This window comes from Larus michahellis, chromosome 7, assembly GCF_964199755.1.
Source record: "Larus michahellis chromosome 7, bLarMic1.1, whole genome shotgun sequence".
Taxonomy (NCBI): domain Eukaryota; kingdom Metazoa; phylum Chordata; class Aves; order Charadriiformes; family Laridae; genus Larus; species Larus michahellis.
This window is the reverse complement of record NC_133902.1, coordinates 44,115,819-44,255,222: the sequence shown is the minus strand read 5'-3', so window position 1 is coordinate 44,255,222 and position 139,404 is coordinate 44,115,819. Positions and strand designations below refer to the sequence as shown.

Sequence of the window (139,404 nt, the reverse complement as noted above, 5' to 3'; positions counted from 1 at the left end):
AGAGGGGAATGGGAATTTACGGGTCATAGTTAAAATTAGTGAAAGCAAATTCTTAGAAGGCAAGCAAGGTATCGGTCATCAGAAGCCTGTGATATGTCTTACTGAGAGTCTATGAGATAGCAACCTGATTTTACACCTGCTCTTTGGCAAAGGGCCAGCTTTCAGGCTCCTAGTAAGTGACTGGAAGAGATCTTTCACTTAGTCTAAGCTCACATTTTCAGTTATAAAGTCTGACCTAGTTACGTACTATTTACATTGAGGATGCTCATTCTGAATTGCAATACTAGCCAGTCTTCAGAAGCAACAGAGCAGTAAGTCTTCCATTTCAAAAGCAGATATGCAGGAAAGGCCATGCAAACTTGTTTTCTTGCAAGCAGCAGAACGTCCCTTGTCCTGTACTTCATAGCCAGAGAAATTACCAAAAATTTCTAAATTTGTCTAAAAAAACATGTCTAATGTGTCTAGAAAAAGAAAAGATAATAGCTGTGATTTTTGTTATATGTTACTGGTTTATTTTCTTTTTTCCCGTGGAAGGAATGCCTCTCTGTAAAGCTCTTTGGGTGCTAATAATACAGAACAGTAACCTTGGTTAGCCTTGTTTGCTGAGAGATCAAAGCTTATCATTGTTGTCTCTATCTTTCTGTTAATCTACTGCTCTGATATCTCTTTAACTCATTGGGCAGTATCAGTCAGCTTTGGAGGGGCAGTGATTTCAGCAATATGTTTTAAAAGATTTATAGGAAAGTTGATGCTGGGAAGAGGCCAAAGGGAAAGGAATGAAGAGTTCAGCCTTTTTTCCCCTCTTTGGCTGGCCTGGCAGCCGAGAGTACCAGCCAGCAGGCTAATCATCATGTCACATCAGCAATATCACGTGTCGTCTGTTCTGCAGGTCCTCTTCCTTCTTTTCTTCCTCAGTCAGCAGACAAATGTGGACTAGAAAAGGTAATTTGCAGCGTGGACTTTGGGAGGTGGAAAGTATTCAGGGGTATTATACCAGGAAGTTTAATTTAAATGGGAGGGAGCTGGAGCCATAGCATGAAACTGTGAATACTCCACGGAAATGACAAAATACTGGTTTTGGGAGCCATAGAGAAAGAATGAGGCACTTTCGGTAACGATGTGCCAAGAATCTGTAAGCAACCAGGATATATCAGTTCTGCTAATGAAGTGGGTAGTAGTACTGCTGAGTAGTGGGGTCTGCTGATTCTGTAACACAGTTCCCAAGTCTTGTCTCATTCATTTTTGTGCTCTCGGGCAGTTGTGAAAATGTCACAAAAGTAGTGGAAGATAACTTCCAAAATGTTACATATTGAAGACTTTGGATTTGTGTGATACTAGATTGGCTTGAAGTGAATTATCAGCTCAACAGTATGGTGTCGACTTGTTTGGAGAGTTCTGGAAGTAAGCCTTTATCTTTGTCCTTACAATGTGGCATAAAAGTATGACACATACCATCAAAACACTTCTAGTGCGAGATCTATTCTGCTGCACTGCGGTTTCTTAGTTGCCGGGGTAGATTTTCTTCTTGCTAACTTTCCTGATATTTTTGTTTTGGCAGAATTGCCTGTGTGGGGTTGGGGCAGGGTCTTTGGAATTAGAAAATGAAAAAGGAAATTCACAGTCATCTGTGGAAGACTGGAGAATTTACTTAGGCTGTGAATTCTGCAGACAGGGCCCATCTTTATATTCTGCATTTGCACATTACGTAGCATAGCTGATGCTGCTTTTAGGTTTGGTTGCTGGTCACTAGCACAAGTCAGATGATATAACGCAAGGGAGGAGTTCCCTCATGATCTCAGTTGGGTTGGGGGTAATCTGGAAAGAGGATTGAGTTTTGGCTTGTATTTTGCTAAACTGGCAAATATGCTGGTGGATATTCCTGTTGTGCTTATAAGCAATAGGGTTGTTTTGGTTTTATGTCCACCCCAAGTAAAAGAAGCAGTTAACTTTAGCTGTTGGTCTATGACGGAAAAAACTCATTTCCACCAAACTTTCAGCTTTGCTTCTGTCTTCATTCTTCTTCTCTTGGTACCAGTACAGCATCAGATGCATGATGGAGCGCAGCATGTGGCACATTAAAAAGGGTATCAGATGCGGAAAACCTCTAAGTTTTCTTATCCCTCTTTTGAGATGCAGGTTAAAAAGATTATTTAAAAAAAAAATAAAACATCCCATCACTAACAGGGGACTGGAGGCCCACCCAGGCCTGTGTTTCTAAATTCTTTGAAGAACTATGGCACAGAAAAGAACAGCTTTCTTTGTAAGCCCCACCACTGAACAGGTGCTATAAATGAAGACAGCATTGACTTCTGCAAGAGGTTACCTGTCTTTCTAGCTGGTGGAGTTTATGTATATAGCATTTCTGCTGTAGCAGTGTTTTGAAGGCAGAGTGGTCCCTCGGTGAGCTCCATTAAACATCCTGCCAAGCGGTTTTGGGAGAAGCTCTGCACCAGTCTGGGCTGTTCTTTTTTTGTAATTACTGAACGTGAAAATTTTAGAGGAATAGATTACCACATACTAAGTAAAATAAAGGAAATCAGAATAGGTGAAGTTTTTGTTTGTAATACTGTAATACCAGAAAATTACTTGGAAAATATTTGAAGACATCTTAGCTTAAAGTTTGACCATATTTTTCCATGCAGCAAGTTTTGATAAGTGGAAAGATTACTGTCCTCCTCTATCCCCCCCCGCTTTCCCCCTTTTTTTACTGTTTGGAGTAGTACTTGCATTTATGAAAATAAAAGAACTAAACTGGAACTAGACAACCTGTCTCTTCCTCTAGTTTTTACAGACATTTTAGTGAATCTGTGAGTTGAGTGCCTTAAAGTAAGCCCTTCATTCATCTGACTATCTGCACATACTTACTGTACTTCAGTGATTTAAGTTAGACAGAAATTAATCTGCTGCCTCTTCTCAATAACTTTGTGAAGCCAGTGTGACTAAGATGTGGTGAAATGAATCCTGTTCATTCTGATGCCTCACCGGTACAATTCTCAGCTATTGACCATCAAAAGCACCTCTTTTACCAGCAGCCTAAAGTACTCAGTACTTTTTGCTATTACCAAATCATGAATCATTTCACAGCACTAAAAAGTACTTAAATTTGGTCATATATAATTACTGGTGTACTAATTCTTAGGACCCCTCTATATGCACCAAGTCAGCTGAGTGGACTCCTATGAGAGTTTGGGAAGCCTAGGATGGAATCGGTAGGTTGGCTGTAGGGTTGTATTTAATATTGCTTTAATCTATCAAACCAAAGGATTGTTTTTCTTCCTTATTTTTATGAAGTTCCAACCCTGTCTCATCCTTCCTTCTATTTTGATGCACAATAATGGGCAGTAATAACTGTCATTTCCTTTTCCTCCAGAAGGGAGTGAATCTTGCAGCTTTCAAGATATTAACAGAGAGCAGAAATACCTCCAATGTAGGATATAACTAGAAACATTTTCTATCCGCTGTCTTAGACAACGCATAAAGGGAGTACAAGCCCCCGAGGAGACCAACTGCGGTGCAGGTATTTTTGCCTGAAGCATGTGGATCAGAGATAATTCTAGGCAGAGTACGGTAAAATAGCTGTAGTACTTGATTGTTGAGGTTTTATACGGCTTGGATGTGTGAGAATTCCTTCTCCAGCCTGCTAATGCAAGTAGTCAAATGACAAATACTCTCTCCCCATGGAGTGAGGTACATCCACAACAGGAAGAAATGGTATATAGCCCCCTGCACCATGTTAGCATTTCGCAAGAGTTATAGCAGCTATATCGGAATGCTTAGGGACCCTTTACTTACTAAAAAAAACGGAGGGGAAAAGTATTTTTTTTTCATTTGTTCCCAAGCAGGCCAGCATGGAAAGCCCTGATCTGAACGAGTAAGAGAGTTGGTCAACAGCTTTTCCCTGTGGTCCCTTAACACTGTGCATGAATCCCGTGTGAATTTCATCTTCTAGCCCTCAGCATTCCTGAATGTTCAGGGAGTGTCACTTATCTGTCTAGAAAGGATAAAAAATGGCTCAGCAAAGGTGAGATGAGAAATAACATGACCTCCTTTGTTTAGTGACTTAGGATGTAGGGGTTTTTACCCTGGAGTCTTCTAGAACTCCTTGTGAACTTTCAGCAGTTACCAACCATAGTATCCCAATGTTTCAGTTTGGGCCCAAGGTTTAGAAGGCTGTATGTTCTTAGGAAGAGAATCTCATAAGCAATATTGATACACCTTTCACAAAACTGTGCTGGGTAGTGTACAAATTTGTGTGTTGTCTGAATCCTGCCTTCGACTAACGTTCTGATCATCTTCTAGAAGCTAAACTGGCTGCTTCACTTCATTTTCTTGGGGGGGAGTTTATCAAAGATATTCTTCTCCCTGAGGAAAAGCAGTAAAGGAGACAAGGTTTTGAGGAGGAAAACATTTTTGGTGATACGGAAATTACATATGTTTAATGAACTTCCTACTGGCTTGTGTTCTATCACTTGGGAGAACCAGAGCTTACCAGTGTGTTCTGTAGCTTATTTTGGTTGGGAAACCATTGTTTCTCTGGTGTGGGTTGTGCTTTGCAGACAGTAACATTACTTATAGAGGCACGCACTTCCTGCAGGAGAGTCTTGAAGAGACAGAGGTAGGGAAGGTTTCTGTCTTTATTATTTGCTAGCAAACAAGGGAAACTTGAGGACATCTGCACTTACAAGGGCCATATGTATCACTGAGCTGGTTGGCTTTGTTGCACGTTGTTTGTAAGGGGTCTGTGGCTTTATCAAAAGGGACAACTTTGTGAGATCTGGTGGTCAGGCTTCTTGGGAAATAAGGAAGGTACTCTAGATGAGGTATGTTCTATAACAGGTGGAGTCTCTTGGTGATGTACTAACACTAAATCAACCTCTAAGTTAAAGAATCAAAGAAACAGGCTGTGTCCCCTGTACCTTCATTAAAAATTTTTCATTGTCTTATTTCATAAGAGAGCTAATCTTCTGGTTCACTAGTGGAGGACAGCAACAGTAAGGTTTTATTCCTAGCTCTGCTGAAGACTCATTTGGGGCCACTTATTCAATCTCGCTGCCTCTTGATTATCCTCCCTTTGCAATTGGGGAAAGTTGTTTTCTCATGGTGTCTCATGGAAAAGGCAGTTGAAAGACTTTTGAGGGACTTCGGTTGGATGGGACTTAATATAGAGGGGAATATGCAAGTACAAAAAGTTTTATGGCAAAAGATTTGGGGGGGGGAGTGGGGAGTAAATGAAGACAAAAAGCAAGATATTGTGATGCTCCGTGGGACATGAGGAGAACACAATCATTAGCCTTGAGGAGAAGTGGAGCACTGGGAATTCCATTAAGTGTCTCACAGGCAGCAGGAATATGTGAGAGGCAGACATTAAACAGACAAAGACTGAGGTATTCTGGAGAAATGGACAGTCAGTTATTCCACTTAATGACTTTGAAAAGCAAGGAGAGGAAACAGATGAGGTTTCAAAGCTTATTATTGGAAAGAACAGCCTTTCTATATCTCTTTCACAATCCTGAAAGGAGCTGTTTTACATAATGAACATTTACTTACTGTTCTCCCAGACACATACACACTGACCTATATAAAAATGTAAATGGTCACAAAGTTCCCTTCAGGCAGCAGTGACAAAATCAATGTAGAAGGACTAGGGTTAGTCCAGCAAGACAATATGTAATTGGGTTGTAGCTTGTCCAGCAGAGATTTATCTGCAGTCCTCAGGAGCTGGGAGCAATAGAGGCTTTAGCATTTGAATGACTCACAGCTCAAGGTTTACACATGAGACTGTGTATAATCCCCATTAACCCAAAACCGATGATGACTCAGACAGAAGAACCGCAGCGAGACAGCGGACATGTGAAAAAGAAAAAACACGAAAAGAGAAAAACATGCAGGAATGACCTTTTCCTACAACAGGTCACTGGAACTTGAAGCACAATGAGAGTGATACATATCCTGGGGGGACCACTGGAAATCAAGGGAATCGTGGCATATGTGTTAGAGTGCGTGTGTGCTGGAAGGCAAGACCAGCTTCACCTTCCGGACAGCTGCGTATTCTTCAAGGGAAGATTACTCGGCAGAATCTACTTCTTCACGGAAGAGCTGTGGGCAGTTTCAGACATTTATCGTGGGGCAAGGAGAATTGAAAGGTAAATCGCAGCTACAGGGAGAAGCATGTGTTAGGTACTCAAAACAAATTGTTTCCTTCTCTTAAATTTATCTATTGAAATTTTTGAGCAGGAATTCCCATATGATGGGATCTGGCCTTTAGGTTGCCAATATCTGGTCTTGAGAATTGCTATAGGCCAGGCTGCAAATGGTTTGAGACTGGTACAAAAACCATAGGATGAGTGAACTAAGAAAATAAGCTTCTGTGATTCTCTTGGTAGCTGCAGAACGACCAGAATTGTTGAGGTGCAATTCTGTATTTTGTTTGGCTTTGAAGAAACAATCAACCCCACTTCCCAAATCCTGGAAGAGCAAATGCATCAGAAGCTAATTTACCCATGTCTGTACTCTTCATTGTACAAAGATTTCCTGAAGATTTCCTGTGTGCTCTCAGAGCCGGCATGAAACCAGCCAATGGGGCAGAAGTTGATGTCTTCATTGCACCACAGTTATCTTGGGCAGCGTCAGTTTTCCTCTGGATAGCGATGGCTGCACAGAGGATACTGAGGCAAAATCACCAGGTACACCTAGAATTGGCAGCCCAGTTGCTCAGGTTCAAAATGCTCTGGCGTCAGGGTGCAGGGAAGCTTGAGTGACTGCTGTGAACGTTCTTCCTCTACGCTTATTTGGGGATTTGTTGGTACCCAACAAGCCAGACATGTCTGTGGAGCACGAATTGCTCTCTGCATGAATTAAAGGCATCAAGGCTACTGAGAGAGGAGAAGGGAAAAGTAACTCAAAACACTTATACACAGTTTGGGATCAGAGATTAGCTGAAAAAATAGTGCTTCAAGACAAGGAAGGAGGAAATTGAATAGATGAAGGCATTGTATTTACTATGAGAAATGAGCAAATCATACCAACAAGCACATTCCCTTAGGATTCATTTAAATGGACACACAGGCCCTAAGGAGCACAGTACTGCAGAAAAACATATGTTCTTTCTTGGGCTTTGCATGGCTTTCAGGATTTAGCTGTGTGTCGTCAGCTACTTGGTGACAGAGAGTTCCTGTAGCTGCTATGCATGGAGCTTGTCGATATTTGTTAATGTATAAACTAGTCTGTATTAATGCATGTTAGCTGTTTATAGATAGTACCCATGCGTCCTAGAGCTGCAGTCCCTTAATGAGATGCTTTTAACAACGATTACCCAGGCTTGCATTGCTTACCGAGGGCATTTTGGAAAAAAAAAAAAAGTCACAACATAGAGCTACACAATTTCATAAGCAGTTGTGCTTTCTGGCCCAGACAGCTCCATTCTCTTGCATTTATTCAGCTGGCTAATTCAAGGCAAGTTTGTCCCTTCTGCTAGCAGTGCTGTAGAAGCCTTAAAAGGTGCATCTGGGCTGTCTGTGTGAAGGGTGGAGGTGTGGGGATCCACGGTGTGGTATCCGGGCTGAGAAATCCTGTAGCTTTGTGCCATGATGCTGGTGGCCTCCTGCCACTAGTGTGGTTGTCCTTCTACCTGCCTGCGCAGCCATCCTTGGGAAGCTGGACTTCCAGCAAGACAAGACTAATATATAGAAAAAGGTTTATCAGAATGATGATGTAAACAGCCTTTGCTCCCTGTGCAGTTGTTTTTTTCTGAGTTCAATAGGGTGGGAACATTTTGGTGACCCAGAGTAAGGTTCTCAGTTTCTTCATTTCCCTTGGGAACGGTTGCCTCTATGGTAGTGATGTCTGCAGACACGTGAACGCACGTGCGCACGTGACAGATGTTCCCATACAAGCACACTGCTCCGTAACAGCACAGAACAGAAAGACTGAAATCCCCAAAATTAATTTTTAAAATGTGAAATAGATGGGTTATACTGTTCCCCTGTCTTTGCATGCGTTAATCTGGGGTAAGAAGCAATGAGTGGTTTATGAGGTGCCATAGGCTGAGTGTATGATTTTTATTTTTTTTACTGGTGCCCAAGATCATTAACAGGCTCATTTGCTGACCAGCTGGTTGCTAACCCTCTGGGAGGAAATGCATATTTTATATTTACTAACAGAACTCCGAGATACAGTTTCACTTATCTGAAGCTCAGCAGGCCTTTGGGCACAAAATGTGCTCATGTACTTTGCCTCTTGTGCATGGAACAGACAACAAAGCAACCCCTTCAACTGGGTGATACTCCTTTGTGAGATTTTAAAGGAGAGACAGTGTGTTGAGTGACGGTGGCTTTGCTAGTTGGTGTTTGAACGGCTCCAGGCTTTAATGTGAAGAGACAGGGAAGTGCCATCACTCCAAACTAGCAGAGGTGGGCTGGGAATGAGCGTCCCTGGCTCTGTCTGCTGATTCTTCAATGTCTTCTCTTTCCTCCCTTACCGTGCCTGTGGGTCTGCCGCGTATCTGTTTGGGTCAGCACATTAGGCCCCTTGTACAACTGCTGTCACGCTGCTTTTGCGTATGTGTTTGAGAATGCAGAGATCCACTAACTGTAATTGGGCATAAGGAGCAATGGCTGGTGTATGAACTGCCGTAGGTTGGGTGCGTGGAGGCTCACGCTGTAGCCATCACTGCCTTCCTGGTCAGCAGGAAGCAAAGACGCGATGGTTTCTGGGGAGGTGACTCTGCATGCAAGAACTGTAACATGTTTTTTTTCTCTTTCTGTGCACTGTGCTTTCTCAGAGTGTTCCCCTGCCTCCTTCATGTGCCAGGTGCACTTCTGAACTTGGCTACAGGTTTTTAGATGTCCATCCAGCTTTGCTCTTTTTAAACTACTTTGCCTTTTTGGCTGTTTCCAGCTCCAACTATATGACTGCTCCCTCCAGCCTATTTTGCTGCTGTGCTTCACTCTCAGCTTTTAGCTTGCGCTGAAAGCAGCACTGTGTGCTGCACTTCCAGATTTGGGAGGCAAAACCACTGGTTGCAGGAAATTGCCATCTGATTCTGAGTCCTGGGGCCTGGAATGAGACCCCTCAAACCTTTCTGACTTAATGGCTTTTCAAAATTGATCTCTCCATAAGGGTGGTAACAAGGCTTCAAAACACTGTTCTTTGGGGACATATCTATTTCTCCAGTGCTGTGTGGTAGACCTCTTGCCAATTTGTTTTCTTTAGTGCTAAGATGCTCCATTATAGTTTTTCATCTTGTTCCTGCTGTACAACTAATCTCTGCTTTCTGGGGCCAGTGTCAGCCTGGTGGCTTATAATTATCTCTTCTTGAATTTTCTCGTGAACACTAGTTCTTTGAAAATCATTCTGGCTGATAAGGTGAGAAGAACTTGCTTTATGGTGCTGCTATATGAGCAATTCTGGAGTTAAGCATAGGTATTTAATTCACGTCCAGAAATTTCTATGAATGATGAACCAAGGATTCAGGCTTTCTTGTGCTGCTGGATTTCTAGCATGTACAGGTGGTTTGGTTTTTTTTTCAGTAAGAATTTGCTAAAAAGAGTTCAGGACTTTGTGTGTTTGTTAATAACTTAGTGGCACAGAGGGTGCTGTAATAGCTTACTTTCATCCTGAGGTTTTCAAAAGAACATTAAGTGTTGCTCCAATTTTTCAGATGAGTGACTTATAATGTAGAGAGGCAATAGCCACACAGATGCGTCAGTATTGCTAGAAATATAGATGTTGGCAAGGCAAGATCATTTCTGTGGAGAATTTTGAAGACGTCCCTTTTGGACTGGGACACAGTGGCAAAGGCTGTGCTCTGCCTGCATATTCTGTGTGCTCGCTTGAATGTCCCGAGGCTGCATTGCTTTCCTTGCAGAATTAACAAAGAAAGTGTTCTTCACCCGCAGGCCTGAGGGTAGGTGTCCTCAGATGATGTCTGTGAAAATAGGTTAGATCTGAAAAAAGTCTAGTGGAGACAAGGTGGTTGTGTTGTTGCCTTACCCCCTTATTGTCTGTGCTAGTCAAGAGGCTAAGGCATTTTCTAGCAATATTGGAGTCTCAAATTCAAATCCTTCCTCTACCTGTTTCCTCTTGGCTGTTAATCTTGAATCTTAGTCTTTACTGCTGAAAATGTGCTCTTTTGTGTAAGTGTAATATTCACCAGGTGAGCAGCTGGAAGCTGTATCTGTCAGGAGATTATTAGGTACCAACCTAGAGCTGCATTTGCTGGGACTTTCTCTGCCTCCTTTGCAGACAACATCCCCTCTAGGCCACCAGCTACTTAGGAAAGAGCCGTTTTGTTCCCAGGACAGCCTCTGTCTGACCTTACTATAAATAAACAAACAAACCCTGCGTTTTGCATTTCAGGAGGCAAATGTAGTAGGAAGGTGGAGGGAGTGGACTGAAAAAAAAAAAGGACAGCATTTTACAGTACAGAGAGCCAGACTCTGTTCTGGTTTCTGCCACAGGTACTCTCCACCTTATATTCAATATACTCCTCGCTTCCCCTCCCCATACCTGATTGCAGAGTGCCCGTTTATCTATGCAGCGGATGAGTCCTGATGAGCAGAGATAGGTGTCCTTCCTCAGCTCAGGTGGCTGAATGCTGCTGCTGCTGCTTTGTTACAGGGCTGCTTCTTTGCTGGAGGCTTGTCCTTCCCACCAGCAGCCCTGTGGTAGAAAGGATGCAGTAGGTGCAACTTCACTCATTGCTTTGCAAAGCCAGCCGGGACGGTTCAGTCACCTCTGCTGGCTGGCTTTGAGGGATGCTTACGTTCCTGTCCCACCCATTCAAGCATAAGGCAGGCAGCAGTGCCTTAAACAAAAGCTTAAGTGCCAAGATACTGGCTGAGTTGAGGCCTTAAGTAGAAAGCTAACTGGGGCTTGGAGTGTGGTGCCTGTGTCTCCACTTGAATCATGGTGGAAGTGCTTCATTTACTTGGTGATGGCTCCTCTTCCAGCTGCTCGCTGGAGCTGAACTCTGCTCCCTGAGCTAAAGCGAGTCATCTGGCTTTGCACTTTTCACCATACAGTTTGTATGACAGAGGAGCGATTTTTATAGCTCAAATAAGATCAAGCATAGATGATCTTTTAATGAAGTGATCTTTGTGCCTGATTGTATTAACATCACAGGGAGACAAATGTACTTTTGCTGCGAAGAGCCCCCTGCAGCTATAATTAGATGAATAAAGAGGTTCATATTGATCTGGAGATCAGCAGGAGGAAGCAAAGAGCATCACCCATGTAAGCTTTTGAGACCGAAAGCTAGTGTGGGCTGCAGAGAAGTCAACTTAGGCTCTTGGTCCCAAAGCAAAAGCTCCGGCCAGCTCATCTAGTATTGGCTCCACCTACTCCGCAAAAGAGGTGGCATAGAGCTAAGCCCATGCCACTGGGGCTTGTGGGGTCACTGTGTTGCCTGGAAGGAGCTGTGTCTGCATTTGTGTGGTCAACTAGGAGAACACCTGCACTTGGTCGATCAAGCAATGAGCAAGGTGGTGGTCTGGTACCCTAAGAAAACTTTATGTAGGACTCTCCTTATTTGTTGGCACGAAGTTGGCTTGTGCACAACTCAAGTGGTACGAGCAACAACTGAGGATCTGTAAAATCCAGGTCTAGACACAACTCCATCCTGTGCAACTGTTACTCCAGCTGTGCCTATTAGAAGAAGGAAGGTGCCGTCCTCTGGTAGGGCTCTAGGCTGGCAAAGAGAAACCATGTCCCTGCTGCAGACCTTTGTGGACTGGCTCTGCACACTTGAGCTGAGCAAGACCAAGCTGGTAGGGAAGTGGCATTAGTGACATGTCTTCCCGTGCACCATTGCTGCAGAGTCATACCTGTCCCAACATCAAATGTGGTGAAAAAAGCAACAAAAGCCCCAAGGGGCTTTTTAAGGTCCATTTGGATTGTAAAAGACAAGCAACAGGCCCACCTCCGCTACCAGCAAATGTTTTTCAGTGCTGGTTTTTCAGTGGAAAGCTGGAGAAAGGGGCAACTGGAAAACCTTGTGCCCTCAGGGGTACAAATGATACAAAAATCCAAACTTTCACTGCACTGCAGGGTTGGAGAAAAGGTGGAGAAAGTGTGGGAGGATGAAGAGGAGCGTGACAAGACGTGCTACAAGGCAGATTCTGAATGACTCCAAAAATACCCTTGCCGTTGCTGGTAGCAGAATGTGTCCCTGTGGGCTCAAAATGTGCCTGCCTTGAGACTAGCATTGTCCTGTCACCTCTCCAATCTAATCTTATTGAGGCTAATATAAACCAAACTTTTGTACCAACTCATCTTGTTGCTGCTATCTAAGCACCTACAGTGGGATGGCACGGCAAATTCTCATGAAATGCACTTTGAGAGGAAGCATGGCTTGCTGCCTCCCTTGTTAAATATAGGCTGCAACTGTGAGAGACAGTTGACATAGCCAGAGAAATTTGGATTTTAAGCACATGCGTTTGTCTGTAGTAACACCTTTAAGTTTTGATTCACTTTGCAGACAGTGCTTGAATTCTAGACAATCTGCTTTTAATTGGCACCATGTTTCTTGTGGTGATCTCACTGCACTTTGGTGGACTGGTAGTCACCTTGTCGCCCAGGTTTTGAGGTTTTTAATGTGTAGTGAAGTGATTGGCTCCAGGTCGCATAATTAAAAGCAACAATGGCAGCAGACCTGGTTCCCTGCTCTGACAGCTTAGATCAAAATACTGAGGAAACTGATGGATTTTCCCGTGTCCTGACGCCTTCAAATCAGTGCTATGGATAGTTTTCTGGGAAATTCGTGATTAGTGAAAGGAGCTAAGGGGTGTGGGAGAAGTCAGAACAAATGATCCAGTTGTTGCTCCTGAGGTTAGAAATCCACGACTCTGCACAAACGCTTGCACGCTAGAGTGTGGAAGGAGGAGGATGGGAGGTGGTAAGCCGTTTCTTTTGCCTCAGATCTCTTGTGTGAGACAGAGCAATGCTTTCATCCCCTTCACTGGCATGGATTGGCGGAGACTAATGCAAACTCTTGAACCTGGGGCAAGGGCAACCTTTCCCTGACTCTATCAATGGAGAAAGAAAAAGCATCTCACTTTTGTTCAAGGTAGGTTCACTCATCCTTTGTGGAGCATCTTAAGCAGTTTGCTGTGTTAGCAGAAGCCAACCTGTGTGTGGCCCTTTTCTCTCAGGAAAGATGCAGCAGTTAAAAAGCAAGAGGTACAGAAAGCCGGTGTTGCTTTCCGCTCAGGGCATTTCGCTAGGCAGCTGCTCCCTGGTGGCTGCTGTAGCCCCGCGTGTAGGGGTTTGCTGTCTCGTGCAGCTGCCTGCGATCCTCCCTCCAAAGGGAACAAACACACTCCCTTTCAACTGGGCCTGCGCTCCCTTGATTGCTTTTTAAAATGTCTAAAAGAACATTTCCAAAACTATCAAAGGAATCTAATCATCTATTTACGCTTGATTCTGTGGGAGCTTGCAAGAGGGCTCCAGGCACAAGTACTTCAGTGCAAGTGGTTGTTCATGCACTCTTTGCTGGCTGCTGCAGCTTGGCTGACAGAGAAGACAACGCGGGAACGTGTCATCGGAGTTGGTGTTGCTCTCTGCCTGGCGAATCAAAGCATACAAAAGCAGATCAAAGACCTTATGCGCTAGGAGCCATGTTTTATGTGCTGGTAGTTAATTTGGTGATATTTGTGACTGGGGCTTCTGGGTTCTCCTTCCAGTTTTGCTGCAAATTCTCCCTCTACTCCCAGGGGCAAGCAGTTCAGGTCAATTGTCTGAGCAGAGCTTTGAGCAGGATTTCAACTGCAGTTTTCAGTGCTGCTCAGCACGAGCTTCTCTGTCGTTGCTGATACACCTTTTGCTTTGTTCAGTTTTCGTGCAAGAGGGATGTTAACTTTAGTCCTAGATTTTTCCTCCTCCTTTCAGTGCTCCCTTGTTAGAGAGCAACTTATTGGTCATTTCTTGAGCCCTTTGGTAGATTCAACACGTTTTTTTTACACTTTCTTGGACAGCCACCCTTCCCCTTTCTGTGCTTCAGAAGGGCTATTTGGCTCAGAGGCCACCTGTGAAGGAGCTGTGAAAATGCAGTGTAAAGTACCTGAGATGGAGAGGTGTGAGAAAAATATAATAATTTTGTTGGAGAGAAAGATATTAAAAGATGTACCATATATATGGGTGACAGGAAAATCAGTTCAAGTCACACTTGAGGCTCTATCAAAAATATTAGCTCTAATTCCTTCAAACCTAGATGGTGTTTTTGTCTCTTGAACTGAGTTCTTATTAGCTGAACTGGACCAAAGTGAGTGCTCAACTCCAGACATGTATGAATACCTTGAAACATCATCTGTGAATGCAGATCTCAGACCAAGATCAAAATGCTAGGACTCGTGTGTTGCATTTTGATTTTATTTTTGCTGGTTTACATACCAATACAGCTTCATTGACTCAGCAGAGATGCTTATTTTGTATATTCTTGTGGATAAAATCAGTCCATCTGCATATCCAGATGCATACGTTGGTCTGTGACAAAAATAAGGCATCTACACTGCAGTAGCTGGTTACCCAACTCAAGAACTACACAGCATCAGAGCAGTTGTTTTTGTTTTCCCCTCTTCCTCCTCTCACAGCTTCTAAAGGTACAAAGGAGAGACTCTGCTGACATTGCGAACTGAGAATGTAATTAACAAGTGTCTGATGTGCCAGTCTAATTAGTGCTTCTCTTGCCTGTCCATGCCGATAATGCTATGTAAGTGGAAGTATTAGTTGGCTTATGAAATAGAAGTTAGAAAGTGATATGGTTTTTCAGATTACACTTCTGCTACATGCCTGTTTGTGGGGGAGTAAGACAGAAGTGAAGTAGAGAATCGCTAATTCAATATGACACTTGTTTTGCGATGTGTCAGGTTACACCAAGTACGTCTGTAGCACCTGGTCTATACAGTGGATAAAAATAACATTGGGGCTTACCTTGAACTGGTAGTGGTAAGAAGGAAATTTGAAGCTGAAGTTATACCCACGTCCCCGTCTTACCTTGCAACGGCCAAATACTGCAGGGAGCTTGGAATGATGGTTCTTCTTGCAGTATGCTGTAAAGTTTTAATGCTGTTTAAAGAAGTTGTTTCTTCTGTTGGGACTTTTTTTTGGAGGGAGCTATGGCTTTAACATTAAAATGGGCTTAACCCTGATACCGGAACAAAAAAATTGGAGAGTGATTTCTCAGTTCCCTCCCTGAATGTGCAGTCTTTTTGGGTTGGGCAACAGGGAAAGGACTTTTGGAGAGTAACCTGAGTTGTATGTATGGTACTTAGAAGGGATAGAAAGCAAAGCTGTGAAAAAAAGGCACCCACCATGCCCCATCCTCATCCCTCTGGTTTTTTGAGTGGTCTTTAGTTGGGTTGCAGGTGGAGTCAGAAAATCTGACCCAAATCTTAAGTTGAATGATGGATTCACTCCACAGTGGGTGCACATGTCTATACATATCTGTCACATCAACTGATCTGCAGGGACGTGCCGCCTTATCTGCTTCCTGAAGATGGCTTAAAATCCACTGGCAGAACATTAGCCTCCTCTCGCCCTTTGGGCTCAGGGGAGCGCAGTGCTCTGAAGAGATACTTGCATGACTCTGACCTTGCTGTCTTTTTTGAGGTGCCTAGGGCACATCTGCATGTTTCTGTACTGCCTGATATAGATATACCTTGAGGCGGCTGGAGCTCACCTGAGCAATAACAGCTCCTTGTGTGCTTCGGTTACTCTTCAAAAATTTTAATTCTTGAACATCTGGTCTGTCCTAATTTCTCTTCCATTCTTCTCCTGGGAAATCTAGGTATGTATGTGGCATCTGTCTCTCACCCTCCTTTGTTTAGATGGAGACAAAGAGTTATCAGTATTTGCAAATGGTCACCTCATCTGTTGGAAAGTACCTTCCTACCATCCCCCTTTCAGGTCCGTTTCTTCCCTTGACTAGTTTCCTCTCCTTCTGTAACTGGAAAAGGGGGCTGTTGTTTAGTGTACTTGCATGTTAAAAGTTTCTTTCCATAATGAAGCCCTTTTTCAACACTTGGACAACCACCTTCTGTAATTTGAAACAGGAGCCCTGTAAGTAAACCCTTTTTCTTGTCCTCTGCTTGCTTACCCCTGTTTTACGCTTTCAGACCTGGTTCCTTTTCAGTTACTGAACTAAAGATGCAGCAGTGAGCAAGAGCCATGCACGCAGGATATACTTACCCCTCTCTCTAACGTAGTCATAGAACAGCGATCTTTTGAGTTCAACATGCCTAAACTCAGTTTCCTGCCCCATTCCAGCACGGGAAGTCGCAGCCTGCATCGCACTCAGCAGAGGCTGCTGCTGCAAGGAGGATTCTCCTCTTGTCCTCAGAGGCGAGGCAGTGTTTAATCAGAACAGCTGTCATGCTTCAGCGCGCTGATGCCTGCAATTGACTGGCAGGCAGTGGGATTGTTGTATTATGGTCGTATTAGCTAATCACTGCTGATAATTGTTATTAATCATTGTCTTGGATCTGTGGTATGAAGAAGCTTTAGTTCCTCAATTGTAGCTGTTCGAGGTGAAATGCAAGAGCTGCTTAACAGTGCATAAGTAGGATAAAAATGGAAGGAAAGGCTGCTTTTCCCTCCCCATGTCTCTGAAAAAAAGCAACACCTTGTCGTGCAAGGTCTCCAAACTACATGTTTGAGCTACACTGGCTCTAAAGGTGGTCTGGTATCCTCTAGCCCTGTTTGTTGCAAAATAAAGTGGTCTTTCCTAGTGTTTCCTCAAAATACCATTGAGTCCCAGCTGGGCTTAGTTTGCTAGACTGATGCTCAGTGTAGACAGAGGGCGAAAAGTGACAAGCACTAATTCCTCCCCACCTCTGCTGGCTGTGGCCACTTTTCCCTGCAGTAGATTGACAACATTTTTTTTTCTCTTAAATGGTTGTGCGCTGGGGCATCCCCCTTTTGCCTACCTTGGAAAGTAGTACTGGAGTCTAGGATTTCTCACAGTAGAAAAGTCCTTTGATCAGCTTCATTTTCTCTTCTTCATGCCTTGCCTTTTCTCCCGACCCCCACACTCTGTGTCTGGTTTCTCAGAATCCAGCTCAGCGCTAAGTCTTTCCTTGATCTGCCCATAGGAGGATCTGATTTGCCGCTACTTTCTGGGCAAGTGCTGTTGCTTTTTGTCATTATTTGAATGATAAATGGGGAAAGCATTAGAAGAGTTCAGCTCCCCATTGCATTTCCAAAATCCCCCTTTGTCAGGACTGATTACAGCTGGTCTGAGGAGAACAGACATTCAAGAGCAAAAATTTAACTCACTCGTTACAGCTTGGAAAGTCTAGACAAAGGACAAAGAGGGCCAATGTCTTCTTAAAAATCCCCTCAGCAGTTCATGTCCTTTACTGAAACTCTCCCTTCCTCTGATCTTGAGACAAAAGGAAGAAAGGGGAGTGAGAAAAAGATTAAACAAGAACGTAAAATTGCTAGGTCTCGTCTCCCAGTGTTACATCAAAAGATTAATGCATCATGTTGGGGATACTTCAGACTCCATAACCTGCTTTTCTGCCTCTGTTCTGGGGCTGTTCGAAGTGGTCTCTCCTGCCAGTTCAGTCAGAGATGCTGTTAGATTTATTGAGGACTTTGGCAATTAATTGCTTTCAGACCTGAGAAAGGCCTCGTTGTCGTCCATCAGAGTTTTAATTAATCAAAGCAGCAGATGGGTAGTATCAGCCTCAAATGGTGGTGTAATTAACTCATTCATTATCATGTTCTCTTGCTTTGTGATGGTTTATAAAAGACATCTTTAATCTAGCTGCCATCATGCTGTCCCCATAGCAGGAGTTAAAGTATTTTCATCAGTCTTTACCATAATTATCCCATATCCAGGATACCATTAGGGAAAATGCTAATTATTGCTAATAAATATGTAGGCCCTCCTTGGCTTGAGACAGGTGAGTAGAGTTTGACCTGCAAAGATGAGCAGGACTGGTAAAATTAAAGTTCCCTTTGAAAATCTCTGGAATTTCTTTGCAAATCACCCAGTGCCTCCATAAACATCCTGTCCTGAACAGTCTGGTCTCCTGGCTCTTCATGCTGTGTCAAGACAGAAATGTGATTAACTGTCATATGTTTCGCAGACCAAGCCAGCCTTCTTACCTTGGGGAAATAAAAAGAACACACCTTCTTCGGCCCTCAAAACTGGATGTGCAAATTGCTGCAGGAGGGTTTTGCTCGCAGCTGACCAAGTGCTTGCTGGGGAATAGTGCCACTTTGGGGGGAGTTTCTTGGGTCTTTCTGAATGTGCCCTACCAAAGTGGTTTGAGAGGTGTCCTCCATCGTGAATGGATGCCCAGGCAATGCTCTCAGGCACTGGAGTTGTCTTGATAAGTTGTTAGCATAGCTTTTGATATGCCTTTGGTCCAGGCTGTCTCCACAGGAGTACCCAGCGTGGTTCAGAAGTTGACACAGGTCAGGAGCAACAGGCAGTTTGGATGTGGCCACCCTTCGGCCTTTTTTGCCCTGAGGAATAAGAGTTTGGATTTGGGTGAGTCTGTACCGATTGGCATCAGCACCAGAGAAAGGTCCTGAGCACATTGAGCGTACTAGGATAGGTTTTGCCATAGACACTTGTCAGACATGAAATGAGGAGTTTGAAGTAGAACCAGAAGCAAAAGAACAAAGAACTTAAATCCCATGTCTCTGAAATATACCCAAAACTCCTCCTAAATCTTGCAGTGGTGTCTGGGAGGACTTATGACTGCCTCATAACAACTGCTTTAGGAACTTTGAAGTGACCTGTACAACTAACTGTTCATATCCAAATGGCTGCTTGCAACCTCACCTGGGTGCTGGCAAGCTGCTTTTGCTTCCAAGTGATATTTCCAGGATTGCCTGAATGGGATGTGAAAGCAGGAGCTTTGGCCTTCTGAGGAAACCTTTTTTCCTGGATGGTCTTCCTGAGAAGAAGGGGAGAGAGGATCCCAGTCATGTCTCAACTGTAGCCCCTTTACATGAGGATGGGGGCAACCTCTCTGTGGCACTGCCCATCCAAGCTGTGAAGCCAATGCTTCTCCCCAGCACTGAGGCCATGCTAAATAACGAGATCATTCACCTTTAATGTGCTGTCCAGAAGGCAAAGTAATGAGTTTCCATCTCTGACTGCTGCTTGAAGACTCTACCTCTGCCTGCGTAGTTGCTTTCAAAACACTTGGTAGGAACACAAAACCTATTAAAATTTAGACCAAAATCCTCAGCCAAACCAATACTGTGGCTTTGTTAATCAAAAGGTTTGGGAAAAGAACAGCTTGGCTTTTCTTAATTAAGACTGTCTTTCCCTGGCAGATTAATTACCCAGAATTCATTGCAAATCTCTGCCTCCATGGATGGTATTGATCCAATCAGGCTGCTAGTTTGTGCTTGCAGGGATCTGTCTGTGATCCTCCTTCTGTGGGAATTTGAGGAGGGAGGGAGAGAGGGAGCTGGCTGCCTGTTATTAATAGAATTTGGAACAGGTTTTTTTTCCCCCCCTAGCTGATTAAATCTAAATGCTAGACAGTTGCATAATCTTGTACATCTCAGTAACAGCAGCAAATACCACCACCACCACAAGCCCAGAGGAAAGTGTGGAAGAAGTGTGGAGACAGATGCCAAAGGCAACAGCGGATTTTTTTCTGGAGAGGTAAAGTAATGGGATTTTTTTACACATGTTCAGAAACAGTGTGCATAGAAATGTATTGTGAATGTTGCAAAGGCCTCCTGGGCTGTAGTCTTGGTGTAACACGATGAGTTCAAATCAAAGCCAGGACAAGGAACAGGTCTGCTGGTCCTCTTTGATGATGTCCATAAGAAGTATAGGGGTGATACCACTATAGTTGCTGATGCTTGTGAGCTCAGGCCCAGCGGCCCACTTGCTGGTGGAGATGGAGTGCTGATGGCAAGCTGGTGACATCTGCCCCTGCTCTGCAGAAGAACAGCAAGTCTTGGCTTTCCAGAAAGGGAGACTGAGACAGGCTGCAGGTCAAGTGATGAGCACTGCTGTTTGGTAGCTGAGAAAGGCAGACCAAGAAATGTCTCCTAGTTGTGGAGCTCTCCCTGTAAAACATCAATTGCTTGTTGTGTGGCATCATGAGTGATTCTCTTTCATAGATCTGTTACTTTGGAAAATATAATAGGCACCAACAGCTTTGGCTTTTTGAGCCCCTGATCTCCTTCAACCTTGCAAATAGCCTTTTAAAGCCTTAACACACCCCTGTATGCTGCTTCTTGTTTGCTTTGACTGTCAGGCAAATGCCTTAGTTAAACATTTTCCGGGATGATTTCTAATCCAGGGCCTGTCCTTTAGCATGAGGATAGGTTTTCCATTAGGCCAGCTTGTTGACTCTGGTGGCTGTATTTGCTCCATTCTGCCTGGCTACTCAGCCTCTCTCTACCTTCCCTTTTCTGTTTTTTTTCAGGGCTTTTTTCCCCCCCTATTGCAGTCTTCAAACAAGAAAACAAGCAATTTCCCAAAGCTCTGAAAGATGTTTCTGATACAAGATGCGCTATAATGATGAGAGCTCTGCAGTATCACGAGTCACAAATGGTGACAGTTATAGGACTAGCTGCCTTGCTGTTTAGAGAAGAGCTTTTCGCCAGGCTTCATTCACCGCCTTGCAGAGTTTGCTGTTTAAAAAATGCTGGGTTTCCCCTTAGAGTTTAGAAATTCAGGCCTGAATTTTCAGGAGGTAGCAGTAATTGGAGGGCCCTAAATTTTCCTGGGAAGTGTTTTTTAACTTTTAGGAAAAGTTGAACAATATTTTTTTGGGACTTCCTTTTAAAAAAATCCCTGAATTGAACACCCTGAATTACTTCATCCTTTTTGCAAATTCAGAACAAAAGTTTGAGAATAGGAGACAGGTTGCAAGCAACAGATGTCACGAGCTGTAGAGCATAAGCACAATTAACTGGAGGGCTAAGATGTTTGGTGGTTGGAGTCTCATACTGACTGTGGATGGTAGGGGAACCCCACAAATCCCTTAGGTTCCTTCTCCCTTTTTCAGTAAGATGAGTGAAGAAACCAAAGTTTCATGGACCACATCTGATATTCAGCCTGGGCAGCCTAACTTACTTCCTCAAATTAATAAAGTCAGGGGAAAGATGACTGACTCGACTGCTGGCTACCCAATACAGGCAAAAGAGGGGTGGATACTTTTCTCCTAAGTTTAGAGATGGGCGTCAATTTAAAATTGAAACACTGGAGGCCAGTCAAGCATCTCAAATCACGCTAGACAGCTGTGTAGGCAGTTTGGTGCTGAATACAATTGGGATGAATAATTCCTAGGAGGTACCTGTTTTTCTCTGATGATTACTAAGGCAGCTTATAATTTGACAAGTGGCCTTTTGAAGTATAAAGTTGGGTGAGCTGTAGCTGTAGATGCCTACATTAAATACCTACATAGGCAGATTGATATATATGGCCTTAAACATTACTCAACTCATAGAGGTGGTTACTGGAGATGGAGGGCAGACGTAGCTTCCAGGGTCACTCCACATGTTGTGAACAGAAACAGCTCCAGATCTGGCATCTTTCACCACCATGAAACCTTATCGCAAATGGAAAGGACAAACACATGGATTGTATGTGAAAGTGTGAACCTAGTGAAATGATTTAGCCTCCCTTTACTCTGCTTATAGCCTTGAAAACGATCCCTTATGCTCTGACCTGAGACTGCTCCAAACTTTGATAAAGCTTTAGGGACGCAATAAAGTTCACAGCATTCACACACTAGAGAAAGCTGCGGGCATTTAAAAAGTATATAAAATAAGTGAGTTTATGGATGTCTGTTGTTATTTAGTGCATTAAATAACCAGGGCACTTTTTACATTAAGTAATCAGTGCTTGTTTCTCCCAGCTAAATTAAAAATGAGAGGGAGGGGAATACTTTAATTATTCTTTGTAAGATGTGCAGCTCTGTGGCTGTGTCTTGCTCGTATGCATGTGGCTACCGTTGGCTATGTCTGGGGAGGTTAAGCCTTGTTTATAGATATATGAGTAACTGATCTTGGTAATGAATTCACTATGTTTCAGCTAATCTACCATAACTGCCTGTGAACAGGCTGTTTTGCCCTGCAGATGCAAGGTAACTAACTACATTTCCACTTTGGGTGATGCCGGTTTGTCAAGCGGTAAGAACATGCACGTCAGGAGTTATCACAGCGTAGCATGACTAGGCGTAGGTGTGCAGATTCACGCAAACTTTGTTGCAAAGATGATGCTTTGAGATTAATGGCTACTAATTCACCGGGAGATGAGGGTTCTTTTGGTGGTGGATGGTAAAAATAGTGACTTTTGCAAATCCTGCAGTAAGACTGACTCGGTTGGTCTTGCAGAGATGACCCACTCGCTGCTCTCCTGTGCTTTTGCTTCTGGATTGTAAAACCAGAAGATGTGAGCGCTGAGGAGCTGGGAGCATGAAATGCCCCAAGGTTACGGTCCTGATCCTATGTGCCCACTCAAGCCTGAGGAAAAATGCTGCTGATTTAAGTCAGGTTATATCAGGCCTTTAGGTGATCTTGTTCAAAATGAATAAACTAGTTGTCTGTTAGACCTGTGTTACATTGAGAATTTTATCACTGTAATTGCAGATGCTTGTTCGCCATCTTCTTCAGGGATTGTCATCCTCTGGTCATTGAGCAGATGGCTGTTATATCACTTCTGGAAGTGGCCAGTAACTTCTGGATGGGAGACGCTTGTTTGTTGTTTGAAAGTCTCAGACCAGATTATTTTCTCTTTGAGATTCAGGTAAATATATTCCCCCTGCAGATACACCTACATTCATTGTAGGTTAGGTGTTGAAATTTTCATCCATTTCTAAACCAAAATAGTTTCATGTTCCCAGTGGTTAAAATTTCTTCCTGCCACCACCTTGCCTGAAGTGCCTTTTACTCTCAAGCCTGTGATTTTTGCAATTCTGCTGTGAATTTTGCAGCTTGAGCTCAGATCCCAATGTTTTGGCAACACTCCTGTCTGTGTGTGAGGGAATCCAGGCTGCAATACCACTCAAAACCTCCTTGTTTTAAAGACAACCTTCTATCTCTCCAGAGCAACCCAGAGTTTCAGCATCCCTCTCCTGAAATCCACTGAGCTGGCAAAGACCAGAGTGTGTAATAGCTGCTACACTTCAGCAGGTCCCTGGCTGGCTGGTGCAGGAAATTGCTTTTGGTCTGAGCAGGTGCAGGGCACATTGTGGTTTTTAGCAATGTTGCTGTGTGTACAGAATAAAACAAGCCCTGGGAGGCCACCTTGAATTAGGAATAATCCATTTTGGTAAGAATAATTGAGTTACAGGTAAGATTACGTGTGCAGCAATTTGTGTTTGCCTAGCCTGGGTAATGCAGCTTTTTGTTAATCGAGGGATGTAATCTAACAAGAAGGTTGTTTGTCTGTGAGGCTGCAGTCTGTGAAAGACCCAGTTTTGGTCCTGGACTCATAGAAAACCTGTTTGGAGAGGACTCTGGGAAGTCTGTGTGTCTGCCAGTGTTTCATGGCTCCTTCCTCCTTTCCCTGAAGATCCTCTAGGGCTTGTTCTCCCCTCTTTTCTCCAAACCGCTGCAGTAATCAATAGTTGCCACCAGCCTCTTCACACCACATGTCTCCCTTCTCTCTGTGGGTCCTATCCCTGCTCCCTATCTTCTGCCCCCAGCTCCTGCTCCCACTGTCATATCCCCTCCCCTTGTTGTTGTCCTCCATTTCTGATTAGCACAGCTTTCTCTTTCCAGGCAACTCCTTGTCCTGCCACTTTCCTTTTCTCCATTTGTTCCCTTCTCCCTCTCTCTGTGTATTTTGATAGACTTATTGGAATAGACTTATATTTATAAAAAAAAAAAAAGAAAAAAGAAAGGAAGGAAGGAAAAAAAAAGAGAGAAGAAAAGGACTTACTGGTTTCCAGGGGAAGGGATAAGGAACAGACTCTGCTTGTCTCTCCAGGGCAGGATCCTCATATGTGCAAGCATGGGAAAGTTCTGTGACCCTTTGGCAAAAGAAGAGTTTTCAGAGCTTCTTGTGACCATCTTTTGTGAACTCTGTGTTTGGCTGGTGAAACACTGCCCCTGCTTTCCTCCTGAGACAGGAAGGCTGTGTGGCTGGTTGCACTGGGCTTCAAGGCACGTCACTTTGAAAAGTGATGCTCTGGGCATTTAGTGGGCACTACAGAAACAAGGGGCAGCCTCAAAAGATGTCCTGGTGTACAGCTTGCTGTCATGTGCCTAGCATTCAGGAGAGGAGCTGTGGATCTAGCCTAGATCTTTACCAACCCCTTCCTACCATGGCACTGGTGATTGCTTTACATCCTCACCTTCTCTGAGTGTTCCCTGTGCCTTGAAGTTCACATAGCAATTTGTAGAAGATAAAGACCTGGAGTAAGGGCTGACTCCAGTACTGCTGAGACAAGAGATGTTCGTTGTCAAGGGCAATTCTGTACTGTCTGTGGGAAGGACCCAGCACACCAGAGTGGGTACTCTGAAAATAGCATTTTTCAGTGCTTGCCCGTACTTACGAAGGTTGCCTCAAGCTTCTCTCTTGCACATAGGGAAGGCACTACGCAAGAACCTTATAGTGAAGTCTGGTAAACGATTTTTGCTGTTTAATGCCATAAACAAATGGTAAGTCAAAGTTCTAACACACTGTGTTAGGTATGCTTTGCCACAGTGTTCAAATCCCTTATGTGAAGACTTGACCTCTGATGTGCAGGCAGAAGATGAAGACTTACTGTATAAGGCCCTGTGTGGATTGTGACCAGAAAGAAAGAGATTTTATTGACCAGGAATGGCAGTAAACAAACACCAAAGGAGGTAAGTTTCACAGTGTGTGTTACAGGTTGACAGAGGAGAGGAAAAGATTAACAAGAGTCGTTCATTTGCTTTTTTTATTATGTATATTTTCATTAGAAAACAACCTTGAACACCCAGGAATAGTTTTCTAATAAACGTAAGCTCATGAAGAGCACTTGGAAGTCTCCATTCTGGGTTCAGGAGAATGATGGGACAGTAACACAGTCGACATGGTCATTCCTCTTAGTCAACCCCTCCCTTGTGGCTGATTGTTTCTTACATTGCAGCCTTCCCTTCCCCGTGCTTCCTGCCCTGAAAAAACCAACCCCCCCTCCCAACACCACAGACATCTCTGTAGAAGTCTCAAAGAGAGTATTTCTGCATGGACACACCGTTGAATCATCACATCCCTCAACGAAAATCGTGATTTCTTCCAGGCCTGAATCAGGACACTACCAACAGACCTTGGAGATCCATGCAGAGACACTGCTTCCTCCCCGGGGCAGACCCTATAGCAGTGAAGGATCAGACCATAGTCCTTGGGAGTGATTTCAAAGGGAACTTGCATGAGGAGATGCAGAATTAGCCTACTGGGGACTCTGCCCACTGGGGATGAAGATCCAGGGAAATGTTCTTGCCATCCCCACTAGCTACCTCCCTTTTTACTCTCAGCCTCTCTGGGGCAAAAGTCCTGAAGGGGTTGATGCATAGCTATGGGCTGGTTGTGCTTCTGGAATGAGGAAGATTTCCTCCCCACGCCTGGCCTGCATTGCCTACAGAGGGTTTGTTTGTAATGGAGAGATGATGTGTATGAGCTAAAAACATGAGGGACAAGGCCATTTTACTTTGCTACTGTCTAAATCTGACAAAGGTTCTTGCTCCCCTGCCATGAGGGCAGACCTCACCCAGTTTTACCACCATTAAAATACGAGTGCTTTGTTCTCACCATGTTTTTGGCTCAGGTACATCATCCACTCTAGTTACCCTGAGGCTAAGAAACAAAAGATTCCCCATGCCATTATCCCACAGCTTGATAGCAGTGAAGGAGATGCTTGAAAGCATTTGCTCTTCTGGATCAAGAAGCTAAACTCCATGAAAAAGGGTTCTGCTGGCCACACCAGTCTAGAGGGATAGGAGGAAGGTTTGTGTGCCTATTAGCAAGGAGTAGAAGGGCTGTCCACACTCCCATCTCAGAGAGATGCTCTACCATTTAGTAGCAATGAATCACCCCTTTCCAAAGGAAAGCAAAGATTATGGAGTAGTAAGTGAAAGGGGAGGGGGAATATAATCTCGTAAGAACATAGGTACTGAGATCAGCTGCTCAGAGAACATCAGTTTTTGTCTCTCTGTCTGGGAAACAGATCAGGTGGATTAGGTAGAGGTCTGTTCATCCTTCTAGGAAAAAGGACTAAACTGAATCTCTAACGTGCAGTGAAAAAAATCCCAGAGAAGTGTGGCAGGCTGGATTTTAGAGGAAAGCTGTAATGAAGAGAAGAGTAGTTCTGTCACCAACCTGAACTGTGAAAGGATGAGATAGGTCACTTGCAGGGCCACGCTGGTCATGTGCGATTCTTGTGATTATTGATATAAAAACTTGTATAAGCTGATAGATGCTCCCACTGCCCAACAATGACTTGCTAACAACCACTTAACAACAGGTTGTCATCCTGTTGCACCATAGAGGGGCACAGGTGGAGGCAAAACATTTCTGCCTGATCCTAGCTATCTCGTCCAGAGGGAAGCTGTGGTCCCCTGTAGAAGACTATGCTCTAGGAAGGCTTCTTGATTATGAGCAGACTCAATCACTCAGACTTTCTTTGAGCAAGCAGGGAACTGAATGTGATGTCGTAATTCTGTTTGGTAAAGCACATCTTGGTGCATAACATAACGGGTAAAGAAGCATCTTCTCTTCGTATCTATTCTCTACTGTTATTTGATTCTTTAATCAAATAGGTATTAGAATCCTCTTCTCTTCTCTTCTCTTCTCTTCTCTTCTCTTCTCTTCTCTTCTCTTCTCTTCTCTTCTCTTCTCTTCTCTTCTCTTCTCTTCGAAAGAAAGGGGATTAATAATAGGAAGTAAATAAGCTAGGAAAAATACTGTCAGTTTGTCTTGGAAAAGAATTTCTCTCTGAGTCCTTGTCCCTGTTCAGAAATCCATCTCTTCTCAAACAGTTGTGATGGCAGGTGTTTGTGCTTTTCCATCATTGTGCTTGTTTGAATATGGCTCAGATAAGTTTGACGGGTCTTCAGTCGGTTTCCTGCTGCTGGGGCTGAGCGTCTTTTTTCCACATACTTTTACATTAATTAAATGCTATACAATAATGAGCATGAACTAGAGACAGGACAGAGGTCACATAAAAGCATTTCCCTCTTCTGTCTTCTCTTTGCCTGAAGCCAAATCATATGTCATACTTTCCACACAGCAGCTCCCTAGCTCCTGTCAAGACTTATTCAATACAGTTAAGTATTCTTTCGGGTTTATTTGTTAGGGGTTTTTTTCTTTATGTTTTCAGGATAGCATTTATAAATATATATGTGTACATCCATTTTATCTCACAATTTCAGCTCTGGAAGAGAAAACATCATTCTTTCATCAAAAGAGAAATTCACCCACTGACCTGGAGGTAATTTGAATAATGAACTAAGGTAGTTTTTGATGTTTGTGTAAACAGCACAGAAGTGTCAGATTCTGTTCTCCTTGTATCCAATGTGATAGGTGTGAGATCAAAGACTGCCTTCAGTAACTGCAGCATGTCAGACTTGCATTATTGAGGAAATACTCCTACGGCTATCAGCTCATTGCTGTCATATGGAAACCAATTGATGTTTTCACTATATCTTCTTCAACATGGAAGAAAAGGTGAAGGTCAATGCAATAAGCTTCTACACTTGTTTCTCCTCTCAGGATTCAAACATGTCATTGTCTATCAATGAAATTAATTTGTCTGGATACATGTAGGATGTAGAAGACTCTAAAACTTGTCTGTGAGGAATCCTGTGTCTGTCTGCTCAGGAGATCTTCGGGGCTGGAGTCCAGGCATGGCAGAGACAATGAGGCATCTGTTGTCTCAGGAATGAGAAGGAGCAGTCACAGGTGAGGTGAATAGTGGAGGAGAGGTTAGGATACTCAGCCAGTAGTCACTAAGGCAATTGCACTGCTGACTATTTCCCTCCAAGTACGTGACAGACATATGACAGTAAGAGGAAGGAATAGGTCTTCTGGCCATGCATTCTCACAAGGAGATGTGCAGGAGTCCTGGTGGATGAACCACAGGTTGGAAGTGCTAATGGTGCAGCCTTCTCCTGCACTGAAGAGTAGCAGTACTTTGCTTAGTCAAAATAATCTTTTTTCTCTTGAGGAAAGCAAAGAGCAGATGCTTGAATGACTGACCACCACACGTGGGCAGGGGATGGTCTTCAGAACTGAAAAGTCTTCAGAATTGTCATCCCTTGACAGGCATTGGCTCTGACATTGTACTGCTGCCAGATACAAGGCTTTGAGAAGGGTCAGGGACCCGGCAGGCACGAGTAGTATTTTCCTGAATCTCCTCGAGTGAAAATGTAGTGGACAGGCAATGCCTCTCTTGACTCAAATCTGTGCTGCTGACTTATTCTTTCCTTGGGTCACCCATCATGGTAGGTAAGACATGGATCTCTTCAGCACCTTGCTTGGGAAACCACAACAGGGAACACACCTGATCTACTTGAAAAGCAGTCCATCGCTTCTGACATTTGAAATTGGAAACCAAGTGTTAGCTGGGTATATGGGTTTTGCTAGAATTACGGGATTTTTTGTGGCAACCAATTAACAGCAGGCACCGAGACTGGCAAAGTGAATATATATCAGAGGACTGAGTGATGGTTACGGAGTCTGAGTACTGATACAGACTCTTGATGGTCCCTGTGTTCTCTGATGACCCTTGGGTTAGTGCATGTGCTTGAGCCATTGCAGGCACAGAGGAAGAGGCTCTGACCTTGGCAGTGGGTATTTACCAAGAGACTGGATGACAAGAACGGAAGAGCTGTGGAAGCTGGAGGCCAGCACTGATGTTTCAGTAGGCAAGAATAGCGTTGGCAACTGACACAGAGCAAAACACCTCTGAAGAGCATTACCAGAAAGACATGTCAAAACTGACAGAAAATCAGGGTACCAGCAGAAATCACAAGAATGAGCAGGACCACACACACACGATTTCTGGCGATGGCTGAGCACAGTCCTCCACACTGACCACCCCCAAACGGTGTTGGAGGACCACAAAGCCCAAGAACTGAGGGGTCGCCACAGTGATAGGACACGGAATTTTCTCCACTGGGAAAAAGAGCTGCCAAACTGTGCAAGCTTTGTTTGTCAGTGGAAGCTGATCTGACTGCTTTGTAACAAAATGCAAAGAACGTCTCTTCAGGAACCTAGCAGAGAAGACTAGAGGAAAGATGTGGGGAAGAGGAGATGCCTTGTGTAGCACAGCTCTGCCCCATCACTTCTGTCTGCTAGAATCCCTCAATACACAACGTATTTTGCATGTCTCGGGAGCATACTATCTCCATTTGCACCTTTTAAAGTCCTGCATAGTAGCACAAAGGGGATGGCACAAGGAGGTTGTGGGAGATGAGAGAACTGTGCTATGAAAGGAAGAGACCCACATCAGTATTTCTGCCATCAATACTTTGGGCAGGAAAGAAAAAGAGAATCCAAAACCCCCAACCCCACATTAAATTTGCACTTGTTCTCTCAAGCTGGCAGCCTAGAAGTTCATAAACTCAGAAGTACCTTGTTCTGAAGTAAACTGTTATGAAAACAGTTTCCAATGGCTTCCCCGAGTTTGCTTTGCTGGTGGCAGCCCTTCGGCTCCATGCTGGCACGTGAATGAAGCTCTTTGAACAAGTTTTGACCTTCCTTTAGCCCCTCTGCCCATCAAGCCAGCTAATGACATGCTTCGTATTGCACAGAACACATACAATTGACAAGTTCATAGTGTTGTTTAAATATTAAACAGTCTAGACAGGTTTTTGAGTCTTACGCCGCTATGAAAAGGCTCAGACCATACCCATCTCTGAAATTGGGCTGCGGGATCATTTGCACAGTAAGACAGACAATAAGACTTGTATACATTGCCATGCAACAGAAGAGACCCCGAACCGCCAGCCCTAAGTGGAAAGTTTATTTCTAAGCACAATATATGGAAAAACCAAACCAACAAACCCCACAGATATAGAAAACGTTGTAGCAAATCCCTGGTCAAGTAGGACTTCATGTCTGTCACTACCCTGCACCTCACAGCCGCTTAAAATGTCATGCAATGGAGGAGAGGGCACTCGGACGACACCCTCCGCTTCAGATCAAGGAGGATCTCCAAGCAGGAGAGGGCCGATGGGACTCCCGCTGAGTGATTCGGACTGTAACCAGCAAAAGGGCAGCACTGCTCACCCCCACCACGCGCTTCGTGACTACTGGTGGTAGACTTAGCACTTCAACAGGCTTTACCAACGTGGATTCTCACAACACCCCTGTGAGGTAGGTACGTATTGTTATTCCCCCTTTGCGTGGAGGGGGGACTGAGCCAAACAGCCCAAGGCTACAGAGTCGGTGGCAGAGCTGGAGTGAGAGTATGTGCAGAGTCCTGTGTGCTCAGAGTACTAGATCACACCACTCTTTCACGGCAAGTTGTGCTTCTGACCTCATAAACTTTTAGCCGTTAGCCAAATTAAAGAAATTTGACTTGTCCATATTTAATGAGTGGAGGGCAGGGTGGGAAACAACATCATGTCTGACAGCTGTCCCTTCATCTGTGTATGCTTCCCCCTTCCCAAAACCACCATAATTACTCATCTCTTGGAATGAGGACAGCTTCCAGGACAGGCATGGGGGTGAGAGGCTGCTGTGTTTGCTCGCTTTGGACAGGTTTCTCTCTACTGTGGATCAGAAGCGGTTCTTCCAGAGACCGTTCGTTGCAACGCCTTCATTCTGGGGGCAGCTGTTTTTAGAGATGACCAGAATTACCCCTTCCCTCTCCCTCTGCCCACCAACATCCCTCCCCTCCCCTCTGCCAAAAGCACTCTTTGGTAGATAGTAAGATTGGTCAGATAAAGGTACAGTGGCCTCAGAAACCATGCTGTTTCACATGGGTCCTCAGTAAGTCAGGTTTCTTGGCCAGTGTTTCACCTCCCACATTCTCTGCCAGAGAAGTACCTGTTCTGTTGCATTCTGATATTCAAAGGGACACTGTCAAGTAATTGAGGTGAAAAATACGACCTGCCTTAAGATGCTAACCTCCGTCTTCAACGTTGCAGAATGGCTGGTGCGTTCAAACCTGGAGGCTGAAGTTTGACACCACCTCCAGTTCAGAAACACCTGACCCATGTCGGCCTAGCTGCCAAAGGAGCTGGTGGCTCGCGTTTGCCCTGGCTCTAATAGAAGCTGCAAGGGGTGCTGGTATGATGATGGAGGGCAGTTGGACACAGCCACTGTGCAACGTTGCTCACTGCTGCTCCTAAATGGATGCAGTTTGGCTGAAGTCCTTGTCTTAATTTTAGGGAGAGCTGGGTTCAGGCTTGATCATTATAGGCTCATTTTTTGGGGGATTGCTGAGCTGTTGCTCCTCAATTAGCTAATCTCCGTATTTTTAGGGTTCCTGCTCTTGCACTCCCTTTGTGGCAGTTGCACTGGCAAAACAGCTCAACCCCGTAGAGCTGGGACATACCCTCCGTAGAGCGAGGACAATCAGCAGGAAATCAGACACATGGATTTCCTCCTGTCGCAGAAGAAAGGTGGGGAGGAGAAGGACGGGGATGGTGAAAGGAATGGGGGGAGTGGAGAGAACGATACGTGCCCAAATGGAAAAGGACAAAATCAGTAGGGAAAGAAATTTTATTTTCAAGCTTGTAAGAGAATATTACAAACAATGGAGAGTAAAAAAAGCCCAAACCCTAAAAACTATTTAAAAAGTACTTGACAGTGTCCCTTTAATATCCACAAATGATTCAGCCATTGTGCATTGAAAGAGAATGTTCCTGAAGAGCAACCGGTACCTTCAAGGATATATCCCAGAGAAGGAGACTTATTAGAAGTATTACATATTCGATCAGCAGCTGTGCTCCCTCTTCAGACTAACTCTCTCTTGAATGATTGAATGGAATAGACTCTGTAATAAACTAATAGACTGGATGTGAAAGGCTCAGCCTACAAGACTGAGCGAGACTGTTGCAAATCGAGCAGCAGGGATACAGACACCAAAAAAAAAAAAAAAAAGATGTACATCTCTAATGGATGAATGTCTGAATCAGCAAGGAAGCAGAAGCCCACTGAGATGGGTCAGCTTCTTGCGATCGGACTAAAATGGAAGGAAATCAACCTGGAATTGTCTGCATGGAAAATGATGTGTATGAGTGGCAAGATTTGGATGCTGGATTCGGGGTCATGAAGGCATGAATCACACCAGTACTTGTGCTTGAAACACCTGCGGAGCATTTGTACAAAATTTGCCAAAAATGCCTATACGTCAAATAAAGGTCATGGAGCGCCCTCCCCCCTCCCAGTTCCACCCTCACAAACCCCTTGTCAAGAACATTATGAAAAAAACAGGAATTTTGGTGAAATTTGGGTATGGCTGGGTTTTGTTAGATTTTCTTGGTGGGATGATTCAATCTCTCTTTCTGTAAATCAATACCGAAAAATCCCCAGCCATTTCACTTCAGGTTTCCTATGGTAAATCGAACAAGGCTCCAGAGTGACTCATGAAACAAAACAACGCATAGCCCTGGTTAATCACAGTCTGGAAAATAAAAAGACTCCAAATATTTCGTTCCCTTCCTTGTTTTTATAAATCTCACACTGTGTGTGTGTGTTTGTGTGCACGTGCGTGTGTGTAGGGGGGGCTGTGTACAGAGCATTACCTATTCCAGGTAATAGGATTTGTAAGACATGCTAAACCGTCTGTTTCTCTGCTTCCCCAGAACTCTGCCTACTCAGTTTGTAGTCTGTATTGCACTTGTTTTGTTGGTTTTTTTTTTTTTTGTGATTTGTGTTGTTGTTGGTTTTTTTTTTTTACTTTTTTTTTTTTTTTAAACTAGCTGGAAAACATTAACCTCTTTAGCATGAGTGTGCAGCTCTCCCTCCACCTGCTTTTTTCCTCAGCTGGCCAGGTGCCGCCTCTTATATCTTGTGCAGTTACCGAAAAAAGAAAAGGAGAGGAGGGGGGGGAAAAAAAAAAAAAAAAAAAAAAGAAAAGGAAAGAGAAAGAAAAAGGCACACCATGCTCCTCTGCTTTATGAGTTCTTTGTCTCCTCCGCTTCGTGTTAAGGCCTCCTGAATTCCTCGGCTCAGACCGTCGTGACTCTCATGACGAGCTCTCTGTTACTACTAGACTGACTCCTCTGTTCGTGAGGCCTCAGGTGGCTGAGTATATGCAGGATGGTGTAAGCACAGTGGTGGTCAGAGAGGGTGCCTGTGGCATGGCCGGCAGCCCGTGCCCCGCTGTCGGCTGGAGCGGAGTTAGTGGCTGTACCACCAGTGGAGGACGAGTGGGTGGTTTGGGAGGAGGGGCGCTGATTTGTCCTGGTCCCTGTTTTTTGTTCCTCCATGTCCTTTGTTTTGTCATAGTTCAGCACTTTCCACTGCTGATTGACCGCCTGCCACCGTTTAAAAATCCGGTAAACCGAGGGCCCTTCGTGTATTATTAGACCTGGAGGAAAGGGGGAAAGAAATAAACATAAAACAGAAACAAAACTTTATAAAGAACCATAAACCTACCCCAGCATCCTGCCCCCAGTAGCTGGTTAGCTCAGCTCTCCCTCAGCCGGTGTTTATTCAACAATAAATCATGTATTTTAATTACCAACTGGCAAAGCACCGGTGCTCCTGCTCTGCTGGATCCCTTTTCCCCTGAATTAAAAGGATTACAGCTTTATCTCAGCAATCAATAAAGGGATCGTAAATGCAGCAGAGTGAGTTATGCGCTTACAGCAAAAACAGTATCTGTTTACCAATAAACGCCCGGGGTTTATCTGTCACTGGACCAGTTTTGCATGCTGCATAGGCATGATTCACCGAGCTATCGGCGTGTGTTTGGAGGGGGTGTTACTGGCTCTGACGTGCCGGTGACGTCTGCTGCACCAGCGTCGTGTGCGTGCACAGCCCCAGTCTCTCCCCACACACACAGCAGCAGAGCAGACAGGCACATGGGGCCAGAAGCGGAAATCGAGCAAATAAATAAAAGGGTCTCTCTATACCTAGAAACGGTTTGTCATCCTAGGCAAGGTTTTGCTCGTGTTTGCAGGTGCCTCATCGTACGTCATCGCTCCCGTCCAAGGGGGAAAAACGACACCCTTGAAAGAAAGGGCAGAGGATCTTACGCGGTGTGTGCACCCAGTGTGCACAGCAGGCGTATGTCCCGCTACCCATCTGCATATACCAGAGCTGATGCCCGGGGGATGGCACTGGGCTCTAGGACACCCCACTTCTAATGGTCTCTGCATTTGAAAAAGAGTGAGCAGCACAGACCCTTCCACCCAGCAGTTAGCTCACCTCCCAGTGGTGTCTGTCATCCTCCCCACCCCTGCCAGAGGATTGAAGGATTAAATAACGTTAGAAGTTGTTTAGGCGATGACAGTACTTGAGTATTAAGCTCTGTTATTATTCAAGCTGCCAGGCTTTGGCAAGACCCTTTGAAAGCGCTAGGTCCAGCAGTGACGGCCACACTGTGGTGGTGTTCTCCACTGAGGCTGGAGGAAGTTGCAGCTTCTTACATAGACTGGCTTAACTGACACACTGGAATATAATTAACAAGCTTTGCTAGAGAGTGGGATTTATGCAGAATGAGGGGGGGTCTGAGTCTCCTTGATTTGCGGCAATGTTAGGAAAGTGCTGTTGTGCCCCACGTAACTGAAGCCAGACGAGCAGGTAGGGCTGGGTCAGTTAGCACATGGATAGCTTCTTTGTTCTTAGTAACCATGGCTTCACCGTTCTTGGTCAGGGTGAAGATTATCGGAAACATTTCTAGGAAAAGCAGCTCTCTTGCCTGCCTGTTGCAAGCATATAAATGCAAGAGCAAAGAGCAAAAGACCCACAAGCAATAAGAAGCAAAATCATGCCTAAACGAGGAGGTTGCCTTGCCCGGCAGAGTGTGGGGAGATGACGGTTGCCACAGAATAAAGTGGTTTACCGCTACCCCTAATGAATCAAATGCTAGGTCTTTACCCTCCACCCAGCTTTTCCAGACTGTTAATAGTTTCCGATGGCAGATAACTACTGGAGTAAACCTGTACTATATCAAAACCAAAAATATCTGAAGGTCATTCTACCCTTAGGGCTGATCTTCCCCTTGCTCACTGATGGGATGCAGCCACCTGGTTTCTTAGGGTCTGCACATGCTTTTACAGAGTTTAAACCCTAACTTCGGTACAGACTGAGTTTCTAGCCTCTCCAGTTTTAAGCATAACTAGAAGCCCCACTGACTCGACCACAGATTAGCCTCAGGGAGACTCTCGCATTCATTGTAATGGGGTGCTGAGCCTGCTTACTGGCTGTAGAAGTAACCACACTGGATAGTTTAAGTATGCAGATCTGGCTATTTTGGACCAGGGAATGGGACTGGGCACTGCAGTACGAGAGAAATCTTCCCTCTGGTTCCCACAGACCACTGAGACTGCACAGCTGTAATCCTGTAGTGATGCCGGCTTTTCATAACCAAACACGATGATGTCATAATAGAAAAATGTGGTTTTTCCTCCCTATTTTGAAACACAGTTGAGAATTCTGACATCTTCTGATCAAAGCATCAACCATAAAAAGCAGGACTTAGGGATGGTTTGCAGATCCAGCCAAGGAGACAGAGCTTTGAAGCAGGCCTGAAGTGGATCAGCCCATGACAAGGGACGTTAAACATATATTTAAATGAGCTGTCTGATCTGTAATGAATGAAATTCCACTCTGATCAATGGCAGAGCCAATGTTTCTCTGAGACCACTTTAAGCCTCGGATAAAAGAGCCGAAATCGAATGTTTTCTGCTTGGCTGTAGAACATTCTCCATAGAATCAAATCCATTCTCCAAAGTATTAAATACTGAGCCAGGATTGTAAATCTATTCTTAATTACCTTATCACAAATATTTAATGTGCAGCCTGATTCAAGAGGGCTGTTTATAAAATTCTTGTTTGTTTGCCTCCTAATTATAAATGTTTATGATCTTATGCAATTAACTGTGTGATGCTGATGGATGGGTTGCTGAGTCAACTGAGCACCTGTTTTCTTAGATAATTTTGGTTTCCAAATATTTATAAAAGTACAAAATAACTTGTTTTCCTCTGTATTTACTGGGCTCTAAATTACTTATCGATTTCCCAGTGTCAAGCTCAGGAAGCTGTAAAATTAAAAAGGAACCAAGTGGAGGGGTGGGCAGGGAGGCGGAAGTAACTGTGATTCATTTGCAAGAGTGAATGCCAAGAGTAAGCGAGAGTCCATCAGTTTATATCAAGCTGCAGGACGCTTAATGCTCCCATCAAAACAAATTTTGTCTGCCTGAGATTAATTAGGATTGGAATTCCTACATTCCGCTCTGTGCGTCCTCTTCCAGAAACATTCCTCCCTCGAGGATCATTCTTGTTTACACAGGTGAAACTTTCCAATTAAAGGCCAGACTTAAGTGGGAAATCCTTCAGGAAGAACTGTATTCAACTAGAAGTGTCCGGCTAGAAGTTATTATTCCATAAGCCAAACCCTGTGTATGTGGGGAAGATAACGGATTAGTGTGAATTTCTCTTTTCGTGCACCTCAATATTCACAAAATCTGTTCTCAATGGATCCTCTGTGAAAACCATCCTCTTTGGAAGGAAAATCTTTGTGAGTTTCATGCAAAACTTGTTGGTCCAGATTGTTGCCTGGTCCCTGAAATACCTTGTTTGTGATGCTGATGAAAGGAAACTCCTATGGGATGTGGGGACTGAAGGTGTACTGTTTTCATTCCCATTTTCTCAGGGAGAGACCTGCCTGGACCAGCATCAGAAGAAATTCCTTGAGCTGAAAATTGTTGAATGCTGGAAAAAGTATTCAGGGGAACTATAATATACACTTAATACACTTGTCTTGTTCTTATTTCACTCTTGTGTCTGTTTGTGGCCATTGATGGAAATGGCAGCTGGCTAGATGGAACCTTGGTCATTCTTATATTCTTAGACATTTCTACTTGCACTGGCTTGTGCCATGAAAAGATTTCCCAGATGGCTCCGGAGCTGGAGATAGATAGCCCAATATTATGTGATGGGGTCATTAACCCGACAGCAAAGTCTAAAAAAAAAATTTCTAATGCCTCTGTTTGCAGTGCCGCATTGATATGGCTGCGCTGTTCCCAGGACAAGACATAGTACCTCGGAACTAACGTGGTAGGGCTAACGCAGTGCAGTCGTCCGAATTAATACGTGTTGAATTTGGATCAGTATGTACAGGAAACCATATTGATCTTTTTCAGTGTGTTCACTCTCTCTGTATTATTAGCCTTTTTTGCTCTTTCTCTTGTGGCTTTATTACTATCGAGTCCATGCGAAGGCTCAGGTCACGGTCAGCCCTGCGGAGCTTTGTAGAGTCCAGGCAGGAGGGACTAGTGATTATCCTGGGTGCAGGGATTAGTTCCCAGAGCTGAGAAGCTCCTTTGTGCTTCACAGCACAGGCAAACACAACCAAATACCTTGGGAATAGGTTATACCAAAACTGTACACATTGCTTATGCTGGTATCTTATGCTTCCTTTCATTTATTGTACATGTGAGAGCACCCAGCACCTACCACTGCTCTTATGCAAAGCTATGACAGTAAGTGACCCAGCCCCAAAGAGCACACAGCCTGGTTCCAGACTGGATTTAAAGCAATGGGTCGGCAACGTCAATACAGCTTGGCTAGGCAAGGGTTGTGCCAGTGCAGTTGCATACCCAGTCAGTGCGTGCCCACAGCATCTGGGAGAGCAAGCTGACAACTGCTGACTCTGGGGAAAGACTTACCTCTTCCATTTAACCCCCCAACCCTCACTCTCATTTTCATCCCAGAGCAAGAATAACTGGACTCTTTCTTTTCCAGATGATCGAGATGCAGTCTGCAGCAGAGCTAGTGCTGGTGAAAGCAGTTCAATTTCCATGTTCTACTGATTGCCACAGCTAACCCTGAGCTTCCAGACTCTTAAAATGCAAGACTTAGAAAGGGGGGCATGAGCCATGGTGAGTATCATGGCCCAGAGGTAAGGCTCATGTCACTGCAGGATTTCTCTGAGCCTTGCAATACCTGCCCACACCACATCATGATCCACGTGGCCAGTCTCTGTGCGAGGAAATGTTCTTGGTGCTGAGGGTGGACACATACGGGCTGTGTGCACAGGTGGCCCTTTGTCTCTTGAGATTAGTTGGGATTAGTTGAGATTGCCATCAGTGGGCCTGTGACAAGACCAGTCAACCGAGAGGTCCTCAGCCCAATGGCTAGAAGGGCTGTTGGAAGAACATGGGCAAAACCCAGATGTAACAAGGACAACTGCATTTGTGCCTCTGAATGGACAAGGGAGGATCAACTGGTGCACCACTACCCTGTGAGATTAATCCAAGCCATTATGAGCCTCCAGTTTAAGGTAACTTTGGAGCAGCAGTTTCCCAGAAATGACAAGCAGTCACCTTCTGCACATTGTCAGCCTCTGCCACCAAGTGATCTTTTCACCAGGACTTTCAGCCTCTAATTAGCCTTCCTCTTATTCCAACACTTGCCACGCATTTTCTTGAAAGAGACAGGTAAATTCTTGGGGCAGGAACCGTTTCTCATGTTTTCCAGTAAAGAAACCACCAAAACAAGGCTTCTGCTGACAGTGAGTGGTACATCATCCCTGGGCTGACATTCACATTATCTACAGGAGGAAAAATCACAGTCCATTCCAGCCAGTTACGCTGTCCTGCTTCTCATAAAGTCCCTGTCCTGCCACCTGAGCTGTCACCTCTTGTTTCCACCTTCAGCAGCACTTTCCCCTCTCGGTTTCCTTTCCAAATGCGGTTTCACCTCAGCCAGACAGCTGCCATGCTTTAGCCTGTTTCTGTTGCTTTCATTGCTGTGTGTCAGGGGACGATTATGGCAGCTGTGATCAAAGCTTAATGTTTGCATCCACAGCAGCGGTGGCTCAGGCCAAGGCAAACCAGGCCTCCTGGGAGGTAACGCTTTCATTGACGGGTGTTTGCTCTATTGACATCACTGAGTACACAAACACTTCCCTCGACTTCTGTGAATTCTTTCCACTTTTGTGGCAATCTCAAATTCCCCCACTTTGTTCCCAAAACTCCAGCAGCTCCGCCCTCACTTATCCCTTTGCCTTAATCTCAACCTCAGTGCTCCATCCTTATCCTCCCTTTGTCTTAACCCAAGAGCAGAAAAGTGGCAGTACTGGTTCAGACGAGGGCTCTGTCTATCACAGCATCCTGCCTCCAGCAGTGGCCAACAGTACCAGGAAGGGTGTAAAAACAAAGCCAGGAGAGTGATGTTTCCCAGATGGGCTCTGCACACTGCAGGGACCATACCTAGACACAGATCGTCTCTCTAGGCTTATTTACCTTCCCCAACCATAGGTTTTTAGTATAGCACAGTAAAGTGTACTGACTTTTGCTCTGCGCTCTGCATTTGCTCAAGTTAGGCTGTCCCACCACTTGCCAGATTCTCACAGTCCCCATGAGATCGCTCCATTCCAAAAAGCGCTTTAGAAATAACCGTGAATCTCTGCCTCACCCCGGCTTTGCAAGTACCTCACAGTACATGGGAGATGAGTCACCGAGCTCCCTCTGGACCCTCCCAATCCACAACAGTTTTCTAGTGCAATCCCCTGTACTTTATCCCTCGTCCATGATGCAAGATAGTGCTTGGTGATAAACTGGGAAAAGAGAGCCAGAGGGACCTTTTCCTGCAAATACAGGCTGAGAAAGGGGCAGCTAGTGCCTGGCATCGCTCAGCATTGTGACAGGGTCAGTTCCAGCTGAATATAAGTTCTTTAGACAACTTAGCATCTTTAAATCCTCTGTGGCAGGCAATGGAGAAGAGGGTGAACCAGGGAACGGGAAGAGGTAGATTTGTAGTTGAAAGTAATGTTGTGGCACCAGTGGGACTCTGCACTTGGGCTGATTTGTCAGGGGAGGTGTGAACATCGGAGTTGATCAGGTGGGGAATCGGGTAATGCCCTCTGTCTCCTCCCTCCTGTTCATAATCTCCAGAACCTCTTTGTTTCATCCCTCTCTTTCTGCAAGTGAACTCCCCAGGAGGGTGCAGTCCCCAGAGCAGAGAGGTGCAGAATCAGCACTGTACGCCCCACCTCCCATTCGATAGCCTGATGAAATAAACTGATATGTCCCAGACCTGCTGTCCTTGGCAGTGTGACTGCCTGGTTTAGCTTGTGGCTGGGATCCTGATTTCTCCTTCCCAAGGGTAGGGCTTTGCACTTCTCTTTATTCAATTCCATCTTGTTGATTTCTCCAATGTGCCAATATAATTTATGATTTCTGATCTGATTCTCCAGAGTGCTTCCAGATTTTCCAAGCTTGGTGTCATCTGAGAGTTTTATAACACTTTCTATTTTCCTATCTAAGCCATTAACAAAAATATTGAAGAAAGCAGAGTCCAAAACATGTTGAAACATGTTTCCAGTTTCCAGTACACCACTGACAACTACTGAGAAAGCACTTTTTCAGTTGGCTGTACACCTGCATTACAGTTATTTAATCTAGATTACATTTCTCTGGTTTGTTTAGGAGAATCTTAAGGCAAAGCATCAAAAACATTACCAGTGTCATGGCATATCAAACTGACTGCTTCTTCCTCAGCCACTAGGACATTTACTCTTCCAAATTATATATGGTTATACTCTCGTGCTCATCAATTGGCTAGTTAAAAAATTATTCTAATGTCTTTCTATGAATCAGTTAAGCTGATTTGCCCTTCAATTCTTTGATCCTCAGTTCCTACCTTCTTTAATGATAGACATTACATTAAAAGCTAGGTAATCTGCTTGCATTTCCCCAGCTGCCTGACACCTCCTGCATCCTCATTCTAAAACGCTCACGGGTCAGAGACTGTTCCCGCAGCTTCCTCTGAAGTTCATTAGGACATGCTGACAAGGACAGAGATAACTCGTTTGAATATTTTTGAGTCTGTTCTTTTCCGATTCTGCCCTGGGCTCCTTTCTCCTCATTAAAATTATTTTAGTTAAGTTTTGAAGACTGAAACAAAGGCAACGTTTAACTGTTTTGCCCTTTTTGCATCAAATACTATTTGAGCTCTTAGACGTGCCTTGTTCTTCTTCTTACTTATAGACCTATTTCTTATTGCCTTTTGTATCTCTGGATGGTCATCCTGGGGCTCAGCTCTGACGGCTCCCCATGCCTGTGTGATTCCTAGAGACTTGTCATTAGTTGCAGACTTTTCTTTCTGCCTTTTGTGTGATTGCAGCTTCTGATTTTGGGTCCTCAAAGAGCTCCTGATGCAGCCTCAATGCTCTCTTCCCATGCTTCTGAGCTTTCCCCTGCACAGACACAGTTTGCTGTTGTGCCTTTGGTATCATCCCTTTTGGCAGCCGCGAGCTGTTTGCAGCTCTTTTATCCTTCAGATTCCCTTCCCAAGAGACACTCCCTGCTCTGGTCCCCTGGGGCTGCCGCCGCTGCTTTTCTGGAGTCCATTATCCTCACATCATACTTTTCTTCAGCTCAGGAATACTTTCATCGCACAGTCACTTTTCATACAAACTATTGCTATATTCAGATTTTCAGGGATTCTTTGCTTTCAGATGAAATAAAATAGGAAGTATAGACTCCTTCCTAACTGCTTTCCAAAATATAAATTTTGTCCCCAAAATGTTTCAACAGCTTAGTGGACAGTCTGTCTTGCATACAGGAGAAGTCCAGGTAATAGATGACCCAGGACCTCTGGTGCTGTCTTTTAAACATTTCTGGTAGTTGCAAGACACCAATGAGCAGGATGCCTCTAGTCCTCAAGACATCTAGCAAAGGTCTGCTCTGAATAATGCTGGAACTGTACAAGGAGGGTGTGCAAGCTTAGAAATATCCAGCACTGAATGACATATAGCATAAACTGAAAATGTATTCATAATGATTAGAGCTCAAGTGAATGGTTAGCATATGGAAAAAATAATTAGCTGATTATAATCAGGCATTTTCTTATCAATCATTCTCCATGCATGTTTTTTAATATCTAAAGAACTGATTAAATGTGTATGAATCTGGGCTGTTGGCTTGGCAAAATAGGGGCAGGAGCATGGCTGAACCCTGTTGAGTGCTGTTGACCACTGGATGATATGTGCTGCCATGGAGCCCAGGGAAACACAAAACACTCCTTCTTCTGCCCATCAGCCTTTAAGTGCATTTGCTGTAGTGGGGCTCCACTGGCAGGCAGCTCTCACAGCGATGCGTATGCCATGCTTGGCTCTCCTCAGGTCACAGGGGCCATGACTCCGGCAAAACTGAAACAGAGCCCCTCAAAGGATGAGACCTCCATGGCCTGGGAAGAGACCCCCCCAGTGTACACAGAAAAGCTGCTCCCAGCTGTCTTGGGAAGGTATTTTGTGGAGGTATGGACTCTTCCATTTCGGGTCATTAACAGCACAAACAGGCTGGCCCCCAAGCCTTCAACTGCTGACCGGCAGGCAAACCTTGTGCTTATTACAGCTTGCCTCCTCTCCTGCAACTGGGGTTCAAGGACAGCTCTGCCTCAAAGCTTCCCCAGCCCCAGGTGGGCCAGGACCCCCCACGAAGGCAGAGTCCTTCTCCTTCCCTGCCTCCTCCGCTCCATCTGGCAGAGTAATGGGAGCAGCAGGTCCCATCTGGGCGGGTGGTTACGCTATGCCCCAAGCTCTCTGCAGCCATTAACACCCACCCCCAGACTCAGCACGAGCCCTGCTAGGTGGGAGATGGATCCAGCGCACCATCATCTCAGAGAGTCCCCACAGTTGCTGTTCCACCAGGCGAGCGATCATGGCAGACCTTGTGCTTGCCACGCTGGGGCTGAGTGGGGGGGGGGCAGGGAAAGGAGGCAGCTCTTTTATTACAGATGGGAGTGCTTGGTGTGACAGCTGGGAGCATTTCTCCTCCAGGCAGCGCTGTGATTTTGCAGGCAAGAGACAATTTCCAGGTTGTGACACTGCAACATGTCATGATGTCATGTAACACAGTGATTTCTCTCCGCACAGGATGATACGGGTTCCCCTTGGAAGCAGAAGCAGTCCATCCCACATACATGGAATTTGCAGCTGGGGAAGGAGGAACGCTTTATCCAGTGGGATGAATTGAGAGGACAGGTAGGACTGCCTCTCGCAGGGCTTGTGGAGCTGGTGGGAGATGGGGGCAGTCTGTTGTAGGAGCATTGTGGAAGCTTTTATGGCTGCCAGGTAGATGCCAACTTCTCTGCGAGGTGCTACCTTCATCCCAGGGCATTCCAGGGCAGCCGTCCTCACTCATGTCCTCTGCCCACTCTCACGTTCCTCTACCCAACATGGGCTGGGCCCTGTAGGGCTGAGCTGGTAAGGCCCTCCAAATGAGGAAAGACTGGCAAAATTAAGGAGCTGATAGGAGATGCCCAAGGGACAGGAAATTCCTTTTGATTCAGCGCTCCCACATGGTTTGTTTGTAACGGGAAGACAGCATCAGTTGTCTGCAGGATGCCATCTGTGACTGTAGGAGCCACGCACAGCAACATCATCGCTTTAGAAATGCCACAGTATTTTCAGCTGTAAGCATAGGAGCCACCAAGCACCACAACTTCCTCCTGCCCTGCCCAGACCAGTACTTTTACACCCTGCCTCAAAACTGGGACAAAAAACCCAACCAAACAAAAAAACCAACAAAACAAGAAATAACGGCAAAAATAGGTAAAATAAAACCCAGAGAAATCCTCGCTCAGGCAACAGATAAACCATAAACAAAAGCACTCCTGTAAACTCAGCTGGCTGTGGACGGCTACAGCAAAATGGATGTTGTCCCCTTAAGGCTTCTTGTACTCCTGTGGTATTTAATTCACAGCGCACAATAAAGCAGAGGATTAAAGGGCAGTCTCTAGCTATGCAGGCAGCAATAAATGAGACTCTTTTTTGGAAAAGGCAAATAAATAAATAAAGACAGGAGCTCCACCGGTGGAACAGCCTTGCTTCTGAATCATGCATCTCCAGCAGCATTCCCTGCTTGTGAGTCTACCCATAACTGTGCCAGTATGGGAGGGACAGGGCTTGGAGGCATTACCCATATACCCCTTGCTCTCTTAAAAGTTTCCCCTCCTTGCTTTGTAGCTAGGATTATATAGACCTTCTTGGTGCCTTTTCCCCCCAAATTTAAAATGGAGATGAGGGCAGCATGCCACATCTTGAAAAGGCTTTTTGCACAAGAGGTGAAAGACACCCGTTGTGTGCATGACGGCTACTCTTAGGTCTTTAAAAGAAGGGAGTAAATAATCATTTCAAACTAGATTGAACAAAGCACTGGCCAAATGCACACCCTGGTGTCTGGGTGATTTTATGGGTCTTTTCTACCTTCAGGTTTCCAAACGTTCCCTGGCACAAGTCCACGGAGGTGGATACTCATGGTGGGGAGAGAAAAAGCACACGGCTTCCATCCATTTCACTATGCTTGCACCACAGCAGTCAGTTCTCCAGGTCTGGGTTCCTGAGCCTTTCTATCCTATAGCTAATGGTACTTTGACCAAAGTGCTGCCTGTGCAGTCATGCTGGATCCTCAGCCATTCCTGGGACATTTCTTTAAAGGCAAAGCTGGACAACAGTGCTGTTTTGTGTAGGGTTTGGAAATTTGGCTTCACGCTTGCTTGGAGTGAGACTTGAAAAAGTGACGCTGTCCCCCAGCATGGAAGAATACATACATATTTTCAGGCAGGTGAGAATGTTTCATTTGGACTTGAATTTTTTAAAAATGTTGTATTCCAGTTCTGACACTGAATTTAAAATACTCAGCATGAGCAGTCATCTCTAAATGCTAAATCAAAATGCTTTGTTCAATAATGATCAAAACATGACATTTGCTTATTGAAGGTATAACTACTGCCTCCTTCTCTGCTTTTATTAGCAAATGAAATTCTGTAAGAAAAAAATGGGAATAGTTTCACAGTTTTTCATTTTCTAAGGGATGCAGGTCCTGTCTGAGCCCAATCCCTCCAGACTGCTCCAGCCACCCGAGTGCTCTTCCACTAAGAAGAACAGGGACCAGTTAGGACAGACATAGAGGCGGGTACAGATCACCCTTAACAGCGCATCCCCCAGGGTAACGTAGGGCACATAGGCTAAATTGATTGATCTGGGAGTGCCTCTAAAATTGCAGGTTGGCGTGTGCATTGCCATTTATTCTATTCCCTTGTTGGGGCGAGATGTGGGCACCTTTTCCCTCTGCCAGGTAGGAAGGCATCTCAAGGACATGAGGCAGAAGACGCTCATGGTGCTCTTTGGCCAGCCTTTTGTCAGGATAAATGTGTCCCTGGGACACAACTTTGTGCAACCTATTGGCTGCTTTGTCCTCCACAGCCATGACAAAATCTTTCATTGCAGACTCCAAGATTTCCTTGAGATTTCCAGGAGCCTTCCACCTTGGGTGATGCGGCCTCTCCTTTCTGCTCCCCTACAGTGTCCCCACAGGTCTCACCCCATCTTCTCCCCTGCAAAGGTCTTCACCTCTCACACAGAGGTGGTGAGGAAGGTGGTAGGAGCCAAGAGGACATGGGTCTATCATTTCTGATCCATAACTACCTAGGATCTCTGGGAGGGCAAAACTTTTGCTTTCTTGCTCTAGGTATACAAGTTTCTTCTGCTAGAGCTGAAGGCCTTTAGGGGCTGTGATACCCAGCTGAATGAATGCTGAGGCAGGCTGAAAGGGGCAGTTTCAAACACACCTGCAGGATACATCAATGCTGAGCTGACAAGAATGAATGCAGAGAAAGGAACTGAGAATGGCTAAGCCTGCAGCAAGGGTCTGGAGAATCACCTTGTAGGACACAGAGAGGGCCATGATGTGTCTGTGGCTGAGCAGAGTGAATTGTCCCACCTGGCACAGTAAACGCCCGGGCCCTCAGCTCTTCAGGCTTCTCTGCATTCAGCAGGTAGTGATGACTGCCCACTCCACACTGGCCCTGCCTGAATGTTATTGCTGCAGGTTTGTTTGCTGGCTGGACCTCTTCCGAGAAGGTGAAGTGCTGGCTGGACTACTGCGCACAGGACTCCTGGCCTTATTTAATTGATTAACTTCTGCCAAACACTGCATGGTCATATGGGTATTGTGGACTCAGCTCTGCTGTGGGCAGAGACTCAGGCTGTGACTGCCATCAGTGGGTCTTGGTTCAAGAAGAAAAATGCTGCTTCAGAGAGTAACTTCCAGGCAGAATAAGTTTAGCAACTTAGCCCGTGGGACTGTTTGCAGTATTCTTGCTTGCAGACTATAGGCCAGTTGTATTTGGGTCTGAAAGATGGCTCTGTTTGTAGGTAGCCATCCCTTCAGGAGAAGAACCGATCAGTCACTACTTTTAAGAAGCGATCCCAGAGCCGGATTAATGTGGCTTCGTGTTAATCTCTTCTTACCTCTGCAGAAGCTACAGAGGCTCCCTACAGAGCTGGGGGCACACCAAGAGCAGCCTCATGCACTATGCACGGGGGATGACCCCCCGCAGGCCTCATTTTTGACTATGGAGTTGACTTCTCTTGCTACAGCCACAAGGGCGTGCCATGGACCACAGCCTCCCCCCTCCAGAAGTAATGTGTCTGCGGGGATGGAGGCTGTAGTAGGAGGAGGGATGGGACAGAAGGTAGTTGGAAAAACACAGCCTGGCACAGAGCTGAGGACTCTTCCCATCCTTTACTAGATAGCACAATTTATGCAGCTGGTGCGGGAGATCCTACCAGCTGCCTACAAGGGAATCTCCTGCCGTAGTGTAGAAGCTGTGACAGACAGGTGAGTGCTTCTGCCTCTGCCCACGGATGGGAACTTAACCCAGGGACACCAGGCACTTGATTCCAGCACAGGGTTTAGTGACAGTGAAGCATCATTCTGATTATACCGTATTACACTCAAAAGCGCAAGATGCGGTTCGCAAGGCAAAAGGATTTCTTTTTCCCCGCAGAAAATGTTAATTATGTTGCCCTCATTAAATGCTAAACACACTGATCCACTGGAGCAGGGAGCACCATATGGTTATTCATGACAAAATACATCTCTGGAGCCTGTTGCAACAGTGGGAAACTGCATGGAGATGGATGTGGTGAAGGATTGTGCATTTGAAAGGACACGTGTGAAAGGCCAGGTGCTGCCCTGACTGTGCTGGGAGCCAAGATCCTTCCCTGCAAAAAGGGAGGGAGTTCAGAGCCAGGTCCAAACCCCGTGGCTCTTTGCTCAGCGGCGACATGCTCGTTCTGCGGAGAGCTGTCGGAGCTGCACCGGAGTTCCGTAGGCGCATCGAACCTCTGCAGAAATGCCCGCTGGTGAAAGCAGCACACATGCACGCACGCCGGCTGGCCCACCCCGCGCTCTTATTGAATAATCAATGCAGCATTAGATAAAAATAGGTCCTATCTTTCAGGAACGGAGGGGTGGCATGTCTCGGCTTTGCTGCGCATCCGCTGTTCCTGGAGAGCGGCCAAGGATTCAGTCGGCAGATCAGCCGTACGGCATCGCTTCTTGTGCTGCTGGCCCAGCTACGGGGCCCTCAATGACTGCTCTCGAGGGATGGTCCCTGCCCCACTGGATCGAAAGCCCCCACGACACACCCTGTGGGGACAGTTCGTGTCTCCACACCCCACTTTACAGCTGATAAATCGATGATTTGCTCAGTGATTTTTCAAGCATGCACACTATGGCTGAATGTATGTAAACCAGAATTCACAGTGCAAAAACAAAAGCGAAACAACTGCCTGACTTTATCCCAGCCGCCTGCTCTGATGACAGGGCCTGGATCTGGTCACTCCAGTTAGCTCCTGATAGCTCCAGTTTGCAGGCAAACTGGGCAAGAAGCGCATGAAAAGTGTGGCACGCAGTGCCATGCTGAAGGGCATGGGAGACTTCTGCATATTCTCATGGACCTCTTCCACGTATGTTGAAGCCATGCATGTTTGCTGTCTGGGTTGGTCTCAGGTTTCTCCTCTGAAGACATTTGCTGAACTTCTCTGCCTTGTGCTCTGCCTTTAGGGCTTCATCAAGGCAATGCATGGGCTTGGTGCTTCCCCAGAACTGATTCCTTAAAGCTGTAGCAACTCTTCCTGCTTTGTACCTTGAGGGACTATACAAGCATGAATGAAAACATCTGCTTTTCTTTTGAGAATGAAATCAACACAGATGAAGGCCCTGAAGACACTTAATTTCTCACTTTCTCTTCATTTTATTGGGATTTTGACTCCTAAATCCTTTGAATGCTGAAGGCCCAAGCAACCTGGCTAGAAAACACCCTGAGGCTACCTCAGCCTGGCATTTCCTCTAGGAAGAAAAGCTCATTTAAAATGAAACCACATTAGTCTTGGCAGGAAGTTTGAATTGTGACTGTCTCAAGGAAGCTCCATTAATTACTGTTCCCATTGCACTATGAAAGATCAAATGCTGTGGATCAGTTTTAATTGGCTATTGATTTCTTATGTTATTACCTACGGTTGTGCTGAGATGCTGTTAGACGTACTGGATGCTTTTGATTATTCTTGCTGGCAGCTGGGATTAAAAAACAGCGGGCACACACTTCCTGATCTGTAATGGATTGCCATGGTGTGCCAACAGAAATCGTTGGCAGGATGAATGGTCCTGCTTTGCCTGTCTCTTGTGCTATTGAGCTGCAATGCAGTTACTGTTGTGAAGGCAAATACCCTCCGGGACTGGCTGCCAAGGAAATCGAGGGAAAAGCTTCAAAGAGCACGAGGATTTACAGAATCACAGAATCACAGAAACTTCAGAGTTGGAAGGGACCTCTAGAGATCATCTAGTCCAACTCCCCTGCTAAAGGAGGATTGCCTAGAGCACATTACTCAGGACTGCATCCAGGTGAGTCTTGAAAATCTCCAGAGAAGGGGACCCCACAACCCCCCTGGGCAGCCTGTTCCAGTGCTCTGTCACCCTCACTGTAAAGAAGTTTTTCCATGTATTTGAACGGAACTTCCTATGTTCTAACTTGTGCCCGTTGCCCCTCGTCCTGTCACTGGGAACCTATGAAAAGAGTCTGGCTCCATCCTCCTTAAACCCACCCTTTAGATACTTGTATGCCATAATAAGGTCTCCCCTCAGCCTTCTCTTCTCCAGGCTAAAGAGTCCCAGCTCTCTCAGCCTTTCCTCATAAGGGAGATGCTCCAGTCCCTCAATCATCTTAGTTGCCCTTCGCTGGACTCGCTCCAGCAGTTCCCTGTCCCTCTTGAACTGGGGAGCCCAAAACTGGATGCAGTATTCCAGTTGTGGCCTCACCAGTGCAGAGTAGAGGGGGAGAATGACCTCCTTCAACCTACTGGCCACACTCTTCTCTATGCAGCCCAAGATTCCATTGGCCTTTTTGGCAACAAGGGCACACTGCTGGCTCATGGATAATTTACTGTCTACCAGGACCCCCAGATCCTTCTCCTCAGAACTACTTCCCAGCAGGTCCACCCCTAACCTATACTGGTGCTTAGCATTCTTCCTCCCCAGGTGCAGGACCTTGCACTTGCTTTTGTTGAACCTCATTAGGTTCTTCTCTGCCCAGCTCTCCAGCCTGTCCAGGTCACGCTGGATGGCAGCACGGCCCCCTGGAGTGTCAGCCACCCCACCCACTTTGGTATCATCAGCAAACTTGCTGAGGATACACTCTGTCCCCTCGTCCAGGTCATTAACGAATATACTGAACAAAATTGGACCGAGTATTGACCCCTGGGGGACACCACTGGTTACAGGCCTCCAACTGGACTCTGTGCCGCTGATCACAACCCTCTGAGTTCTGTCACACAGCCAGCTCTCAATCCACCTCACTGTCACCTCATCTAGCCCATACTTCCTCAGCTTCCTAATGAGGATGTTACGGGAGACAGTGTCAAAAGCCTTGCTAAAGTCAAGGTAGATGACATCTATGGCTCTCCCCTCATCCAGCCAACCAGTTATAACATCATAGAAAGCTATCAGATTGGTCAAGCATGATTTACCCTTGGTAAATCCATGTTGACCACTTCCAATGACTTCCTGTTCCTCAATGTGTTTGGAGATGACATCCAGAATGAGTTGCTCCATTACCTTCCCAGGGACAGAGGTGAGACTAACCGGTCTGTAGTTCCCTTGCTCCTCCTTCTTGCCTTTTTTTAAAGATTGGAGTGATGTCAGACTTCCTCCAGTCCTCAGGCACCTCTCCTGTTCCCCATGACCTTTCAAAGACGATGGAGAGTGGTCTAGCAATAACATCTGCCAGCTCTCTCAGCACTCGCGGGTGCAACCCATCAGGACCCATGGACTTATGAATGTCCAGATTGGCCAAGTGGTCTCTGACCCAGTCCTCCTCAACTGAAGGAAAATCTTCCTCTCTCCAGACCTTCCCCCTTGCCTCCAGGGTATGGGATTCGTGAGAGGCAGCTTTAGCAGTGAAGACTGAAGAAAAGAAGGCATTCAGTAGCTCTGCCTTCTCTGTGTCTTCCACACAGTGGAAGTGCTTGCGGAAGTGCGTGGTGCAGCACCAAGGCAAGGACGGGGTGGGCATGGACAAAGCAACAGTCTCCAGCAGACAGCGATCCAAGGAGAGGCAGATGGGATTGCTTTCGCATTGCTGGGGAAAAGCCCCTCTCATGCCAATCACAGGGATACCCTTGTATGAGGGCAAGCAGGACTGCCCACACAAGCCGCGACAGTGACAGCCCTGCGCACACAGCCTGATCATGGCCTTCCTGAGACGCGCTTCCCCCTTGGAGCCCATCTGGTGATGCCTCAGCCTAGACTGTGATGTGCTCCCATTAGCTGGCAGAGTCCTTCCTTGTTTAACAGGAGATGGTTTCCTGTCCTTCTCACCCCAAATGACACCTTAATCTACAAACGTTGACTTTCCTTAATTGCACCTTGACAGAGAGAGAGGCAAGCTCCTCCTTCCCTCTCCAAGGACCATCATTTAATTAACAGGCAGGTATCTCTCAGGATTTACAGCCCAGCTGTAGGCTGCTACTCTCCCTACTCAGTAACTCAGGCCTGTGAAGGCTCACTCCATTTATCTCTGCATTTCAATAACCGCATTTCTGCTAATCCCTCTCTATGCCAGCTTTCTGGATTTACCTCTCATGGATCTACGGAGAGAGCAGTTAATCAAATGAACAGTCCCCATTTCACTTTTCATTCTCTTCCTGGTCGCTGATCACAAATGTCTGTGGTGTAGATGGCTTCATAGCAGAGCAACCATTACCAGTTTCTCATTTAATCCAACTCTCATATCTGTCCTACAGACATGACCAGAGACAGCACACATGAAAGAGAGAGAGATCAGAATGAAAGACGTTGGGGCAGACTGGATATCAAGATGCATTTCATTTGCGCCTCCTTCACAAACTGGGATTATCTCTCTGCAACCTGTTCTTGACATATGTTTTCTAACAGGTTCTCCAAAAAAATTCCAGTATTGGAGATTCCCACAAATCCCAAGCAATCCTTTCCAGTGCTTCTTGCCCTCCTGCTCTATGTCTGAGAGCAAGTGGGAGAACAATGTTGAAAGATCATCTTGCACATCTTGCCCAGATGGACGTAGCTTCTGGTACTTGGGGCCATACCATCTGTCCTGCTAGTCGTGAGGAGCAGGTTCATTTTGCTTTGGTTGTGGTTTTGTTTCCACGGTGGGTGAAGGGGGAGAAAATGGCGTCTGTCCCTTACACCTGTTTTTGTGGAGCACGCTAAGATCTAGCAAAGTCCAAAGAAAATTAATGCATTACTGAGTGTGAGCAGCTGAGGGTTAAACACAAGACCCCTGGATTTTGATGCATGGATCAATAGTCTCTGTATTTTGAGAGCTCAGCTTGGAGATGATCTGACTACTTCAGACCAAGTACAGCTCAAGTGAAGACAACAAGAACCAAATGATCTGTGCTTAGGGAGCTGTATGTGCAAGTGAGCACTCATGCCCTCACCTTTGACTCCACATTGGAAAGACCACTGCTGCCACGGGATTGCCCATGCAAATTGCACAGGTATCTCTGTCTTGGCAAATTGCTACCTAAATTTCATAATGACTTGGTAGAGAGGGGATCACACAAAACAGCTGGGTAGTTGCTGACTAGGTGCCTATTCCCTGTCTGATGACAGTCTGCAGATTTGGTGTCTTTTCCAGTTTTGACACTTTACAATGGCAGAGGAAGTGTCCTGCTGAGCATCTCCAGTGACAGGGTGTGTAAACTGGCCTCCTGGACAAATGTCACTGGCTACTTAATGGACATGAGACATCCAAGGACAACTGAAGTGGGAACCAGCAGAACCTACAGAGGAGCTCTGCTTCAGCACATCTGCACTTTAGTAAATACCTTGTTTTTCAAACCTTGTCTTTCAAACCTCGTCTTTCAAACCTCTGTTCCTCTGCCACTGAAAGCAAAGCTTGGGGTCAACCTGGGGGAAGGAACAACTGGAATTCATACAATTAGTGTAGGACCTACTGTATAACATTTTGCAAGCTAAGGCTGCCCAGCCTGTTACCAAACAATGCACAGACAAAGTGTGTGTTACATTAGCTGAAAAAAACAAGTGTGGTAGAACTGAGTTCACCTAATGTCCTGCTCTTTCCCTGCTGCTGTGCATTTCTAAGTCTTTTCTACCCACCCACAGGCTGGAAAGCAAAAGGGTAAAAGGGCTGGACTGTGGAGGAGGAGACACCGAAATGCACAGACAGCACCCTGGTATTTCAAGAACCGTTGTCACTGCAATTATCCATGAGAGGTTTTATCCTGAACTTGCAGAAGTGGAACTAAAGCCCAGGGAGGAGTAACAAGAGGCTTTGGGCCACGCTGGCAGTCAGGAGCAAACTCTGAATCTCCAGAGCCGGCTTTGCCCGGCTGTGATCAAAGACACTGCGCAAGGCTGCAAGGTTTGGGAGAAGGATAAAGAGAGGGAGAATAGGTGTTCCACAGTGAGGAACTCACTTCGAGTCTTCTAGTGAGCTGGCATTGCTGCATCCATCACAATCGAGCAAAGCTACAACGAATGAGGAATTAAACCCAGTCACAGAGTTCCCTTAGATCAGCCCCTTCTGCTGACCTGATCTGACCTGGCCTGGCCTCTCTGTGGGACAGACTAACCTTTTGGCTAGTGCTAGTGCAACCCCCTGAAATCAGCAGGGCTGGAGAGAAGTCACTCAGAGGAGAGGCCTGGCCGCATGGACAGCCAGGGAGTCACAGTTCTCTGGGAAGATCTCATTTGTCACTTGGTTCAGTCTGGGCAGAGAAAGACAAGGAGGAGGCGGGGAGGAGAGTGAACACCAGATCTCAGTTAGCACTGCTCAGAGCTCCCTTCACCTCCACTGCAGACCCGGCGGCAGCAGCAGCAACAGCTGGGATTGCAAAGGGTATTGATGCACAACACAAGCAAGTTTTACTCTGGAGCGTGGCTGGGGCAGTGGGCTGGCTGCATGCACATATGAGCTTTTCCAGCGAAATGTATGCAAAGGCTCACATGGTCCAGAATATCATCATCTCTCCTGGTCGAGCACAGGTGGGCTGCCTGGCAGCACAAGCAGACATGCTTCATACAGCACAAGTGGAGCCATCTCTGGAAGGTCTCTGAGGTGCTGGGCAAGAGAAGCCACATGCAGACACGTTAACTCACTGCATCTGTAATGCTTCCCACTTGCTTTTGAGTTTGTGGGAAAGCCACCACGCCTGGCCCGCCAGAACTGCCAGCTGCGCAGAGAGGACCGTGAGACAAGGGGCTGGCCCAAGCCACGACTCTGAAATGATCCTGGGAACAGGATGGCCACTTGCTCTTTGGCTGGAAAAAATCAAAGCCCCTATCTTAGGGCATTAAGCTTGATGGTGACATCAGTGGAGATGCAAAGGGGCTTTTTTCTCCCCCTCAGAGAAGGTGGAAAAGAGAAATAGAGGCCAGACCCTTAAAAAAAAGAATAAGAAAGAAACAAAGAACCTCAAATTTGAACCTGTCTGCCCAGTTCCCCTTCAGTTCATGGCTGGTGAGGTTTGTTCTCTGCCATGTGGGAGGATTTAGCTCCTATTGACAGATGAGCTAATCAGTTCCCCTCAGCTCGTGAAGCTTTATCAAAGCCAGTTAATCATGTTACTGATGTCTGCCCAGGCCAGAGCTCTCCACCTCTGTCCTCTGCCAACAAGGCAACACAAATGCACGCCACACACACATTTTTTTTTGCTCACAATTCCACCAGCAAAAGGGTGTCACCAGTGACTATTGTGCCAACATGTGGGTGTTGCCTGTCTCTCACCCCCTTTGCCACCCTTTGTTCCTGGAGAGATGTGGTAGCTCCACCAGCATCTCATGAAGGAGCAGGCCAAGGTCATATCTCGTTGTCAGCAACAGCGGGAGGAATTGGCCTGGGTTTCGGCGGGCCTAAGTCCTGTGCTGGAAGGGTGAAGCCAAAAGCCATTTGAACCGGGATACCAGGGTCCCAGCTGCTGGGTTTGTTTTACTTCTGTACCCAAATTTCACCAACTGCTGCTCTGTGATAATGACTGTCTTGCTGCTCCTCAGGGCTGAACTGAGGGCTGTGCTTGCTCCTTCCCTCTGGAGTGGCTCTACCCACACAAACACATATCCACCAAGTGAAGACGACTGCCTTGTCCCACCGAGTTTCTGGGAGGCTCCTTCTGCCTTTATACCAATGATGGAAGGACCCAGACATGAAGAGCTCTCTGGACTCTCTTTGCTTTCTGGCAGGGTTATTTGAACTGACGGTATCTGGTGGCCTATGGTTGGGTGGACGCTGCTCAGCAACAGGTTTGGAAGTGGCTGGTGTTCACTGGATTGTTTCAGTAACCACTGCTCTGTCAACAGCCTGGCTGGTGAGTGCCTCTGCCCATAGATATCAAGATATTGTCAGCTATGTTCCCCCATCCTGCAGACCTGCACTAGGGCTACAGCTCGAGGTCTCAGGGAGACCCTGCTGGGGCCAGGCTGCCAGCATCTGCTTTGCTGTCTGGGCTTGCTCAGTGTGGGGCAGCTTCATCCTCAGAGCCGCTCTGTACCAGCAACCTGACAAGGGCCCAAGGCTGGGCCGTGACCTGGACTGGTTGGGAATTGCAGCTCCAGGGTGGGCCAAAGAAGGGGAAACCACCCCTGCCCGGCAGAAAGACTGGTCTGGAGAGCCAAGGAGCTGCATGTGGAGACACCCTGCCATACCCAACCATGGGGCAGTCCCTAAATGAGCTATTCCAGAAAGGAAGGAGTTTCTCAAAAGTCGTACACTCCCCAGCCTCCCCCAGATCTCCCCCGCCTCTTCTTGCTCTGATGAGAGAGCTGTTTCTGTTTCTGTTTGGGCTTGCTGCAGGTTGCTCTGCCAGCCCAGCCAAGGAGGCACTCTGGGGCTGCCCAGACAAGCAGACAGAACTGTAAAAAAAGTGCCGTGAAAGCAAAGAGGAAGAAAAGCCGGGGAGGCTCAATCTGAGCCAAGCTGTATTGGCCGGCTCTCCGCACCATCTCCCACTCCTCTCCGCGGGTGAGCGGTTGGGCAACCTGAGCCGTGCCGTGAGATACGATCACCCACCTATACAGACAATGTCCATGAAGCCATACATTCCATAGCAGATCTGGAAGAGCAGGTCCTGGCGCTGCCACTTGGCTGAAGGACTGAAGGTCGACCAGATGAGCCACGAGATACTGGCAATGAGGAAGAGGGAGCCCAGGATGGCCGCTGCTATCTGGACCTTCTCAATGACTGTCAGAGAGATGGCCTGCCACTGCAAGGGGAGGCAATGGGGAAAGGATAGGGGACAATGGGGAGGGGGGAAGGAAAAAGAGAAGAGATTCATTACTCGGGGCACATCACTGTTTTACATCATTGTGGTGGTTTTGGAGATCTCAAAGAGCACCTATGAGCATAGACACTTTTACCTGTTCCACATTTGGGGTGAAGCATGCCAGTTGTTCAACAGTGCATGGCCCCATGTTTCCTGACAGCATTGCTGAAGAGGCATTGGGGAGGAATTCTGCATCTCACCAGGAAAGCAGAGAGACCTGAGGGAGTCAGGATGGACTTGGGGAAAGACACCAAAAATAACATCCCCGTGACAGTAGGTCTGTGACAGCCGTCACAAACCAGGACATTCAGTTGCTGCCTCAAATAGAGGCCAGGCAGCAGCCTTTGTAGGGCATCGTATTACCACAAGACAAAATGTCTCGGAGAGCCGAGCTTTCCTTCGGAGGCCTCCCATGAGCTGGCTCTGTGCCACTTGGTGAGATCTGACAGGATCACAGCACTAGGTAAGATCTCGCAGTGGCAACGCACATCCCACAAAACTTGTTACAAACAACACAAGTTGGTGTGGTCAGGACACCCTGCCTTTAGGTGATGACACGTTCAGGCTGTGTTCCAAGGTAAACGCCAATGCTTCTTCCTCAGAAGAAGAAAAAAATAGAAATAACTCCCCCCAAATCCATTCATTATGTCAAATAGCTTTGTATAAGCTACAGTATAAATATCCTAAGACAGATTCCTCTCTGTCATCCAGCATAAAACCTCCCCACTCAGATTTACACTGCTGAGAGAACTACCCTGTAAAACCCAAGAGCAGAAATTGCTTTCTTTAACAAGATGTGAGGACATGGTCCGTAGCCCCTCCTGCAAATCAGAAATCAAACACGTAAACAGACTGGGGAGAGACAGTCTCTCTTGGCATCAAAGTATATAGGCCACCTTTAGCTGTGAGATACATGCCCTTGAAATCTCAGTGGGACTGGCAGGAGGATAAATAAAGGCGGACTTCAGCCTCCTGCAGGTAAAGAGGATTCAGAAGAATTGGAAATGTTAAGTCTGGATTCAACCCAAATTCAGTGTCCCTGTGAGGCGTCATCTCTGGCGAGCCCTCAGCACCCTGATATCCTGGGACATCAGGGTCACTCTTCAAGCCTTGTCCCTTCCTTTTGCAGGGTGAGGGAGTTGAGTTGCTGGGTCCTCCTTTAACACCCAGGCCAGCCAGGAGTGACCAGTGGTTTTTGGGAAGTAGGGAGGACTTTGAACCCTGATTGAAGGGCAAGGACAACCGGTGACTTGTGCTGGTACAGGAATGCATGGCATTTCTACCAGTCCAATATCCAAACCCCTGAGCCGAATGCACTCCCCTGCAAAGGGCCGCCGTTGGAGAGGAACAGACAAGAACTTCAGCCTGAGGTTGAGGCCTGTGGGTTGCAACTGGAAGGAGATTGCCTGGCTTGGCTCAGAGGTGAGCTGAAGTGTCTGCCTCTGCCAGCCTTGCTCCTTGGCTTATGTCCTGCAAGGGCAGTCAGCCCTCAAATCATATGTCAGGGATGTGCAGCAACAGTGAGGGGGGTGGTACCAGCTTATTTCATAGTTGGGCACAGAGTAGGTGGCCATAAAGCTGCTGAACAGAAGAGAATCTGTTCCCCGCTGAGGCAGGACTGTGCTCAGCTACCACCAGTCCCCTTCCTGCCATCCGCTCCAGCAGCTGGCCCAGCCAAAGGCAAACACCCAGCACTGGGGACACTCAGTGATCCCTTCAACAGCCCATGTCCACTCTGCCATAGCCCGACCTGCCCCACGCCCCCACCAAATCCAGTCACGCCAGTGTCCCCTTTGTGCCAAGAAGAAGTTGAGGCAGCGAACTGCGCTCCTCTGAGGGCTGGGAGCTTGGTGGTGCCAGTCACAATGGGAGGGTCAGAGGGTGCTGGAGTCCACAGACAGCTCTGCCACTCTGTTCCCCTCATAAGACACAGCAAAGGCCACCTCAGAGCTGAGAGGGGGCAACAGACGTCCCAGTGGCCGTCACCCCCAAATTTGGGTTCTGAGGGTGGGATCAGCAGCTATGCTGCTGTGCTCCCATCAGCTCTTCAGCTTCATCCTGAACAGTACCGTAACCAGATGCAGGACAAATCTGCAACCAATGCCACCAGCTCAGAGCTCCAAGACCAAGGGAATGTGGTGAGGGAGAGTTGCTAAGTGTGTGGGGTTGCACTTTCACCCCTGCAGCTTTCCCCAGACCTCATCTCCCCTTCCACTAACTCCGGCAAAGGCCGAGGGGCCGGGAGCGCAGGGAGCCCGGCGCACAGCCTGGTGCTGCGTGCGAAGGTTTTACTGCAGGTGCCTCACGCTGACCCGTGTGCGCCTGTGCCAGCCTAATCATTCTGCATCATTTCTCTCTCTCGAGGAGGTAATGGACTGGCTCCTCACCATCTGTCTGGCACACAGCAAGGCCTGTGGTGGCAACAGGTCCTTCCAAGGTAGCAATTAAAGACAGAAAAAGAAGAAGGAGCTGTTTTCTACAACTAGCAGCCACATACAACCAGCACCGCTGCTTTGCAGAGATGGGAAGGCTTAGGTGCAACTGTCAAAGGGGATGGGGGGGCTCAGAGCACAGAGAAGTTACACCTGAGTGCAAACTTCAAACCCCGCTCCCTTTGGTTGGGAACAGAGAGGCTGAAACATGGGCAGGGATGCTGCCTGATGCTGCTCAGCTGGCAGCAGCTGCCGGGAAGCTTGCTGCAGCGATAATGAAGAGGCTGGAGTCTATCAGTCGTGCCAGGGGGTAGGAGACTCTCCCCAGGCCTCTGGCACTAAGTGACAGAGACACACGCAGTAGCAGTCCTGACTCTGTTCGGGAGGTGGCACTGGGGTGTGATTACCCTCTGGCAAGGAGGTAAATGGGTCAGAGCTGAACACTGGGGAAAATAACCAGCTTGCAGAAGAATTTAATATTTTCCAGAAAAAAAAAAAACAGTTGCAAGTAATAAATGTTGTATTTCCTCTCTGGCAACCCTGAGAACTGCAGTTTAGCACCCACATCTACCTCGAGCCACCAATAACTGGAGTCCTTATTTTTCATCTTTTAATTCCCTTTCGCTACACATCTTAGGGTATGAGGTTTGCACAGAGAGAAGAAAAGGGGTGAGACAGAAGATAAAGCATGTTACCCAGCGAGAGCACAGGAAGGGTCCAAGAGCTGTTCAGAGGTGGAACGTGATGATGTATTTCAGCTGCAGGAGCTGGGCCTGATGTGTCCCTGCACCAGTGGCCTTGGGAGCCCACCTCAATCATAGCAATGTGTTTTTCAGATTTCATAACAGCCCTTAGAAAATCACTTATTTTCCTAACCCCTCTCCACCATCATTATGTCCAGCAGACCAGGGATTTAGTGGGTGACCCTATTGTCCTCGAGTCACCACTAGAGCTGCAAAGAAAGGTCTCAGCAGCGCTGCAGAGTCCCTTTAGCGGTACCCCTGAAACCCCCAAAGCTCTTTTTCTGAACGCTTGGTGGCAGACGCAGCCCACCCCCTCCAAATCTCCAGCTGAAACGTTCAAGCTCTAGCAAGGTCACAGTGTCAAGCAATCCTACCTTGTGGGGAGAGACCTAAACCTGAACCCTTCTTTCCTCAGCTGATAATGACTGTTGAGTCCCAGGTAGCCACTGAGCTGTACTGAAGTGTGCCTTTAACAACCAGCAGCTCACCCAGGCTGTCAATCAGGAATGTGACCTTGAGGTGGGTAGAAAGCTCTGCAGATGCTCTGCCAGCGCTGAACAGGGCAGAACTAAGGACTTGGTGGTACCAGAAAGCTTTAAAGGCCCCTGCAGGATAAGAGGAGCAGTTTTGTGAGCTCCAGGCTTACAATGGCTTTAGAGCATGCCCAAGCAGCGCTCTCCCATGGTGTCATGGTTTAGCCCCAGCCGGCAACTAGGACCACACAGCCACTCGCTCCCTTCCCCCAGCTGGGATGGGGTAGAGAATCTGAAGAGTAAAAGTGAGAGAACTCGTGGGTTGAGATAAAGACAGTTTAATAGGTAAAGCAAAAGCCACTGGCACAAGTAAAGCAAAACAAGGAATTCATTCACTGCTTCCCATCGGCAGGCAGGTGTTCAGCCATCCCCAGGAAAGCAGGGCTCCATCACACCTAACAGTTACTTGGGAAGACAAACACCATCACTCAGAACGTGCCCCCCCTTCCTTCTTCTTTCAGCAGATTCATATGCTGAACGTGATGTCATACAGTATGGAATATCCCTTTGGTCAGTTGGGGTCAGTTGACCCGTCTGTGTCCCCTCCCAACTTCTTGTGCCCTCCCAGACCACTTGCTGGTGGGGCTGTATGAGGAGCAGAAAAGGCCTTGACTGCTGAGCAACAACCAAAACCATCAGTGTTTTACCAACACTATTTTCATCCCAAATCCAAAACATAGCACTATACCAGCTGCTAGTAAGAAAATCAATTCTATTCCAGCTGAAACCATGACAGATGGCTTGCCACCCGTCCTGGAAAAAGGGCTCTAGCCCTCCAGACCATTCTGAAGAAATGTCCTCCCTCACTCAGTAGCCGTCTGTCTGTCCTGTGCTACCACCCGCCTTGGCTGAGTGCTTTGGTGCACCACGCAGATGTGCACATGCAAATCACCATGCTCTCTTGGACTCATTTTCCCCAAGTTTCCCCATTTTCCCCAAATCACAAAGCTCTGCGACCCAGGTTTCTCAGCAAGGGTTTCTTGGGAGCCCAGATCTGAGATTTGCAATGACCTTAGCCAGGGGCCAGGCTGGGATCGGTGCCTGTCAGTCCTGTCACACTTGTTCTCTTGCACCTAAGTGTTGTACTTAGGACAAACCTGTTTCCTTGTTTGCTTTAGTGCTTCCGCTCAGAGGTCTGCGAGTGAAACCCCCCCACTGCTAATGTAACACAGATTAATAACCTCATTACTAGAGTATTTAAGGCTTGTTCCGTATTTCCCTTTCTTTGGCACCAGCAGTCTCCAAATGTTCCCAAGCACCAGCGTGAACAGATCGAAGGCAGATATTTGCCTGCAGAAGATATCTGTGTCTTACTGCAGCAGCTTGCTAAGAAGACTTGCTTGCTGGAAAAGCCTTCCTACACTCCTCTGAGAGCTCCCCCATGCCTGCCTCAGGCAGTTCAGTTTATTTTTATTGCTGTATCTATCTGACACGTCCCCTTAGTACGTATCATTAACATCCTGAGCTGTGCTAGTCAGCAATTTAATTTTCGGACCTGGGATTACAAACAAGCAGAGGTTTTTCCTAGAAGGATGGGATGGACCATTCCCAGCACCGCTTAGGTCTGGCTCTCCCCTCTCTGCTGTCCTGAGGCCCTGGCCATCCTCCTCAATTATCTTTTGGAGGATGGCTTTTCTTTTTATAAATTCACCAAGCAAAGTTATGTCACAGCTGTGGTAGCTTCCCTGCTGTACATTTACAGCATGCTGTGGCTTATTCAGATACTGGAAAGGCAGCAGGGAGGAAGGAGGGTCCACTATGGCCATGTAATGGAAACGTACAGTGATGAAACTCCCGGCCCTCTGTGTGCCAGAGCATCTGGTAAGACACAGGCTACAGTATCGGTATCCCGGAAAGCCCCCTTTATGAGACACAGGCCATGAAGTCTCTCTTGCCGTGACTGCACACATTGCTTGCAGGCTGGAGGCTGGAGCTGGAGCTCAGCAGGGACCAGCCGAGGCTCAACACCCAACAGCAGCAAGTTGGGACAAGCAGGAGACCCCAGTGAACTTGTCTCAAGCTTTTTCACTTAGGAGCTCAGGCTGAAGTTCAAGCACCCTCGGACCTCGTCTACTTCTTGCGGATGTGTGAATCCGGATGAAGAGGCCACACAAACGAACACTGATCAGCTCTTAACAGAGCATCACCACAGTCAAAATAGAGCCAGAGGAGAACTAGGACCGGATCCCAGCCCCAGCACTGGATAACTGAGAATCTTTGGAGCTGAAACAATGCACAAGACACAAAGAGTCAGTGATAACAACTGTAAAGCAGAGTTGAACTCCCTGAGACTGCAGACAGTTGTAGGTCTGGGGAGGCTGGTTCAAATGGATCTTGTATTTGCTAAAATCAGAGCATCAGAGTGAATGTGGCTCAGCAGCGGCTACAAAGGAGCTGCATAGATGAGACCCACTGCAGAGTCCCATCACGGCAGGTACCTACTCCACTGTGTATCAGCAGTAGAGTGCCTGCCTGCAGTGCTATCAAAACCCTGAGTCTTCAGGGCATTTTTAAAGTCATGGGCTTTGCACAAATATTACAATGGAGAGGAGCATTTAAAGCCTCCATGCCCATGACTCCTATCTCAGTGACTGGCAGACTGGAGAGCAGGAAGATGGATGGATGGATGGATGGATGGATGGATGGATGGATGGACGGACGGACGGACAGATGGACAGACGGACAGATGGACAAAAGCTCTGGATCTTCTCGTTGCTCACAGCTGGTGGAATATTTTTTCACATTTACTGTCTGACTGCTGCTTTGCAGGACACTTGCCATGCTGTCCAACCACTTTAATACCCCAGTCTCAGCAGGTTTGCAGTGTTGCTGCTTTAAGACCTTTGCTCTTAAATGTCTGCAATCCAGGGATGGGGGTGTGTGTTAATTTATAGAGATTCATTCTGCCAAAATATCATAACAGCCTGGAGGCTGGAAGGAGCCTGTGTTAATTATACATGAACCCTGTTCCCCTGGCTGTAACTTCTCTGCCCACGCCACGAGTCTCCACACACATCTGGCCCATGCTGTGCTCCTAGGCACTCCAAAAAATGTGCATCAGATGTCAAAATGGGCAGAGAAATGTGCAGAACCCGGGGAACATGTGGGTGTCGGGTGTGCTGCTCTGCTTGGACCAATTGGACATGCTGCAGAGAGCCCAGGGCCTGCCAGCTGCCTGGGTTTGCCTTTCCAGTGGTCTGTCACATGAGAGGACACAGGAGATAGATAGGTAGGCCATGTTGCTGGTTAAAATCTAGCCGGGCTCAGAGCATCACCCAAACTGGTTTCATTTGACAAGGGGGTGAGGTTTTTGTGGTCCTTGCCTGTATCACGGTTGGCCTGGAACAAACAGGCAATCATGATTTCCTACAGCATTTGCCCTCCAAAACCTCTGCTTGAGAAATTCAGAGCTTTCTTTTAAGAATCAAGCTGGGCAGAAGTGCCAGCAGACCCTGAGAAGAAGGGCCAGGGACTATTGCTTCACTTAGAGACATGCTGTATGTCCAGGTCGTTCCTGCTACCCACATGTGGGGTGAAGACCAAGCAGAAAGGATGATCTTCCCACCTGCACATGCTTTGGCACATTGTTATGGCACATAGCGTCAGGGCATTACAGCCCCTGGGTCCTCTTTGCCTCCTTTTCCCAGCATCAGAGGATGGTAAGAGTCACTGAGGAATGAGGAAAATCCTGGTGGTGTGTGAGGTGATGGATTATGGGGGGCCTGAACCCTTAGTCCTCATGGTAAGTCCAGGCCTGGTACATAAGCCACTTCCCACGGGATTTCACGTGCTAATGCTAGTGTAGCACCTGCTTCCCAGAAGTGCCTTTGTGTGGGCACCAGACAGCTGGCCCAGGCACCCAGGAGCTGTAACTCCACACACGCCGCATTAATTCCAGACCAAGTGGCTTTTCACTCCGGTTGCTTCTTCCCACCCTCCAAATCTCCTAGTGCTTCTGCGAGAAGTGCTGTGAAGTCTAAGCCAGCGATGTGAAGCCTCCCAGCCCAGGGTCTACACGGTCCTCTGGGACCCTTGCTCCCGGAGCTGAGCTCTCTCACTCAGTTGCTCCTGCCACTCAGTTTTTGTGTTCGTGACAAAGGCCAGCAGATCAGGCCACTTTCTAATAGGGGAGCCCAAAAACAGCAATCCTTTGCGCAGGCTTTTGAGTGTGTGTGGGGGGGAGTGCTTGTTTGTGAATAGCTCCAATAAATTTCAGCCAAGTGAAAAGCAGGAGGAAAGTCACTGACCCGTTGCCCTGAGCCACCTGAAGGTGTAGAGCATTTGGAGGTCATCCATTAAAGGCAGTGCTGGCTACATGCACGCTCATAAATCTGCACCCACAAACCTCCAATGCTGCGCAGCGTCGCACCCCGATCTGAGGCACAGAAAGCATTAGGGCACTCATGGACCAGTTTTCCAGAAATAAACAAACACTGCTTTGTCCACATCTCCCCTCCTGTGTTTCAATCTGCTCTGAGTGACTAGAGCCAAGAAATTAAAACACCCTGGGTCTGGGATGAAACCTTAGGATGAAACTACTGATGTCTCCAGCCCACGGCACGTGGAAAATTGAATCAGAAGCTTTAGGGACTTGCAGAGAGCAGGCAGGCTTTTTTCTTCCCCCCCCGAAAAATTTCCCCACGCTGCCCCGCTAATTTCACTATTTCATTTAAGTCCGGAGTCCTAAAGGGCTGTCCCTGTTTCCTCACCGTGGTTAGTGACCTCAGGCCTGGAAAAAGACACACAGAGATCGTAGTTTGGAGGAGAGAGCAGGACTTTGCATTCCCCATCCCCGCACATCCCCGTACAAGTAGGCACCATCCCTGGCAAAGTCTTTGCCTCTTGTTAGAGAGCAGAGCAACCAGCAGAGAGCCAAAGCCCTCCACCAGCTGCTGAACAGACCAGCATCCTTATAGACATTGCCCCAGTCTCTAAAGCACAGTGTGCCGCTGTAATGTCTCTCCAGTCCAGATGATGCTAATTAAGCAATAGTGCCTGGATGTAACGTGCTTCCTTACGTCCAAGGCACTAACGGTGCTCAGCAAAGGCATACAGCAATTAGTCCATCTTCAGGTGTCACCCCCACAACAAATCAATAACTATTAAGGATAACAGTCACACAGTTTTCCCCATTCTGAATCTTGATTTTAAATTACCAGCCTGCAGTGGGGCTTATTAAACCACAGTGAACTTGGAAGAGAAAGAAGGTGGGTCCTTTGGTGCCTTTCACAGCCACTTACATCGAGATGTGCTTTACCTGTTGTGTGAACATCTGCAAATGTCCACTGAGACTCAGGGTGGGAGAGACCAGACCACCACAGCCAACACCCCTTGCGCTGCGCCAGGATGTATTTGATCATGGGGGAGCAGTAAAGTGAAAAGGGCGGCGGGATCAGAGAGGAGAGCTGTAAGAGCCCTCCATCCACCTCCTCCATCCCTCATGCCAACACAGTGGAGGCTCAGCAGGAGATCGGGATTAAGGGCACAACTACAGACAGGTGGAGTCTCAAGATGCTGCTCTGTCGCAGACTGCGTGCACTGTTGTAGCAAATGCCATAACTGCTCCATGCCCGTCTGCCCTTGGGGACGGTGGCATACCTGTGGTCTCCAGTGGATGAACACATTTGAGGGATTGTGAGGCGTTACTGGCATTTTCAACAGGAGGCAAGAGTGAACGTGGGAATTGTCAAAGGACAGAAAGAGCAGACTCCCGAGGGATGCCCCCAGTGCCACCAAGCAGAACATGGGGCCTCTTTGGACCAGACCCTGACAACCCTTTCTAAGTATCTCAGACATACGGATCACCGTGCACAGGAAAGGAAAACCCACGCAGGTAAAATCCACTTGCTCCCAGAAACAAAAATAGAAACGAGAATAAATAGACTTTGAAATGTCTCTAGTACCTTTACCTGCAGAGGGTTCTTTGTGCTTATGGCAATGACGTGATACTTGTAGTAACACAGCTCACAGCTCCAGCAGCCTCTCTCGCTAATCCATTTGATCAGACATGGCTGGTGCGTGCACTTCACCGATCCATCGCATCGACACGGGCTCAGCAACTCCCCCTGAAAAAGAGCAACAGCATCAGTGAGGCTCTCCTCCTCCCACAGGCACGGCATGGCGCGGCACGGCATGGCATGACAGAAGCTCCATCATCCACCCATTTGCTCTTTGTTCCTTTTTAGCTAGTTTGGCTTAGGTAATAATTTTCCATCTAATAATTTTTTGCTGATGTGAACAGAGCTTGACAGGGATGTAATGGTTTCAAATACTTGGGTCCTATATTTTTTTGTGGAAAGCGACAGTTGGGTAGATAAGAGATGCCTAATATCACCGCTGAAGGAAAAATTAGGTGAGCACAGCTCTTACTAGACACCAGAGGACCCACACTAGACCACAACCAGTGGACACAGATCTGTTGGCAACCAGATGCCCCTGTTTCACTGCTCAGGTTTCTGTCTCTCTGCTACCTATTTTAGTACATGAGGTTGGCGGTGGGGATGGCTGGGAGACAGCCTCTGCTGCAGGCTGGTGTCCCGCTCAGCCCGGGGTGGCTTCCTCAAGCCCAGCCAGGCAGGAGGGGGAGGACAAACACAGCGACCCTTGGACTCTCTGTGTGGCTGGCTAACGCAGGCTGGCTCCTCTCCAGGAGCTGGACTGAGCCCAGCACCATGCGGTTCCTCCCAGGACGTGCCAGGCAGTGGGCGTTTGCAGCGCTAGACGCAGATGTCCCCTTCCCAGTGCTCCTGGGCCAAGAGGGATGAACCTGACCATGGGTGGCAGACATGTGCTTTGCGTCCAGGTCTTTGTGTACCCGCAGCCCGGCAGGGAAAAGGTCCTCAAATTTCACACCCTCCTCATCCCCTTCCCCCAGACAGTCTGTCCCGAAAGTGAGTCACACTGATGGATAGCCCGTAGGGCTGGCTATTTTCACCCTAGAAGCAAACAATGTGGAGAACAAATTGTGTCCTGGCTTGTGACACACAGACATTTATGAGTGGTGGCTGAAACACTGATCCTCCTGGCTTGCTCCCTTATTTCTGGGGTAGCTTTAAACAGGAGTATCCAGGAAACCTCAATATTATTCTGATCCAGTTCTGTTCACCATGGGACTAAATTCCCCTCTGCACACACAAGCTCAGGAGCTCACTTTACAGTCATTTACCATTGCTTATTTAAGGAAAAACAGAGCCATGACATTTCACTCCCCACCTTTTAGTGTTTAAAAGCCACAGTATAGACCCCAATTGTGTATTTAGCTGTGCTCTAAGATTTAAAAGCTTTTAAAGGCAGAATGAGAATATCTATGGGATGGGGAAGGTTGGCATCATGCTTTCAGTGTTGGAGAGGGATATTATACCCCCTAGATCAGCCCCATCATTACCACTGATGGAACACCAGGATAACACAGCCTGGTGTCTGAGGCTGCTGGAGACAGCAAAAGACGTCCATCCCAGCTGCCTTGGGTTAGGAAACCAGATCCTGCCCTTGCTAACCCTGGTGGGAAGCTGCCTTTGCTTTCAGGGTACCACCTCAGGTCTCAGAACCTGAGGAACTGAGCACCACGCTGGGCAAGAGTGATACTTTTTTTTTCTTAGGAAACCTAATGCAAACATGTTAATCATTTCATTTGCTTCAGCTAGGTGACCTAAAAACGTCATCTTCCATGAAATTTTAGCAAAACTGTAAATAACTGTTTACGTTACAAAACCAGGCTCAGCTCTACCTGCCACTGGTTTTCATTGCACCCTGGAGGGGACGCAAAGGGAGAGGGGGAGCAAGGAGGGTTGTAGGATCCCCAAACCTTTTTCACCTGGAAAGGTGCAACAGGACAAGCCAGGAGAAGGGAAGCAGGGAAGGATTAGATGGGAGGAAGGTGCGTGTGGGAAGGAGCACTAACATTTGGCATTCAAACTCCCCATGTGAGGTGCGGTTTGAGGGGCTCAGGTTCAGCTGTGCATGTTTGTGCCCCTTGCTGGGACTGAGGTGGGAAGGCACAACTGTGATAAGGAACTTGCATGAGCACGTACTGCCAGCCAGGATGCAAAAGGGGAGGGATCAGGGCTTAGCACAGCTCCTCCGCTCGCCAAACTTCTTCCACACTGATAGCTCTCCTTGTACAAGGACCTCTGCTCTGTGCCTCTCTGGTCTACCCTCCTCATCTCAGTCTCTGCTGCTTTATTTTCTCAACAGCTTCACTCCTCAGCACACAAGTGCGATCCCAGCACTGAACAGGTAACGCTGAAACCTCCCGGCTCTACAGTGTCCCTGCCGTTCCACCTCACCACACACCGGGTTCTCCTGCAGAGCTCAAAAAGCCAAGTGAGGGACCTGGGTTTTGTCTAACGAGCTGCTGGAAGCACTGGTGATGAGAAATCAGAAATGGGACAGAACAGAGCAGGAACTAAGAGCAACAACCTCCAGGTGAAGGTAGAGGAGAAAAGCTGTAGCTGCAGCATGGACTTACATTGGCTTCTAGGGCTCTGTACTAAATGAGTCTACAAAATCTAAGTTTGTCTCTTCAGAGCCAAGAGATGTTCCTAGACATCCTACACCACCGTGGGGGGCCGGTCCCCCTTCCCTAATTGGGACACTCCAACTCGGACAGTCCTGCCAGCTCCTGCAAGAATTCAGGACTCAACTGTGGAGATGAATCCCCCAGTTTCTTGATTTTTGCAAATCCAGTAAAAACCTGATTTATCACATTTACTCCAGTCGTGTGAAATATTATATCCTTGTGTGTGGCGCGCAGCTATTTTTGCATACTGCGAAGCCCAATTCTGTCCACAGCAGGCATTCGTAAAACACTGCCACATGCACACACGCACTCCTGCACCAGCAGAAAAATAAACACCAGGGGCATATTAAAGGAATAAATCCTTTGTACAGCAAAGGAGAAAGAGTCTTGTTGCCGGCTGTGCAGCGAGCTCGGGAACAGTCCATTGGCTGTGATACACATGAAGGATTCCCTGTACAGAGACCTCTGCTGCAAGGTACGTGCACACAAAAGCAAGTCCAAAATGAGGTGCAGATCACAGCAATTAGGGATGGAAATTGAATCCCCGTGCCTGTCTCTGTAGGTTTGTAGAAGTCAGCTCTGCACAACATATTCTCCAGTGCTTCAAACAACAGCGCTCCTACCAATTCCCTTTGGGGTCTGCTCTCCAAAGACCCTTTGAAGGGTCTACTTCCCAACACTTATTTTTACAATTTTCTGTTGTAGAATTACAACCCGTCACTTGGATCGGCCTAAGCATCATTTCTCCTTTATCAGCATCTAGTGGAGAAATGCTCCCCGGCTGCAAGCTTCAATCTCAGCTTGCTCAGTACCATCTTGTTCCCCTGAAACAACCAAGTGGGCTTAGGGCTCAGGGAACCTGCCTTTTTTGTTGTTGTTATCCAAGTCTAAATTAGGGTTCATGTCAAAAGTGGAAAACCACAGGCAACAAAAAAGGAAGGCTATCTCTGGCTTCAGCCATAACCCTCTCAACATATGGATGAAATACTCTTCCCCATATATTACTGCTCTTCCCTACTTTTGGGAAGAGTAATATATTAAGCAGTTATGTATAATATTCTTCCCTGGTTTTGCCTGTGATGGGAGCTGGTCTCGAGGAGCAGCAGCGGCAAGGCCAGGCTGAACTGGCTTTACTGCTGGAGACGCACCGGGAGGGCAGGTTTGCTCCAGCTCTGTCCGCTCCTTACGAATTCCCAATCCCTGCCCCTTGCAATACGTCAAAGTGGTTAATGATTATCTGGGCCCTGCTATTTTAAGCCTACTGAGAAAGGATGAAAAAAAAATATTATTGCCAGCGTACGCTTCTGATTCTTAGTATAGCTAGGGAGAAAACAATGATGTCAGGAGCAGCATCACCCTGTTGCGTGCTGGTGTCAGTGTTTCGCCCGGCCATTTTATCTGTCATTGATCAGTGCTGGGAGCCCATCCACGCATTGCTACCAAAGCTGCAGCTGCTCACCCACCAGCAGGCAGTCATGGGATGCATTTCCCAGGCCTGTCCTTTTAACTATAAATTAACTATAACAAATTTGCCCACCCCGTCTCCTCTGAACATGTCAGGGCTGGGGATGATGGTGTCATCGGGCCAGGACGTGGCCTTCTGGGGTCTCCCAGCTCCAGCTGTGCTGACCTACATCTGCTGCCTGGGCTTTTCCTGAGCACCAGCTCAGCTGGAAAGAGCCACGTTAGCAACATCCTGCTACCACAACTATTAAAGCAAACGTTTTGAAAACCAGGGCAAGCTGTACAGCAAAGCCGGATGGCTGATGGTGATCTTAACACCTGCAGCTTTTCCTCAACTGTGTGTTTTCCCTGCTCAGGTGTACCAAGAAGCATCAGTCATTAGCATCACCCACAGCACCAGTGCCATAGGCCAGAGAAGGGCGGTGAGAAGAAGATGAAAGTTACCCACATCATGAGGGCTACCATCTGTCTCCAGGTAGGCACATGCAGCCGCCACTGCTCACGGGAGTAGCTGCACATGCGGATCTGCTTCCATTTATCTGGGTTTGTCTTCTTTGGCAAAGGAAACCGGGAATATTTAATTTCAGGTCTTCAGCTGAGTCTCCTAAACACACTTAAATCTTCACATTGAATTTAAATGTAATGGGAAGTTTTATTATGGTGAATAAATGCCAAATGATTTCTATATTAAGAAAATAATTACAGAGGAATTAAATCCAATGGCAAAGAGAAACCCACTGTTACAGAGCTGGTAAACTTCAATAAACATGTATTAACGATCACTCTGTCTTCACACACACTTAGAGGAACTGCCCCTCCATCCTCTTCAACTAAACGCACGTGTTACTATCAGCATCTCAAATGCTTCCCGTGAGTACCCTCCCGTGCCCGAGCGCTGTGCGACAGCCTCAACCATCAACAGGCAACAAGGGACACGTAATAAACACCTATGAATATATGTATATGTATATTGCATGACCAGCACGGGGGGAGATCGATGCAGAGTGTGGACCCAGCAAGGAGTGACTGGGCTTACACCTCCCATGGTGTTGGGACAGCACAGGACACGGTTATGCGTGGGGCTCTGCGGTGGGGTAGCGTCTGCCCAGGTGCCCCGGCAGAGCTGGGTGCTGACCCCAATCTCCACGTCGGCAGCAGTTTGCCAAGAGAATTTCCTTGGGGAAGGGTTCCCTGACTAAGTAGCTCCCAAAAACCGGGGAAACCTACGGGAAAACCTACACGAGTGATTATAAAAAGAAATCACCCAGACTCTTTGCAGCTCCCTTCCCACCCCCAGGTGCCACCACTGCTGCCATGATACCTCCGTGACCAGGACTTGGCTCATCCCACAGCTTCCCTGCAAGACTGGGCATCCCTTCAGCACGCAGAGGCAGTGCTGCCCCATACCAGGCAGCCCCGGTGGGGCAACAAGTAGCAAGAGAAACACAGCCCCATAAAGGACCGGAGAAAAACCCAGCTCTGGACAATGATTGCTCAGACATGGTTTTAAGCCTGCTGCTGCCTGGCTCAAGTTTTCAGTGTGGGATCTTGGCCTGGCAGCTCCCTGGGCCAGGACCACATCTCTGAGGGGCTCTGCCACAGTAGAGATGTGGGTCCCTTTCTGGGGCTCCTCATCCCCACGGCTGTACAGCCAGAAACGGTGGCCCAGGGGCTCTGAGATGGGTGTGGAGAAGGCGGGGGGGCGGGGGGGGGCAGGCACAGCTCTGCTTTTTTGTGATTTTCTGCAATTTTTGATGTGTATTAGCTGTTCTGGCAGTCCTGTGAAGGGGGCACTTATCTCCAACAGGGCAATGACTAATCTAGCAACAAAACACAGGCATCCCCCTGCCTACAGACTGGACACGAGCAGAAAGGCAGCTCAGCTTTAATGCACCCAGCAAAACCACCACGCATCCCTCCAGGACCACCAGGCATGTTTTAGGGGTGTCTGGAAATGTGGGTGATGAACAGGAGAGGGATACATCTCACAGGGTCCTGAGCTGAGACCCAATGTTTGTTCCAGAGCGAGTCCTGACTGAAAAGCCATCCGTCTGCAGAGCTCCTGATCCTCCAAAAACAGCACAAATTGCCTTTCCGCCCACGGAGGCTGCTGCTGCCGCACCTGCGAGGAGCACCGAGGCTGCCACGCCGCTCAGGCTTTTTCTGCACCTCTCTGATGAAAATATGAAAGGCTGCAGCCACAGCTGCCGGGGGGGAGGGCAGGGTGGGACCTGCTCCGCAGCCTCCTTCTGCAGGAAAGCTCATCCCACCGCTATCACAAGTGACTTGACTTTCAGGCTGAGCAGCTGGTACCCACAGCCCTCGGCTCTACCATGGCCATGGGGAATCTTGAGTGATCCCTGCTCCTTCCCATCTCCGGCGTTTCGTGCCTGTCACCACCGCTAGGACAGATGGATGGATGGACAGACAGTGCTGGGGGTGGCAGCTCAGAATTTGGAAACAGGATGGAGAAGGGGGAATTCCTGGAAGGGAGACTTTCTTTTTTCTGAGCCTTGTTGATGCCCACAGGGTTTCTGGGACTTTTTGTCACTGCAGAGCTAAGAGACCATCACCTCGTCTGGCCTGCTCACCACGGCATCAGTGAAGCTTGCCCATGTTTTAAGCCAAAAGATGGTTTTTTGGTTAAGGCAGAGGCTCAGCTGTGTTGGAGGTAGATAGCATGCCCCCATCCCCCACAATGGTGCAGGGATTTGGGGGAGAGGCGTCTGGCCGGTCCCCATCCCAGAGCTGTGCCCCGGTCAGCAGAGCACAGAAAAGCCCCAAAAGGCCCCTGAGCTGCACCACGGCGTTGGCTGCCCCCTTCACCAAACTGCCCTGCTCCTCCTCTGCCACCTCTGAGCAGGACATTCAGAAGCAAGACCCCCAAAGTGCTGCCCATGTGCCCCTGTGGGATCCCCATCGCTTATTAACAGGGATGGGTGACGCCTTGAAAAAGCCCGAGGGCAACCTCCGTACTCCACCTTTGCCACAGGGTAAGCAACGGTGCAATGTGCTGAGCTGGGCAGGAGCAGGGACGGGTCTCCTCTGCGCACAGATCATCTCTTGGCCCCACCAGGGAGCAGAAAAAGGATGGCTTTTTTTTCCCCTTTAATTGCTAAAACCTTAAAGAGCTCTGCAGGGCAGGAGGGCAGGTGAGAGGCAAATGAAGATGGGGAATAAACACTCAGGAATAAAAGAAAGAAGGAGGAAGGTGCCTGAGAAGTCCTGGGTGCAGAAAGCCCAGTGTGTTAGAGAGCGGCAGCTCTGCCTCCATCCCACAGAAGCCTTTGCTGTGGTGACATCCTCGGAGCAGTCTGGAGCGGTGGCTCAGCCACATGGTTCTGCCTTCGCTCCTTCACTGAATTTCAGGAAAAGGTGATTGAACGCAGCTCCGCGGAGCTTCCTGTGAGCTGTCAGGGAGCTGGGGCATGTTGGCACAATGCCTCAGAACCAGCAAAGCAAAGCAGAAACGTTGTGGAGCTAAATGTGAAATATTTGAACATGGCCCTACCCCTTCCCATTAAAAAATAAGAAAAAAAGGGCTTGATTTTGGCTAGGGCTGTTTCAATATTCAGCTGAGAGTAACTTGCCCACGTGTGTGCCCGCAGGCAGGCACAACCCGCCAGCTCTGGGCACATCGCCGCCACCAGTGGTAAAGGACGAAGGGAGCTGGTACAGGTAAAACCAGGTGTCTCATGGTTTAACATCAATTTCCTTTAAGGGAAAGTCCTTTAAAGGAGCAGAAAGCATACATTTTTCTGGGAAACAGAGACTCACGGGGTATTTTTTGTGCAATGGGCTCCAGGGGATTTTAACAGCTTGGTTTCAGGCCAGGGAAAGGTGATGGGCAGAGAGCCCTACCATGTAAGTCCCACTGGGCTATGAAAGGGGGGCAGCGTGGATGGGAATGCTGGGGGCAGGTTCTCACTGGGGACAGCCACTGCTAAGGGTCCCTTTGACTGAGGAGATGCTGAGGTTTGTCTCTGTGTGTAGGTTTTGCCAAAAAACAGGCTTTTCTGGGAGGATATTGTTCAGAACAGGAGTCGTGACCCATCAGTTGTTCTCAGAGCAAATAACCCAGCGAGGGACCTGTTGCTGCCGCCACTGAACCCGAGAAGAAGAAGCCAGGACTGATCCTGCCCTGTGCCCAGCAGAATGGACCGTTCTGTGCAATACAGCAAAGGGCTCTACTGACTTCAGAGAGGAGAAGACACCCGCCCTGACAGTTTTTCTCCAGCAGTTTGCGCCAGTGGTGTCCCTGGCTTCATTTCTTGGCAAAAGGGAAGCCCTCAGTTTGCAGAGTCCAGGCAGCGAGGTGGTGTCTCCCCGCTGTACCTGATCAGGCCCTCACACTTCTGTGGCACGACCACGCATGGACGGGAGGAGCTCACCCAGCTCACGGGTGACAGGGGGTTGGAGGTGAATCGCCCCCTGCTCTGCCCACTGCACCAAGCTCCCTACTTCTCTCCTTCACAGCTCCACCATCTTGTCCTTTTTGGTAACCAAACTCCACACAACTTAATTTCCTAAAGCCAGAAAGCACCCTTCTTAGGGGATGAAAACCTACTCAATAGAAACAGCACCTGGAGGACCAACATTTCAAAGGACCGTGCTGCCGCCTGCACGCACCACCATCAAAATGACACCTGCAAACGGCCTCGCCATCCCGTTTTCCTGGCACGGGGAGGCAGACACGAGGCTGTCCCGGCTGTGGACGGATGTGTTCGCAGAGCCCAGCCACGGCACGGCTACACCACTGTCTCCCCTTGCTCCGGCAGCTCTCACACAGGCTCTTGGCCAGTCTCAGCTATTGCCACCAAACTACGAGTAGAAAAGGTTTGTGAAAACCAGTTCCACCAGAACAAAGTTGGACCTTGCCTGAAATACTGAGTAACAAAGGATTTTTCAGGAATCAACAGCCCAAGGAGCAGAGAGCTTACAATACATAGATCACATAGGGATTTATTTGCTTTTCTCTCCACAGAAAGCTTTCCACACGAAAAATAACTTTTCTTAGGTGTTCTAGAGCCCACTTCATCCTAATGTCATTGAACATGTTTTTGATTAGCTGATTTAAGTAATTCTTACTAAATGTTGCTCAGTTGCAAGGAATCAAAAAGCAAGCATCTCAGATATCACCTGCTGTGCCTCATCAGGTGTGATAATAGCACCGATTAAGTGAAGAGCCTTCAGTGCATAGAAATCACAGTGCTGCGCATGTGAAATCGAGATACCTGAATACCCCTGAGCACTCGGGTGTTAGAGTGAGTTCAGCTCCAGACCTGCCCTGAATACAGAGCGGAGCTGCCTCAGCATCCCAGAGAAGAATTGTCCTAGCCCGTAGCTCTTGGGCTTTCACCCAAAGTATCGAGGCTTTAAACTTCTGCAGATTTACTGTAGACTACATCCATTTTGTAAGCTAGAGCAACCTAGTCTCTTCTGAAAGAGAAATCCACTGTTGTTTCACTCTGGTTCTTCTTAATTAAAAAAATAAAAGTATTTCAGACAATACTTGGATTTATTCTGTGTGAGATACAAGAGCGAGCTCAGTTTTGCTCCCTAGGATGCTGGGGTAAATCTGATGCGACTCCATGAAGCCAAACAGTTCTTCAGCACAAATCAAGTGCCCTTAAGTTATGACTTCTTGTAACAAATTTTCAACCAATTAAAGAGGTTTTCCATTATTTTTTTTTAAATTGCTTTTTCTAGTGAAAAAGCCTCAACTAAATAGAATTCTTCTAAATATACTGCTTCTTTTTCATGGGGAAAAAAAAAAGATAGCAATTATTCCTTATTATCTCTAATCCTTGGGGACCTTCACCTTTCTACTGCTTCAGCCCTCATCAGATCCATCAATGCGTATTTCAAAAGTTCAAAGTATAAAGTTAATGCTTTCAGCATGTAAGTACCACATAATGCAATTCTTATCAGAGATGTGCTCATAATTCAGCAAATTGAACTTTGCAGCTACTTCCCTGGGAAGCTGTTCATAAAGATACTTAGCTAATGGGCATTTCAGAAAACATTATGCCATCAGCCGCTGAGGAGCAGCCATGGCAAATCCACAGAAATGGATGCTGGTTTGACTCTCCAGATGATAGATCCCACTTTTAAAGATAGTGAAACAAACAGAGCAATAGACTTTTTTTCTTTTTTCTTTTTTCCCTGAGAAAGCTGAAAAACCCTTCAACCATAAGAGCTGAGAAAATCTGTATTCTGTAGTATTTGCCTCATCTTCCCGCTTCCATCATGAAAGAGAAAATGGCCAGGTGCTGTTGGCAGCCTTACAGCAGTGAGATGCTCCTTCCAAAAGTGCAACAACTGCTCAAGAGCTGCTTCATGCCAGTACCACGAGCTCATCGATGTGGGGGAGAGGAAAATGACAGTACCGCAGGATTTGGGGGTTCCCATTTGCCGTAGGACCCTCAAGCGACCCCCAGCCAGGACTGAGGGCAGCAGGGTGGGGAACTGCGGGAGCTGTGTGCATGTTCAATAAGTGGAAGCCAATAATAAGGTGCAGACAAGATGTTTCCAGCCCTCAAAGGCTGCGTTTCCCAGCTGGGAGCAGAGACGGGGGGTAGGCAGGACAGGCCATCCCAGCAGGTCTGGATGGGGATTCTGTGCAGTTGCTTTTCCTCCTCTTCCCAGGCTGGTCATGACCAGCAGCTCGGAGATGGAAACCCTCCAAAGAAGCCGTTTGTGTCTCCTGCCACGTGGGGTGGTGCTGGGACGGGGGCGGCCGCTGGCCCCACGCACAACCAGGGTGATGGCAGGGTGAAGACAGAAGTAGGGGTGAAAGCAGAAGCGGTGGAGGGGCAGTGAAGTGGGAGACAGCACATCATAGACAGGGCTGCCGCGGCAGCCGGGGAAACGTGATATAAAATAATGAGCGCGGTTTGTTTACTTTTAGCTTCGGTAACGCTGCAGGTCCGAGCTGTTTCATTAAGACGTGGCCTGATCCACTTTTCCTTTCTGCCTCCCAGACTCGAGGAGAAGAATATGCAATTACAAAGTTCACTCATGTAGAGCCCTTCAATTACCGGGTAACTCTGTTACGGCTTTTCCAAATGTTACGAGACTCGTGCAGTAGGACATGACATCTGAAGTAATTCATTTTTCATCTGCCGATTAGCAGAAATTAAAATGGTTCTCAGAACATCCCAATTTATGTGAGATCAAGTTCCTTATTACTACAAAATGTCTTAGTGGGGAAGGCATTTCTTTTTATCGTCTCAGGCAACCCTGCAAGCAGAGATGCTGAACAAAAATATATGAAGGAGGTGGCAGAGGGGAGAATAGAGGTCCTCAAAGACCGCGGGTGGTGGAGCTCCAGAGCCCTGCCTTCCAATCCTGCCATAAGGTCACTTAAATGTTTGGCGGAAAGTCAAAATGCTTGCTGGCATAAATGTGCTCTGGAGGCAGAGGCACATCCTTTGGAAATGATGCAGTCAGAGAATGAGGCTGAACTGCCTTTACTGGCAGTGAGCTAAAAACCAGCCATAAATATAAAGCGTTTCCTCAGCAGGGGTCTGCTGCGCCGGCGAGTGGAGCGGCAGCGGAGCAGCTGCCTGCAGGACGCGCTCGAGCATGGATGACGGATGCCGTGCAGGGACCCCAATGGGCCAAACCCACCATCCCTGGTAATACCTCTGCAATGGGACCTGGGGAAGGACCCATGGGGCTGGGGCAGGAGGTGTCCGCAGGGCTGGCAGCTCAGGGCGCTGAGAATTCGGTGTGAGAGCCAGTGGCAGCGTGGAGCAGCCAGCGCAAGGGATGGGATAAGGGAGGGGATAAAAGCAGGGAGTCTCAAACTGCCTGGCCGTGGCAAGAGCGGTCACGTTGCCCCTTCACTTGCTTTCTACTTTCACGGCATCATGGGTGCTGGAAAAGTAGGTGAGGTTCCCTGGGGAAAAACTGGGATTAGGAGCAGGGCGAGCGCGCTCTTGCCGTCTTTTGGCACCATCCTCGCCCCCGCCACGGGAGCGTGGTCCAGAGCTCATAAACCTGTAGGCCCACTTAGTCAAAGTGCAGCAAAAATAAACCACGGGAAAGGAGAACAGGCAGCTTAATCCCCAAATCCCTTTGCCTTGCTTGACAATTTTCCAGCCGAGAGCAGCTCAAGAAGATAGAGACAAAGGTACTGGCAGCACTGGCCGCACTGTCCCGGGGGTAAGCTGCACAACATTAATTCTGACTTTCCAACGCTGCCCTGGCCGAGGGCCTCCTGTATAAGAAGCTGCAGGAATCCATGGGTTTCAGTCTTTGCCTGCTTATGCCTCCTGGTGAAAAGCCTTGTTGTGTTTTTCTACCCAGCTGGGAAATCCAGCTTTCCCTTTCACAGACAGAGTATAAAACAGAGAGGAGGAAAGGTAGAAATAAATGTAAGACTAGCCGTAACATCAGTACAGTGGGCTACAGAGGCCATTTTCTATTTTTTCTTTCAGTCTTCCTTTTGCATAAGAAAGGTATCGGGTTTATTGCGTGTCTAAGAGTGAAATACACACAGAGAGACGTGTGTGTACATAAACAGTGCAAGGGCTCTGAGGTTTCGACACGGTCCGCATAAAGATATTAAGCATTACATAGGGCTGATTTATTATCTGACTCTGCAATAACCTTTTGAAGATATACTGATTGGCAATTTGCATATTAACAAATAAATCACCACTGAGGCAATGTCAGATGTTATGCACGGCTATGTTCCACTCCAGAGGTGGCTGAATTTCAACCAGCGGCCAAACCATTTGTATCCTTCAGCACAAAAGATGCCCTATTGAAATAGGAATTACTACCCTCTCTGTTGTTGGTCTTTATTGTGCTTTGTCAAATTGTTTCTCCTGCTCCCTCCCCATGGGATTTGCTGTATCAGGTACAGAACCTGTTTCTGCCACGTGAGGTTCCTCCTACCACACCTGGATTAGGTTATTTAACTTGGTGAACTACGTCCCATCAGACAGGGCTGTGATGGGTCTTCCAGCACCCTCCTTTAGCTAGGGGTTGCCTAGCTGCCTTCCTCTGAAAGAACACGTCTCCTCCGTAACAACTCACAGCTCCCTTAGCAAGTTGTGTCTCTGCTCAGGAAGGGTCAGGTGCCTGCTCCCATCTGGGCTTCTCTTTTGCCTTAGTAACGAAGCCAAATGCACAAGCAAAAAAATGCTGGCCAAGAGCTCGACCCGCTCTTGGCCAGCATTGGGAACAAAAAGTTGGTGTGCACCGACCATGGGCTTCAGACACTTCAGCTGCACTGAGACAGCGCTCCACTGCTCTCTCCAGAGGTAGAGACTTTCTTGTCTTTCTAATTTGCAGTCAGCTCTTAGGTTGGGATTGTCCCTTACATCCACCCAGCTGCTCTACTCCACTTCCTCATGCAGCAAGCTAAGAGCAACATGGAAATGTGACCCTTGGCCAGCTCGCTTCCCTGATGATGATGACCTGCTGTCTTCTGGCTGGACTAATTACTCCATTCATGCTGCCAGCAGCTGGGATGCAAGACAGTCACCAGCTGGGCCATCAGAGAGAGAAGAGGAAAGAAGGATGCTGTTCTCATTGCTTTGCCCTGGGTGTTATGGGTGCAAAGTGGTCAGGGCTGGAATTCCCAAGAGCTGAGATCTTTTATTGCGGTGCTGCTGGGCTTCGATATGCCATAAAGATTTTAAGAGGTTTTTGAAAGTTGCCTTTGCAGAACTGGCGTTGGTAGATGTCCTGGTTTGAGTGACACAGGACTAATTTCTCTTCTAATACCTGGGAAAACTGCACTTTTAGAAGACCTGAATTTGTGAAAATATTTACTTTATAGCCAGCTACGGTATGTGGGTTTCAAGGTCTCAGTGTTTTAGAGCTAGATGGGTGCAGGGATGAGGAGGAGCAAGACCCAGGCACTTGACCCAAGCTGACCAACAGGATTATTTCATACCATGAACGTCACATTCAATATAAATTTTTTATTCTGCAATCCTGAGAACTTCTTGCCCTGGTGCTGGACCCCTGAGCCCTTCCCTTCCTCCCAAAGCCATAGCACTCGCAGTGTCCGACATTTGCTGTCCCTGCTGGGAGTGCACAGCTTCTGCTGTTAGAATTGGCTGAGTATAATCCTTGTATATTTTATATTGGTATTGGGATCAATACTGGTTCTTTAGTATGATTAATGTTAATTATTTAGTCTTATTCTATTAAATCTGTTTATATTTCAACCCTCAGGTTTCCTTTTTTTTTCCCAATTCCCCTTCCCGGGTGGGGAGGGGTCATCGGGTGATAGAATAATTGTCTAAATGACAATAAACTGTTGTGAGTTCCTCAAACCATAACAGTAGAGATGAGCACAGAAATGATCCCTATTCACAGACGCACATTACCTGGAAGAAGTCCCACTAATTGTTGAGATTTGTGTTCAGGGCAGGGTAGTGTGTAATCAGCTACTCATCTGCTCTTTGGTGCCAAACGCTGAGAAGTTGTGCCTGCAGAGCCGAAAGCATTCAGGCAAGACTAAAGAAACTCATTACCCAGCCATCACCCTTCATGGTGATGCTCCAGGAATAGTAAATATCTGCAGCAGCTGCCGGTGCTCCTCGTGGGCCGCAGTGCCCTGGGAAGCACGGACGCCTGGGGTCGTCATGGGCAGAGCGGGTCCCAGCCCCAGCTCTCCCTCCTGCAACTCCGCCAGTGATGTGCCGTTGGGTTTGGGTCAATCTCCATGCCGAGATCCTTGCTCTGTGTATCAGGGTAATGGCTCTTATCCATCGCACATGGTCAACCGGAAACTTCATTTACCTACATTTGTCAGGGGCTTTGAGATCTTGAATAAACAAGTCTGTTGAAGTGCAGATGATTAAACATGGCTGGACACTCATCTGCATGGCCATTGATCTTTGCTGGCGTGCCTTTGCTGCTCTGGCAGTCGGAGCACGTCCCAGGCCCGGGCACTGGGGCAGCCCATGACTGCTCTGGAGGAAGGTCCTGTGCCTTGCAGCAGCCCTGTCCACCCACAGGGGTGTCTAAGTGGGCGTTCTTCAGAGACCCCTGCCAGCACGATGTGAACGCAAACTTAGCCTTTGAGGGAAAAGGAATTATTCTAATACAGCACAACCACCCAGTTGGGAGGCTTCTCTTATTCAATACATTTACACACAAATCCTCAGTCTGACTTCTGTGTCCTTCCTGAAAGGAATGGGCAGTGGGAGATGATTTTTTTTAACTCCATTTCCAAAACAAGTACCTCCAGCTGTCGTGCAAGCCTCCGCGATGTGCTGGTGCTCGGCAAGATCCCTGCCTCCGGGGATGGCAGAGCCGGGTGGAGGTGTCTTGGCAGAGACCAGTGACTGCATCTGTGGCTCCTGCACAAGCCACGTCTGCCTTCATCTCTTGTATTCATGCATTTCCACAGGTGGCAAGTTCACCCAGAGATATTTTTTTTTTGAGGGGCAGCGAGCGGGAAATGAAAGTGATGGTGCCTGCCGGCAAGGTGCCTGCATCACAAGGATGATACTTCTGATCATCCCGAGAAATTGGAGGACTTCTGACAGCCCCAGGGCCTGGCAGGTGGAAACGCTCCTTCTGCATCCTCCAGACTCTCTCCTTGTGCTTGCCCACCATCCCTGGGCTCTGCCAGCAGCCAGGGAAGCTGAGTGGGATCTCCAGGTGGGACCTGCGTCCTGGGCTTCACCGTTCAGCATCTCTAGGTGGGACCTGCGTCCTGGGCTTCACTGTTCAGGATCTCCAGCAATTTTGCCTTCCTGCTGCTGGGAGGTGAGCAACAGTTTTTGAATTTTTAATTTAATTCATTTTCTTTAATTTCTTTGGAGATGTTGGAGATGAAAGTCTGCCTGGTAACAGTCTGCTGATGAACATGAGCACACAGGGGGCAGGACTTGAAACGCGCTCTGCTGTACTACCACGTGTTTCAGGGCTGGCTATGTTACAGAGAGAGAGCAGGGTGCCCAGGTCGCTCCTGACTGGATTGTTTTCTGGTTAAATTCACTGCTAATAGGGAAAAAAAAAAAAAAAAGTAATAATCCAAGCCTGTGACTATTAGATCTGCCTGTCGTTACAGGGAGGAGCTTGCCTCCCCCCTTACCTGATTAGATTGCAAGGAAACAGGGACAGAAGCTGAGTGAGTTTCCCCAAGGTGAGCCAGAAATACGGGCACGTTTGTCACCGCTGGAACAATTTTATTTGCCCGGCCTGCAGGTGACTGGGGCACGCGAAGGCGACGCTTGGGCCGGAGCGCAGGAAAGGGAAGGCAGAGGGGAAGCGGTCACCTCGGTGGAATTGTGATGAAAGGGAGCGAGGTGTGAAGCTTGCCAAGGAAACAGAGAGGGGGGAGAGCTGCGGCGTGAGGAGTAAACACAGGCTGGCAGCGTGTGCCGAGCCCTGCCGGGTGCTGCCCGCACGCTGGCCAAAGTCGATGGCAGCCCCAGCTGCGTAGAAACAGTCGAGGCGGCAACCGGGGGAGATTTGTTATTTGGTTTTTCCCCATGAGGCAGGGATAAGAAGATGCTGCTAGGGCTGAGCGTGTTGAAGTCACGCCGCCTCGAGGCTGCCAGCAGATCCGGTCCTGCCTTGGCCTGGGTGATGCTTTGCCTATTTGCTTCGGACCCTGGGATTTTGGGCAGGGGCACCTCAGGGCTGATCATCTGCTGCTGGGAGCATCCTGGGGCAGAAGCCCTTCAGGGCAGGGCTTTGCACTGTCCCCAGCTCCGTACAGCCCCTTGCATGTTGTTTTCCAGAAGAAAAATCAGTATTTTCCTTGCACTAGCTACGAAACAAGCTCAGATACGCAAAGGCAGTTGCTCAAACCTGCCCGACTGACTCTGCCATAACCTGTCCTTTCCTCCCTGTCTCCTCTTTACATGACCTCCCTACATACACTGATTTCTCCTTTTTCATCCCAGACCGTCAGGAGTGGATGGCAAGAGTCGGCTGCACACAACACGTCACATCCACCTGCGCTGTTCTCTCGGGGTAAACATCACAGGGTACGTCCGTGAAAGGCGACAGGGGCAATGTCTGGGGACAGACACGGGGAGCGAGGGCTACAAGGGAAATGCCGTTATCCATCCTGTGGGGGTGCCTTAAAAGAACAGGCATTGGTGCGGGTGTACCCAGGCTTTTTGCACTTTGATACTCAGTTATGGAGTTTGTCACACATCATAGAAAAGCTTCCCTGTTCCCACTGGGCTGTGGGGAGAGGATCCCAAAGTGCCTTGGCATATGAAACAGTCCTACTACCGCCTTTAAGTATTAATATTGAATTAAAACTAAAAGCATCCTAGCTAAAGTGGAAGACATTTATAAAAGCCCAACTTCCTAAAATACAGTCTGGGGAGAACCTGGGTCTTCTCCATCTCAGACCCTGCTCAGCAGGGACCACAGAGCAGCATAGCCCACCTGCAGCTGCTGCAGCACTGCACCTCTCCAAAAGGTGTCCCAGGACTTCTCCTTTAACTTGGTTATTAAAGACACTTGCAGAAAACCATTGGGCTCATTTCCACAGTCCTGTCCCTCGTTATCAGACACACCTGAGCATCCCCTGTACTCCCTTTAAGAGCAGAAAGCAAGGCTGCTTTAGGGTTTGGATGGGGCAGCAGGGTCTCCTCCTGGGGAGTCCTAGGCCACCTGCCCAGGAACAATCCCAGGGTCCCCAAGAGGGGGGCCTCCAAAGCTGAATTGTTTCTCAGAGCATCTGTGAGGAGGTACTTTTTAAGCCTTTATTAAAGCAGAGTGGTGGCTGGTCACAGGTTTACTGTGGGTCACACAGACATCTGGGAATTTTTTGCTGCCTCTCTGGTGCTGCTGCTGGCACTTGGGTGGCTGTGCCCATGGCCAGCTCTGCTAATCTGGCTGAAAACCAGCCTGGGAGAACTGATGTCTTTGGTGGGGCCAGGGAAAGGACAGAAACATAGAAAGGAACCTGTCCTTGGAAGCAGGGTGGAAGGAGGCTGTGCTGCCTTTTGGTCAGCAATGTTATGGCCTTGATTAGGCTTCAGTGGGTCATGGTATGTTACCCTGAGTCATGCAGGATGGGTTTCCCTGGTAGACTGACAATGTTAATCTGCACCTCCCTCCTAGGAGGATTAGCTCACTGGTCTTGCAGTTCCATGGACAGCAGGTGCCATTGATTTTTCTCAGCCTCCTTGGAGCCCTTGGGGACAGCTTTGTTGGTCCTGGTCCACAATGCAGCCAGGTGCAAATGGAAACATGAGCTCAGCACCAAAGAGCAGATGAGTAGCTGATCACACACTGATGTGACTGGGATTCCTCCTGCATCCACCTTTACTCTGCATGTTTCTCAGATACAAAATGTCTCAAGAACAGATTAATGGCTGAATGTGAGCGAGGAGCTGGCGTGAGCTTTTTAACCTGATGCTGAACACATTTTTATCTTTAAGCTTTTGTGATTCAGAAGCCCCACGTGGTTCTCCAGTCCCTAGAGGAGACTTTCTGCTCTGCACAGTGCAGGACTGGAAAATGGGACTGTTGTAGATACAAAGAACAGAAGGTTATGTCTAAGGTACCTCACCCTTGCTGTGTTTTAGGCTCCAGACTTGTCTTCTCTCCCATGAACCTGAATAGAGATGCTCAGTCAATGGGGAGGGAATATTTTTCACCAGAGAGCTGATCCATCTCTGATTTATTTTTCTTCCCTGGTTCCCAAGAGTTTGAGATGATCTTGAGGCTAAAAATCAGTTTTCTGTCCATGAGCCACAGTTCTTCTCAAGTTTAAGGCCCACAGTAAAGAGGCTGCTTACCCCTGGTTTTGGTTGTTGCTCAGCATCCTTCCCTCTCCCCATGTGGGGCTTGCAGCCTTTCCCTCCTTTCTCTAACGCTCCTCTGGATGCTGCCCAACCTCACCTCTTTCTGTACAACCAGATTAATCCAGAGTTTCTGTATCTGGCCTGTATTCGATATAGGTTTTTCTGTGGGTTAGGCCAGTTTTTCGCCTGTATCAGTTCAGCTGATGAAAGCCATTACACCTTTCTGGAAACCATCTCCCTGCCCTACCCACAAGCTCCTAGAAACATGCCATCACAACCCAGCAGCCTTTCAGGTAGGCATTCACTTCTCTTATGTGATTGTGCTGTAATTCTGCGCTTTTGTGAGTTGTGAAGTGGTCGTCGGCAGCACTGACACAGCTACCTGCACTGCCGTGAACCTGTGACGAGCCATCACTCAGCTCTGACCTGTCAGCGCGGGCTCTCTGCAAATGCAGGGAGCAGTCTCTGGGACCACCACAATCCATCTTTAACAATCTTTTTTGCCAGGGTAACAGGATAAGAGATTGTGAAACTGAAGGCCAAGACTCTTGGGAACAATTCTGAAATCTGTGCCCCAAAGACCCCCACTTCCTCCACCTAATTCTGTGCTTTCCTTTACGCTTTAAGAAAACTATCTTAGCCTGTATTATCTGAGAGACAAGCACTGCCATCAGCAGGCTACAGATGCTGTTGAGTTCTTTGGGATGCTTTTCCTCAGGGCAAAGACTCTTTTTTTTTTTTTTTATTCTATTCTCCTGAATGGCTCATTAGATCCTATTTAGGTGGAAACATACTTATTTCACTTGGGAGATGCTCAGAGCTGTCTGCCAGGCAAGTGCTATCTACCTGGAACTATTTTGGAGGATGCTCCTCCAAAATTCAACAGTAATTGTAACAAGAACACCCAGGTGTATTAGCAAGCTGGGAGCTTTGTTGAGTGATAATATTAAACGAGTAATAAGCTGTTTACCAACTTGAGGTTTACTTGTTCCCTCATATTTGTGTGTGAGTTTGGAGTTGGTCGCTCTCAGTGATGGTGGTGGGTTTGAGGATTCCTTGGCCTGATTCAGATTCACAAAACCCAGAGGGGGTTTGGCACAGGGGACTGCCCATGCCAGAAGTCAGGGAGAAGGCTGGAGAGGGACAGGTAGCCCCACTGTGCACATGGCCCGCTGAAAGCTGCAAGATCAGCTTGGGAGGGAGGGTGAGTGATTATTTAGCAAAGTTCAAGGAGAAGCAATGGGAGAAAGTGAACAAAGACCCCCCCCCAACATGATGAGCGTCCACCTTAGCCTGGATGGTGCTCTTCTGGGCTGGGAATGGTCTTCCCCCTCACATTGACTCTGGCCCAGCCTTCATGTGTCATGAACCACAAATGCTTCTACTCTTTCTGTGGATGCCTTTTCTGGATTGCTTCTGTATTAGGAATAGCACGCCTTTATCTCTGTAGCCAGAGAAAAATAGCCTAAAAGCACTCAAGGGAGGCTTTTACAGAAAGAGAGCACGGTTGGGTTTGACTTTAGATGAAGAAGATTCTTTGGTGCAGAGATTTTTGTTGCCTTGCACAGTAGCTCGACGGTATCTCCTTAGACCAAGAACTGGGAGCCTCCAGCCCAACCACAGAGAGAGCAGACCATGGGAGGCAGGTCTGGGCTCTGGGGACAGGCCCTTGTGCTGGTGGCCAGCCACACATCTTCCCTGGCTAACTGAGCTAAATGCCTTTACATTAAGAAACTGGAGCCTGCTTTGAACAGACAGATATGAGATTGACGAGACTGCTTCAGCAGCCAGCTCCAGCCTCCTGTTAACGCACGTCATATGAACTTGCTCGCAAACACGCTCTGCTCCGTTATAAAATCAGTTCAATTTAATGCCCCAACTCCTTCCTGAAAGCTCCTCCAAAACCTCCCTACTTGGTCACTTAGAAACTTGCTCACCATTTTCACCCTAAATTCATTCCAGCTCTATCTATATTAAATATTTCTGTGGCATAATAATTTTGGGGGCTTGAACAGCTCTTTTCCCTCCCTAGAGTTCCCCCTCTTGCATATTTACAGGGATAAATCAGGTCCCCTGTCAGCTGTTTCTTTTTCCCAGACTCCCCAGGTCCTGCTCGTGAGACCGCCTTGCTGTGGTTATGCATGTAGCCCTGTTTCTGTGACACCTCTGGGTTGAAGGCCTCTCCTTTAAGCATGGGTGGTCTGCTCCTCATGCTGTCCCGTCCCAGCCCAGCCCTTCCCACAGCCAGGCACAGAGGTATCCATAACGCGTGAGAGCTGTGAGAGAGACCCTGTTTTCCACCATGTTGCAGGATCACATTTGTCTTTTTCAGCCCAGCAGCAGTCTGGTCATTCAAAATCACTGTGTGTTCAGCGACAACATCGAGTCTTTGTGTTGCAGACACACAGAAACCACACTTCCTCGAGGAGCTCAGTTACCATCTCTCTGTTCTAGGGCCAGAGACGTCAGATACAAGGAAACACACATCTTTCTGCTTCTGAAAGAGCTGGGACTCTTTAGCCTGGAGAAGAGAAGGCTGAGGGGAGACCTTATTATGGCATACAAGTATCTAAAGGGTGCATTGAAGGAGGATGGAGCCAGACTCTTTTCAATGGTTCCCAGTGACAGGACGAGGGGCAATGGGCACAAGTTGGGACATAGGAAGTTCCGTTCAAATACATGGAAAAACTTCTTTACAGTGAGGGTGACAGAGCACTGGCACAGGCTGCCCAGGGGGGTTGTGGGGTCCCCTTCTCTGGAGATTTTCAAGACTCGCCTGGATGCAGTCCTGAGTAATGTGCTCTGGGCAATCCTGCTTTAGCAGGGGAGTTGGACTAGATGATCTCCAGAGGTCCCTTCCAGCTCTGAAGATTCTGTGATATGTGCAGGACTTTACAGTAGCAGGTGTAGGAATATTATTTGTACCAGAACGCATACACTGGAACCTCGTGAGACCAGCCTGTTTGAGGTGGAAGCCTCGCAAGTTTATCAGTTTTCTAATATTTGTGCATTTAGGGATTGAGAGATTTTTATAACAGCATGCCACACCTTTGGCATTGCTCCGCACTAGATCAGCTTCAGACCTGCCCAAGTCTTGTCTGGGACTAAACCCCGTGCTGCTCCCTCACATCCCACCTGCTTTAGTGTCAGGGTAAGGATCTGAGCAATGCTGAAGGGTGTTTAAACAACAGAAACCCCTCGCTACAAAAAAGCCAAGAAATACAGAGGAAAAGCACAAAAGGGCACAGCAGCAAAAGCCCAGATGAGCTGAAGATTTCCTTCAGCAAAGCAGAAGCCCTCAGTGTCCTTCTTGTCTGTGTTTCCCTCCAAGACCCGAGGCGCAGCCAGCACTTTCACCCGGTGATGCTCTAAGCCGTGGAGCTGGGAGGGGGAGGATGGGAGGACTTCCACTTCTCTTCAATGGCAGAATTCCTTTGTTTCCTGCTCATTGGTTCAAATGTTGCATTGTCCAAACAATTCATTACAAAAGAGAATTAAACAAACAGCTCTTTTCATTTTCCACAATAATTGTTTTATTCCCGGGAAACCTTTTTTTGCTTCACTGTAATTTAATGGGCAGAAGACAAATGTACCGATTAACTAACTGTTTCTAAATTTACTCGCTTGGTGCAACAAAAGGGAGCTTAACCTTGTAATGATGGGATTTGAATGTCAGGTACTTTTGAGAGGCAGGTCAGGATCTGAGGCCAAATGAGGACCCGTCCAGGGGATATCTGCTGCCCTGTTCCTCTACGTCTCTCCAGCTGTTCCTGCATGCAGGGCATTGAACTGGAGGCAGAGGTTCAGACCTCTAAAATACACTCGGCGCCATTCAGAACAAGGCAGCCCTTCTCCCAGGTGTGCTCAGGCTGGCTGTGGCAATAGCAGGGTTGTAGCACGACCTCAGTTCATGGGATGCACACGAGGAAAGTCTCGTGCGCATTATTTTCTGCTGTGATCTTTTGAAGGCCGTGGTTATTGTCAGACCTCATCCTGTGAAGCCAGAGGGAGGTTGCAGGCACGGATCTCAGAGGCCTTTCTGGCCCCCTTTGGTGCATCACCCCCCTGAGCGCATCAGCAACGGTGATCAACTAATGGGGCTGGAAAAGCAGCGAGGCAGCGAAGGTGTTTCCTAGTAGTGTTCTTCCTCTGCTTTTGCAGAGGAAGGGCACAATCCCCAAGCTATTTGAAGTTCCCCCATGGTTTAGGTAAGTTTGGCCTTTGAGTTTCAGTGCAGCACACGTGTCCTAGCCTGTGGATGTGGCTGGTGGCTGCTAGCTTGATGGCTGGCTAATGGAGATAGGCTAACTGTGCTTATTCTGCAGTGAGATGTTTCCCATGTCACAGCAAGGGAAAATCCTGAGTCACGGTGATGCCCGATTCAGCTGTGGTGCCTGTGTTGGATGAATCACCTGGTCGGCTTCACATACTCATGAAGAGGGAGGCAAAATCCAAGGAGCTGCCACTAAAACCAGTTCATTCAGGTCTGCACCCAACATCCCAGATGTTCTGACTCTCTGGGACATGTGGCAGAAAGAGCAAAAGAAACCCCATCTTATTAACACTTAATTCACAGAAACTTTTATGCTTTTTCTTATCTGCGCCACCATGGCTTGTGAGACTATGGAGGCACTCGGGACACAGGCAAAGATTTAAGACTTAATCTGTTCAATTTCAGACATTTTAAAAATACGAATGCGCCACAAGAGTATGTGCCTCTCCCAGGTCTAAGAGATGTTGGCAGTATGTGAAAGGGAAGGTCAGAAAGGACAAAAGAAGCCTCAGTCCTGCTCTCTGGCAAATTCAATAGCAAAACTCTTATTGACTCTGCTGAAATTAGGACCATGAAGAAAGTGTCTCCTGCTGAAACACTCTGAGGATATTTTAAAATCAGATTAATAAATAATTGGACCATCTGCATCAGAGTCCGTAAGTGGAGTGACACATGGAGGGTGTCTGTAAATGGAACAGTTTCAAATATGCAGAGTAAAATACACAGTGGAATGGATTATTTTTTTTCTATAACAGACATAATTATTGCCAATTTGGGTCTCTATTGCAAGCACAATGAGAGGCACTGCCTGAGAGATGGGCTGATTTCTCTGAAGAACTGAACAGACAAATAGTAAAAGATTGCTCCTGCCCTACAGGGGTGACCATCATATTAGTAAGACAGACCAGGGTCAGGAGCAATACCAAGGAAATGCTTTGCCTGAGGCCACACAGCAGATCAGCTTCCCTCTTCCTAGAATCCAGCTGGGCTCCTTTGCTTTCTGACAGAAGACGATATTGCTGCTAAAGCCACCAATATCTGTGGAATCTCCTCCCATCACCACTGGGCACTGTTTGCCCAGGACCGGACAACTGTGTTTTAATTAGTATTCCTTTTGGGGTTGCAACAGTGGTTGGGGTTAACGTTTCACACCAGCAGACTTCATAAGAACAGTGTCAGACCAAAAATTCACTGAAAGAGGTCACTTCTGGACCACTGAGTTTAATAACTCTTAATCCCTTTTTCAGGTGTTTTATTCTTTTTCCTCCTGCAGCACCCCAAGGAACGAGCATTGTGTGGGAACACCTTCCTTTGGCTGCTTTTCAACCTGTTATCTGATAAATGGGCACCCTTTGGTTCCTGGACTGGAAGAAGCATCAAATAATTAATTGTTCCCTGTTCTCGTCCTCCGCTCCATTCTGGATTTTACAGATTTCTACCTTATAATCCCCACCATCATTCCTTTGCCAGGCCAAGATGAACTAGTTATTTAGCTTCTTTCTATCTAGAAACATAGCAAAGGAAGGTGGTGTATTTTTGGGGAAAAAAAATTGGTGTTTCATTTGCATAACCTATAGATAGCAGCAACATCAGCCTTTTTTAAAACCTGAAATGGAGAAGAACATTGAGAAAGGCACTGACAGCAAGAGAAACACTTCAACTGAGAGACTCTGAGGGTGGGATTTGTCACATCTAACATGCAGTGCTCCCATCCAGACATCTCCATCTGAGGTGTTCTCCCTGGGCTCCTGGTTTAGGGGCTAGTCAACAGGTGAGAGAGGGCAGGGTTGGTTTGGCTTCTTTTGGGTGCCATGATGCCTGACCTACAGCCCACTGCCTCTAATGGAGGCCGAGGCAGATGTGGACACCTGTTTTTGATGTGATAACACCAATGTTAAGAAAGGCTCTTAGTCTGGCAGCCATAGCAGTAACAATTAACCAGCCAAGACCCACCAGTTGGTCTTGACACTTCCTCACTGTACCATATCCATTATTAATCCATGGGGATAGTGCTTGGTTTCTAGACATTTGCGGACGTGCATGGGGTGCAGCGTGCTCACCTTCCCCTGCACGCCTAGAAGGTTCCCTTCTCCAATCTCAGTGGCAGAAATTGTGTCTCAAGAAATCTGAGATGTGATATTTTTAGGCTTTTTCCTGCACTATCAGGCTGACTAGAATTTAAATTTTTCATAAATGCAAAAATATTTTTGATCAGTTGACATCTCGTTTACACTAATTGTCTTTGAATATAATTAGCTTTTATAGGGATAACTTTCCTCATTTTTACGTTGTAGTTGAAACTACATTATACGTATATAGAGGGGGAGACAGACTTTCTGCTTCAGTTGATTTAAATGTATCTTTACTGTGAATAATGCCCTTTATATTTTGGGGAGAAAAAAGAAAATAATCTAAATCTCACTTCAGTTCTTCTTTTGGTGTTCTCATGAGCAAAAGAAAACAGCAGCATTAGCATGAAACAGATGCTAAATATATTAAATATATGCCAAAGGCCCAGAAAAGGGTCCTTACTCATGGTAGCAATGGGGTCTATCTGCAGTGATAAAACTATAAAGGAGCAGAGCATCCCCTTGAAAAAAGGGAAGGTCCCACCTGGATGGTAGAACAGATACCGCTGCCAGGAACAGCTGGCCCCTAACTTTAGACACCTGCCAATGTGGGACCCAAAGAGTGGGACAATGCCAGGACTACACCCATGAGGGGACAACTGCAGGGGTGCCAGGAGAGACAAACCACAAAAAACCTGCAGCACCTCTCTCCAAGACACTGCTCTGTGACCAAGGCATGATTGCGACTGAGGACGTGACCCAAGCAGGCAGTTATAGGTGATGGGAACCAAAAAACGTGAGAGAGGATGGAGAAGTGAATATAGCAGGTGTTGCCGTGTAGATCACATCATTTCACTTTCCTCTGCTTTCCCTAACGTGGTTGTGAGTGTCCAAGGAAATGCGTGAAAAGAAAGGAACCAGAGGGGTCGTTTCGGCCAGGATGGACCTGACATACATCCACGCTGCACTCTCAGGATAACCAATGTTCCCTGCTCTCATTTGAGGCAGTCTAGGGCCAATCCCTGCTGGCACCAGCGGATGCCTGACCACATCTTTACATTCAGTCCCACCAGCCTCACCATGTAAGAGCACAAGTGGAGTCTCCAGTCATGACCTGCACCAAAACCCGTCACCAGATGCAATGGCAAGGCAACATTTGTGAAACCCATGGTTGCCTTTTATGCTCCATGGTCTTACAGTCGTAACCCTAAAGGGTAAGAAGTTGTTTCTCACAGGCAACTTTCACTCCAAACCGCCTGACCATCCTCTGCTGAGATTCCTGTCTGGTTTGGGGCAAGGTGGCCATCACAGCCTCTGTGGGAGAGTTGGGACAGGAAACGTGGGCAGCAGCTCTGGCTTGCCACTTCTGGCAGGTTTGATAATGGTTTAATCCTTGTGTAATTCCTCCTCTCTGCATCCTGGCATTCAATGAATGTAAAGCAGAAATAAAAGAATTGTCTCATTAAAATCTGGTCACAGAGATGAAGGCAATACCCCTGTCTTTGTCAGATACAGAGTCACACGAGCCCCAGCAAGGAAGGGAAATGATAGATGGAGCAAAATGTACCTCCTGTCCCTCAGACACCCCCTGCTCCTTTGCGGTCCCATCAGCAGCTGCCGTCAGCACGTAACGTCTCCAGCAGTAACGAATGACTGACAGCGCTGCACGAATCCCTGCTGGAGAGCTGTCAGTCAGGGGCTCCCGGGAGGAAACGCAAGAGGAACCTGATTGAAGAAATAACCCCCCGATGCAGATCTCCGGTGACTCCCCTCCCCACCCTCATCAGCGGATCCAGATGCACCCCTGGGGGCTGATGTCTCCAAGCCGTGCAAAGGTGGCCACAGCTCCTTCTCTCCCTGCTCAGCACAGACACCTCCACCCTCTTGGGTTTAGCACTCAATTCCTGGCTGAAGGCTTGTTCCCTTGCTCCTGGCCTCTCCCTGGGCATGGCCTATGCTGGAGAGTCACCTACCACTTGCTCCCCTTTCACCAAAACTCCCAGCTCCCCCCAAAAGCTCCCTGACTCCATCCCAGCCAAACCAGCACCTAGCTGTGAACACATCTTGGCATCTCGCTCCTTCGAAACCATCCCATTCCAGGGCTCAGAACAAGAAACAAGGTTCAGCTCTTCTCCTGACAGGACCACCTCACGTGGGCATTTGTTGACTAGGATTTAGACCAGTGAGCTAGAAAAGAAAAAACACTTATTTTTCCCAATTCCAGTCCCCTGAGCTCACGGATATTGTGAATGTTCTGGGTTTTCAGAAAGGAAGCAACATCTGACTGCTTTGGGGATAAACTCCTGGAGAACTCAGGCAGCACTTAATTTTCAGATCTGAAGAAATGGAAGGAACACAATAGAAATCTAGATCTTAGAAAAACTTGTTCAAAAAGCCTCTGAAAAGGCTTTCTCCCCCAAGATTTAGCACCAAAAAAAAAAATAATAAAAGCTTTTAAATGCACTGAACTCTAGAGACGTGCCCTGGGCAGCGTCATTAGAAAAAGCAGAAGGTTGGAGTCGATCCGAACCAAAGTGGCTCAAAAGCTGCCGAGTTCAGGTCTGAAACCCTCCCCGGGGGGCTGCCTGCATTAAATCTGTCTGACTCTCGGGCTTCAGCCTCCTGTAGGGATGGGAGCTGAGAGCACGGGTCTGATCCACAGCAAACGCCTCCCTGGCGGTAGCTGCAGGGGTTTGATTTAACAGGGGGCTGCAGGCAGGTGCAGACACCCCCAGCCTGGTGTCCTGCAGGTGGGTCACTGCTGCCCTTAGAGGTTGGCCCAGCACTGCCCTTGGGATGTCTCCTCCTGCTCTGCTGTGTATGTATGTGAGGTGTGAGGACACCTTCCTCCGTGTCAAGGCTGGGGACAGGGATGGAGAGGTGATGCCCCCACTGCTGATGGGACTGCCGTTGCTGGGGGTACAACCTGCTGGTCTACAAGCCGCTCCAGAGACACCATCTCATGTTTCCACAATGAGCAGGTGCTTTCAAACCCCCCCGCCCCCACCCCACCCCGTGGTGGTGCTGATTCAACACCGAGGAGCCCTGAGCACCCAATATCTGGGTACTGAGGGTGAACACCACTTGGCACTGCCCCCTGGGAGGCCAGGCTGGGGGGCTCAGGGGAGCAGGTGACCCAAATTGTTCCTTTTTCCCAAAAATTTTCACACTGTAGTGACAGTTTCAGGTTAGCTCTGAGTGATTCACCAAGATCCCACAGGAGGTCTGTGTCAAAATTTGGTTTCTCCCCCCCATTTCCTCTTTAAATGAACCCTAAATGACTTCTACTTCTCCTGAGCAACGTACAGATTTTTGGTACGGGACAAGCAATAGATTTTCAGACAATTCCAGAAAAGAATAAATGTTAATATAGGACAATCACCTCCAAAACTGACCATTGCAGAGCTAGGAGCAAGGAAATTAATTTAAAATCGATTTCTTTGCATGCCATAAACTGGATTCAGTCTGTGCAAACACGACCAGGATGAAGAGCATGCAAATGAGATCATTAGTCCTCACACGAAGCAAGGGTTGTACGATGCTCCAGACGCTGGAGCTGCAATGTTGCAGACCTCCAGCCAGGGGCTGGCTTTCCATCTTGGCAGGTTTTCATCGGCCCCGGTGTCCGCTGGAGAACTTGACAAGTGGCATCGCAGCGGCATCCCCCAGACACAAAATGGCTCACAAAAGAGCCCAGCCACAAGTGCCTTAGACTGCAATCTTTGGTCGACTGGCGAAAAGAGAACGTGCACTTGGTGGAAAATATGGCGTACTGTGACTGTAAATACTACGTGAATTATTAATTTGCTGTTTACTAACTTCAATATTTTTCCTGTTCAATTATTCTCTATAGATAGAGTAAAGGACTGCTCTGATTTTTAAATAATACACAAATTATTTTTTGTACATATTTACAGGAAGAATTTTTGCACATCTATTTTCTGAATAGATTTTGAATTATTTGTTGCATGTTTTATTAAAGCGTCTGCTCAATAATTAAGGAGGGTATATAATTATATGTAAGGCTACTGAACGATTCGTGTTGCAGTATTTATTAACACCGTATTGAAAATATAACCTCTCTCACATGAGTTGTTTTTCAGGATTGCTTCACAGGACTTCATAGGGAAGGGGAGCCACTGTCTCCAATTTCCTGCTGGGGAAACTGAGGCACGGGAAGGGGAGATGCCTCAGGGGACTAAATACGGACTTATGAGTCAAACCCGGGACTCCAGACCCAGTGCAGAGCTCCAGCCACCAAACACTGCAGCCTCCTGGCATATTTTGCAGTCCCCTAGAATAGCCCCAACCACACACAACTTCTGTGAACAAAGCCATCATCTCCCTGGCACAAGCAGCGCGGGCAACTGAAACCCTTAGTGTGCTCGCCAGCCTTCAGTAGGCAGTTATTGACCTCAGCAGCCAAAGAGACAGGTCCCAGCTCCTCCGCGCGGATGACATGTAAGCACAAATAGCCTTAAAAGTTATCGGGGAAAACTCGCTGAGTCAGGAAAAGGAGCGTTTCGTGTTTAGGCTGAACCCAATTGCACACGCTGTGCTGTAATTTATTGTTCACAACACACAACTCATTTAAGGCCCCGCAAGCTGTGAAACATTTAAATCAGCAAGAGGGTGACTTTGAACGCTGTTACCGAAACATGGTGGAAAAGCCTTCAGCTAAAAGGCCAGGGAGTTTGGAGCTGTTCTGTTCATTGCCGGCCATCAGAAAACTGGCCCAAAAGGGGGTGTGTTTCTGCTTAAACACAGCAATTTCAGCCCAGCTTTTCACTTATTTATTAATTATTCACAGCCGTAACCCCCAGACATGGAGTGGGGCTGGAGGGGGGTATAAAACTAGCTGAAAAAAAAAAATAATCTAAACCTGTAACAATTGGTCTTGTCCAAGGCGACATTTGCTCCTAAGTCTTGCTTTTCATTAAACACAGAGCCAGCTCCTCCGCTGAGAGCTGTGAACTGGGCTTCCATCAGCACCTTGTACACACCACACAAGAGGTCCAGGTCGAAATGGTGCAGGAGCAACAACTGCACGGAGCTGGGAGAAGCCTCGGCTGCGGGCAGAGATTTTACAGACCAGGCTGGCAGGAGGGTGGGCACACCAGGAGCTGGAGGAGGTTTGCTTTCCAGCTCTCCTTGACAATAGGGAATTAACCCCCCCGGCCCATGCTGAGCTGCTCACTTGTTTGTTTGTTTGGGGTTTTTTTCCTGTGAGGCTTTCACGTTGCATGAGCTTTGTCCTGTCCTTGCTGTGAATTTCAGAGTCAACACATACAGAAATCTCTCCCAAATTGGATTTGAGTAAATCTAGCCCGCCCTGTGCCCTTGACGTCCCCCAAATATTGCAGTGCCTTTGTGCAGATCTTTACATAAAGATCCTGGTAAGTGCTGATTAGTGTCAGGCGAAGGACACTTTTTTTTTTTCTCCTTGCTACAGTGGGTGTTTCCCACAGAAATTAAAAGAAATGGATTTTGTGCCTCCTCCCCTGCCAACGGGACCTGTTCCCCTGCAGTGACAATCAGAGCTTTCTTTGCGGTGGCAGTTTCTAGCCTTGTTGCATCCAGGCTTTCTCATGGATGATCCACTTCCTAGAGCACTGATGGGGTCACTTCATTCCTGTTACTAGGAATGGATTTTTGGAAGGTTTTCCAAAGAGCTCATGACCCCACTGGCTAAGGAGACCCCTAATTTGGGAACTATTGGTCCAGACGTCAGAGGTCTGGTGTACTGGACAACAGAGAGACTGGCTTGACCCTATTTTCAACTGGAGACCCAGTGATGCCAAGGCTGATCTTTAAGGGGAACTTAATCCTGGTTTCTTTTCTGGAAAAGTGAGACCGTTTTGGACTACGCCTATATGGTACTGAGGGAACAATATATGGGAAGCTCCACCGCTTTCAGGCAGACAAAAAAAAGTGGCAGATCGCGCCCCAGCACACTTGCTTCTGCAACGCTGACATTGGAGCAGGTCTAAATCACCGTGATGCTGCGGAGCGCAGAGCCTTGGTTCAGTCAGCCCAGCTGGATCCAAACCTGCCACTGCACGACAGCACCACAGAGCCAGCCCCAGGACTGCAAACTGACTTCTGTTGTTAATGGTGTGAGATGAAGCTTGTAGAAACAGCGGTCAGATCACCTCTCTCAGGCTTCTTAGTTTATTTACGCAGCCGGTGCTTCCCACGCCAGCCAGGCTGGGGACAACGCACCATTGCTCAAGATGCACCATTTACCCAGGTAATGACGCGGAGCCTGGGTCTCCTCCTGCCTGCTGGGAAGCAGCTGAGCCCATGGCCACAGGCATGCAGGAGAACCAGTTCTGGGCATCAGCCACACGCAGGGGCCCAAGAGGAGTTCATGACACAGCCAACCTTAGAGAGGTCCCCAACATAGAAACCTTCCAAAAATCCCACCCTGCTTGGCACCAATGTCCCTGGGCTAAGAACCCCCAAATTTACGTGCTGCAGATGAAACTAAGTGGCAGAGTCCAATTACTGACACCTCTCGGCTCATGATTATGATCTTAATGATTCACCACACCAAGCACACCCCGAAGACCTTCTCTTTGAGACATGGACCATGGAGCCACCATGCCCTGCAGACTGACAGGGCAGTGGCAGACGCGGGCAGCTGTCTGGGACTCTAACCCTAGTCCTGTACAAGGAGCCCTTTCTGTTCACCACACTGGTGCTCCCCTGACGTAGAGCTCCTTGTGCATCATTTAATCCTATTCCACCATATGCACAAACCTAAGGTCATCACTGTAGAGAAAAAGACAGAGCACGTATCTCCACTGAGCCATAGTGACAAAAATGTGGTTTCTCACTTCCTCTCTGATCTCCTCTTCCCCTCTCCTCAGCGAGAAGCTCAGCAAAGCCATGGTTATCACTATTTGGGAGCAATACTGCTGTGGTTACCAGGACATAACTTGAAACTCTGATAGCAACAATGATGTTTGGTTTGAATGTGGTTTCCATTCCCCACCTGGGACCACTCAGGTTTCCTCTATAAGCCAATATAACAGCTCCTTCCCCAAAACGATGCCACTCCCAAGCACTGCTGCTCATTTCTTCCCCACCCCAGAGAGATGCTGTGGTGTGCTGGGTAAGTCACTCTGACTCGCTAAAGCTGTGCCTTCCCCGTCAGTTGGGAGCGTTTATAATTACAATTCCCATTATTGTAAATTGTGTACGCAGTCCTGTAAAACATGACACTTTAATCCTATTAATTGCTGTGTTTCCAGTTCTTGCCAGCAGTTTACTCTCCCCTCCCCCACCCCCCAACACCCAAAAAAAGAAGTTATTCAGTCAAATCTGTAGCACGACACCGCAGCCACAAGGGAGCCCCGGCTGCTGCAGCCAGGTTTGGGGCTCCTGATCAGCTGTCCCGAGGCACGGTTCACACAGGGTTGTAGGGTCCTTCTCACAGCTGCCAGCAAGGTCTGCTCTTCCCCTGGGATTAGCACCACCAAGGCTCTGACAAAACCCAGGGCTCATGGATGCCAGCTGCATCTCCCCCTCTCCAGTCCTGCTCAGCCTCACCCTTCCCCAGGGGGTGTTTGATCTTAATTAGCTCCACCCCTGAGCTCAGACCCCTTTCTGGTCACCAGTGCTCAGCTCTGCATCGTGGTTGACCCTCACTCCAGACCCCACAGGCTGCCAGGAAGGAGTGTGCTAACTTGCCAGGAAAATGGGGGTTCAGCACCCCCAAAATGACACACAAAATTACCTGAAACCTCTCTGTGTGCACTTTGCAGGCATAGGTGGGTTAGTTCCTACCTCCTGCCCAAATTTCAGCTTTCTTCCTAGGAAGAAGTCCCTGTCCTTCAGCTCACCTGTTTCCCGAGCACTTCCAGTGTCTGGCCCTGTTTGAGCTGTTGTGTCTTTGGCGACACAAGGGCTTCTTCCCTCCCACCACAAGTCCTGTCAGCAGCAGGAACCCAAGTCTTGTCCTTGCAAACCGCTTTGGAGCCCTTTAAGTTGAAAATAATGCAGCAGAGGCAAAATACCTCTATGCAGCAAAGACCGAGTGAGTTTTAAATACTAATTTTTCTGTCTGGAGCATATGTGAGGGCCCCAAAGGATTTTGCAAATGATGGTGAGGCTCTGATCGCGTCGTGATGCGGGAAGACAAAGAAACCATGCCCAATCCGAAATGGAAGCAAAGGGAGATGGTGAGGAGCCAGGAAGGGGATGGGGGTCCTGCTCGCCATTGTCTTCTCCTACACATGGGACATCTCACTGGGTTCACAGGGGAGGAAAGGGAACACCAGGACATCAGCCCCCACTTTGAGTTCTTCTCCACCTGAACAAGAAAGAGCAGAGTGGAGCACACAAAAGCACCACATGGAGATCTTCCCCAGAGCCAAGCACTAGCACAAGAGCCCCAAGAGCTGCATCTGACTCTTTTCTAATCCCCCACCAAGTGGACTTTCATCATACTCATAATTAGGGATAATAATTTAAAGAGATAGTTGAATGCCCAAATCTGCTAATCCTTTAGTGGAGCTTCTTCCCTTTAATCTCTCTCTCTGGTTCACTAATACATAAAAATGTAGCCAGGCACCCACTGCCCTCATTAGAGGGAAACTTCACCCTCCTTCTCTCAGCCTCGGAGGCATGCCGGGGATGAATGGGGGGCACAAAGGCAGCCCTCTGACTGCTTGAGACATGCGGGAACTTTGAAAACCATCATCCTGGGCTTGTTTCAAGACCAATGTCACAACAGAGGCCAGTTGTCATGGTAACAGGTTATCGGCTATCAAAAGCCATCCATGAAAAAGATATCACAAGATGGCAACTGGGGTGGGAGGAGGATGGACACACAGCAGGGAAGGGGATGCCAAAGGGTGGCTTTGCTGCTGGATGAGGGGGAAGGCAGGGAGAGACCCATCCTCCATGTAGAAGAGGCTGCAAAAATGCACAACTCTCCTCTGGTTCCTGTGCAGGTGCCAACAGGCAGAAGACCAAGATGGCTTTTGAGCACAAGAGTGAGGAGATGCAGACATGCAGGCTCCGGATTTTGCCTGCCATGGAGGTCAGGGCAAGGAGGTTCCCATAGTGCCTTTTCCCTGGCAAGGCTGGAGAACTTTACAGGGGAGAAAAAATGCCAAAGAAGCCAAAGAAGGAGGAGATGCGAGGCGATGAAGAGCCTCAAGCCCTCCTGCCCAAATACTGCTGAGCCCTCCATTTGGAGGGAAATCAAAGCCTACAGCCTGGTGGTTGGGAACTCGGGCTGTGAGGAGGATGAAGGCCCTGCATGTGGCAACTCTGACTTCTCCAAGCCTCCTGCTCCATCTGACCTGATGAACATCCTCCTCTTTGCTATCATTTCCACTGGCACAATGGGCCACCTCGCTCTTCCTGCGACAAAGCTTCGTTTGCCACCAACATGGTGCTTTTGCACATCTCTTCCAGACCTATTGTTAGTGCCCTGGCCAGCATGAACCCACAGTGGGCAGCGGGGGGGCCCGCTGTTGGGACCAGCAATACCAGTGCTGGCATCTGCCAGGCAAGAGCTAATGCACTTGCTGGGCTAGGAGCAGTCGCAAGGGGGGAAGCCATTGTTAATTAATCAGATACGCCGTGTAATAGCATTAATCACAATCAATATATTAGATAGGGATGATGAAGATGCTGCGCAATCTCTGTCAGATAGCAAATACACCCACGTGTCCCAGCACAGCCACACACAGTCCTTGGGACGCCCATGCTCTTCGCCTGATGCTCCTGGCTTGGTGACAGCAGCGAGCCCTCCTTTTGTCTCTGCTTCTGGGATCCTGCCAACCTCCTCTCCCCTGCCTGCTCCTGGGTACACCCTTCCAGTTTGCCTGCCTCCCTCTTCCCTGAGCCCTGCCTGTATTCCTTGTTTTTCTCCAGTGACGTAATTTGGAGAGCTGCTCTGAGAGGCACCCGTCTCATCCACACACGCCTCCATCTGCAGGGCTGGCGAAGGCTTCGGAAAAGGCTGGGAATGAGACCTTGATGTGCTGTTGTGTAGGTGGGCAGTGAGGGCTGTGCTGCTCCTCTTGGAGGCCCTCTGCTCCACCAGAAAAGCACGTTAGCCTTTGCCAGAGCCGAGTGGCAGTAGAGACTTCCTAAAAATGTAACGCGTTCACACCATCCATCTCAATTGCTCTTCCCAGGTTTCCCTGAGGAGCAAACTCCATCTTCTCTTCTCTTCTGGGATGGTGTCCCTCGTCCCAGGAGCAAGAATTTTGTGCTGGAAAGGCGTTGGTACTTGGGTAAAGGGTCCTTCCAGGAAAACGCTCCTCCCTTCCCACACACGCAGCCACAACCCCCCTGCACAAGTTGGAAGGGTAATGCATTTTCTCTGGCAGCTGCCACCACAGAAGTAAGAGGCATCTTGGAGATAACAAGACTGCATTTCAAACAGGAACGATTTACATGGCAGGCACAGTGAATAAATGTAAGACATCTATTCTTGCTTCAAGTCCTGCTCTCCCTTAATGCACACGGGAAAGAAACCTCAGACATACCAAAAACTTTGACAGAGATAATGACCAGCCAAGGTTTAAAAACAGAAAATCATGCCTTGATCTTGGGTAGAAAAAAAAAAAAAAAAAAGAAAACTAAGTGCATTCCATTAAAAGCAGATGAGAGGATATGAAAAATGCTTTTGGAGGCTAAATAATAATAATAAAAAAATTAAAAAACCCAACAAATTGGCAGAAAAGCCTAGTGAGTCATGTAATGCTCTCCGTGCAGCCGGCAGGAGCTGGGTAATGCATGTCTCTCCGCAGCACGGTCTCGGGGCAGGTCGCTCAGGGAGGGTGTGCTCAAACCCCCCATGTTTTCAGCTGTGCAGAACTAAAGGCCCTTTCCCAGTCTCACTCGGAGGGCCATGTTTGGGCTGGAGGGGAGGTTTTCTACCTGCGCTGGAGCCATGATGAAGCGGGCTGGGATCCAGTTTCTGATGGTGAACAAACAGCCTGGGCAGCAGGTCTGCCATGCCCCGGGAAGGCAGTGCCAGCAGGGCTGGAGCAGGACTGGAGAACCCCAGAAGGGTCTGTGTGATCTACCACGTGTGAAGGCTGAAGGAATAATTGCATACAAAGTTTGCTTTGTGGCTAATGAAGGCCAGCAACCTCCTCCAAATGAAGGGGAAATGCAGAGCAGTCACTCTGGGATGGACCAGCAAGCATGGCCTGACTCCCCTTTGCTCAGCTGCCCTCCTGCCACCTTTTTTGGACTCTGATTTGTGGGGCTGTGAGGTGCCTGGAGATACTTCTAGGTGGAGGGGTCTGCCACATTGTGTGGGACAGCAGGAGGCTGCTTCCCATAGACACCAGCCACCCCAATGACTGTTTGCATTTTCTATGTTTTCATGAGGTCTCCAGAAAGCCGAAGCTACCCATTTAACAGGGACCTCGCAATTTCTCAGTGGAAAAATAGAGTCTCTGTAAGTCCTTTGAACCAGACAGAAAGGCAGCCGAATCAAAGGCCCTTCAGTCCTGTACCTGCCCTCAGACATGCCCAGATGTGGGTGCTGGGGGTATCAAAACCAGGGAGAGTACAAAGAGGGTCTTCTTTTGACATAACTTCCCAGCTGTGCTGCTGAGAGTTCAGTTAACCATGAGACTCTCCAAATTTACTGGAAAGGCACCATTTACGTAACACAAAGCATTGTGGCTGTGGAGAAGCAATGCTGCCTTTACTTCATGGAGGATGAAATGGAGTTGGGTATGTCCTGCAATGAATCTACAGCAGAGCTGGACAGTGGGTCCTCACGTTTCTGTCTGATGCTCGTCAAGGAGGAGACAAAAGATAATGCCGAGGGCTGGGTGAAACAAGGAGAGGATGAGAGCTTGAGGGGTAGCATCTGCTGCCCCTCAGTCAAGCCTGGGAAGAGAGCTTGATTCCCAAGTGCACTTTCTGGGAGTGTTTGGGTTTTTTTTCTAGCAGAGAGCATTAGGTATGTTCGTAACTTCAGGTGCTGGGGAGCCTCGCACAGATGGCTGAGGTACAATGGGACTGTCACTAGAGGCTACCTCTGAAGAGCCTGCACTAGCTACAGGTAATTAGCTACAGCTAATGCCAAATCCAGTTGCCTTCAGATCAGCTGGGGTTGCCCTCAGATAGCCATATCTTGACCAACCACCAGTTAGACAGCGAGTGGAAGTTTAAATCCTGACATGAACGATTTGCATCTTACCCTTCTTCTCTCTACAAAGCCATGGGAGCTGAGACAAAGCTGAGACAAGGTCTCGGTGTCTGTGCTTCATGTGCCCTTGTTTATGAGAGCAGGAGCTGGACCAGAGCAAACCTCAGCTCCTCTATGTACCTCCTGAAAGCAGACCTGGCTACTTAGGTGGGATGAAGAGTGGGTGAGGAGATCTAGACCTTTCCCAAATTTAACACTTTGTGCTCAAAGGAAGCTTTACTCTGATTAAGTTCTAGGATAGCATTTCTTTAACTAGATGTAGATTACAAAGACGAACTGTCTGATTTACAGCTCGAGTTTTTGATCAGGGAGAAGAAACCAGAGATGATGAAATAGTCATAAATTGGAAGGTATTTTTATTTTTGCTAGTGGATGAGTCTCAAATGACTAAAACAAACAAATCCAGCTGGGATTAACCAGCTGTATGTATAGAATTGTATACCTAATGTTGGAACCTCAAACCCTCTTCTCCCAGGTAAAATCTCATGCCACCTTCCTCCAACCGGCAACCACCTTATTTATTATTTTTGGCAAATGAGTTCTGGATGTGTGAAGAACAGTAGGGTTACAGACTCTGGCACATAAAATGGTGGGTGATTTATGTGAGACCTTGCTGAACTGACTGTTGTTCTAGGGGAGACTTTGCACTTGGGTAGATCAAGTTGCACGACTTCAAGGCAAGCCTCAATCCCAAATAAAGGACTCAGGCTTCTTTTACGAGTAGGTTTCCTCTTAATGTTATTCCTGTTGAGAGGCTGTTTCTGAATCTCCCTCCTTTGGGAACGAGTGCTGACCACTAGCATGCATCACTCTTTCATGCCGTGGACTCCCACCCCCAGCAGAGCTAGAATAGCCCAGCATCTCTCCTCCAGACTTTGCTTTCTTAGGCTAAACACATGGCTGGTGTCTTCCTCTTACCCAATGCAGTCTCCGTGCCTGTTCCCAACCTTCTCATGTTCTTTGTTTTTAAGGTGCAAAAAGGAATGTGAATCCATACATGTATATACTGTGAACACTTATGATTGCTGCGTGAAAAGGATCTTTAGAGATCCAAACAAGCATAGGAGATTCCCTCAGTGCTGAACTGAGTCTTAGTGGGTTTAGTGTTCACAGGTCCCCTGAAGGTTGACTTTATCACCTTAAGGATACATGGATAAACATCGTATCCTGTGTGTTTTGTGGAAGCCCAGGGGGACACAGAGGACACTTTAAACACCACAGGGGCACTGACTCCTAAGGATCAGCACTCTGATCCACTCTTCCTGCCCGGATAGCTAATAATCTCCTTGCTTACTACGAAATTTAGTCAGTGTTAAGTGACACGTTTGACTGACTGTGCTAAATGCATTTAGCTGGGATTTATAACCAAACAGGCAGGCGGCTTCTTAAACTCTTTCTTAGCATTCGTAAGGATTAATTATTTTTAGTCTGAACATTGTAACTGAGTGTATCTGCTACCTAAGACCTTTCACTTCTGCTGTACTAACAGGACAGAAAGGGAACTGGGTCCAGGCTCCGCACGTGGTATTTGCACGACTCCACAATTCACATGTACCCTTGTATCTGCTAAGCTTCATGCACCAGGCATGAAATCCGCAACCACTTCTCCATCACACGGCGTGACACATAGAGGGCATTTCCTGGGCTGCCAGCCAACCATCACCATATCTTCTCCTGGAAAAGCAGATTCTTCCTCTGGAAAAACCCAGTTGTTCTGGAAAGTCCAGTGCCACCTGAAGGCATCAAATTTACTGCTCAATGTACAATTCATCTACTCAACATGTGGAAAGGAGGTGTACTATGTCAATAGGTAACTGGAAAAGTGGCAGATTAGGGCCCAAAGCAGGGAGGCAGTGGACTGCCACTAAAAGTAGTAATTTACCCTCAACGTCACTCACTAGTGTTGTCAGGCCTACCACAATTTAATAACTCTAAGGAGAGATCTAGGCAGAATGCAGGTGCAGTGATTTCCCCAGCCTGGTGAGTTGCCCTTTGTTTGGATGCCCTTTTGCCGGGACATTGTTGTTTGGATGGCCTTTCCAAAAACATCATGAGAACTTTCGTGCCCACCAGTGGGAACAGGCATTGCCTGTGACTGAAAGAAAGCTTATTGAGATAAACACAAGCCCTAACATCACACTGGGGACCGGAGACAGGTGGGAGATACCTCCTTAACTTAGTAACACTGCTCCAGGCAGTCCGTTGGGTCTGGACTGGAAGGGTCCCCAAGCATCAGGCAGACCCATTGTGGTGATACTGGGATCACTTCCAACAATTACTCTTCTTTCTACCCCTCCCCTGAAGCTTGGAGATGTTTTCTGCTTAGCCTTCTTCCTCACTAAATCTTTCTGTGTTGTCTTGAGGACTTCTGAGTCTTGAAGACTCTTCAGTCCTTGGCACAGTTTGGTCAGCTGGACATCCTTTTCCTGACTCTTCAAAAACCAGAGAGAAGAGGACAGGAAAGGGTTTGGGGACCTGACACAAAACGATCTGAGTGCATTAAACCAAATCAGCTACTGAGGGATGCACGTTTCACAGACAACATCACCAACAGCATCCAAAGATACAGGATTGGACATCTTTCAGTCCCCAGCTCAGGGGCCTATCCCACCCACTACTCCCAGGTGGCAGCAATGACAGCATGTTCTCAGAGTGCCAGGATGAGAAACCAAGCATTTACACTGAGGGAGAAACATGTGATCGAGGAGTGTGGCTTGGCCAGAAATCCAGAGGCAGAGATCTTCTTCAAGACTTGGCATGTCTGGCCAGGCAGGACACGTCCTGGCTTTAGAGCAATTCTGTTACTCGGGACCCTGGTCCCAGTGTTAGCAGGGTAGGAGCTCATGAAAGTAGCAATGGGAACAGTTACATGAAGCTGCTCAAACTTACAAAGTTCCAATAAGTTTGAGGCTGAGCTTTGGATCAATTCTTATTCCTTCCAGATTGCTTCACTCATCCCTCCTGGGTACTCGATCAAATCGCAAAAATGCTGAGCAGATTCTTACAACACACTTTCTAATAAGCCCTTTAGGAAAGCAGAGATGACAGCATCTTACCGCTTTTTTTCTTCTTTTTTAAAACTAGCTCCACAGCCTCTGCCAAATGCAAGGATGCCAAGTATGATCAGGCTGTGGATGGCACCATTCGTTTGTGTCAATCCTCTTCATGCTAGATGAGCAGACAGGACATATGGGCCTATCCTTAAGAAAGTGTACACAAGAAATAAACAGGAGATTTCTGCAAATCAGTAAACTTCCAATTGTAAGATTAACCCAAGGACTGCCAGATGCAGAGAGGAGCCACTATAAGCTGGGAAAGTTAAGAAATGTTCTTTTACCTCCAATCCTTATAAATATATCCTGGAAGGGAATACGGCGGAGAGGAGAGGTCTCCAAGACCATGTTGCACTGTATTTCATCTCCATGGACCAGAGTCTGGCAAATCAGCATCTCAGACAGAATATGTTTAGCCTCTCAAACACAGCCTGCACTTATCCTCATGTCTTGAGGTTAGTCTGGTCATCTGGACCATCTGGAGTGTACCTTGACTCCCCACAAGCCTCCTACAATTTCAGAGGTGAAAAGCAGAACTGTGAGTCCGTATTTGGGAAAACCTGCCTCTCTGGTGAGTGGAGAGAGAAGCTTAATCTGCTTAGCTTAATGAAGAGAAGTTGAAGACGTGACGTGACTGCAATCTGTTAAGTACTACCACTGAGAGAAGGCTTTTAACAGTGGAGGGCTTTTTAATCCGGTAGACAGACAGGATGAGAGATCCAGTGGATGGAAGATGAAGGCGGGCAGATAGAGTCTAGAAATAAAGTGCATTTTCTTTGAAACAGTGAAAGCAATTAGCCATTAAAGAACCTATGGAGAGATGCACCATGTCCCGCAGCTCCTGAAGTCTTAAACAAAACCCGTTTATGTTTGAAATGATAGGTGTCACTGGGTCTGAAATGAGGGGAACCTGCTAGAATTTCACACCACAGAGAAATCAGTATAGCTGGTATATAAAAGACCCACTTAAAAAAATACATTATTTTACCTTTGCTTCCTAAAGGCTCCTGAATGTCTGTTTAATAGCTGTTGCCTTCCAGCCATGAGTTGTGCATCATGCGGTTACACACATTCTCCACGGAAGAACGTTAATCAGGCTCTTAATCACTTGCACATACTACTCCTCTCCTGCTTAATTTTTCAAGGGCCCTATGGTAACCATGACCTCTGCTCCACGCCTATACGTGTCCAGAATAGCCTGCCTCCTCTTGCAGCCCACCCCCATGCTCTCTTCTCGCACTGTTTTCTACCCGCATCTCTTGGTCCAGATGTTCTATGCCTCTCCCCTGGATCTGCTCAGAGGCTGCAAATGCGTCTCAACCCAGCCAGAATATCTGGTTCCCAGTTTGGAACATGCTTCTCCCCATTTTCGTGTTTGCTGGGGCGTGGGAGCATCTCTGTGCTGCTCAGGCTCACATTGAGTCCCAGATGCCTCTCCAGCCCCCACCTGGATGCAGTTGTTCTGGCCAAGCCACTACATTCTGAATAACTGAAAAATTTCCCACAAGCAAAATGGTCTTGCTGGCATCCATCCGGTGACCAAAGGGCCACATGAGCGCTGTCGAGAGAATGAGGGACTTTCTCTCCTAGTTACCACAGTCGTGGCAATGACATGTCCCACAGGTGTTCTCCATTCTCGCTGGCACACTGAGCACCTGCCACAGACCTTCTCGTCCACACCCTTTGAGACACTTTGGCAGTCCAGCCCTGAAGCCCTTCCCCAGGGCACTATGTGCTTGTGCAGTAACGCGTGCAGAAATGCATGCACCCGTTCCTGCCCTGCCCCAACTTTACCAGTGACCGCCAACGGTCTGTCCTCAAACTCCAGGACATCCACAGGATCTTAGCATGGAGGCATTCAGAACAGTGCTCAGTCGTACCTGAACTATCAGCCTTTGGCCAGAAATGCAGTTTTTTGGGCTATCCCAACATGTGCTTTGGCCAGCATATGTCAGATACATCCCATCATTTCAGCAGCCTTGTACACTGCTGAATTTCATTCTTCCATCTCTCCTGCACAGTCAGGGCTACCTCACCTCTGCTCTCTCATCACTGCCATCTCTATAGTGTCTCATCTCCCCCCATCATGACTTTCCTCATCTCATGAGATATCACAGAGTCCCACCAGGTTTTGCTCTTTTGCTCTTGCTTCCTTTTTAGCATGGACTGTAATAGGAATGGGGCTTACCATTACCGCATTGCTGGTAACATGTGGGTCTGCATATATGACTCAATAACTCATTTTTAAGTCATTGGCCACCTTCAGACAAATTTGGCAAGGACTGGAGGGCTCCAAGATAATAAATTTGCTTATGTTTCTTGAAAATAGGGGAATGCATAGAAGAGAGAAACCTTACTAAAAACCGCCAATGTAGAAAAATCAGTGGACTGAGTTATGTTCCCTATTAGACTCTGGAGTGGAGTATCCACACAAGATGGAGAGAACCCAAAGAGAAGTGTCAGAAATGCCCTGATATCCTGGAAGGTGCTTCAGTTCACCTGATTAAGCACCAGAGAATTTGACTGCAAGGCGCAGAGGAAAGCAGTCTTGATCAGCAGTGATCCACCCTTTTCTTCAAGACCTCCACTGAAGACTTTTCCCCCTGGAAACCACAGAGCTAGGACCAGGATGCCAGCGCTGGAGACAATGTTTGCTGAGTCTGTTGGTGGAGGATCCTCCCATCTTGAAGCCATCTAACTAGGAGGAAGAGCACATTTTCCAGGCTCCTCTGGAGTTCTCTCTCTGCCTGCAAAGCAGCCATGTCACCCCGGGGGACCGGGTGGTGTGCTGAGGAGCAGAGAAGGCAGAGACTTTGCCAAAAGAGAGACTGGGAGTTTCCCCTCCGCAGGGATCCTGTAGGTGTTTGGAGGTTTTACTAAATGAGGAAAGCCCGTCTGCCCAGAGCAGAGGGAAATCCAGGGACTGAGGATTTCTGCCTTGGGCAAAGCCAGCCCAGTGGGATGGCGCTCGCAGGGCAGAGCTGGAGAGCTGAGTGATGGATCCAGCAAGAGATAATACAGCCACTGGGACTCGCAAGGCATCCCACGGGGTCGTTGCTCTGACACCAGATCGGGTGTGACTGTACCATGCCCCCAGCCTGACCGGGATGTGGGGAGCAGGCAGCGCTCCGGGACGCACAGCTCCCACTGTGTGCAAACACGCTCCGCACAGCTTGGGCAGCCACCGGAGTCCTGTTCCCTCATAACGACCTGGTGTTACATGTGGCTGTGACATAGCTTCTGGCCACACACTGGCCCCACTGGAGGCCGATCTTTGGATTCCTCTTTGGATTTATCTGGATCCAACGAAGAGTCCATCCTAGGACGCACCTCGATGCATGCTGGGATGGTGCTCTCTGTGCTGTCATGCTTTCCCAGTGCTGCCCCAGGGGTTTCCAGCCACACTTGGGATTAATCTGTGCAAAGCCGGGCCATGCCACACAGAAAAGCAGGGCCAAAGACCCAGCAGGTGACATCCTTGGAGCAGGAGAGGAAACTAATCAGGTGCGAGGGCAAGAAAACACAAGTGCTGGGCATTCCTGGGCATTCCTGGGCATGAACTCCATTTCTCCTGCCTCCCGCCCTCAGCACGCCAGCCTGTCCCCGGACTCCAACACCAATACTGCCATCCTGTGCTTGAGCAGCCCCAGCCCGGCTCCTGCAGTGCCCTCATGTCCCTATCCTTCAGACGAGCTCTCCCTGGGGACCATCAAATCTGCTTGTGCTGATGCTGACACCTATCAGCAGGGCGGCCCGGGCGCTGCTGGGGTATAAATATGCCGGGGACGGCATCGGCAGCCAAAGCTGCTGTGCGGGAGGGGTTGGTGCGCGAGGCTGCAGCGATGTGCATTTTGCTGGCACACACAGACTCGCTCGGCCCGTGCGCGGAGCGGCAGAGCTCCGGGCCTGCTGCGTGAACCAGAAACCACCCTGCTGCCTTTAGCTTTGCTGAAAAAAAACCATATTCCCTCCTATCGAAGACTGCCGCTATCTCCAGATACAGCCAGAGCCTTTGTCTCAGCCTGCAGAGGCTGTAGCTGTACCCGGGAGAGGCACTGGTGTACAACCCCGTACGGGGAGCCACCAGAAAGACTCCAGAGTCACCGCAGCAGCGAGGAAGCGGCACTGCTCGATCCCCAGGGCCTTTGAACTCCTTGTTGCCGATCTCCGCTTTGCACCCTCCCGCTCGGAGAAAGGGCATCAAGAGGTGGCGATTGCTATGCCGGCGGAGGGACGGCTGGTGAGCAGAGCGCGCTGAGGCTCCCGGCAGCAGCGGGGGGGACGGGAGAGAGGAGTGCTGGGGAGATAAACAGGGATGACTTTCAAAGGGAAACTGGCAGGGTATTGTGGATGATTTTCCAGTTCTTCCTGCCCGCCCAGGCTCCCTGTTCACTCAGTGACACTTACAGCAGCCTCCTGGAAACACGGTTTTGCACCGAGTGCTGCTGCCTTGCGTGTTTTCCAGGGCTGTGGTGGCTGCAGTGGGAATAGGAGGGGAGGGGACCCACAACCACTTCATGTTGCTGGGGCTGTGCTCAGCGCCCCGGGCAGGAGGAGTGGGCACAGGGGACAGGGAGCTCTCTTTTAGCTTCCCCCATGAAACTGCAGCTGGCTCTATGTCCCTTTACACCGATGCTCTGAAAAGCCAGGCTGCACACACCAATTTGCTACTGGGGGGTTACTCCTCCAAAAGAGGTTGCTACATAAATGCATTTATTTTTAATGAGAAAACAAGCGGCAGGGAAGGATTTGTCCTGAAACCCGGGGAGATACAGAAGCTCGTCAAAGAGGGAGAAGGTGTGAGGATGACATGTCCCAGTGCTAGCCAGCCCCCACTGCTGCTGCGTTTGGGACCCAAGTGCTGTGCTATGCCTGTTTTTCCAGACCAGCAGCAGGGTCTTTAGGGTGGGATGATCCACCTGGGCCTCAGCAATGGTTCTTTAAGACACCTTAGCGTAAACAGCTGCAAAAAGAGCCCGGTGCTATCAAAAAACAGGCATGAAGGCACTTGTGGGCATCCACGCTCATCTGAAGATAATAGTTTGAATAAAGCCCCAGGACACAACAAAGAGTCACTTAATGCCAAGGAGATTATGATCTATTGGGCAATGAGGCTCATTAAAGGGAAGGGCTGGCAAGCTAGAGAGAGTGAAAAACTGCGTTTCCCGAAGCTGAACTTCCTAAAAAGACCCATATCTGAAGACAGCACGCTCTCCTTTGACAGCCCTTATAGGTTGGGATTTAAAGTAGAGGATGGGGGTGACTCATTGTAACCTTCTTTTCCCCTTAGCAAATAAGGAAACTGAGGCACAGGCAGCCAATTAAATGGAGATAATCAGTGCATTTCTGAGAGCTAATGTGGAGACACCCAAACTTCTCTTCCAGGCCATAAACATCTGTAGTTAATGACAAAATGTTAATTACTGGCAATCAGCTAATGAGGGTAAAAGCTGAACTAATTTTCTGCTGCCTGAAATGCTACTCTAGACCGTGTTTTGCCCATCAGCTGAACTGCTATTTAAAAAGAGGATGAAAAGGAAAAGCAAAAAAAAAAAAAAAGGCATTTTGGCACCTTGCTCTGCCTCCCCTGCCAGACCACATTAGTGCGGGGGGGCGGAATTCTCTGGCGCAGGCAAGCCCCAGTTCATTTTCCCGTGTCAGGTAGTGCCTCAGCGATGAGCCGAATACCAGGCCCGGGGGGCCAGTCCCACCTCCCGCTGAGACCAGCTCAAATGGCTTGGTGCAAGGGTGGAAATCCTGGTTCTCCCTTCTGCTCAGTAGAGACTCTGAGCATCTCTGCTCTCTGCAGAGGGACAGGGACAATTTGCTGCCCCTCTTTTCGCCCATCTAGGGGCTCAACCCCGCTCAGCTATGGCATGGGGCAGCTCTAAATCACCCCCCTCTTGCATTTTGAAGCGGCAGCTGGAGATGACACTCCTGGAGCAGTAAGCCACTGCGTATTGCTGCTGTGCATGAGTAACCAGCAGCCATTCTGGAGGAGGCTGTGCGCTACCGCTGGGCAGAATGATTCATCTGTATGTCACGGACATGGTGGCGATAGCCCTGTAACAAAAGGCAGAGCCATGGGGTAATTTGTCATTATGGTGACTATCAGCCTTGGACCGATCAGCCTGGGTGGTCACATCTCCGATGCGTGCAATAGAACCTCCCCACGGCACCGAGGAGGGAGAGACACCAAGTTGGAGTCACTGAGGACCTGGCCGTAGTGGGGACCCCAAATCAGGATATTGTACAAAGTGGTTTTGGGGTTATGGAGATGTTTAATGAAGTCTTCCACAGTGAGCTAAGGGCTTGGAGATTAGCTGTCAGTGTTGCTCAGGGCACAGTAAAGCCAGCTTTGACTGGCACTGTGCTTTACCCTGCCCTGGCACTGCAGGTTCACGGTAGCTCCACGTTCTGGGAACAGAAATGCCAGGCTGAATCTCACGCAGGATGAGCAGATAAATGTCCCTTATCCCCTGACCCAGTTGCCAGGGGCAGCTACCTCTGAAAATTGCTGCCTCCAAAATTCATGTTTAACTCTGGTACTTCAGATCAGTCCCAAGCCCTCACCTACAGCCCATGTCCCCGGGGACTGCTCTGTGGCCCCTTTCCTACGGTGACATCAAACCAGGTTTCTCACGCAGCGCATCCGTGCTGCTCTCCTGGGACACCTTCTCCACACCTCCGACCCTCCAAACCCCGCGGTGCCCTCAGGCACTAATGCCAACAGATGCTTTTTCTGCCCAGCTACTGGCTGAAGAACCCCTCCTGATTAAGCCGATTCCCAGCTTTTTGATGAGGCTCACCCTTTTGCAGCCTCATCTGCCCACCGCCGCGACGCTGACTGTCAATCAACTTCTGTTGCTGGCCCAATTAATTCCATCTCCCTTTGCAGCCCCAGTTCCCGGCGTGCAGGGAGAGCTATCACATTTCATGCTCTAAAGGGCTTAACGCCCCTCTACACACACATACAGCCGCACACCAGCAGGGTGGCTGGCAGGGTGATCTGAAACCGACTGAAGGAATGGGAAATAAGCGGGTTTCCTCCTAGATGAGGCCACCCTAAACCAGATTTAGGGGGTGAGAGGACAAAGCAGACGCGAGCTGCCCCTGCGCGGCGCCACGTGCACTCGCCATAACACACGTAAGCCTCTTACCCAGCTCCAGGCTGCGTCCACCCCACAGCCCCTGTGGGTGAGGGTCACCTGAGCTCTGCGTTTTCTCACTCGGGCCATTTCTAACTTGTTTCCCCAGCCAGCAGCTGCTGCAGTATCCCCGCAGTCCTCTCCTCGATTAAAAGCTACCAGCCTTGGAAAGGGGCCAGGTGGAGAGGTGTCTGGAGGCCGCGAAGCAGAGGACAATAACTACATTTAGTGTTTGGCTCTGCAGAGGGTGTCCCTCACCTTGGCACTAAGGCTGGGGGTCCGTCTGTGCACGCTGAGCCGGAGCGGCAAGGATACATCCCATCACGTGGCATTTCCAGGGATGGCTGTGCCAGCCCTGAGGTCAGGGAGCCACGGTGAGCCCAGGGATGGCTCTGCCACCAGCAGCTCCCCGTGGCTGGCTCGGCTGCTCCATACGAGGTTTTCACCTCATCTGCAAGCGACTTGGTGGCTTTGGGGAGGCAGCACAGGATGAATGGTAGAAAATGTATTTAATAAAAATGTGGAGCTGTTTTTCATGTGATTTCATCCAAGGCTAGCCAGGTGGCATGTGATCTTTAATACGTTAAGCATCATCGTAGTACCTAACAGAGCTGGCTACTCTCATTTGTACCTCATATATGGGGGAAAAAAAGGCACGAGCAGTGCAAAGAGAGCAGCTGGAAACTGCAGGGAAGTGGGATGTGCCAGGGATACTGTCTCCAGTAACCAAATCCGCCCTATAAAGTAACTCCAGAAGCTGGCAAATGCCCCTTTACTCTGACAAGGGGATCTCCATGTAGCTACTGGCATTTTGCAGGCCAAGCCAGTGAGGACATGGGGTGGCAGAGAACAGGCAGGACCAGGGCTAGGGCAGCCTGTGCTGGGGACGGAGAGCAGGGCAAGGGGGTGGCAGAGCTGCCTCTCAGGGTGTCCTGTTCCTCCCTGCTTCGAGTCCCCACTCAAAGCCACACCAACCCACCACCCAGGGCGCCCGGAGAAGCGATGCTCAGACATCACCCATGGGCTGCAGAGGGAGAGCCCTGGCCAGGCAGCAAGGAAGGAAAGGGGGAAATAATCTTCGATGGGGAAAAAAACCTAAAAATCACTTTGGGCCACAGCAGAGATGGCTACACCACAAGTGAAAATCACAGGTGTTTTCTTCCACCCCATGAATACGTGCAGAGCTCACCAGGAGCGGGGGTGATCGGTTTCCCTGCACCCAGCACTCCCTTGTGGGGGGCTTAAGGGGGGAGACCAGTTTGCCACAGAGCCTGGGACTGGAAGCCAGCACTGCCCTAACACCAAAATCCAGTTCCTTTCCATCTTCTGCAAGACTCTTCCAGCCAACTCCAAAGCTCCCCAAATCACGGAATCACAGAATGACAGGGGTTGGAAGGGACCACTGGAGATCACCTAGTCCAACCCCCCTGCCAGATCAGGGTCACCTAGAGCAGGTTGTACAGGAATGCGTCCAGGTGCAGGGTTTTGAATGTCTCCAGAGACGGAGACTCCACCACCTCTCTGGGCAGCCTGTTCCAGTGCTCTGCCACCCTCAAAGTAAAGAAGCTCCTCCTCATGTTGAGAAGGATTGAAATTCAGCACATTTCCCAGCAACGCCACTGTCCTCCGGGCTGATGCCATGGAAAAATATTTCTGGACTACTGCTGCCAACTGCTCCCCAGGGGACTGCAGCGGGAAAACCCTACAGGTCACTTGAGCTTATGATATTCAGGCTACATTTTACAAATGTGCTCTCTCGGGTCGAGCTCAGCAAGAGCGACGGAGCTGCATGGCTGGCGTGCAGGGGTTGCTGCACCTCTCCCTTCTCCCACATTAGTGCAACGTGGCTGGTGCGCCTGACGCTGCGAGATCAAGTCGCTATCTACTATTGTTATTATCTTTATTAATCAATAATAATATCCTTATTTCCTCTTGTGGGGCTTCCCAGCACATCCTCTCTTGTTTATCCTCTGTCTTATTTACGTCCCCAGCTTGCAATTAGAGCTGGGTGAGCGGCTGCCAGCACTGACCCGGCTGCCGAAAGCCAGCCACGCTCTGGCAGACAAGTCCCTTTCAGGGCAGGGACAATTCGACCGCCTTCAATTACCCTGCCCGTGAGGAGGGAGCCTCGCGGAGACGGGGCCAGAGCCGTGAGCTCCTCTAGGCAGGTCTGTCTGAGCTGAAAGGGCTGTAAGTACCTAATGTCCCTCCAGGGAGACAGAGAGACATCTGCTGCAGCTGTAAAAATATATAAAATGAGGCAAGGTTAATAGTGGCTGTCTTGGGCATGGGCACGCGTGTCTCCTCTTATCACTCTGTCTGAGGGCTGGGCAACTGTCGATGCCTTTACCTTGACGGTCTCCCTGGGGAGAAGGGACAGCACGGTGTCCCCCGCGTCCAGGCGGGAGCTGGTGTGTGGGCAGAGACTCGCTGCAGGACAGACGGGAGGTCTCCGGCAGAGCAGGGATTTACAGCACGGGCTTCCAAGTGGCAGGCAAGGGGTTTCATCTCGGCACCATCCTTCCTTCCTTTAACCAGCCCCTGTGCCCCTCCCTGCCTTCGCATTCATCCTCTTTCTAACGAAACCTGTTGGTCCCACCCTGCCCGGCAGCCCCCCTTCCAAAACCACGGCAAATTCCCGAGCTAAGCCGTGTTTGAGCAGCAAGAAGCCACCTCGCCAGGAGAGAGCTCTTGCTCTGGGAGAGAATAAAACTCGTTCTGCCTAATTGCTCCTGGCAGCATGCTCTGCCGTAAGGAAGGTGGGACCACGGTGGCAGGGGAAGGCAGGGCTGCTCCTTTGCAGTGAGCCTCCAAATCCACCCTTTTGTGCTAAAAAGCACAATGCAAGGCCAGGCTCCCTCCTCCGAGTCACTCAGGCTGCGGAGCGCCAGCATCCGCCCTGCACACACACCCAGCCCTGAGCGCCGGGCGGAGGCTTGTCTCGCTGTATTATTAATTTTATGAAAAGCTTAAAATACGTCATGAGTGAGAATTTACATCGTGGAAAGGCATTGTTTTTTTTTGTTTCATGCGCCCAGCGGGCTTTGCAATAGTTAATTTTGCATCCCAGCTCCCAGGAGGGAGGGAGGGAGGGAGGGATGGAGGGAGGTGTTACTATTTGCGGTTTGCAAATAGGGTGGCGAGGTGGATGGCTGAGAAATGAAGTCTGCGGCCTGACGGTGCTTCTCGAAAGCATTAACACACTTTCTTCCTTCTCACCCACCGGCACAGTGACATTTCACGCTCCTGCTTGGGTCTGGCTCTCTGGAGACCTCGTAGCCGTTCCCTAATGCTTCTCCTTTCGCAGCAGCTTGAGTAAGAGTCGAAGCCTATGCCACAATCAGGAAAATGGCTCCTCCGAAAACCTGCAATTTGGTACCACCCCCCCCCCACCACGGCTGGCAAAGCCGCCCCTGTCCAGGGACACAACAGGCCTGGTTGTGGCACCTGACCCAAACTCAGATAGTGTAGGAGAACGGGAGGGAAATTTTAAAAGAGGAAATTAATAGCTATTTAAAGGAATATGAACCATTTCACACTTTTGGAGGCTGAAGGCCTGGCTTTGGTTAAACAAAGGGCTTTGTGGACACAAAACCAAATGGGTCTCAAGTAGCCTGGACCTGCATGCAGGCTAGAAATCAGTCGAGATTTCCCAGCCATCTGCAGTGCAGGGACGCTCAGGGTCTGTCCCCAGTGCAGGGATGCTCAGGGTCTGCCCCCAGCAGAAGCAGGTGGGGAAGGAACTCTCTGTCTGCTGGTGCTGGGTATGCTCAGGAGATACAGGGGTTGCCTGTGACAGCTGGACACAGCTGGGTGAGCCCATGCTGCCTTTCCAGAGCCGGCCTCTTCGCCCGGCTCCTCCGCTGGGGCAGGCTGCATTTTGGCATCGCTCATTCCCTTGGCAAAACAGGACGAGATTTAAAACCCTTCACCTGCTCCCTTTTGAGGGAGAAAATAAGCAGCATTTCAAAACGTGCTTCAGGTGACCACACTCAAGCCTTTTGGTAGCTGAACCTCACAGACAGAAACCAGCATCTACAGGCAAGCAGGGAAGGTATTTTCCCTTGAAAGAAGGTGCTGCAGGAAGGCAGGGATATATCACTTTTTTATTTTTGGTGAACATCACGAATGAACTCCATTAAGCAGTGACTGAGCAGACGGCACTGAAAACAAACACCAAATTAAGCACACCCACTCTACGGGGAGAGGTTTTGCCTTCCTTCTCCTCCCACGCTCCTGCCAGGGAGGAAGGTGAAGATGAAGGGAGGGCACCTGGAAGGACCATTTCTGGAGGCTGGGCTGGGAAAGCTGCTGGGAGAGGGGGGGAAAGTGCAGGTGACGGGGATGTGCCAGAGGGGAAAGAGCCTTGTGTGAGGACAGTCACAAGTGTGATGAGTTGGCAGTACTGTGCTTGGAAGGGGTCTGGGAAATGGAGGTGTAAGAGGGGTGGTTCCAAGCGTGGCTCTGAGGTGACAGTAACTGTGGATGGAGGACTGGGATGCCCTGGCAAGATGGACTGGGGAATATAGTGAGGGTAAAGGGTTTGATGAACTGGGGAGCAGGGGTCTGATGTCACACTGGAGGGACCTGAGATAACCTGCAGTAAACCAGGTTGGTCAAAGAAGTGATTTCTCATTCCTGGCTGCTTTTCCTTCCTTGCTCCCTGATGGACAAAGGGCAGCAGCAGCGCTGGGATGGGCATGGGTGCGCAGTATGTCCGGGCGCTTCAGGGTCCCATAAGTGAGACAAGCTTGGAGGAAATTATTTCTGTCTCCACTGTGAGGGAGGGCATTGGGAGAGAGAGGCACCAAACCCCGTGTCATGCTCACCAGAGGGTGGTCTCACCATAGCAGCTAAGAGGACCTCAGAGTGTGTCTCTGTCACCGGTCCCACTCTGCTGCTGTCCCCGACAGAAGGGACCTTCTCTCCAGGTCTGAGGGAGGGAGGAGGGAAAAAGCAGGAGAGCCATGCTCGGAAACAAGGAGAAAAGTGATCAGAGGGGAGTCAGCTGGGGGCCACAGGGTGGAGAGAAGCAGGATGATATGGGAGATTAGGGGTTATGCAGGGATAGGGTAGGGGCCACGTTAGAGGTCCAGGTCAGACAGGCAGTGGTCATGCAGTGAATCTATCCAGCCCTTTCCAGCTCCATTTTTCACTGGTTCTACATTAATTTGATCTTAAAAGTTCAGCAGGTTAAGGATGGTAGTAGCAACCCCTCCGACATGAGGGGGACGCCAGGTGCAGGCTCCTCCTGCGCACCGGTGATGCACTGACTGCTGCCACCAGTTCCAGAGGCCGTAGCTTTGCTGTGCTCATTAAGGCAGGCTCTCATGCTGGGCCAGCTCAGGCGTTTAAAGGTCAATAAGACAGAAGTGGGGACACCACTGAGACGGCTGCGGGCACATTCGCGTCTGAAGGCAGGCAGGTGGGTGGGCAGCACATCGCTGCGTGTGTAAAAATCTTCTCCCCCCCGCCAACACCCTTCTCCAGAACAAGAATTCTAAATCCTATGAGTAGTGACATTGCATCCACTTCTCAGTCCCCTCAACCCTGTGGTTTTTGTAGGGTCACAGAATTTAAGTTGGGAAATTAAGAATTTAAGTTCTTTAGTCCAACCTCCTGCTTACACCAGGGCTAGCTTCAAGGTTGCTCAGGGCTTCATTTAGCTGAACCTTGAAGATCTCCGAGGGCTGAGATCCTACCACATCTCTGTCTCAGGGCTGCGCCGCTCTCACCGTGAAAGTTTGTTTCTGTATATCCAACAAGCATTTCCCTTGCTGCAACTTGTGCCATTGCCTCTTGTCCTTTGCTGTGCCCCTCTGGCTCTGTGTTCTCTATAATACGACTTTAGGTAGCAGAAGGCATCGGATTTCCCCTTCCATCTTCTCATTGACAGGCTGAACAAGTCCGACTCCCTCCATCTCTCCTCACCCCTCATCGGCTCCTGCCCCTTAACCATTTTAGCAGGCCCCACTGGAGTGGCTCTGGATTGTCAATCTCTCTTTTGTACCGGGGGATCTTTGGGCACTAAGAAGGGAATCTCTGAAATTACAGCCTTCAACCACCTCATACAGCCCTAGGATAGCCCTTCTTCCCAGTTTGGCCAGAAGATCCCTGATCTGGGAAGAACTTCAGCGTCACCTGGGAAAAACTGCGAAGTATATGAGAACGAAAATGGCATAGCTCCATGCCTAACAGTGTCACTGGTTTTCTTTTCCTTTTACAGAGGTAGAACGGGACTCGCTCCTGGGACAGACAGACAGATGTCAGCCCAGGCAGGGAGCTTGTTTTCTTGAAGAGCTGAGCTCTAAGTATGCTTTATCTCATTGGGCTGAATTTAGAATAATCCCCTTGGAATTGCTGTGGTATATCTTCAAATGCCTTATCCTTCATTGTTGCTGGAAGGGAGCTGCTTAATTCTTGGTATTGGGATGCAATTCCATGCACAGTTTATGCCTAAGTCTGTGCTGCTGTCTCCCCCTTCCCCTTGCCCTCTCGGGTGTGCTGCCCTGCCCCTCTGGCAGTGCTGTGCTGGTGACCGGGTGGTCAGGTCAGGGAACCGATCCAACTGAAAGCTAATCAAAATTTTAAAAAAGTTGATTCTTGTGGATCAAGTCCCTGGCTGCATGGTCGCTGGTGCTCAGAAAGGGTAGAAATGCAGAGCTGAGGCTGCTGCTCACCATAGCTGCATGGGCTTAGGTTGGTTCAGCTTGCTCATGAACACACACCACCAAGAGACCGGGAAGTCATCCTTACGCTGGGGGAAGGTCTGTAGATTAGACTTTGCCTTCCTTCACCGTTTTCTCCCCTTGGGAATGTCCCTGCTGCTCCTGGCTCAACTGCTGAGCAGAGAGACACTGTGTAGGGAGGACAGACAGGTTCTGAACTGACTTTAGCCTGACTTTGCTCACCATGGACGTCTTGCCTTCCAGCATTGCATGTCTTGTCCCACGCAGCCTTTCCTCAGAGCAATTAATTTGTGCCAGCCCAGCCCCGCCATCCCCACTCCTCATCCAGCCCAGCCCTGTCACCTCTCCAAAGCCCCCAGCAAGGTGTCAGTCTTCATTAGCAGAGGAGTGTGGGGGTTTTGCTGATATAATTTCCCAAGTAGTCTGGCTGAATACACAGTCCTTGCAGAGCAAAGGCACTCCAGGACTTCCCTCAGTGTCCCTTGGTGGCCTCATGCTGGCATCCCCTACCTCAGCTGGGGTAAGGGCTCCCTGAGGTCTGTCCTCCTGAGGGTTTTTTCTCTCGGGACTGATGCACTGAAATATCCATCTCCACCCTATGATCTGGTCCAGCTCCCTCTCTAGAGGGGATCTCTGACCTTTCAAGGAGATCTAACTCTTCTTTATTATAAATATTCAAATATTTCAGTGTCAGAGGGAGATGCATCCCTCTTAATCCTTCCCAACAGTATTAACTAGACAAATCAGGAAGAAATTAATTAAGCAAAAGAAAAACCAGACTGAATACCTGGGAAAATGTCTTGCCGCTGAATCGCCTTATGATAATCTCTTAGGGACTTGGAGGAGGCTGTGCTACTCCTGGCATTTGAAAACAAGCGTGGAAAGGCAACAGAGAAAGCAATGAGAGCGATGCTCAGTGCTGGGAGGTATGAACTAGAAACAGAACAACAGGCCTTTGATATCTGTGACACTGCTGGAAGAAGGATAGATTCAGCCAGTTCAGATTTTGAAAAATCCCAATAATGTAAATTCCTTAAATACAAGCCAAGTCTATGAATAAGATAAATCTCTTAGTCACTTTGCCAGTGATATCCTTCTAATCTCATCCTTCCTCAATGATGCTGCTCAGAGAGTAAAACACTTTGCATAAATGGGTTTGCTGCTCAGAGCAGTCACTCATGCCTCCCGCTCCAACCCCAGGATTAGAGAAGTCCCCTGGATTAAGGCTGTTACTATTTTGAGGCCAGGGGGAACCAGCTAAGCAAGGGCTCAAGAGAACTTTCACGCAATTGCGAGAGAGAGAGAGAGAAAGAGGAGAGGCACCACCATCTCAGGGAACAGCATGTCCCACACTGGCCTTGAACTGTACTTAAAGTGCTTTACAAACACAAATGACCCAACAACAAGGAATTATCAACATACCACAGGAAGGTAACAGTAACTGAAGGGCCAAGCCAACTTAAAAATAAATTACATTGAACTGACGGTGCCATTTCCAGAGATGCTGAGTGCCTTTCTCCCCTGCAGACATCTCTGGCTGCTGAGCGGGCCCAGCAGCTTGAAATTCAGAGCCCATGTCTGCCGAGCTGTCCTTCCCAAAACAGAGATTGGAAATGACCTGCGCAAGGTTAAAAAGTGAGCCGGGAACCAGAGACAGATCCCCTGAGCTCCGGTGCCCCAGAAGCATGGTGGAGCCATTTACCCCCAAATGAGAAGAGCCTCAATACCACCAGCTCAGATTTCAGACAGACTTCAGGTCACTTTGTGGAGGTGAACAGATCATTCCGGATGCCAAAGAGAGGAAAACCAGGCCTATTCATCCAAATTACACCTAAGGCCACTAGAACCATTTGCCTTTTGTTTACTGTTCCCTCGTAGCACAGGCACACAGGAGAACTCTTCTCAGTACTACTTAGGTAGCATATACTGTAATAAAGGATGTAATCCCTTAAAATACAAAAGCTTTCCTTATAATCCATGCGTGTGTAAACCTTGACAAATACTTCATACGCTTCTGTCACACCAGCATGAAATAGTTTTAACATCTCTGACAGGCACGTGAGTTTTCAGAAGCGCTTCTCACACGTTTACTACGTCAGTCCCCAAGAGTTGCTCCCTCTCACTATTTCTCTGTGGAGACCCTCTTTGCCGATGCTCTCCCCTCCCCATGGGAGAGTTTCCAGCAGAAATTCCAGCTGGATACTGGAAAAGGGAAAATATTGGCTCCTGGGAAGGCAGAAGAGTTTTGCTGTTAGCAGCATCAGACTGGACTTAACAGTGTTTTGCTGGGAGAACCCTGTCCTCGTATAGGAGTAGCTTCTACCTACGTTTGCAGAGCAGCTTTTCTGGGCTTTGGTTAATTAAAACAGAGTATCTCCTGCACAGCTTTTAAACTCTATTTCTATGAGAGATATGCAGGGCTGTGGGCTGTCCGTCACATCCTGCATGTCCCCCGTGCCAAGACTGTAGTTTTCTATTTGACTGTAAATCATCCATTTTAATTACATGTAAGACAATTATTATTGGTTTTTAGTGAATCATTTTTCTCTCAGTAATTAGTAGTTGTCAGTTCAACTCAGCCCAGTGCTGGTGTAACCCAGTGACTTCAAGGCTGTGTTTAAAATATCTTTTCTCCCACACAGCAGCTCATCACAAACAATATCACTTTTCCTGCCTTGTCCACTGGAGCTGTGTCGCACCGTGATTATCTCGAAAACTCCCAGCCAGGCCAGCGACGAGGAACGCTTGCTGTCTGAGCACAGAAGGGCCTGCCCGACGGGAGAAGAACTTGGCCAAGAAAAGGCAGCTCACCTCCTTGACCCTATTTCATTGCTATATGCTTCAAATCCTGGCTGTGTCTGTCTCGCTATAAAAACATCTGACTGTCTCTAACACTTATTTTTGCTCGCCGCTTCAGCGTGGCCTTACTTGGCAACTTCTCCCATCTGTTTACTACTCTTCAATGCTGTGCGTGCATTTCCGAATCGCTGTTAACTTATAATAATGCGGATATTCCGCATTTCCAGAGCACCCAGCTTTGAAATGTTCTAGGTGTTTCATAGCTGAGCAAGGATCCCTTACAGCTTTCCTAGGAGGAAGTGAAGATTCCTAGTCCTGCTTTATGGCGGCACGAAAGGGCCCTACGTATCACTACAGGTGAATCCAGGTCCAGAGGGGCTATATCTAGATGTAGCAGCTATATGTGCACTGTGTATCTGTGTTCCCGTATAATCAATGGAGGTCTAGTCAATGCTGACAGCGGAGCCCCGGGAGTGAGTCAGCTGAGCAAATGTAGGTGTCTAGCTCTCCAGCTCCACTGACTGTATTGACTAGGGGCACGATTACCTACCTTGAGATGTTTTCCGCTAAGAAATCGTTGTGTGGGCATGAGTCAAGCTCCTGATTTTTCACTGCCTAGACACCCAGTCCACATGCAGACACCTACGTTGCAACACTCGCACTGAGGTGTCTGCAGTCTGGAGCTGCGTCCCGCCTCGGTGATGTGCCCAGGATCACGGCTTGTTTACAAAGCTCGGAGAAGAAGCCGAGATCCTTGGGTTGCTGTTCATCCCCCTTCATCCACTTGAACTGGAAGAGGAACCTCCTCTAGGCAAGCTCTCGCCGTGGGGGGAACTACTCTAAATACGTACTCAGAGCTAGCAAGCAACCCTCCACCTGGGTTGGGACCTGTTTGTTATCCAGTGATTGAGCTGCCACCTTCACCCTAAAACCTGATCTCTAGGATAACTGTCATCTGAGAGGACTACGTTTGCTGCTCAACTCCCCACACCCTTCAGCCTACCTTTTTTTCTCTAGCAGAGGGGCAAACCCTGGCTCCTCAGAAAGCAAAGGGGCCCCTCTCCGGGCACTCATGGGGGCAGACCGTGTGGTTTTCCTCCATATCACGGTGTGCTGTTTGTTTAAGAGATCTTCTCACATAGGTTAAATACTGCCCTGACCGGGAAGTTTTCTTTACACCTTGTATTGTCCAGCAAGGGCTCACTACTGTTTCACAGTCACAGCTCTGACATCTGTGTCAGAAAGTGTTCAAGCTAAACAAGCCTAAGTTCTTAACCACCACCATGTCTTGGATCTTTCTAGGTTGGCCTGCTTTCATGATCTAGTGAACCTCACGGCTGACCAGTCAGATGGAAAGATCTTTTTCAGTGGGTGGACACAGAGCATTGGTATGGGGATTGACAAAACAAAAGGCACACAGGCCTGACCCGTGGGCCACCGTGATTCAGCCCAGTCGTGATGCACTGCAAATCACCACGCTGCACTGGACATGCCATGCACATACTACCGGGAGAGACAGCCAAAGTGCTGATCTATGAGTAATGGACCAGTAACAGCCAAGAGCCGTCACCTTCCAAAGGAACGCTTTCTGCACAGGGACGTCCCTGGCTGGGGCAGCTCTTGGTTGGTGTGTTGTGTCTCCAACCCTGCAGCGAGCTCAGCAGAGACCTCCAGGGAAGTGCCTTGCTGCAGCCTGAAACTGCCGCAGCTGCTCAACAGTCCAGATGTGCATCGTGGCACCAAGCTGCCTTCAGCGGGAAACGTTGACCCACAAGTGACCACTTAATCTCCTCCTCTATCCCATTTGGCTCAGCCATGTGGCATCTGCCTTCCACCGCACAGCCGCAAATACGTGTACAGCAAATCCCTGCCTAACAGCGAGTGCTGGGATTGGCGCACGCTGCGGCACTGCACGGTGGCTGGCTGCTGCTTGGAAATCACATCGATCCTTGAAAGACAGAGGGGTCAGGGAGCGTGTTAGTGGGAGCCCAGGTCCCTGACCTCCATGGTCCTCTGACCATCTCATGAAAGCCCTGCAGTCCAGGAGTGGTGCAATGCACTGAAGATACCTACCTCTGATGCTGCTGTGCACATTTCAGGAGGGAAGAAAAACAGCTGAAGGCAATGTAGACACAGTGATTTAAAAGGAAACAGATTCAAGACAGACACGTGAGTGCAGCTGTGTCCCAGAAGTTATGCCATATGCATTTATAGGTAGATAGATACTCGGCAAAAACCTCTCCCTCCACCCTGACAGGATATAAACTGTGGGAAGGGCTATTATTCATCCTGTAGCCCACCAGTTACACCTGAAGCTGTATCAGAGAGCTACCAAACAGTGTCAACCAGGAGGACTCGTGGGCTTTGTCTCACTCTGGGAACCAAATACCACAGGGCAGTCGGAGAAAGAGAACTCAAGGGGTGCACATTTGTCCCAGATGTGGTTAAGGCAGGCTGAATTGGTGGGATTCGGATGGTTTTCATGATCTCCATGTGTTCCTACAGCCTCTTTTTGACTCATCAGCATCTCCAGCACATGAAGTGCCTTTAGGGGCATTTACTTATGGGTAGAGACCTTGGCCAGTGCTGATGGCTGGTAAGTGTATGAAAATGCAAAACAGCTGTCACTGGAAGTGAGTTTTGAACTCCAGGTTGTTTCATTTCCAGCTGAGCAAATTTTCTCTTATTTTACAGGATACGGAGAGAACATACTCTCTTGTGCCTAAGCACCACTCCTTGTCTCTGCAATACAACAGAACAAATGGCCTAATCAGGCCAAAATGCAGAGCATGCTGAAAAACTGGGAACATTCAGGATGTAGTTAGAGAAGGTAAAAACCTCCCCTGTAGCCTGGGGGGGGGGCTGGTATTGCTGCTCTCATCACAGCGCTTAGGGGCAGGGGATTATCTGGCGAGAAAAGACAAAGAGTTACATTCCCCCGTTGGAGGGACATCACCGGGAGAGGGATGAAGTTATAAATCCTATGGAAGGAGATACTCAAGTGGGGAAATGCAGAACTGGGAGTGATGCAAAGAAGCAAAGAGCAGATGAATGTCATTGGGCTCTTCTGGTGGTGGTGGTATCACCTGCAGGAGCGAATGACTGAGGCTCCGTCAGGTGCAACACAACCTTGTGCTGATCAGAGAAGCAGAGCACGTGTTTTCCAGCTTCTTCTCTCCCAAGATCATCCCCCTGCACCTTCTGTTTCATCAGAGAAACCTGATCTCAGCGGTCTCCTCACATCCATTACAAGGAAAAATAACTGGATCCAACCCAAACGGAAAACAGAGCTGTGCTATGGTAGCAAACCTCCTGCCAGCTTCAGAGGAGATTGCAACATTTGCCCCGCATGTTTCTGATCCTCCTAAACACACACAGAGCAGCTCGGTTACACGCACACACGCATTTGTATGCCTTGCGTTTGCAAATAATATCTGATGTGGAGCCTCTCGGACTGCTCTGCCACAATCCATAAGCCCGTAGCTGTCTCTGCATCCCTCTTCGCTTGCCACAACAATAACAACTTCTGAAGAGTCCCAGCAGCTTATTTCGCTTTCCTACTGACAGATCCACTTTAGCTGCCTCAGATCAAAGTTCCTCCTCTCTTTACGTTGCACAGAATTATTTCTGATATTCTCCCCACCATGCATTCTCACTTAACTGGTCTACAGTGGCCCGCCATGATCACCTGGCTCTCCACTCCAGCTGGGTTTGCTATAGCGATCAAGTGACACGTAGCACTCTGCAGATTTGGGAAAGAGGTGCTGCCATCAGCCAACTGCAAAAGATGCTGCTTCAGGCTTTCAGGCCACCCTAGGCAGCCCTACATCAACCCTCTCCATGCCCACGCTGCCTGAAGGGCAAATGCCATCATCTGGCTGGATGTGACTGTCCTGTTGTGAAGTGCCCCTGGAAAAGGCCGCCTGAAGTAACAGATCCTGGACTGTGATCAGTGAAGAAGACTCCAAAACTTTTAATATGTGGTTCCTCGGTTTTCCTAAGTGTGTAATTTCCTGAAATACTTAGTATTGCATTCAAACTTGCTAGGCTCAGCCTCTGCTGGCAGACGGATCTTTTTCTTGCCTTTTTTAAAAGAGAACGGAGAACAAAACCAAAATCAAAACCAGAAGCTCTCAGAGCAATGGAGCCAAACAAAGTATAGGTTTCCCCAATTTGTACCTGGGAGTAAGGTGGCTTCTTTGATGTCTAATAGGGGTGGACCTCTGATGACAGTTCTCCTCCGTGGCATCACAAACCCAATGTGGGGGTTATGCCCCACTTGGCCACATATTTTCATGCAGCTCATAAAAGCTTAAGAATTCTGCAGCCTTCATTTATCAAAGGTGGTTGAATTTGGCAAAGAAGTTCAAATGTCGCTGAGTGTATCTCATGGACTTACAAACAGAACTTACATGGACAAGTACTGTTGCCTAGGAAAGCAAGCTAGAAAGACAGAAAATAATATTTTTCATTTTTATTAAAATATATCTTGGGACAGGTTTTGAATGGCTTTCCAGACAAATTAATTGAAGGCAGAAAGCAAAAATAGCCTGTAGAAAGGAGAATGACTGTGAGCTTCCAGAAAGCAGCAATTGTAACAGAATGCTTTTGTTTGTTATAGAGAGACTAATGGCTGTTTTTGTAGTCATTAGACAACGTATAATAAATTTCTGCTATTTTGCATATTTTTAAAGATTCCTAATTTTTCAAAATCTGCTTTTGCAAAGTTGAAAACCTTAGTTACAGATCTCTCTTTGCTTATCCTTCTGTTCAATTTAAATAGAAACAGTTCTTGCTCAATCAAGATTTTCTACAGCCAGTATTTCTGTAAGACTCAGATTTGAAAGAGTATCACCTCTTGGAGGTTTTGTGATTATTGGATCAAGAAGTGTCTTGGCTCTGACAAACAGAAATATCTGAGCCTTTGCTATTATTAGCAATGTTTGTTCTCATTCTTCAATCTATGGCTGGGCGGCTGTTTTCCCTTGGTATTTATCTGACCACCATTACAAAAATCTCAGCCCTTGTCCAAATCCACCCTGGGCAGCTAGAGCAGACATTTAATCATATCTTTTGCACAGCTCCTCCTAAAATCACTGTAAAGGCTAAGGGGGGATCTTATTGCTGTCTTCAGCCACCTCATGGAGAGGTACAGCAAAGAGAGCCAGACTCTTCTCGAAGATGCATGGTTATAAGACAAGAGGCAACAGGCACAATTTGGAACACAAGGAATTATGATTAGAAATCAGAAAAAAAACATTTTCACCACGAGATAGGCCAAATATTGGACCAGGGGTCCAGAGAGGTTAGTCAAATAACCATCCTTGGAGATATCCAGTTCTCAGCTGGATAACGCCCAGAGGAACCCGATCTAGTCGGATCTCCTTGAGTAAGGGGTCGGAGAAGATGACCTCCAGAGGTCTCCGCATCCTAAATCATTCTGGGGTTGTGTGATTTTGTTTGACCTGAGCTATAACACTCAGAATTGTCACCTTCACCTGACATTTGCACCACACGCCTGAGCACACCTCCAAAGAGATGAAACACCAAGAAAAAGGTGAGAGAAGAAATTTCTTGAATAGCTGCAGGATGAGAAGGCCAGGGGCTCTCCTGCAGATTTTCGCATGTCTGCAAGAAGGGCAAGAAATAATCCATAAGGACTGGGAAAGAGAAAAACGATGGCAGCTGGGCCAGGTCATGGCAGCTTAGCGCACTGGATGTTATGTAGGAGTCCTCACTGCAGGCTATGGGGGCTGTAGAAATGTTTCTCTTAGAAAAGATGTAGCCATCCTGTCTATGAAGAAAGTTTTCCAAATGTGGGTTAAATGTAGGTGACAGCACTTCCGTACTCATATGTCAGAGGAGGCTATGAACTGGTTTTTCCTAACTAGCTGAATCCCATGTGTGTTTTACCAGGCTGAAAGTTTCTTGCTTTTAATCTGATGGGGAATAAAGCTGTCTTCAAACACAGAACTTTCTCCATGAGGGAAATCTTCTTCGCCAGCCAGCCCAAGGGTTTTTGAAGCTGGTTTTTAAGGATGTGCACAGTACACAGTCTTTTCTGTGACAGAAAAGACAAAAGTTCATATGCAAAGAGAGTTTCAGTTCTCGGTTTCCCCAGATTTTCTCCTTGGGCACTGCAACAATCACCCATTGTTGGAGATTTTAAAATCAAGATGGGATGTTTCTTCTCCAGTCCTTGCACATGTATTAACCTTCAAGCAGGAATTTCATTGGGGGAACTTATTTACCTGCTATCAGAGACAGGTTCAGACTAGACTAGGCCACTAACCCCCTCTAGCCCTAAACCTTGTAAGAATTCATCTCTCTTCAACGTTAAGGAAACGTTGGGTTTTTATGTCCTAAAATGTGAACTCTTTAGGGCAAGAAAAGCCTTTGCTTCACTTCTTGGTGCAATGCTTGACATACTGACATCATCTAAAGGTTACTACAGTATTAAAATAAAGAATGGTCTAGAGGCCAGAAGCACCCATAACTTTACTTCTGCCTCTCATGCAAACCTTCTCTTTAATTACTTAACTGCTCTTTCTCTCTGATATAGTATTTTATTATTACCTACTTTTCTTGAATGCTCATCTGATCCGTCTTAATGTTCTCTTAATATCACTTGGAATGGAATAATAATCTGCTTGTGCTTCTCCAGCACCTTTAACCCTGACAGGTCCTAGTGTGCTTAACAAGGAGAAAGGGAAAGTGCAGGACATCAGACAAACCTGACACAACTAAAAGTGCTGGGGTGTTTGGAGGGGCAGGTTTAGCCCATGGCCCTGTACTTGCAGAAAGTGGAAACCATCCTCTGAGCTTCAGTTCACCACCTGCGTGAAATTGTCAGGGCAGGTGCTGATATGAGGTGGGTGAAGTGGCAGCTGGATTCCTGCGTGCCAGTGCTGTATGTTATGTCTTCATCAGATCCATCCACGGGGCTTTCTTGACTCTCCCAAAGCCTGGGAATTGGAGTAAAAAAACTATACAGGATCTACCTGGGTAAGGACAGGGAACACTGATGGGAGGGGAGATGACGTGGAAGTTCTCAGGGAAACCACTTCTTCCATCAGAATACCAGTTAAAGAAGTGATCTTCACACCTTGGTTTTGACTCAACTGAAGCAGGGCAATGCCCATGCTGGGAAGGTGGAGAAGAAGGGATCACAGAAATGAAGGCAAGAAATGAGGAGCTGAGCAAGTGTCTGTGCAACCTGAAAGAAAGCAAACGAAGATCCGGACACAACGCAAACACACAGCTGGGAAGTGAGAGGAAAGAAGCTCAAGCTGAGGGTAGGGTTAGTGCCCCGAATGACAGTGCTAGCACAAGAGGAAGGCAGAAAAAAGACAGGCATGGAGGAAAATGCGGGATACAAGGAAACTGAGCTGATGCCAGACCATTCAATAACACCTGTGCGGGAGACAGAAAGAGATCTGGGGTTGGGCTGAAGCAAACCAAGCCTGTAGAGCCAGCCTTAAGGGCTTACATAATGGGGCAAGTGGACGAACTGGAGATAGATGGGAAGCACAAGGAGAAAGGAGCTTTGTGGGACCCCATTAGGGAATTGTGGAGGAAATGTGAGCCACCCCATCAATGATAAAGTGATTGGAGAAGCAGGAGAGGAGTGGGTGGTGGGGGCAACATTTCAGGAAGGACTGTCTGGAGGCCTGCATCTTTCAGGGAAGGTCACATTCAGCCTTGCTGAGAGTGTCTTTAGTTGTGGGTAGAGAGCAGACGCCTGAACTGAAGTGACGCGGATCCATTCTCTCCTCCTCCACACGGCTATAAGTGAGTAGCGACAAGACTGGCCCCAGCCTTAAGTCTCATCTCTGGCAGCCAAGGCATCCTTAAAGAAAAGCACAGCTGCTCCTCCAGCCTTTTCCTCCCAGCTCTCTTCAGGAGTCAAGGCAGAAGACCTCCAGTCATTAATGACATGAAAGATTCAGTAAAGTTAATGCTACTGCACTTGCAGGCCCACCTGGAAGCGGCTGCTACTGCCGAGAAGTGGAATGGGGAAAACCAGATGCAATTCAGTAGGGCCAAGTACAGCTCCTCCACCAAGGCAGTAGTGCCAACTCCACAGAGCCAGGATGGAGGAGGACTGGCCAGGAAGCCGTTCTGAAGGACATGGAGATTATATGGGAACATAAGTTGAGTAACAATCAATAATCTTCTGCTGTTCCATAACTAACTAACTAAATAAATAAATGAATGAAGAGGGCAAGCATCACCCTGGAATGGATGGCATCTGCTAGCTGTTAAACAGGATTCCAAACCTTTCTGCACTGCTCAGCACTGACAAGGACTCAGCTGGGGAGTTGTTTCCAACTTTAGACTGTGCATTTAAAGCAAAATATGGACCATTTGGTGAGAGTCCAGAAGATAACACCAAGGATGATTAGAGGTCTGGAAAACATGTCATAAAAGCAAAAGTAGAATTGGGATTGTTTGGCCTAGAGAAGAACAGGGAGTGTCACGGCTTCAGTTGTCACTTGAACTTGTAAACTCCTCAGAGGATGAATTTTCATTATATTTACATGCAACTACTGAATAATACTTTTAATTACTGCTTGGAAAAAAAAGGAAATGGTAAAAATAATCTGCTGTCTGTGACTCCATGGCAAAAAGTATGGCTGGCAGTCCTATTTTCCAATCATAATGGAAGTTCCCTACAATGTTCTTCTACAGAGGAGTCAAAACTTTCTCAGGAATCCATTCAGGATTGAACTACCCTGTCCTCCATGGAGCTTACACAGTTTTCCCCCAAGCACAGCCTGGTTTCTCCAACAAACACAACGCACTAGATGTAGGAAAGAATAAAACACCGTGTAAAACATAGTTTTGTTTTCTCCCATTCTGTACCATCCCTTCCCTCACTCCCACCCAGGGAACCTGGTTAAACTCATGTGACTATTGCGAGTGATGCCACCAGTGTCCAAGCTACAAATGGAGAGTGCTTGAGTAAGATGGTACGCAGGCCACAGGAGAACCTGTGCAGAGTACAGCCAGACAGGATGGGTGGGACCAAGGTGAGATGTGTCAATTGACTTTGGCCAAGAAGAAGAGAAGGAAGAGAAGGTGAGAGAAAAGCACCAAAGAGTGTAAAGAAGAAGAAATGACACAAAGAAGAAAAGATGTGTGAGGATTTCAGGATCTGGGCCCTGTCACTGGAACCAGTCTGCCCAACATTTTGCCTTATCTCATCCCTTTTCAGAGAGGGGCAGCCCATTTATAATCTACATAGGTTTCCAGGTCTTGCTGGTTTTTTCCTCACCAGAAGAAAGTCATCACTCATCACTCTCCACTTCCAACAATGTAATCGGTTCTACTGTAACCAGTGATAAATCAGAATAAAAGGATAAAAGGTCTGTTGTGAAAACGTGGGGGAAGCTAAGAAAGTCTTCAGCATCAAGCAATTCATTTTAGGCAAGTAACCCTGATTAACAAAGGAAAAGGAGAAAGATAAAAAGTTAACAAGGTATTCTGTGAGTACTATTTGAGTCTGGTTTCCCATGGAAACCATATCATGTTGGGGGTTTTTTTGTGTCTAATGGGATACATGTTCCTGTTAAAGCTTTTGCTTCAGCTGAAGCTTTGTCCTGCATGAACTCTACAGTGTGTAGCACAGCCAATGCTATAATCTCTCCCACAACAGGACATTTCTAGGTTTCTTCTTCTTCATCCAGCCAGTTTTCATGAAACTTGCAGGAATTTAATGCCCGTCAGACCTCCACTCTCTGCCAAATCTGTCTGAAATCAGCCAATGGGTTTAGAGGAGGGCTGATGAGCCTAAACTGTAACAGCTAGCACCATCATATGGCTTTATTCCTCTAGCAATCAGCTAGTAAAAGGGATGGGATGGCCACAAATATGGACCAATAACAATTATAGTCTATCTTATTATCTTACTCTAGGCCTAGGAGTGATGAAAACCTGTGCAGCAGGCACATAGGACACACAGCATCACAGAGTTTCGGCACAACCATATTTCTGACTTCTGGACTGGGCCAACCTTGAATGGAAAAATACCAATGTGAGCAAAAGGCTGCCACAGAGGAGGCCCTCGCTGGGAATGAATTTTTGCTTGAAAGACAACCTGAATGCAATTCAGTTTTGTACGAACAGAGCCCTTCCAGGAGCAAGTGTTGCCTTTGTGGAAATAACAGTGACTCTACAGATGCAAACAATGGAGCTACATGCTTTTGCATTGCTTGTTCTGTCACTAACTGACATCAGCCACTGTTAATCATGGCCTGAAATGTATATTTAAGAAACAGTGACACAAACACAGACAAGTTCCTTCATGAAGCCTTTTATATGGGTAAAAGTAGAAGAAAAGAAAAACTGCTCCTCAGGCTAGCTAGTGGCATTGAAATAAATGGGTCAGGCATCAGAGTTTCAGAGGCACAAAAGGTGAAAACCCCGTCTCCTGGAGCAATTAAAAGTCAATGGGATTAGTGGCCTTCACTATTATTTATAGAAACCCTGCTGTGTGCACAACATTATTGAAATACAGGGGTCAAGTCCCTGCTACTGGATGCCTACCCTTTTGCTGTTGAAGTTAATGGGAACTTTGCCAATCAACTCTGTGGCAACAGAGTCTAAATCTAAAATAGATGACATCCTGGGCTCCATTCAGTTGATGGCTCAAGCAAAGCTTTTGCCAAAGCCAAAAATGTTCTGCCTGCACAGTATAGATTTGATGCTGGGATAGGCGAAACAGGAGAGTTGGCTATAGAGATGTTAAGGTTCACAGATGGGAAGGCAGAGAGGTGGACTGAATGTCACAGGAAGCATCTTCCCTTCCTTTCCGTCATAAATTACAACATACAGATTGAAATCTAAAGAACTGCATCCCAGCATCTCTGAGTCTTCAGTTTTAGCAGGACTGGCTGTTTTCCAGTAAACGATTCTCCTTCTAACACCAAGTAAATGAATCCTGTTGGAACACACCTATGAAAAGGACACGGATGGGAAGCCTGCACCATGATTATGTGGTTCAACATGTTTGAAAACAGTGTCCTGATGGTCTAACTGGTTTGGGCAGATGCCACCAAACACCAGTGCCCCCCTTCCTGTGTTTCCCTGGCTTTGGAGATGCTTGTGATGCTGGCTGTGCAGTTGTTTCTTCTTCCACTCATTCATTATCACGCTCATGCCCTGAATTCTGCCACAGGCTACCTCTTTTCCTCTTTGTCTCACTCTAGAAAAGAGGTACCTGATTCTGCTCTATTTTACGACATTGTAAATCAGAAATAAAGCATCCCAGAGACTTCCTCCACTCCTCTGTGCTGCTGAGACACCAATCTGTAGAGTGGCGATATTTCCTGGCTTAGTTCATGCCATCTCTGCAGACACTACCAGGCAGGAAGCTAATGACGGCTTTTGGTATTTGTAATGGAATGGGGTTGAGATTCTGACTTGTTCTTTCAAGCAACGCATGCTAATGACCAGCCATTCGATGGTACTAACCATTCACTGATCCTACGTAGGGCGCCCAAGAATGGTACATTAATCTAGGCCAAGTAATTTAGGGCCACCTTAGCTCTAGAGAGGTTCTGAGCGTGGCAGGTGCCTACCTGCTGAAGACACTACGTTACCAGTGCATGAAATCCAGACAAGCACCTGGAGTGGGAGATCTCACTGGCTGTGCACCAGGGGCTGGTGAGCTGTGCGGCTGCAGACCAGCCCCGGGGCTCTGCTCCTCTTCAGTGTTACCCTGATCTCTAGATTGGTTTCAGACCTGAAGCATGAATTTTACTCTCAGAAGTGTTATCGTTAATTGTGATGACTCTAGATATCCTTAATAGCCACATGGCTTTACAATCCTGTATTAAACTCACTCAAGTTCTTTGTCCTGCTAACACCCTGCAACAAGGAGCCCCACAGCCTAATGACATATCCCATGGAAATGCATGTCCTGATATCCATTATAGATTGTCTTCTCTTCCTATTTCCTTGAAGGTCTTCTTGTTCTCATATTAGTGAGTTGGTGTCCCTAAAGTCAGGAGGGGACTTTAGTGGGAAGAATAGTCTATTTTCAAACATTTCTATTGAATCCTGAGCTAAGTCCAAGCTAGCAGCCTGCAGGCAAAAGAGTCCACAGTCTGTTCTCTCTGATCCTCCTTAGCCAACCAATCCTATCTGCACTGACTTTTCAAATCTCCATCTTTACGGTACTTTTCCCCAGAACAGAGAAACGCAGACAGAAACTGACAGGTAAGAAAAGATGCACGCACGCTCTAACTGACAATCCAACAAGCAATCCTTGAGACACACTGATTTCCAAATGATCTCAGTTTCATTTAAGAACGCTTTTCTATTTATTTTCCGCACAGCTAGCCCCAACTCTAAACCCCACCGTACTGCCAACTCCTTGTGACCTGGGCAAACAGTTTATCTACTGATGGGAAGGGACTTTTCAGCCATGTCTTTTCCTGCTACTCTCCACCACTTGCTTTCAACTTGGATCCATACCAAGTACTGTGAAACATGTGTGAGCGAGGAGCTCGTCTTAGTTTCTTTCTCTTGCAGAACATTGTCAGAGATCCAGGAAAGCAGACAAAATTCTGCAAACACTGAGCATTAATCAAAACAGAATAAAAATACTCCAGCATCTTGCTTTCTCCCCAGAGCTTTGCCGTTCAATCCAGGGTCTCGGAATTAGCTGACACAATGGTGCAGGACACTCACTCGGTGAAACCTTCGAAAATGCCGAGCAAGCCCCCGAAAGGCAATGCCATTACCAAGCTCAGAGTTCAGCCCATCAGCTTTCATAATGTTGAGCCCTCACTTTCAATAAAAGCAGTCGCCTCTTTCAACTGCCAGACCTGAGCAGAGCTTGCTCTTCATGCCCTCAAAACGGGAGCCCAGGTGCTCTGATCACCTGGCCATCAGGTCTGCTCTTTCTCGTCTGGTTTCTCCCGAGTAATGTGCAAGGATCAGAACAGTTTCACAACAATGAGCTTTACTCCTTCCTACGGTCCCCAGCACATTTCTAAATGAAAGAATCAGCTTACCTACAAGAGCCACAAACAAACACGAGGAGCTTAAGATATAAGCAGTTCGGTAGCCTGAATTATCATGGGTGCTGGGCAATCATAAATTTAAAGTGAAAATCCCTACTGATTTTGTTTTGCATTAGATACTAAATAAAACCTACTTGCGAAGCCAGATTAGTAAGAAACCTTTTGGGGCTGTTGTATTATTTTTTTTTCAAATCAAAACAGGATTAAAACATCTTTTGGAGACTCGCTGTCATTTTATCTGGGTAAAGAAGCTTAGAGCGCCTAACAGTCAATTTGTAATGAAGGCTTTTGTTCTTGGTACTGTGATGCAGCCCTGAATTTGCCCACAGCTGCATCAGTTTCAGATGTTTTTGACAGGTAAATAAAACACTGTTTATATCTGTCATTGTTATTAATCTACACAGTAAAAAACTAGCAATTATATTTTGTTTCCAAATGGATAAATTTTCACGATGATCTTGGCAGGAGTGGTAGAGAATAATGTGCATCTATGACTTTTATAGTTGTGAGGGTCCAAAACATGAAGGGTCCTCGCTCAGCTGTCGAGTTAGAAAACGAACGAGAAATAAAGGCTAAACCGGTAATAACCACCATAATAAAAAAGAAAAAGGAATTCAGGATTTAGCTCTGTTGGAATTTTATTGATGTAAGGGCCAAATAAACCAAACTGCAGGTCTTGACATCAGCTGTACTGGTTCAGCTCTCAGTTATTCTGAACTCTACTTCTAGAAAGCCGTGTCAGGATCTGGCCATGCTCTAAACCCCCACGATTTGGGCCTCCATAACGAGTTGTGCTTCCCAGCTGCTGCAGGGCAAAGGGTTTCAGACACTTCTCAACACATGCTGGTGAAGAAAATATTATTTGCGGAATAAGGTACTGCTCAAGGACGAGTGGCAGAATCCAGCTGTAAGTGTCTTATTATACTGGTCAGAAACTGTGAGAAGCAAAAAAGAGAAATCCTGATGAAACTCTATTAGATGCCGGTCACGTCTGCTCAGCTTCTCACTCAGGTAGGCTGGCAGATGGTCAGCAAATAGTCTCACTTTTACAATGCAACCTACACAGGTTTTCAGTGTGAAAATTAGCATCCAATTATTTTCAAGCATTAGTGTTCTCCAAGGAAGCAAGTTACCTCTATTTTAATTCCGCTTAGGCTCTATTTGCTCAGACACGTAAGCCAATCTTGCAGGCGCTACATCTCGTGTACACAGGCAGAATGGCAAGCCAGGGAAGAGTACTAGAAATGTGGAATAATGCAAATTCCCAGGCAGGGAGCTGCATGGCTTCCAACTTTTAGAAGAGACGGGGAGGAGACAGTCAAGTGAGGAAGGCATAAAGCATCTCCAAAAAAAGAACGATTTCCCCCACCCCCATCTAAAAGCCTATGGTGCAAACTGTGTCCCACAACTATCAGTCAGCTGCATAAACCATTAGAGAAAGCTATAGTCCATTGAGCACTGAGCTGTGATCTATGGGACCCTTGGTATGACACATCCAGCAGGGCTGTGGAGAGTCGGATGAGTTGGTGGCGGGCCCTGCTTCTCCCAGAGAAGAACAGGAGCGTATTCCCCACCTTCCTGCCCCCATCACCTCCATCCTTGGACAGACACAAGGGAAGGCATGCTTGCTGCATTACAGACATGGGCACTATCCTTGGGACAAGCAGGACGGGTGCCAGAGCGTAGCCACTCTCATATGAGCAGTGGCTTTCCTTAGCAGAGTACATAGGTCCATGAAGGGGAAAGACGACACAGGGCAAAACCTGTTTCGCTCAAGATTTCAATATATCACCTTACGTGCCAGGATCTGTGCCTAAAATGGAAATGGGTATCAGCCAAGTCGAACCTCGCGACCCTTTCTTGTGCAAGGATCCCTTATTATCACAGGCAAGAGGACTATCCTGAGTAATAAAGGTTATCTGCATGTCTGGGCTTGATCCCACAAGCAGAGGTCTGCAGCCTTCCTTGCCACCTGCAGCTGTGACACGTTAGGTACAAATGCTGCTGTGTGTATTACTGTAAGGAAATTGCCAGCCTGAAAATACATGAACTGCTTTTAATTGTCATTAAATAGGGAGAATAATGTCCCAGGGTGGCACCTTATGTTCTAGTGAGGTTGCATTTGTTTCATTCTCCCGTGTCGTGCAGGGAAACTTCACTGGCCCAACCGCAGGTTGCACCAAGGATCATCTCAATGCTGCTGCTTCAGCAGGTACAATTGTAACCAGTGGTTTTGTTCCTCCAGCTAGTGCAACTGGGAGCAATGGGAAACCTGCAGAGCTCCTACTAGCCATCCCCTGGGAGCCACTGATGAGGTGGGGCTGCCTCCTGCCACGTGTTTATACAGACTGAAGTTGTATTTTTAAAAGCAAACAGCACATTAAACACCTCCTTTGCATCCCTTCTGGGATCATCGCAACCAGGTACCCATGAGGCGACAGAAAAGCCCCCCACGCCGAGATGCTCCCTGCTCCATGAAGGACTCTGCGAGTCCCTGCCATGCCACAGCTGCACCGGGCAAGGCTGCTGGGCAGCAGAGAGGGACGGACCAAGCCCCCACCCCACATTTCCCTGGGAAACACTGACAAGGTGCAAACCCCTGGATCCCAGGGCCTGGGCAGAGTCCCTCTGGGTTTGGAGTCCTGTTCCGGGCAATGGGGGGCAGCAGGCCCCCAGTTCCTGCAGGCTGGAGCATCGCTCCCATCGGCCGGCGGTCGCCCCCCACCCCAGCGCCCACCGCCCACGGCGGGCTCACCTGCTCGGGCCCCTGGAAGCAGATCCTGCAGAGCGGGGTGCGGATGCCGCTGTCGACGCTGCTGCCCAGCGAGTAGCGGTCCTCGGCCTTGCCCTTGCCGAAGTCATCCGAGGAGGTGCTGCTGGGCAGGGAGGCGGGCGGCTCCCCGGCGGGGCTGCCCCACTCCTCGGCTCCCGGGCTGCCCGCTCCGCCGCCCCCCGCCGCCGCCGCCGCCGCCGCCCGCCAGCCGGGCCCTCGCCCCCCGGGCGGTGCGGCCCCCGCCGGGCCGCCCGCCGCCGCCGCCTCTGCGCCGCCGGGCATGGGGAGAGGCGGCGGCGGGGAGGGCGGCGGCGGAGCGGGGGGTCTCCGCAGCAGGAAGACCTTCAGGTCATTGAAGAGCATGCGGCAGCGGCACTTGAGGAGGCCTTGGTTTCGCAACATCTGTCTCGGACGGAGGAGCCCGCAGCAGCAGTAGCAGAAAATGACCGCGCCGGGTGGTATTAACATGTGCCTTTCCTTGGCAGGCGGGGACGGGGTGGGAAAGAAAAGGGCAGGAGCCGGGCGCCCCGCGGCCGGGGGCGGGGGGGGCTCCGCTGCGGCCTCAGTGCCTGGAGGGGGGGGCGGTGTGGGGGGGTGGCTGCGCTGGCCGGCGGGGAAAGGACAAAAGCAGAGCCGGAGGGCGAGGGGGTGAAATCTCCGGCAGCCCGCTGAAATCCGCCGAGGTTGACAATTAAAAAAAAAAAAAAAAAAAAAAAAAAAAAAAACCCACAAAAAAACCACCCCGACTCTGCGCTTCTGGGGGAATCTCACCGCCCTCCCCCCCCCTCCACAAGTTTGTTTAGAAATGAGCGGGAGGAGGAAATAAATCTCCCACGCCCGAGGGTCCGCGGGCGGCGGGCTCGGGAGAAAGCCCCCGCTCGGCTCTCCCAACTCCTAAGCCTGTAAAAAAGAAGGGTCCACGTCTCCGGTGGGTGTGGAAAGGAGGGAGAATATGGTTCTCTCGACAGTATTTGGCATCTCAAGTATTCTTCCTTTTTCTTCTGTTTTGTTTTTTTTTTTTTTAATTTATTTTTTTCAATTAAAAAATAAACCCCGATCACACGAGACCCGGTGTGCACCCAGGCAAAATAGCAGCCGGTCTGGATATCAAAATGCAAAATTGGTAGCTGCTGTTATTATCAAAATTGCCTCTTTGACAAAAAAAGACCTTCACATTGTTTGTGGGAAAACACCCTACGTTTCCAACACTGTACTCCCAGGTGGCTTCAGATTTTACCGTTGCCTTTAAAA

General features: G+C 48.0%; 1 protein-coding gene across 2 annotated transcripts; it reads right to left on the bottom strand.

Annotated features, from left to right (window-relative positions):
- Window positions 1-31,607: 31,607 nt before the first annotated feature.
- On the bottom strand, window positions 31,608-139,036 carry MARCHF4 (membrane associated ring-CH-type finger 4). 2 transcript variants are annotated; one of them, XM_074595654.1, is made up of 4 exons: window positions 138,136-139,036; window positions 65,294-65,455; window positions 55,430-55,622; window positions 31,608-33,434 (listed from the first exon to the last, which is right to left on the bottom strand). In XM_074595654.1, the coding sequence occupies exons 1-4, from the start codon at window positions 138,619-138,621 to the stop codon at window positions 33,073-33,075; spliced, it is 1,203 nt and encodes a 400-aa protein (XP_074451755.1). In that variant the 5' UTR covers window positions 138,622-139,036; the 3' UTR covers window positions 31,608-33,072. The 2 variants fall into 2 exon arrangements, with proteins under 2 accessions (XP_074451755.1, XP_074451754.1); XM_074595653.1 differs by having other exon boundaries at window positions 65,300-65,455; window positions 138,136-138,753.
- Between the last annotated feature and the right edge of the window lie 368 nt (window positions 139,037-139,404).

Excerpts from the sequence above, each read along its gene's own strand:
- MARCHF4 (XM_074595654.1), bottom strand. The coding sequence starts at position 138,621 with ATGTTAATACCACCCGGCGCGGTCATTTTCTGCTACTGCTGCTGCGGG. Across the intron at positions 55,623-65,293 it reads AGAACCCTCTGCAGGTAAAG|TGGCAGGCCATCTCTCTGAC; the intron begins GTACTAGAGACA and ends CTCCCCTTGCAG. Across the intron at positions 33,435-55,429 it reads CATGGACATTGTCTGTATAG|GTCTAATAATACACGAAGGG; the intron begins GTGGGTGATCGT and ends CCTTTCCTCCAG.